This window comes from Haliotis cracherodii, unplaced genomic scaffold (assembly GCF_022045235.1).
Source record: "Haliotis cracherodii isolate W230 unplaced genomic scaffold, xgHalCrac1.p SCAF_2, whole genome shotgun sequence".
Classification (NCBI taxonomy): Eukaryota; Metazoa; Mollusca; class Gastropoda; order Lepetellida; family Haliotidae; genus Haliotis; species Haliotis cracherodii.
Genome location: NW_027266275.1, coordinates 12,135,226 through 12,279,404, shown reverse-complemented (window position 1 = coordinate 12,279,404; position 144,179 = coordinate 12,135,226). Strand labels below are relative to the sequence as shown.

General features: G+C 40.2%; 13 protein-coding genes across 13 annotated transcripts in view; 2 read left to right on the top strand and 11 right to left on the bottom strand.

The window, feature by feature from the left end:
- Positions 1-5,416: 5,416 nt before the first annotated feature.
- On the bottom strand, positions 5,417-6,385 carry LOC139469797 (uncharacterized). Its single transcript, XM_071252093.1, has one exon. The coding sequence runs from the start codon at positions 6,383-6,385 to the stop codon at positions 5,417-5,419; it is 969 nt and encodes a 322-aa protein (XP_071108194.1).
- Positions 6,386-13,264: 6,879 nt separating this feature from the next.
- On the bottom strand, positions 13,265-14,233 carry LOC139469796 (uncharacterized). The gene has a single exon (XM_071252092.1). It carries the CDS (start codon positions 14,231-14,233, stop codon positions 13,265-13,267), a length of 969 nt encoding a protein of 322 aa, XP_071108193.1.
- Positions 14,234-21,359: 7,126 nt separating this feature from the next.
- Positions 21,360-23,644, bottom strand: LOC139469792 (tripartite motif-containing protein 3-like). Its single transcript, XM_071252087.1, has 2 exons — positions 23,344-23,644; positions 21,360-22,987 (listed from the first exon to the last, which is right to left on the bottom strand). The coding sequence occupies exons 1-2, from the start codon at positions 23,642-23,644 to the stop codon at positions 21,360-21,362; spliced, it is 1,929 nt and encodes a 642-aa protein (XP_071108188.1).
- A 10,628-nt stretch (positions 23,645-34,272) lies between these two features.
- On the bottom strand, positions 34,273-39,030 carry LOC139469794 (tripartite motif-containing protein 2-like). Its single transcript, XM_071252090.1, has 3 exons — positions 38,890-39,030; positions 35,794-36,076; positions 34,273-35,345 (listed from the first exon to the last, which is right to left on the bottom strand). The coding sequence occupies exons 2-3, from the start codon at positions 36,074-36,076 to the stop codon at positions 34,372-34,374; spliced, it is 1,257 nt and encodes a 418-aa protein (XP_071108191.1). The 5' UTR covers positions 38,890-39,030; the 3' UTR covers positions 34,273-34,371.
- Positions 39,031-40,674: 1,644 nt separating this feature from the next.
- LOC139467446 (protein PML-like) lies at positions 40,675-41,811 on the bottom strand. The gene has a single exon (XM_071249002.1). It carries the CDS (start codon positions 41,809-41,811, stop codon positions 40,675-40,677), a length of 1,137 nt encoding a protein of 378 aa, XP_071105103.1.
- Positions 41,812-49,166: 7,355 nt separating this feature from the next.
- LOC139469790 (E3 ubiquitin-protein ligase TRIM56-like) lies at positions 49,167-53,034 on the bottom strand. The gene is made up of 3 exons (XM_071252085.1): positions 52,904-53,034; positions 51,172-51,472; positions 49,167-50,821 (listed from the first exon to the last, which is right to left on the bottom strand). The coding sequence occupies exons 2-3, from the start codon at positions 51,470-51,472 to the stop codon at positions 49,167-49,169; spliced, it is 1,956 nt and encodes a 651-aa protein (XP_071108186.1). The 5' UTR covers positions 52,904-53,034.
- A 3,968-nt stretch (positions 53,035-57,002) lies between these two features.
- LOC139469793 (uncharacterized) lies at positions 57,003-62,178 on the bottom strand. Its single transcript, XM_071252089.1, has 3 exons — positions 62,037-62,178; positions 58,947-59,229; positions 57,003-58,498 (listed from the first exon to the last, which is right to left on the bottom strand). Exons 2-3 carry the CDS (start codon positions 59,227-59,229, stop codon positions 57,441-57,443), a joined length of 1,341 nt encoding a protein of 446 aa, XP_071108190.1. The 5' UTR covers positions 62,037-62,178; the 3' UTR covers positions 57,003-57,440.
- Positions 62,179-64,054: 1,876 nt separating this feature from the next.
- On the bottom strand, positions 64,055-65,493 carry LOC139469795 (uncharacterized). The gene has a single exon (XM_071252091.1). It carries the CDS (start codon positions 65,476-65,478, stop codon positions 64,165-64,167), a length of 1,314 nt encoding a protein of 437 aa, XP_071108192.1. The 5' UTR covers positions 65,479-65,493; the 3' UTR covers positions 64,055-64,164.
- An 8,501-nt stretch (positions 65,494-73,994) lies between these two features.
- On the bottom strand, positions 73,995-77,715 carry LOC139469791 (E3 ubiquitin-protein ligase TRIM56-like). Its single transcript, XM_071252086.1, has 3 exons — positions 77,584-77,715; positions 76,411-76,711; positions 73,995-75,649 (listed from the first exon to the last, which is right to left on the bottom strand). The coding sequence occupies exons 2-3, from the start codon at positions 76,709-76,711 to the stop codon at positions 73,995-73,997; spliced, it is 1,956 nt and encodes a 651-aa protein (XP_071108187.1). The 5' UTR covers positions 77,584-77,715.
- A 6,168-nt stretch (positions 77,716-83,883) lies between these two features.
- Positions 83,884-90,759, top strand: LOC139468694 (ubiquitin-like protein ATG12). The gene is made up of 4 exons (XM_071250814.1): positions 83,884-84,097; positions 87,063-87,199; positions 89,206-89,268; positions 90,532-90,759. Exons 1-4 carry the CDS (start codon positions 83,920-83,922, stop codon positions 90,589-90,591), a joined length of 438 nt encoding a protein of 145 aa, XP_071106915.1. The 5' UTR covers positions 83,884-83,919; the 3' UTR covers positions 90,592-90,759.
- Positions 90,760-92,233: 1,474 nt separating this feature from the next.
- Positions 92,234-102,617, bottom strand: LOC139469788 (cilia- and flagella-associated protein 52-like). The gene is made up of 12 exons (XM_071252084.1): positions 102,463-102,617; positions 101,006-101,214; positions 100,421-100,557; positions 99,422-99,550; positions 98,834-98,933; positions 96,577-96,851; positions 96,228-96,303; positions 95,315-95,427; positions 95,043-95,191; positions 94,381-94,711; positions 93,718-93,955; positions 92,234-93,261 (listed from the first exon to the last, which is right to left on the bottom strand). The coding sequence occupies exons 1-12, from the start codon at positions 102,518-102,520 to the stop codon at positions 93,070-93,072; spliced, it is 2,007 nt and encodes a 668-aa protein (XP_071108185.1). The 5' UTR covers positions 102,521-102,617; the 3' UTR covers positions 92,234-93,069.
- Positions 102,618-102,710: 93 nt separating this feature from the next.
- Positions 102,711-125,421, top strand: LOC139468693 (tRNA-dihydrouridine(16/17) synthase [NAD(P)(+)]-like). The gene is made up of 12 exons (XM_071250813.1): positions 102,711-102,823; positions 105,978-106,234; positions 108,189-108,348; positions 109,182-109,294; positions 109,939-110,021; positions 110,911-111,014; positions 111,679-111,823; positions 112,869-112,965; positions 113,526-113,623; positions 119,398-119,596; positions 121,452-121,527; positions 123,319-125,421. Exons 2-12 carry the CDS (start codon positions 106,004-106,006, stop codon positions 123,552-123,554), a joined length of 1,542 nt encoding a protein of 513 aa, XP_071106914.1. The 5' UTR covers positions 102,711-102,823; positions 105,978-106,003; the 3' UTR covers positions 123,555-125,421.
- Positions 125,422-128,884: 3,463 nt separating this feature from the next.
- The window catches only part of LOC139469786 (uncharacterized), a 23,478-nt gene continuing 8,183 nt past the window's right edge, over positions 128,885-144,179 (bottom strand). Inside the window, exons 4-11 of the mRNA XM_071252083.1 lie at positions 143,631-143,753; positions 142,472-142,706; positions 141,848-142,007; positions 140,977-141,164; positions 139,672-139,857; positions 136,364-136,445; positions 135,601-135,650; positions 128,885-133,946 (exon numbers count right to left, since the gene is read on the bottom strand). Coding sequence (XP_071108184.1) covers positions 133,842-133,946; positions 135,601-135,650; positions 136,364-136,445; positions 139,672-139,857; positions 140,977-141,164; positions 141,848-142,007; positions 142,472-142,706; positions 143,631-143,753 — 1,129 coding nt within the window. The 3' untranslated portion in view covers positions 128,885-133,841. The remainder of the gene's footprint in view (positions 133,947-135,600; positions 135,651-136,363; positions 136,446-139,671; positions 139,858-140,976; positions 141,165-141,847; positions 142,008-142,471; positions 142,707-143,630; positions 143,754-144,179) is intronic.

Sequence of the window (144,179 nt, the reverse complement as noted above, 5' to 3'; positions counted from 1 at the left end):
CGGAATAACTTAAGGCAGCATTTTATTGGTGTGTATAGGTTATCCCGAGAAATTACAGAAATGAAAGTTAAATGATTTGTTGCCAAGGTTTCAAAGAAAGCACGACTAGATTGTAAATATCTGATGTGTGTTTTTATCAGAAAATAACAACTTACATATCATGAATTTTCGAAACACAATTACCGGTTATTGCGTTATTATGCAGGAATCATTTTTGAATATATTTTCCCTATTTGTAAAGATTTGTCTAGATATGTGAATTACATTTTACAATGATGAAAACACCATTTCTTGGTTCCACAATCCACATGCACCATTGAACATTATTGCAGCGAAATATTTTATGGAAAAGTTGGCTTCCTTAAATATATACTTTATATTTTTTCAAAAGTAGATTCTGTGTAAACAACACATTTCAAGTAAACCAAAACATGGTAACAGACTTTGAACAATAGATAATTACCTGCAAGTCCCATACTTCATAATTACTGTAAAGGAGAATAATTCTCACCACTTGAAAGATGGTTCTTAGTCTGGACTGACAATATCTCAGATTGGTATCCAAGATTTGCGATCCTGTCCAAGCGATAACTCTCGGATGATAAATACATTGGTGTTCAGGAATTGGCAGAATCTATTGATACCATGACAGTAACAGAGTTCGTCACATTGACAATAACTGACTCATCTTTATGATTTCATAGGTAAGGCCTTAGATGATGGACAGGAAGTTATGGCAATATTCTGTGACATTAGCAACGCATTCGATCGTGTTTGGCACAAAGGTTTCTGATTAATTTAAGAAATTAAGCAAGTGTGGAATAAAAGGGGTTCTTTGTAAATGGTTCCAAAGTTACTTATCTGGTAGAAAGCAATATAAGTTATTAATGGACATCAATCGAATGTTAAACCTGTACTTGCCTCTGTCCCTCAAGGTTCACTGTTAGGACCCTTATTATTTTAAGTATTCACCAATGATATTGTCTGTGATAAACAATGTAATATATACTTGTTTGATTCTTCACAATGAGTTAAAAATCTCTATGAACATGCACGCAAATATTTCTCACCAATAACTGTTTACATCTGATATACCTCGTGTGACATAATTTCAAGTTCATACTGCTGTATAACATATATACTACTGACCCTTGTTCGAACTTTAATGGGGAGATACTGTAATATATTTATATAGGCTTTGCCTGTTTATCAATCACCTTTCACTGTAGGAGTGGAATTAGATATTGTTAAAAACGCATTGACACACGCGTGTGTTTTTCATCTTAAGACCACGCCATGGCATAACTGAAAATTGTTCAACGCAGCATTAAATCATATTTTAATTATACCCGCGACAAAATGTCGGGGATATATAGTTATACCAAGATTCCGTCCGTCCGTCCGTCTGTCCGTCCGTCCGTCCGTCCGTCCGTCCGTCCAAAAACTTTGTCCGCGCGATTTCTCTTCAACTATTCAGGGGATTCATCTCAAACTTAGTACATATAATCTGTGTCATATGGAGGGGTGCTGTCAAAAGAATTTTTTTGTTTTTATTAATTTTCCATTTTTTTATGAATATTTCAAACCCTAACGTCCGTCTGAAAACTTTGTCCGCACAATTTCTCTTAAACTATTCAGTGGATTCATCTCAAACTTAGTACATATAATCTGTGTCATATGAAGGGGTGCAGTCAAAAGAAAAAAATATGTGTTTATTAATTTTCCAATTTTTTATGAATTTTTCAAACCCCTTAAAATTTTCTCACTAAAAGTTAACCATGACATATGTTTATCTAGATGTGTAGACTCGTCAAAAATGAAACAAAAGACAATATTATCATTTTTGCGATGAATAATGTGATTTTGCGCGGTCACAGTATGTGGTTAAGCAGAACCTATGGAACGGGATAAACGGAAGTTGTAAGTATCGGAGGGACACATGTTTTTGCCGAAATTTAGGTAAACATTATTGAATGAAATTTTAAATAAAATTAATAAAATAGATGACAAACATAAGGTCAGATATACAGAGAACACGTTTTTATTACCAGATAGTGTAACAACAGGATTAACTTGGGTAATTCAATTCGGATTTGTTATGCTATTTCCGATGACGGATCATGACAGCCTGAAATGAGACCGAAGAAAAGTCTGTGCGTATTATACACAAGAGATATTTTTTTCAGGATTTAATTGCCCCAAATTAGGGGTGCATATTATACACGAGTGTTTATTATACACGAATAAATATGGTATATACGAAATGTTAAGCGTTGGGCGTGTTTGGTGTTGCTAATAAACTGTATTCAACCAGAAAATATTACGAGTGTTCACAATTCTTCAGTTCAACTTCACTGTTGATAGATAATACAAGATAACTAGATAAAAGATGTAAATGAGTTAGTGGTATTAAATTATAATCTGACATGAAATGTATTTTAATATCCATCCATGATTAAAAATTATGTCTCACAGTTGAGATTGATGTTATTTATTCCTCCTGTATTAGTGTCACTGTAAATTGTTTCATGAGCTGTGAAGTAATTAAAGATTGTGAAAAATAAAACCAACAAACTTTGTTTTTCATTCATTTTTCCTTTATTTCTCTGTAGTACAATCAGCTGAGAACATTAATTAGCACTTGTTAACTTAAACTAAAGACATATGATATTTAAAAGATACTTAACTTTAAGTGTAACATTAACAGTGAACACTTTAAATTTCATTAATCATACAATAAAACATTTGACTCTCAAAAAATATTTTTGACTCCCCAAAATGCATAGGCTGAGTCAAGGTGACTCTCAGATATTGGAGTCTAGGGGGAACCCTGCCGAACCCCATCCTAGCTATTTAATTTGTGACTACTGACACACTAGTACTAGGTGGGTCGGGGGTATTAGTGAGCCACGCTCACTTTTGCACTTGTTAATTACTAACTCACTCATTCATCTACATGTTAGATTTACAAAACACTAATGTTGGTTGACACGAGAACAGAGTTATATGTTGCATAGGATATGTTAAAATAGGTTCACAGATCGAAACGTTAATTAACGTGTGGTTTCAGTCGCGTGGAGAAGCCTGTTATGTACACAAGCGGGTAAAAATGTCAGTAACATAAACAAGGGGCTGAAACCAGTTACATATACAAGGGGATTACGACTGATTGAATATTTTAATGAGTTACGTAGGCAAAAGGTATGTAACAGCCTCGATCACAGTTCATTACAAGTTGGAGTCTGTTGATGAGGATTGCTTCTTGGAATTTTCAAATCTTGAAGTCTTTGAGGTTGATTGTAAGGGTTTTGATTTGGTCTCACTGGATGCTGTGACAGGGGTCGTCACGGACATGGTCTAATAAAGGTGATTTAGAATCAACTTTGGACACTGAGCTCTGAAATTCTTTAATTCTGATTTTCAGGGGCCTTGACGTTTTGCCAATGTAGGCATGTCCACAATTACACGGAATGTGGTACACACCTCCTGATGGTTCTCGCTGTTGGCTGTTTGGCGGTTTTCCTTTGGCTTTGATGGCGTCAATGTTGGCCCGCTTCTTTTAGAGTCTCTGAATTGTATGGCTGGCAATTCCAAAAGGCTGATGACAAAGGGTGGAGATTGTTGAAGGGGATTTGGGGGTTTCTTTGGTGATGCACTGTATTGTCTGCTGCTCTAGCTTGTTAGGGGTTGTACAGTGAGGAGGCAATACAAAGCTATATGCAGAGTTTCTTTCCTCCTGCGTATATCCGTCAAAAAAAGGACATAAAAGATTTAAAATACGCATAAAGAAAATGCATGAAGGGCTTGATACCCAATGCTTACCATACTATTCTAGATGACAATAAGTACAGACAGAGTTTCAATGACGTTTGGCATTACCGAATACCCATGAAATGCACAAAAAAGTTGAAGACAAGAATCACAGCCTCAATAGATTTCTAGTTTGTTTGTCCAACCATGATGTGTGTTTAAGGTGCAAACGGCGGACCTTTTTACAGAACAAATGAATAAAATGGATATTATCTAGTCTAGAATGTTGAATCAATGCAGATACACGGTTATCGTGTGTATTTTATATTTCAAAATATTAAAAGTAATCGATTTAGAACCCTTTAAACTCCTTATCACCAATACTTTTGTCCATGTGTGCGTGCGTGCGTGTGTGCGTGCGTGCGTGCGTGCGTGCGTGCGTGTGTGTGTAAGTGTTGCCAGCGTCCCATGCATGCCTTGAGCAGTGTAGTATGTTTTTTCTTGGGGCCTCTTTTTCGCTGAATTTGTGCCCAGGACGTTTATACTTCAGGTAGTATCAATTATAGCATTACGGTGATTTAACCGGTTTTGTGATGGCAAATACAAGGTCCAACACAGGCTACGGGTGTGAGTCTTTATTGCCTTAGTAGATAACAATGACACCCTGTAATGTACAAACAATAAGATTATAAAAACAGTAGTACACAGGTTTCATACACACATATATTAATACAATACAAAGCGACCTTTCATTTGATATAAACATAGTCTATATTCATTACATCAACATGAACTTAATAATCAATGATATATAAAATCATTATCTTAGCCTGAAGTAAACAAACGATTTATCAAGGGCGATAACTCGATCCCGACATTACTGATAAGATTACAATATATAGATGGTCCACGGTTCTAACATACAATGAACATTACAAATACAATTACCACTTTGTTGAAACTACTATATTAGTTCATTACCTGATCATACATTTGGTATGATACACTATTTACAAAATATACTTCATGACACATCAAACATGTAAATTATGCGTACCCTGTGGGTGACACTGGGGTGTTTGTTCCCTTGCGTGGTAGCTATGTAGCTGTCAGCACGCTCCTAATTACAGAATCAACTATGAATAAATGTAACACACAGAATACAATTGAGGAAATATAAGTAACTACAAACTATCATACAATGATTGACATTGCATACAAATTCAGTATTTACACAATGATAAAAATCAACGCATTCATTCAAACATTCAGACAAAGAAAGAAGAAGGATGAAAAGCATTTATAGTGTTTACTTAGCCTTATTTAATTATTAACTTAGTAATATGGTGACACAATCACCATACCAAAGATAAGCATGTTGATAATACTGAAATAACATTCCACATAACTTAGATAACATAAGTTATATTATTATTCAAATACATACATAGAGATAAGCTAGCAATTTTATAGATTACCAACCTTAATAAGTAAACTAATCCAGAAGCCCATAATAGATATTGAACTAAGAACCTACTTTCCTAACAACTTAAAATAATATTACAAACCTAAAGGACCTCAAATAGATAAAACATATGTACAACAAAACTGTATGTTAATACTTGTGTCTGCCACATACTTCCCCCCACAGGAAAATGATGTCTCATCATTTGACCTTGCCGCTAACAAGGTCGAGAAGAGTATCAGCCCCTCGGTGTTGCCTATCATCTGCTAGCAGAGAATTGAGATAGTTGGCTCTGGCAAGCCATTCTGGATTTCCAGGATCACTTATGGCAGAAAGAACATACTCTCCACTTCTCATCCAGCTGGGCTGTGACCTGGTCCTGGTTGACCGCCGTGGCTGAGAAGCATCTTCTGGCTGCAAATTGGTTTGTTCTTCTCTGTCATCCTCACTACCTGTAGCCCCAATCTCAGATCTGTCTTCATCTTGCTCGTTCTGGTGAACAGTATCATCAGTTGGCTCTTCTTCTTCCCTCCCTTCTTCAGTAGGAATCTCATCTCCTTCTAAAGCTTCTTCTGACTCTCCTTCAGTTGGCCTTTCCACTGTGATCTCAGTAGGAACTGAAGGTTCTGAAGAACGGGTATAGCCAATTGCTGATTCCTCATCAGACAGATCATCACTTGTTTCGACAGCCGTGCTCTTCCTCGGCTTAGGCACAGGTATTGGTACTTGTCGTCGTCTGGGTTTAATGGCTGGTGGCATTTTGACTGGCAAAGAACTAACTGGCAGCAAGAGGTTACGATGTAGCACTCTATTTCTTCCCTCTCCATTCTCCTTTCCAACCTCAAAGACAGGTATCAATGGATTGGGATGGCGCAGCACAACATATACATCTTCCTCCCATCTGTTAGCTAATTTATGTCTTCCATCAAAGGCCACAATCTTTACAAGGACTCGATCTCCTGGTTCCAACATTGCAGCTCTGGCCCTCTGGTCATAGTAAGTCTTCTGCTTGGCCTGAGATTTCTGAGATGCTGTTGAAGCTATGTCATAGGCTTGCCTCAAACGGTCCTTCAAGGATTTGGTGTACCCTGTTATGGACTTGCTTTCCTGAATTTCCATGTCCAATCCAAAAACAAGGTCAACTGGAAGTCTTGGATGTCTTCCAAACATCAAGAAGAAGGGAGCTACAGATGTTGACTCATGGCGGGTACAGTTGTAGGCGTGGACGAGTGGACCTACATGTGCCTTCCAGTTCTTCTTTTCATTTGGTTCCAAAGTACCCAGCATGTTACAAAGAGTACGGTTGAACCGTTCTGTCATCCCATTGCCCATTGGATGGTATGGCGTTGTCCGTGACTTTTCTATCTTCAGAAGCTGGCACAGTTCCTGCATCACCTTCCCTGTAAAATTGGCTCCTTGATCAGAATGGATTCTTTTTGGAAGACCATAATGGATGACAAAATTGCTGAAAAAGGCTTCTGCTGTTGTTTTTGCGGACATGTTCTTGGTTGGGTAGGCTTGGGCGTAGCGAGTGAAGTGATCTGTCACAACCAAGACATGTTCTATTCCTCCTTTAGAAGGTTCTAGGGAAAGGAAGTCCATGCATACAAGCTCTAGTGGCTCGGAAGTCTTGATGCTGATTAAGGGAGCTTTGATGTTGGTTGCTGTTTTCCTCCTTAGACAACGCTCACAATGTTTTAGGTGGGTCTCCACGTCACGTGTTATCCCTGGCCAGTAGAATCTGTCCTGTAGAAGTGATACAGTCCTGTCTCTTTCAGGGTGTCCTACCATGTCATGGAGGCTCCTCATTGCCGTAGTTCTTAATCGAGAGGGTAGAACTAGCTGTTCCCTGTCTACGCCATTAACACTGGCGAATCTGTATAGAACTCCTCGCTTGAGTTTGAACTGACTGTAGTTCTTCATCAATGATGTCATTTCAGGATCCTTCAGGTAGTTCATCCGGTCTGATCTTGCTCCATTCCTCAAGTGTTTGATAATTTCTACAAGGGCTTGATCTTTAGCCTGTGATCTTCTCCAGTCTCTGGCATTCTGTTCACATCTGTCCTCAGTTAAGTCAAGGTCTTCCTCTTCAACCACATCTGCAGAGAGGCACAAACTTTCCACAAGATTCGTCACATGGGTAGAATGACAAATAGCTCTGACATAATCTTTTGCAATCTCATCCATGTCATCAGGGTCTTCCTTGACTGGTAACCTGGACAGAGCATCGGCATCACTGTTGGATTTCCCTGGGCGGTACTTAATGCTGAAATTATAGCTGGAGAGAGCAGCAAGCCATCTATGACCCGTGGCGTCTAATCGAGCACTTGTCAGCACATACGTCAATGGATTGTTGTCGCTGATAACCACAAAGTCATGACCCCACAAGTAGTCATGAAACTTCTCTGTGATAGACCATTTCAGACACAAAAACTCCAGCTTGTGTGCTGAATAATTTCTCTCAGAACGACTGAGTCCTCTACTTGCATAAGCTATTACTCGTGGCTGTCCGTCCTGCACCTGGTAGAGTACTGCACCTAGTCCATGACCACTGGCATCTGTATGTAGTTCAAAGGGCTTGGTACAGTCAGCATATCCCAGAATTGGTGGCATGGAGAGTCGCTGCTTTAGTTCGTTGAAAGCACTCTGTTGGGCTTCCCCCCACATCCAGTTAACGTCCTTGGGCTTTGACTTCTTTGAAGCTGACTTTGGCATTAACTCTGAAAGTGGTTTGGCAATTTTGGCAAAATCTTTGATGAATTTTCTGTAATAGCCAGCAAATCCTAGAAATTTCCTGACTTGCTCCGGGCTGGAAGGAGTTGGCCAATGTTGCACTTTGTCAATTTCTCAGGGTCAGCTTCAATTCCATGTTCTGAAACAATGTACCCCACATACCGAACTTTTCTTTTGAAGAACTTGCACTTCTTGGTGGCTAGTTTGAGCCCACATTCTTGTATCCGCTGGAAAACTTGTTTGAGTCGTTCAATATGTTCTTCATACGTGTTAGAGAATATGATCAAATCATCGAGATAGATCAAACAGATGTTAAGGTGTAGACCTTCAAGGCATCGTTCCATGAGACGCTGGTAAGTGGCTGGGGCGTTGGTAAGTCCAAATGGCATACGATTGTACTCGTAGAATCCTAGAGGTCCTACAGTGAAGGCAGTTCTTTCTTTATGAGCTTCCTCGATCTCCACCTGGTGATAACCACTTTTCATGTCAAGGACTGAGAAGAACTTGTTTCCACCCAAACAATCCAGTAAGTCTTCAATCCTCGGCAGAGCGTAGGAATCTTTAATGGTTCGGTCATTAAGCTGGCGAAAATCTGCACACATCCTGAGACGCCCATCTTTCCTTCTGGCAAGTACAATATTGGATGCCCAAGGACTGTGTGACTTCCTGATTACTTCAGCTGAGAGTAGTGTTTGAAGATGGTTCCGAACTTCATCATACATTACAGGTGGTATTCGGCGATGTCTCTGTTTGAAGGGAACTTCATCAACAATGTCTATCCGATGATGCACCATGTTGCTACATCCAATGTCATCATCATGTTTGGAGAAGATGTCTGTGAACTTCATGATGATGTCAAGTCCCATCTGTATCTCTTCCCTTGTCAGGTCAGTGTCATCAACATCGACTTGGTTGATGATGTCATCTGGGTCTCCTTGTTCTCCAGTTTGTAGCTCCGGAATAGATACAGGCTGAATCTCACACAACAGAGCTCTAGGAGGGACAACTACTGTTCTAGTTGTAATGTTGGAGATGTGCACGTCCACTGGGTTCCGACTGTCATAGTTGTAAGATATAAGCGTAGGCGCTATGTCCAAATCCTGTGGTAATGAAGCAAAGCTGGTAGGTTGGAGTAAAGCACATATGACTGGTGAATTGAACCCCTTGGTTACTTGTCCTTTGATAACCATGTTGGTGTTGGGTGGAATGATGAGGTTCTTGTTCTCGGTGCTGCGAACAAATCCAAGGCAGTGTCCTCGTCGCTCTAGTTCTTTATCCCGTAATGCTAAAGTCATGTTAGCTAAGTACCAAGGAGTGTGGAGACTGGCCTTCTGAAGAAAACGTGCTCCGTGTTGTAGCTTACACTCATTCAAGAAATGCTGCAACACATTAGTTCCAAGCAAAGCAGGTACCTTGGCATTGTATCTTGTTTCAGGAACAATTAACATGAGGCACGAATCCGAAGTTTTGCTTATTCCTCCACCAATGATATTGAGTCTTACACTCACATATCCAAGATATGGAAGCTGTTCCCCTCCGGCACACTCAATATCCAAGATATCACTGATTGGTTCCAAGGGCAAAGTCTGTAAATGATTCTTGTAAAATGTCTCAGATATAATAGAGACTGTAGCACCAGTCTCCAACAGAGCACGAACAGGAAATCCTTCAATGCTGATCTCAACTTCTGTGGCATCTCCTACTAGTCCGTCTGGAATCTCTTTATACTTGGGGCGCCCAATAAAGCCTAATGGTTGCCCCCTCCCATAGGCCTGGCCAAGTTTAAAGGGCGTCGAAGATGGTCCAGTCTCACTCTACACCCAACTGCAATATGACCAGGGTATCCACAGCGGTAACAATAGATGGGTTCCTGTGGTTCTGGCTGCAATCCATACCCATGAACTTGAGGTGGTTGGTGTGGTGGAATATGCTGGGGCATATATGGCGCTTGTGGCCTTGGAGGCTCGGGCTGACTGTAAGAAGGCTGTTGCTGAGGCATAACAGATGGCATCTGGGACTGGAACGAGCTTGTCTGATGTGATGGTCCATTCCGTTTCCCATAATGTTTGCTGTTCCTCCTCCAGGAAGTCTGAGGAGTACCTTGAGAGGCTGGTGATGGTTGATGAGGCTGTTGAAGAAATACTTGAGCTGAATGTTGACGTTGCTCCTTTAGGTCAGCTAGCTCTGTCTTGATATCCCTCATCATGGCTTTAAGATCCATCACTTCTTCCTTAGTAGCAACAGCAGTAGAAGAGTCAGAGGTAGAGGCCATCTTTATGGTAGCTGTCTTCTTTCCTGTGCTGTGACTTTGATCCCGCTTCATGTCAAACTCAACTTCCCTCATCAAAGTTGAAGATGTTATCATACTTGTGGGCAGCAAGGCTCTTCAGTTCAGGCTTAAGGCCATCCCACATCTTGCTTCGGAGCATTTCATCCTCTTCCTCAAAGCTCATCTGACGTTGGGAGGCTATCCGGTACATGAGGTTCTCCAGCCGACAACCCCATACTGTAACATCTTCCTTGTCTCCTTGGAAAGTACCATAAAACTGTGACATCAGGGTCTCCTTCCTTCTCAAAGTTCCAAAAGCAGAATGGATCAAGAGGTCCTCAACTGTGGCAGTGTGTCCAAGCTTCATGGCAACCAGGGCGGCTTCCCCCTTCAATGATTTTCTGATAACCTGGAGTATAACATCTAGAGAATGAGTCTTTGACTGTAGAAGACAGTCAACTTCATATTTCCACAAGTCATATGGAGTGTCCTTTTCCAGGCCATTCCTTGAATCCAAGCTTTAAAGTCATCCGGATTCTCAACCTTTGGAGACAGTCCCATCTTTGTAAATATAGTTAACAAACTTTTCATCTCCTCTTCTTCAAGATTCATGATGTAAGAGTACGATGCAGTCGAGTGGAAGGATTACAAAATCCAAATAAAGGTCACAAAAGCATTTGAAGAAGATGTGCAAAGACACAGAAGTCACAGAAGTTTTGAAAGATGCTGATAACTGAAATCTGAAAATGAATAGAGATGATCACCGAGTCACAACTGCAATCTGAAAGAAAAACAGCTGCAATGGAATATAAAAAAATTGATTGCAAAATATTTCCTAAAAAAAATAATCTCAGTGAAAAATAAAAGTAGATACTAAAATGCTACATAATGAAATAAAGTACCTAAGATAACTAATACCCGGTGTGAATATGAGACCCACAAAACAACACGAAGGAACAGATCAAGGCATGCTGTTATGTAAATGTGAAAAAAAAGAAGTGCAGATGGGGAAAATGATTTCAAACTAAGTCAGTCTGTGGTAGAGCAGTCAGAAAAAACAACAACCCAAACTAATTCTAATCTGATTATTATTATTATTAAATACATATCCAAGTTTATTTGCATATGTGTAGAAAGGTCAAACTTTATTGAAACTAACAAAACAGTTTATCCAATAGTCAAACTAAACTAAACTAAACTAAGGATACATGCCGTAAACAAATGTACACAATACCAAAGTATAAAAACTTGGTTTTCACCGAAAAAATGTTTTCACAAGTTGCTAAATGCTTCATAACAAGGTTTACTGGCCAGATACATATCTATAATTACAAATGTAGAGAAAGGTTGAATGTAATTACAATTACGAAAACCTTACATAGATGCAGATAATTGAAATATATGTACAATAATGAAAAACTTAAGCCGGCAAAGACAAATAAATACTATGAAGTAAAATATATTACATGATTGATTGCAAAGGGAATTAATTTATAAATTACCAGATATCAGAAATATGCTTTGTGTACGGGAATAAGGTACAAGTTACAAAATACACAACGTTATATCCACGTTGTATCCACCGATGTCAATACACACAAGTCAGTAACATATACCGTGAAAGTGAAGGGAATCCCATGGCTTGGCAGATCTCAGTACATGTGCCTGTACACAGAAGGAAAGGGGAGCTGTCTATCCCACGAAGAGGCTGGCTGACATTTCTTAGGCAAAAATCCTCACTGGGGGCTCCATTTTGTAACCGGTTTTGTGATGGCAAATACAAGGTCCAACACAGGCTACGGGTGTGAGTCTTTATTGCCTTAGTAGATAACAATGACACCCTGTAATGTACGAACAATAAGATTATAAAAACAGTAGTACACAGGTTTCATACACACATATATTAATACAATACAAAGCGACCTTTCATTTGATATAAACATAGTCTATATTCATTACATCAACATGAACTTAATAATCAATGATATATAAAATCATTATCTTAGCCTGAAGTAAACAAACGATTTATCAAGGGCGATAACTCGATCCCGACATTACTGATAAGATTACAATATATAGATGGTCCACGGTTCTAACATACAATGAACATTACAAATACAATTACCACTTTGTTGAAACTACTATATTAGTTCATTACCTGATCATACATTTGGTATGATACACTATTTACAAAATATACTTCATGACACATCAAACATGTAAATTATGCGTACCCTGTGGGTGACACTGGGGTGTTTGTTCTCTCCAGGCAGCCGCCTTGCGTGGTAGCTATGTAGCTGTCAGCACGCTCCTAATTACAGAATCAACTATGAATAAATGTAACACACAGAATACAATTGAGGAAATATAACTAACTACAAACTATCATACAATGATTGACATTGCATACAAATTCAGTATTTACACAATGATAAAAATCAACGCATTCATTCAAACATTCAGACACAGAAAGAAGAAGGATGAAAAGCATTTATAGTGTTTACTTAGCCTTATTTAATTATTAACTTAGTAATATGGTGACACAATCACCATACCAAAGATAAGCATGATCATAATACTGAAATAACATTCCACATAACTTAGATAACATAAGTTATATTATTATTTAAATACATACATAGAGATTAGCTAGCAATTTTATAGATTACCAACCTTAATAATCGAATTAGTTATGCCAGATCTGTCCAAGTCCAAATTGTTGACTGACTTCTGAATTGGTGTATTATCAAGTGCAAGATGGATGAAAAGTGCACAGTTTGAACAAGCCAATGAAAACAAGGCTTGGGTTAGAACAAAGAGGAGAAACAATGACACAAACATAGACCAACCCAACCACCCTCTACATTATAAGTAAACTAATCCAGAAGCCCATAATAGATATTGAACTAAGAACCTACTTTCCTAACAACTTAAAATAATATTACAAACCTAAAGGACCTCAAATAGATAAAACATATGTACAACAAAACTGTATGTTAATACTTGTGTCTGCCACATACTTCCCTGCACAGGAAAATGATGTCTCATCATTTGACCTTGCCGCTAACAAGGTCGAGAAGAGTATCAGCCCCTCGGTGTTGCCTATCATCTGCTAGCAGAGAATTGAGATAGTTGGCTCTGGCAAGCCATTCTGGATTTCCAGGATCACTTATGGCAGAAAGAACATATTCTCCACTTCTCATCCAGCTGGGCTGTGACCTGGTCCTGGTTGACCGCCGTGGCTGAGAAGCATCTTCTGGCTGCAAATTGGTTTGTTCTTCTCTGTCATCCTCACTACCTGTAGCCCCAATCTCAGATCTGTCTTCATCTTGCTCGTTCTGGTGAACAGTATCATCAGTTGGCTCTTCTTCTTCCCTCCCTTCTTCAGTAGGAATCTCATCTCCTTCTAAAGCTTCTTCTGACTCTCCTTCAGTTGGCCTTTCCACTGTGATCTCAGTAGGAACTGAAGGTTCTGAAGAACGGGTATAGCCAATTGCTGATTCCTCATCAGACAGATCATCACTTGTTTCGACAGCCGTGTTCTTCCTCGGCTTAGGCACAGGTATTGGTACTTGTCGTCGTCTGGGTTTAATGGCTGGTGGCATTTTGACTGGCAAAGAACTAACTGGCAGCAAGAGGTTACGATGTAGCACTCTATTTCTTCCCTCTCCATTCTCCTTTCCAACCTCAAAGACAGGTATCGATGGATTGGGATGGCGCAGCACAACATATACATCTTCCTCCCATCTGTTAGCTAATTTATGTCTTCCATCAAAGGCCACAATCTTTACAAGGACTCGATCTCCTGGTTCCAACATTGCAGCTCTGGCCCTCTGGTCATAGTAAGTCTTCTGCTTGGCCTGAGATTTCTGAGATGCTGTTGAAGCTATGTCATAGGCTTGCCTCAAACGGTCCTTCAAGGATTTGGTGTACCCTGTTACGGACTTGCTTTCCTGAATTTCCATGTCCAATCCAAAAACAAGGTCAACTGGAAGTCTTGGATGTCTTCCAAACATCAAGAAGAAGGGAGATACAGATGTTGACTCATGGCGGGTACAGTTGTAGGCGTGGACGAGTGGACCTACATGTGCCTTCCAGTTCTTCTTTTCATTTGGTTCCAAAGTACCAAGCATGTTACAAAGAGTACGGTTGAACCGTTCTGTCATCCCATTGCCCATTGGATGGTATGGCGTTGTCCGTGACTTTTCTATCTTCAGAAGCTGGCACAGTTCCTGCATCACCTTCCCTGTAAAATTGGCTCCTTGATCAGAATGGATTCTTTTTGGAAGACCATAATGGATGACAAAATTGCTGAAAAAGGCTTCTGCTGTTGTTTTTGCGGACATGTTCTTGGTTGGGTAGGCTTGGGCGTAGCGAGTGAAGTGATCTGTCACAACCAAGACATGTTCTATTCCTCCTTTAGAAGGTTCTAGGGAAAGGAAGTCCATGCATACAAGCTCTAGTGGCTCGGAAGTCTTGATGCTGATTAAGGGAGCTTTGATGTTGGTTGCTGTTTTCCTCCTTAGACAACGCTCACAATGTTTTAGGTGGGTCTCCACGTCACGTGTTATCCCTGGCCAGTAGAATCTGTCCTGTAGAAGTGATACAGTCCTGTCTCTTCCAGGGTGTCCTACATTGTCATGGAGGCTCCTCATTGCCGTAGTTCTTAACCGAGAGGGTAGAACTAGCTGTTCCCTGTCTACGCCATTAACACTGGCGAATCTGTATAGAACTCCTCGCTTGAGTTTGAACTGACTGTAGTTCTTCATCAATGATGTCATTTCAGGATCCTTCAGGTAGTTCATCCGGTCTGATCTTGCTCCATTCCTCAAGTGTTTGATAATTTCTACAAGGGCTTGATCTTTAGCCTGTGATCGTCTCCAGTCTCTGGCATTCTGTTCACATCAGTCCTCAGTTAAGTCAAGGTCTTCCTCTTCAACCACATCTGCAGAGAGGCACAAACTTTCCACAAGATTCGTCACATGGGTAGAATGACAAATAGCTCTGACATAATCTTTTGCAATCTCATCCATGTCATCAGGGTCTTCCTTGACTGGTAACCTGGACAGAGCATCGGCATCACTGTTGGATTTCCCTGGGTGGTACTTAATGCTGAAATTATAGCTGGAGAGAGCAGCAAGCCATCTATGACCCGTGGCGTCTAATCGAGCACTTGTCAGCACATACGTCAATGGATTGTTGTCGCTGATAACCACAAAGTCATGACCCCACAAGTAGTCATGAAACTTCTCTGTGATAGACCATTTCAGACACAAAAACTCCAGCTTGTGTGCTGAATAATTTCTCTCAGAACGACTGAGTCCTCTACTTGCATAAGCTATTACTCGTGGCTGTCCGTCCTGCACCTGGTAGAGTACTGCACCTAGTCCATGACCACTGGCATCTGTATGTAGTTCAAAGGGCTTGGTACAGTCAGCATATCCCAGAATTGGTGGCATGGAGAGTCGCTGCTTTAGTTCGTTGAAAGCACTCTGTTGGGCTTCCCCCCACATCCAGTTAACGTCCTTGGGCTTTGACTTCTTTGAAGCTGACTTTGGCATTAACTCTGAAAGTGGTTTGGCAATTTTGGCAAAATCTTTGATGAATTTTCTGTAATAGCCAGCAAATCCTAGAAATTTCCTGACTTGCTCCGGGCTAGAAGGAGTTGGCCAATGTTGCACTTTGTCAATTTTCTCAGGGTCAGCTTCAATTCCATGTTCTGAAACAATGTACCCCACATACCGAACTTTTCTTTTGAAGAACTTGCACTTCTTGGTGGCTAGTTTGAGCCCACATTCTTGTATCCGCTGGAAAACTTGTTTGAGTCGTTCAATATGTTCTTCATACGTGTTAGAGAATATGATCAAATCATCGAGATAGATCAAACAGATGTTAAGGTGTAGACCTTCAAGGCATCGTTCCATGAGACGCTGGTAAGTGGCTGGGGCGTTGGTAAATCCAAATGGCATACGATTGTACTCGTAGAATCCTAGAGGTCCTACAGTGAAGGCAGTTCTTTCTTTGTGAGCTTCCTCGATCTCCACCTGGTGATAACCACTTTTCATGTCAAGGACTGAGAAGAACTTGTTTCCACCCAAACAATCCAGTAAGTCTTCAATCCTCGGCAGAGCGTAGGAATCTTTAATGGTTCGGTCATTAAGCTGGCGAAAATCTGCACACATCCTGAGACGCCCATCTTTCCTTCTGGCAAGTACAATATTGGATGCCCAAGGACTGTGTGACTTCCTGATTACTTCAGCTGAGAGTAGTGTTTGAAGATGGTTCCGAACTTCATCATACATTACAGGTGGTATTCGGCGATGTCTCTGTTTGAAGGGAACTTCATCAACAATGTCTATCCGATGATGCACCATGTTGCTACATCCAATGTCATCATCATGTTTGGAGAAGATGTCTGTGAACTTCATGATGATGTCAAGTCCCATCTGTATCTCTTCCCTTGTCAGGTCAGTGTCATCAACATCGACTTGGTTGATGATGTCATCTGGGTCTCCTTGTTCTCCAGTTTGTAGCTCCGGAATAGATACAGGCTGAATCTCACACAACAGAGCTCTAGGAGGGACAACTACTGTTCTAGTTGTAATGTTGGAGATGTGCACGTCCACTGGGTTCCGACTGTCATAGTTGTAAGATATAAGCGTAGGCGCTATGTCCAAATCCTGTGGTAATGAAGCAAAGCTGGTAGGTTGGAGTAAAGCACATATGACTGGTGAATTGAACCCCTTGGTTACTTGTCCTTTGATAACCATGTTGGTGTTGGGTGGAATGATGAGGTTCTTGTTCTCGGTGCTGCGAACAAATCCAAGGCAGTGTCCTCGTCGCTCTAGTTCTTTATCCCGTAATGCTAAAGTCCTGTAGGCTAAGTACCAAGGAGTGTGGAGACTGGCCTTCTGAAGAAAACGTGCTCCGTGTTGTAGCTTACACTCATTCAAGAAATGCTGCAACACATTAGTTCCAAGCAAAGCAGGTACCTTGGCATTGTATCTTGTTTCAGGAACAATTAACATGAGGCACGAATCCGAAGTTTTGCTTATTCCTCCACCAATGATATTGAGTCTTACACTCACATATCCAAGATGTGGAAGCTGTTCCCCTCCGGCACACTCAATATCCAAGATATCACTGATTGGTTCCAAGGGCAAAGTCTGTAAATGATTCTTGTAAAATGTCTCAGATATAATAGAGACTGTAGCACCAGTGTCCAACAGAGCACGAACAGGAAATCCTTCAATGCTGATCTCAACTTCTGTGGCATCTCCTACTAGTCCGTCTGGAATCTCTTTATACTTGGGGCGCCCAATAAAGCCTAATGGTTGCCCCCTCCCATAGGCCTGGCCAAGTTTAAAGGGCGTCGAAGATGGTCCAGTCTCACTCTACACCCAACTGCAATATGTCCAGGGTATCCACAGCGGTAACAATAGATGGGTTCCTGTGGTTCTGGCTGCAATCCATACCCATGAACTTGAGGTGGTTGTGGTGGTGGAATATGCTGGGGCATATATGGCGCTTGTGGCCTTGGAGGCGCGGGCTGACTGTAAGAAGGCTGTTGCTGAGGCATAACAGATGGCATCTGGGACTGGAACGAGCTTGTCTGATGTGATGGTCCATTCCGTTTCCCATAATGTTTGCTGTTCCTCCTCCAGGAAGTCTGAGGAGTACCTTGAGAGGCTGGTGATGGTTGATGAGGCTGTTGAAGAAATACTTGAGCTGAATGTTGACGTTGCTCCTTTAGGTCAGCTAGCTCTGTCTTGATATCCCTCATCATGGCTTTAAGATCCATCACTTCTTCCTTAGTAGCAACAGCAGTAGAAGAGTCAGAGGTAGAGGCCATCTTTATGGTAGCTGTCTTCTTTCCTGTGCTGTGACTTTGATCCCGCTTCATGTCAAACTCAACTTCCCTCATCAAAGTTGAAGATGTTATCATACTTGTGGGCAGCAAGGCTCTTCAGTTCAGGCTTAAGGCCATCCCACATCTTGCTTCGGAGCATTTCATCCTCTTCCTCAAAGCTCATCTGACGTTGGGAGGCTATCCGGTACATGAGGTTCTCCAGCCGACAACCCCATACTGTAACATCTTCCTTGTCTCCTTGGAAAGTACCATAAAACTGTGACATCAGGGTCTCCTTCCTTCTCAAAGTTCCAAAAGCAGAATGGATCAAGAGGTCCTCAACTGTGGCAGTGTGTCCAAGCTTCATGGCAACCAGGGCGGCTTCCCCCTTCAATGATTTTCTGATAACCTGGAGTATAACATCTAGAGAATGAGTCTTTGACTGTAGAAGACAGTCAACTTCATATTTCCACAAGTCATATGGAGTGTCCTTTTCCAGGCCATTCCTTGAATCCAAGCTTTAAAGTCATCCGGATTCTCAACCTTTGGAGACAGTCCCATCTTTGTAAATATAGTTAACAAACTTTTCATCTCCTCTTCTTCAAGATTCATGATGTAAGAGTACGATGCAGTCGAGTGGAAGGATTACAAAATCCAAATAAAGGTCACAAAAGCATGTGAAGAAGATGTGCAAAGACACAGAAGTCACAGAAGTTTTGAAAGATGCTGATAACTGAAATCTGAAAATGAATAGAGATGATCACCGAGTCACAACTGCAATCTGAAAGAAAAACAGCTGCAATGGAATATAAAAAAATTGATTGCAAAATATTTCCTAAAAAAAATAATCTCAGTGAAAAATAAAAGTAGATACTAAAATGCTACATAATGAAATAAAGTACCTAAGATAACTAATACCCGGTGTGAATATGAGACCCACAAAACAACACGAAGGAATAGATCAAGGCATGCTGTTATGTAAATGTGAAAAAAAAGAAGTGCAGATGGGGAAAATGATTTCAAACTAAGTCAGTCTGTGGTAGAGCAGTCAGAAAAAACAACAACCCAAACTAATTCTAATCTGATTATTATTATTATTAAATACCTATCCAAGTTTATTTGCATATGTGTAGAAAGGTCAAACTTTATTGAAACTAACAAAACAGTTTATCCAATAGTCAAACTAAACTAAACTAAACTAAGGATACATGCCGTAAACAAATGTACACAATACCAAAGTATAAAAACTTGGTTTTCACCGAAAAAATGTTTTCACAAGTTGCTAAATGCTGCATAACAAGGTTTACTGGCCAGATACATATCTATAATTACAAATGTAGAGAAAGGTTGAATGTAATTACAATTACGAAAACCTTACATAGATGCAGATAATTGAAATATATGTACAATAATGAAAAACTTAAGCCGGCAAAGACAAATAAATACTATGAAGTAAAATATATTACATGATTGATTGCAAAGGGAATTAATTTATAAATTACCAGATATCAGAAATATGCTTTGTGTACGGGAATAAGGTACAAGTTACAAAATACACAACGTTATATCCACGTTGTATCCACCGATGTCAATACACACAAGTCAGTCACAGATACCGTGAAAGTGAAGGGAATCACATGGCTTGGCAGATCTCAGTACATGTGCCTGTACACAGAAGGAAAGGGGAGCTGTCTATCCCACGAAGAGGCTGGCTGACATTTCTTAGGCAAAAATCCTCACTGGGGGCTCCATTTGTAACCGGTTTTGTGATGGCAAATACAAGGTCCAACACAGGCTACGGGTGTGAGTCTTTATTGCCTTAGTAGATAACAATGACACCCTGTAATGTACAAACAATAAGATTATAAAAACAGTAGTACACAGGTTTCATACACACATATATTAATACAATACAAAGCGACCTTTCATTTGATATAAACATAGTCTATATTCATTACATCAACATGAACTTAATAATCAATGATATATAAAATCATTATCTTAGCCTGAAGTAAACAAACGATTTATCAAGGGCGATAACTCGATCCCGACATTACTGATAAGATTACAATATATAGATGGTCCACGGTTCTAACATACAATGAACATTACAAATACAATTACCACTTTGTTGAAACTACTATATTAGTTCATTACCTGATCATACATTTGGTATGATACACTATTTACAAAATATACTTCATGACACATCAAACATGTAAATTATGCGTACCCTGTGGGTGACACTGGGGTGTTTGTTCTCTCCAGGCAGCCGCCTTACGTGGTAGCTATGTAGCTGTCAGCACGCTCCTAATTACAGAATCAATTATGAATAAATGTAACACACAGAATACAATTGAGGAAATATAACTAACTACAAACTATCATACAATGATTGACATTGCATACAAATTCAGTATTTACACAATGATAAAAATCAACGCATTCATTCAAACATTCAGACACAGAAAGAAGAAGGATGAAAAGCATTTATAGTGTTTACTTAGCCTTATTTAATTATTAACTTAGTAATATGGTGGCACAATCACCCTACCAAAGATAAGCATGTTGATAATACTGAAATAACATTCCACATAACTTATATAACATAAGTTATATTATTATTTAAATACATACATAGAGATTAGCTAGCAATTTTATAGATTACCAACCTTAATATTCGAATTAGTTATGCCAGATCTGTCCAAGTCCAAATTGTTGACTGACTTCTGAATTGGTGTATCGTCAAGTGCAAGATGGATGAAAAGTGCACAGTTTGAACAAGCCAATGAAAACAAGGCTTGGGTTAGAACAACGAGGAGAAACAATGACACAAACATAGACCAACCCAACCACCCTCTACATTATAAGTAAACTAATCCAGAAGCCCATAATAGATATTGAACTAAGAACCTACTTTCCTAACAACTTAAAATAATATTACAAACCTAAAGGACCTCAAATAGATAAAACATATGTACAACAAAACTGTATGTTAATACTTGTGTCTGCCACAGTGAGACCAAGTAGACCTTCTGTGGCCGATGTCACCACAAGTATCTCTATAACAACTGTCACTACTGGTGTCTTTCACCTTGTGATCACGTGGATTATTTATTGCAGGAAGTAACCTATTTGAATATCGTTTGTCTGCTTGACTGAAAAAGCAATACCCAAGACTGTTATTATTACGTATTCTACTCTTTCACTCGATCTTTTCTCTTTACATAAATTTACTTATAACCTTTTCAGAATAACCTCATGCACAATCCATGATTGTTTTGTTTTTTCTATCAGACTAACATATACTCTCTCACATCCGTTTTTGTACACAGAAAGAAGAATCCGTATTTATCACAGAATACATCACACACGTCTTTTGACTTGAGAAAATCTCCAACTAACTCCCCCGACTCTGTCAGCTGAATCATTTCATTGGTGCTCCTGTCTACAAGCAGAGTGTCTCCTTTGCTGGTAGTTGCGATGCCACGAGGCAAGCTGAGCGCTCTGTCTCCGGTAGGTGCGTATTTGAACACAACATCGCCTTCTGTAGTTAGACATGTCACAGACTTCTTCCTCTCGTCAGACACGAGTATGTTGCCCTTGCTGTTGACACACATGTAGTAGGGGAAGGTAAACAGGGTCTTGTTGCGTTTAGTGAGTGTCCTCAGCACGTGCCCCGCCATGTCCAGGATATCAACAACGCCGTATCCACCTGCTGCTAGACAGGAGGGATTCAGAACAGCGAGACTGTAATACACCTTATTTGTTGTGAAGGACGAGAGCAGGGCCAGGTCAGGGGTTACTTCTACTGTTACAATCTGACGGGATCCAGGGACAGCAACCATCACCTGTTTCTCCTTCAACTGTGTTACACCACATGGAAGGTCACCCAGGGGAAGTTTACTTTGACATCGCTGGTTGTTTGTTGTGTAGAAAGATTTTACACACTCATTCTTCATGTCGGTAACCACAGCAGTCTGTATACCGTCTACAACCAGGACTGTGACGTCGCGTAGATCAGGCTCATTCTCATCACCCGCCATCCTCCCGTCTGTAATTCCAACTAGCACAGGCGACAGCAGACATTTCTTCTGATCCTGATATGTGACGTGAATCTTTCCCAGATGTAGGTTATATATGATGTGCTGGACATGCTCAGCGTTTGATGTAAACCTGATGTTATCTATTCTCCAGGTGTCTGCTGTATCTGTGTCCCTGACATCCCCCATCTCTACAGCCCCCGACTCCCAGGCCTGATACGCGTCATACAGGTCCATCTCACAGTCCGATACCAAGGCCTGGTCAATGAACTCACAATGTTGTCTGTACATCTGCATCTCAATCTCTTCAAGTTTCACACCAGAGCGGAGTTGGCCGGTGTACGTCTGTGTAATGTGATTCAATTCATCCAAGAGTTGTGTTTCTTTCTGTTTAATCTTGTTTATAGCTGTCTGACATATTGACCTAATATGTTGTACAGCTGACTCTTTAGCTCTAAAAATAGTGTTGAGTTTCTTATTTTTCAGCTCTACTTTCTTCGACCTCACCTTCAGTCTCTTCCCCATGTCAAATCTCTTCTCCAGCAGTGCTGCCTCCATCTCTGGCTTCATTGAGTCAATGGTGACGACAGTTTTACAAGCTCTGTGGTAGGTGATATAACATGTCTGACAAGCAGCCTTCTGACAGTCTTTACAGTGGAACTCTACATTGTTACTCTTGTGCTCTGTACACTTGACCCTCCGTCTGCCCTTTGACCTAGATGACAGGTCACACAGGTCATGGTTCTGTGACGTAGGACTCACCCGGTGTGTCTTCACACATCTGTCACAGAGGACCACTTCACACTCAGGACACCACAAGGCACCTGGAGTTGTCTCCCCTAGTTGCTGACAGATCATGCAGTAGGTGCTTGACGTCTCTGTGAACAGAAAAACGATTGTATTGTTTCTAAAAGAAACCAATATGGGAATGCTAAGCATGTAAACAGTCTTTATTTAAAGTTCAATAACCGATCCAACTTGATGAACTATTTCAAGTTTCAATTTCTCATGAATAAATACCATATCATAAACACAGGTGATTAAATCAACTTAAATATTACAACTGGTTGTACCTTTACGTTGTTCACTTGGCTAACCTTCCACCAAATAATTCATCAAACTGGATTGACATTATTTCTGATTAATACGTTTTAAGATCTTTTTGTCATAGATTTATCTTTCAATGAACATGATTAACTGATCCATATGAATGTTACTTCTGGTTGAACTTAACCTGGTACACCACCCTCAGTCCCTAGGGTGTCAATCAGCCCCTGTATAATGATGCTGGGTTTGATCTGCCCCGCCCACTCCTCCACTGGCCTGCTGGGGTGGGGGACCTTGGTATCTTGTCGACAGAAGGCACATGGTATCGTCTTTGACTGTACAGCATCTGGTCTGGTTTGTATGTACTTGGTGACACATTTTCTGCAGAATGTGTGATCACACGTCAGTGTACACGGGTCTGTGTACAGTTCCTGGCAGATCACACAGGTGAGGAATTCCATCACTTTCTCATTCTGGGATGTCGCCATCTGAAAAACCAGAATTGAAGGTCACATAAATCATTTTTCAAATTTTCAAAATATATTTTTTCTGGTGGAGTTCTTAGGTCTCTGTAATGGGGCAATGTGTATTTTGGCTGGCACATCTTGAAAATGTCTTGTTGAAAGCCACGTGGGACTTACCTTCCGCACCAAGCTGACATAACTGAAATACTGTTCAAAGTGGCACATATCCAAATTCATTCACGTGTTGAGTGCGTCATTAAATATATTGAGACATCTGTTATTGACTGTCGAATGTGTAGTTTGTCTCAATGAAGTTTCTTCACCATCAACATCACATGTCAACTGCATCATAGTGATCTGTAGTATGTCCAGGTTCGACCACTCAAACCATCAGCAGCTACCATCGTAATAGGGTTTATTCTTCATATAAAATCAACTGCATTATTTCATAAAAGTGGAAGAAATCCGTTTACTGTTTGGCACATCACATATAATTCCTTGTTCCAAAAGTGACAGTGAGTATGTCGAGTGTCCACCAGGCAACCCAACAGCTGCTGGTATGACAAACATTGAGTCAAGAGGTCAGGGTACAATCACACATTGTAAGAAACTGTTCAAATTGAGTCACATTTGTGACAAGCGTTGGTTACTTGAGATATATATTCAGCCACAAGTGGGATAGTCTCTCAGTAAATCAGACTTTAATATTCTTTTCAAATCAACTTGAAGATATAAATGTATGTCTATATTGACCCTTCCATAGTACTATAGGAATACATATATTGATATAACGCCAAATAAAGCTTTTCCGAAACATGGGTCTAGATCTATATATTTGTTTATCCTTGTATTTGAACTAAACCTTTCTCTCATTATAGTTGAAATCATTATCGTAATGAATTACTGACTCTGCTATAAGAACAAGCTTGTTCTTTCCGTACAATACAAGATTTACCTGCAGTGATGAATTAAAACTGAATATATGAATTATTGTGATAATATGAGGTCAGGCTTAATTGAAGCCAAATTAAACTCTCGCAGCTGTGACATTATCCGCCTTATTTGAAATGCGCACGTGTTTCCTATAAAGTTTTAAAAACTACCAACAGTTAGTATAAATAAATAAATAAATTATGTTAACACCAAGCTTTCCTTTACATAAATTGGAAAACATATTACAAGGGAGGTAATTGAACGTTAGTATTCGAGACTAAGTCTGATGCTTATCTTTATTGTGTCCGTTTTACACATCAACAAGTAACGTTGTTCACCAGAACATCAGATATACATTAAACATAAAACAATAAAAGAGAATTACATCAATGTATTTTAATTTGAGTCCAACAATTCCTACTTTCGGTTTCTCTTCGTTTTTAAGCCTCGTGTGTTGACAAAACTAAAATTAAACTAATTTAAGAAACACATACCACATGTAAGTTGACACTCTCGGTGTTCTGAATATATACTAGTTCTTCATGTGCACTGTGTGAGATTTTATTGTATGTCCTGGATGCCTTGAAATAACCAAATCCCGCCGAGGTACACATCTGTGCCAACCCCAACCTATCCCTTCCGCATAACGCATAACGTATAAGTGAGGGAACTGAGAAATCTTGACAAGTGGTCATTCAAAAACGATCAAAGCTGATGACAACGTTGGTTCCTGGAACGATTCACATAACAACGTGAGAGATCAGCATATTTTTATATACACACACTGAATACGCTAAAAACAGTGTTTTTGTTATATGGTAAGATGTTATATACCTTCGTGTTTGTACAAATATGTGTGAACCTGTATACATGCAGTGTCCTTTTTGTCAGTACAAGAAGTGATCTTGTACCGATTTCACAATTTAGTTCTATGCTTACCTATTACTGCCTTATCCTCTGCGGTTTATTTGGAAATCAACTTCGTGACAATATACCAGAGTGCAGCCTTTCTTAGAATTCCCCATTATACTGACTTTGTACAGCAACATTGTTTGGAACGTCTACGGTACTGCTATTGAGTGATGTTAACGTTAATGACATTGTCAAACTGCTAAAAAAGACCAACACTGAAAATTCAGATCAAAATACAGTTCAGTGCAAAGTACATGTTTTGTTCTTGCTTGTACACAGCCAGATATATTCACAAAAAGATGTTCAGTATAATAAAGTGGTAGCGTAGTGGCGGGGCGTCAGAGGCGGCAAACAATGGCGTACCAGATCGAATGTTTAAAAGACACGGACGTTGGAGAAGTGAAAATGCCAAGGACGGTTACATAAAAGATCATCTTCAGAGACGATTGTCGTTTCCCTGTCTCTAGGGCTATAGACTTTTTTTGAGTCTCTGCCCGTGTCGACACGACCGGGCCATTGTAAATATTGGTGTTATGTTGTATGTATATATGTCTGGGTATGTGGCATTGCATAGTATGGAGAGGATGATGTTTCTCTCGGTTGAGTGCAATAAGAGAGAAACTGCTTTCTCCTTAGCGGTATGCAATGGGTCAGGGAGGTAATTAGCCTGGGTATGTTACGGATATAAATAAGGGGCGTGGGAAGAAGCCCGTGTGCGAAATACGCATCAGTCGGAAAGCGCACGTTAAATCTCCAAAGTAAGTAAGTAAGTAAGTAGCTCGTCTCTCTCGCTTGTCAGCACGGCAGTAACACTTAACATATGTGTCAAGTTCTATTATATCGCAAGACGATCCATCAACAGCGGGAATACTTGATGCCATTTTGAAAAAAATGGACACTAATCAAAGAGATATTGAGAGTGCTGTGGAGGGAAAAAAATTCCCACCTAAGAGAAGAATTTATTCAGCAAGGCAAAGGTTTGAAGAAGTTTAAGACTGAAACAGAATATTCTTGGTCAAGGGAAGGAAATCGAATTCAGTTTAATGTTAATTCGGAAGTTTTAGAAGACTTACTTAATACCAGACAAGCCATTCAAAATGGGAATTATGATGATATGTCAAGGTGTGTGGAAGAAGCTATCGGAAAATTAGAGAAAAGAAATAAGCTGATAAAAATTGCAGATTTGTCGGAAGGCGGTTGGGAGGCCGTTAAACATTATGTTTCCAATGAGTTAGCAGATGATTCGGATGATGACAAGAAATTCATAATTGATATTATAGACAATGGATATAAAAGTCCTTTTATTTCCAGGCCTTCAAAGATGGAGTTAAGAAATAACAGGTCGGCGTTGAGACATGCAGAGTTTGTTAACCAAGCTATTTTAGAATTGCATAAGAAACAATTAATTATTAAATGTGAGTCTCCACCGTACATCGTTAACCCTCTATCAGTGTCTATACAGTCGTCAGGGAAAAAGCGTTTGATTTTAGATCTGTCCAGAGTTAACAATTACGTTAGCAAAAAGTCAATCAAATATGACATTTGGAAAACTGCACTTGAACATATTGATGTCAACGATTGGTTGATAAAATTTGATACATTCAGCATATCATCATATAGACATGTTTGAAGGCCATACTGAATTCCTAGGTTTTTCATGGAAAAATGCTTCGGGTGTGAAGCAATATTTCAAGTTCGTAGTCTTACCTTTCGGGTTAACTTCAGCACCTTATGTGTTTACTAAGGTTACATGCCAGTTAGTCAAGAAATGGCGTTCTAAAGGGAAGAAAGTGGTCACCTTTTTAGATGACAGTATTTTATCAGCTCAATCGCAACTTATTACACGTTCGTCTGGCGAGGGTTTAAAAGAAGACTTGATCAAGTCTGGATTTGTACCCAAATGCGAAAAATCACTATGGTTACCTTCGCAGTCTATTGAGTGGCTAGGTCATCACATGGATACAAACACCCTGTGTTGAAATGTTCCTCAGAGGAAGTTAGATAAGGCGACTGAAACGATTACATTTATTTTAGTGAATAGGCGCTCTTATCAACCAGTGTGGCGTGTTGCTGCGATTATCGGACAAATCATTGCAATGAAACTAGTTATGGGAAATGTTGTACAATTAATGACTAGGTTTTTCAGCATTGATGTTTTGACAGCGTCATCGTGGAACAGCAACGTTTTGTTGTCGTCACAGAGCATTGAACAGTTACAGTATTGGAGAGAAAACATTGCTCGTTTATCGAGAAGAGTACTGATAAGGACTACAGTTGTGAGTCGAGTTGTGTACAGTAACGCCAGTGATACCGGATATGGAGGGTATTGTGTTGAAATGGATGCTGCTTATTCCCATGGTCAGTGGTCGGAGGAGGAGGAGGCTAAAAATAGTTCAACATGGGAAGAACTCAAGGCCGTTTTTCTCGTAGAATATCGTAGAATATTGTGGTGTACTGACAATCAAAATGTGGTTACCATAGTGGATAAGGGTAGTATGAAACCGCAATTACAAAGAATAGTTAAGGACTTTTTTGAGTTGTGTTCAAGTCAAAAAGTTAATCTGAATATGCAGTAGATCCCGCGTTCAGAGAATGAGACCGCAGATAGGTTGAGTAAAATTGTTGATTTCGATTATTGGTCCATTTCGAATCACATATTTAAGCATATAGATGCCAGATGGGGTCCTCACGATGTAGATAGATTTGCATCTTGGTACAATGCTAATTTGCCATGTTTTAATTCTAGGTACTCTAACTCTAACTATGGTACCAAGAACCTTAAGACACATGTCTGAATGTTGTACTAAAGGCACCATGGTTGTGCCCGAATGACATTCCGCATGCTTTTCCGCTTATCACTCGCAATTCTTCGTTTATTCCACAGGTGATAGAACACATGTATTTGCAAAAATCTAAACAAGCTTATGTACCGTCTAGGATTGGAGGTGGATTGTTTGGAGAACAAGATTTGCTGTTTAATATGCGAACTCTGTGTGTTGATTTCAGCATACGTTGAATGTGCAATTTCTGTTTACGGACGTGATAAGTTGCGCTTATGGAGAGGAGTTAAAGGCGTTACCTCCTGGTGTGAGGAGGCTGGCAGCGGGTTTGCCTGATCTGCTGACGAATTGTATAGCAGATTCCACTGCTAGGAAATACAGATTTACAGGTTTTGATGCGTGGAAACGGTCTGCACATTCTTGTTTAATGGCTACGAGTTTACCGAATTCACCTTTGCACTGCGCATTATATTCGCTGTCTGTTGTTCAGCGGAGTGAATCGTTTGCCCCTGTGCTAACTGCGTTTTATAGTATTCGCCATGCTCATGTGATAGTAGGATTGCAAAGCCCGACTGAGAATGGTTTATGCAAAAATGTTGTAGAAGCGGCAAAAAGAAGATTGGCCAAATGTGTTAATAAAAAGGAGCCGATTATTAGAAATTAGTTGATGTAGCAATACTTAATCCTACACTTTGTAATGTAAGGATTATGTGTATGTGCCTTGTAGCATATTCAGGATTCATGAGATCTGCAGAACTATTACACATTAGACGATCTGACATTGTCTTTTATGAGAGTCATATAATGTTATTTATTGAACAATCAAAAACGGACATATACAGAGATGGTTCATGGCTTGTCATTGGGAGGACAAATTCAAAATTATGTCCCGTTACAAGTTACGGAAAAATACTTTGCCTTATCCGGAATATTGACTCATTCTGATGAATATATCTTTAGAGAATTGTTTATAGATGCTTTTATGCCATTTGTGTGCAACATCAAACGTTATGAACTTAATAGCTTGCGTAGTGGTGGGGCGTCAGAGGCGGCAAACAACGGCGTACCAGATCGAATGTTTAAAAGACACGGACGTTGGAGAGGTGAAAATGCCAAGGACGGTTACATAAAAGATCATCTTCAGAGACGATTGTCGTTTCCCTGTCTCTAGGGCTATAGACTTTCTTTGAGTCTCTGCCCGTGTCGACACTGCGACCTGGCCATTGTAAATATTGGTGTTATGTTGTATGTATATATGTCTGGGTATGTGGCATTGCATAGTATGGACAGGAGAAATGATGTTTCTCTCGGTTGAGTCCATTATGAATAAGAAAGAAACTGCTTTCTCCTTAGCGGTATGCAATGGCTAAGGGAGATAATTAGCCTGGGTATGTTACGGGTATAAATAAGGGGAGTGGAAAGTAGCTCGTCTCTCTCGCTTGTCAGCACGGCAGTAACACTGAACATAAGTTATTGTAATTCATTATTAATATGTATGATTGAACAAAATATTTATGTATGTTTCTGTTTGCAGAATTTCAATTCTGACAAGAAGGATTGTGCGATCGGGGAAGAGGTGAAGTGTGGGAAATTTCATTGAGCAGTTCCGCCCCTATCGGGTTGGTTTATATATGTACCTTGACACCCCATTATGAGTCGTCATAATACGTGAAAAAGTTATTTGTAATCCAGTCAGTCTTGGAAGTTAGGCTGGCGAGCCGTCATAATACCCTCATGGAATATATGATGTAAATGTATATTCCGTTATGGATAGGGCAGATGAGTCATTATAATACGTGCAAGAATTATGGCCTTAATGTATAATCGGTGATGGAGTAGGCTGGCGAGCCTTTTATAGTACGAGTGTAATGAATGTATATTCCATTATGTAATTGGCGGAAGTCAGTATACCTTGCTAACATGCTCATTTTAAGTCATAACACTGTATACCTCATAAGGTTTATGTACATCAAATAGATATTCTGTAAACTCCCCAGAAAGGGAATGTTGACTTCGTTGGGAGAACATGGTCGAGAGCAATTTTCTCTTAAATGTTGTTTTTGATCTCTGGATTACGTGTCGGGCAACAGTTCCCTATATCATGATGTATTATGGGAGTGTAGATATGTTCATGAGAGGAGTTGGAGTTGGCTGTTAATAAACTGCCGTGTGTCGACACTGCGACCGGGCCATTGTAAATATTGGTGTTATGTTGTATGTATATATGTCTGGGTATGTGGCATTGCATAGTATGGAGAGGAGTAGGGACTGGGATTGTGTGAGGCCAAAGTCATCAAAGCGGCAGTAAAAGTTACCGTTCACAAGTACAACGGGGTGTGTGTGGAAACAGTATCGTGGAGACGGAAAGGATTTGATCTCTTTTGTATACTGACATTTTTAGTTCGTACGAATGAATCCTGATTCGTTGACACGAACATGCGCAGAGGGCACAGCGAATACCATGCTCTAAAATGATTCTGTAAATGGCTTTCATCAGTAAGATTCACCTGTGCTGTTCGGTTATTGCGTTGCGTGGCATCATTCTTACAGTAATTGTGCATTATCCGTGCGTTCACCGTGCATTATCCGTACGTAATCCCTATATTATCCGTACATTAACCACGACTTCACTCCCAAATACTCTTAAAACGAAGTCCCTTTAATCGGAGCTTGTACCAAACCTGCAGGTCCAGGTTGCCTTTTCGTGAGCACCTTGTGTCATCACTGATTTGCAGTGATTCATTCATGTAATTGTCACTCTTATTTTGTCTTTTACCCCAAATGAGGGTATATTCGCCATAAAGTCGAGACTCATTGATTCCTGGCGTTGGAGTAATATATCAAAAATAATTGTACAACCGTGTTTAAAGTAATTACTACATGATAACAAATAGCTAGACAGATAACATAGTATAAAAGTGAATATTCGTCACACAGCGATCATTAAGTTTAAACATGGAATGGAAGTATGTGCACAATGCGGTTTCGCTTTGAATATGCACAGAATACAGAAGTGTGTGGGATATTGAATAACTTTTACAGGTTTAGGATTGTGTTGAAACCCTTAACGATATCAAAGTTTCAGAGCCAGCTTGTCAACATGATGCACGATGTTACCAATACTATGGGTCACTATTTTGCCTCTTACGCCCTGTGGAATCTGTTTCGGCAGATAATCAAGACTATTCAAGTATTTTTTCTTGCGTTGACATTTTGAATTTATTGGCTATAATATCACAACAGACCAACAAATGGCTTGACATCTGAACATTTTAAAATCGAAACATAGATTTATACGGATTTAGAGCTTAAACCGGTCATGCATGTTCAACGATGTAAATAATTTATAGAACCTTCACTGGTTATCGAAAGCGTTGGAAATACGCCCAGCACACTATAAGCGGAGCGTGGAAGGTCCGGGGTTCGAACACCGGCCGCGCCATACCAAAAGACATTAAAAGATGGTACTTGTTGTTACCCTGTTTGGCGCTCGGCATTAAGGGGCTAAAACAAGGACTGGTCGGCTCGGAGTCAGTATACTGTGTCTGAGTGGGGTATTCATGTTAAACTGTGGCATGGTATCTCAGTGAGCTAGCACTGTAGATCGGCATCGGTCCGGACTAGTACAAGTAGCAAGCCACACACACACACACACACACGCACATGCGCACGCGCACTCGCACACGCGCACGCATGCACGTCGCTATATAAGTGCAATAATCTTGGACGTGACGTTAAGCCCAATTCCACCTCACCTCACCTCACCTCATTTGTCATGGTTCTGTGCAGTCGATCTTCAATTCTGAAATCAATCAGTAAAGGAAACAACATTTCGTCCTTTCGGTATAGACCTATTAAGTGTTTGTGTGAAGGAAAGACAAACTGTTTAAGTATGTATTATCATATGTGAATTGTACACTGATAAGAATAAGAAACTTTCAGTTAACAAATGCAAACCAAACTTGATAAGAATTTCAAATAGACCAAGCCAAGCCTTTTTATACAGAACGCCTACACATGTCTCCTCACTGCCTTAGATGCACGCCCTTATGTCCTTCATTGTATACACGCCTTGAACTGCCTCCGTGGTCTGGTGAGTAGAGCATCTGCTTGGAGAGCGAAAGGTCGGTAGTTCGATCCCCTTCCGCGTCATACAAAAAGGAGTGGCTGCCTCGGGGTTAATTTAATATGTCTCAGTGGGGTGGTTAAACTGCGTGACATTAAGAGGTTAAATCAAGGACTGGCTGGCTCGGAGTGAATATAATATGGTGGTGTACATGTTAAACTGAGGCATGGTAGCCTCAGTGGGCTAGCACTATAAAACCAACATAAATCTGGACTAGTTAATGGACACAGGACAATGCTCGTGGCTGTATAGGTGAACAAACCTTGAACTAGACGTTAACCCGATTTCACCCCACCGCCCCATACACACAATGGAACAAGATCGCTTATGAGTTATCTCAATAATAATTTCAATGATAATGTTGATCCTTGGATTGCTAGATTATGTTGATAAAATCTTGCCGAATACCCTCTTCACTCACACCTGACACTATATAACTTTCAGTGGAGAAGGAAAATATTTTTGAAGCAGTACTGAATGCTGTCACTAAACCAATGTCATGCGTGTGTGTGTCACCATTCACGTCACTGTTGTGCGATTACCGTCAGGTGTGGCAAAGGTGTATGGAAGGAAGCAGCAGTACCAGAGACAGTTATACAATAACATGCAGTGACAGCCATTTCATTGAAGAAAGATATATGATTAAATTAAGAAAACGGAAACGCCTAACGGCAATTACACAATCAACATATTGGAGTGACAAAGGCTAAAAGGTTTTACAAAATCTACCATTCTGTTACATGGTGAGCATGACGGCGCCTGTAACCATTCATTCGGTTGTTCCGGAAATACACTAACTATTAGTACCACAATTAGACATGAACGTTGTGCCACTGTCTCCATCAGAAGACAACACGCCTCATTTGATAAATGAGACACACATACACAATTAAGCCAGGTAAATGTTGCATAATTATACGAGGACAACAGGTAAACCTTGACGATTACTAAATATTTAATGAAAAGAGCTAAAATGGTTTTTTTTGAAAATGAAACGTCTGAATGAACACTCAAAGAATATCAAATGGTTGGTACGAATATTTGTGTCCACTTTATTTATAAAATATATCATATGTCACATTTTCACATATATATATATGACGAAGTTAGACACATACTACATATATGACAAAGCCAGGTAAGATAGAGAATATAGGTAGTACACAGAAGATGGATACAGGTAAATACTACAAAGATGATGAATACAGGTAACTACTACATAGATGATAAACACAGGTAAATAACATACAGATAATGAAGCCAGGCAAACAATTTGCGACTTGCGTGCATGGACATAGTATAAAACCAATAATTATCAATGATGTGGTTATTACGCATAACGACCTCGCAGCCTATTATGACAAATAAAACGACATGGTTATTCAGAAACAAAGAAAAAGAAGATGCATTTTGAAGACAAATTCTTGAACCATTTGAATAAATGTTAAAGAAGTAATTATTTATCAGATTTTATCACAAAAAATTGTTCTCGGTCTGTCCTGAAAAAAAAAGCATTGTGAAAAAATAAATTGTTCGGATTCTCCTTTCCCAACAAAATTGCATGCCCTGAAGAAATAACATCATGTCTCTCACAACAGTCCTCCAACACTGCAATACCATTATGGGTTGTGTCGGAATTGTAGTGTCATCTTTATTTATGCTTCATATACTACTATTTTACAGAGAGTAATTGTATATATATATTTAGTAAGCTAAACGTTGTGACATGGAAGATGTACTTTGTGAGTTTCAATAGTTTTCGTTTTATACTCTGACACTAATCACTATTGTTATCGTCCACAATCCTGTTGAGGACTTGGTTTGTTGAGCGGATACTTATCATACTACTTGGTACTGGATCTCGACAAAACCTGGTTTTGTGTCCGTTGTCTTGATCTCTCTTGTAGCACGATCGAATTAGTATTGACTACATTTGTACTCCTTCACTTCAGCATTACAACAGATAAAGAAGGATTCGCGTGTATGACAGAAAATACTCTTCATTCCAGACAGTTACCGTCTGACGTGAGCAGGTCTCTGACAAACACTCCCGTCTCTGTCAGTTGTATGACCTTGTTGGAATTACTGTCCACCAGCAGTATGTCTCCCGTCCTGGCAGTGGAAATTCCATGAGGAACACCGAGTACTCTGTCTCCGGTAGGGACGTATCTCCACACAACATCCCCCTCTGATGTTAGACATGTCACAGACTTCTCCCCCCAGTCAGACACGAGTATGTTGCCCTTGTTGTTGACACATATGTAGTCGGGGTAGGTAAATAGTCGCATATTGTTGTATGCGTTAACTGACCTCAACACGAGCCCCGACATATCCAGGATATCAACACAATAGTCTGTACTTGCTGCTAGAGATGAAGGACTCAGAACAGCGAGACTGTAGTACCCAGTACGTGTTGTGATGGTTGATAGCCGCGCCAGGCCAGGGCTGACACCCACTGTTACAATCTCACATGATTCGGGGACAGCAACCAGTACTTGCTTCTCTTTCAGCTGTGTTACACCCCATGGAGATTGTTTCACACGACCCGTACTGAAACGTGACGTCTTTTTTCTGGTGTAGAACGATGTTATGCAGTGATTGTCCCCATCAGTGACTACAACTGTCTGTACACCGTCAACATCCAGGACTGCGACGTCACGGATATTGAAGGACATTTTGCCACTGATCCGATAGGTATCAATTGTGTTGACCAGCAGTGGTGCCTTCTGATTGCCTTTACCTTGGTTATTGTGGTCAGCTGTCTCCCTCTGTGGAATCGGCTTGTCGCTTTTACACTCTCCCTCCTTATCTCTGGTTTGCAGGTCAAAGAGGTCATGGTTACTTGACATAGGGCTCACCCAATGTATCTTCACGCATCTTTCACAGAGGTCTACTTCGCATTCAGGACACCTCAAGACTCCTGCAGTTATCTCCCCTAGTTGCTGACAGATTGTGCAGCAATTGTTTGTTAACACTGAAAACATAGAATGATGTGAGTATCGTCCCATGATAATTGAAATCTATTTCAGTTAATATAAAATGTCTTTAGTGTTTAATACTCAGACAGAATGTAACAGCATAGACGTAAACAAACCAGTAAATCAAACAGTAGTTACAACTTACATGCCAGGCCTCAACGTTAATCAACCTGTAACTTACGGGGTAGACATTTCTGTTCTCGTTGATACATGTTATTGTCTAAACATAACAGCCTTCTGAAATTCTAATATGTTTTATATACCTGTTTTCACTCACTATTCATGGCATATTTTGTAAACATCTTTGGTAAGTAATATAGATTTCTCAAATCAACAAATATTCTTTTAAGTACATTTAATTTTTATATTCTACGTTTTAATCAAACAAGACGTATTAATATAAATAATAAAATAGGTTCAACATTTAGAACGTTTCCACTTTACCTGGTTTGTTTGTCAACTTCTGTAGAATGATGCTGGGTTTGATCTGCCCCGCCCACTCCTCCACTGGCCTGCTGGGGTGGGGGACCATGGTATCTTGTCCACAGCAGGCACAGGGGATCGTCTTGGACTGTACAGAATCTGGTCTGGTTTGGATGTACTTGGTGATACATCTCTGACAGAAGGTGTGGTGGCAGGTCAGTGTACAGGGGTCTGTGTACGTCTCGAAGCAGATGGAGCACGTCAGGAAATTATCCTTGATTTTGTTTTCGTTCCGGGTAGCCATCTATTAAATGCATTCATAGTTTAATGATTTATGCATTTCATTTTCTTCAAAACAATAATGATATGACTGAGCTTGATTCGTATCGTTTTACAACCATAATATATATATATCGTTTTAATATGTACACACAGCTGCAAATATACTTTTACCCTTCCTCTTTATAATGACTCTGGTTACATCATTCAGGGCTTCAATAGAGCTTCCAAGAAGTCTTATGGTGTACATGCGGAGGACATTTCCAAATTGGACGCATCCGTGACAAACATGTCCGATGCAATTCCCTTTTTTGACTTTACCATATGTTCTCCTGTGTTTTAGGGTAAACAACTGACTTGACTTTGCATGTATTTGTAATGGATACCACCGGTGGGGCAGGATACTCTCAGCTTTTCGCGAACACTGGTATCATCAGTATTTTATAGTGCTTCATAGACTCATGCTCATGATACAGTCGGAATTGTATTTGCTTTTGGAAGAGATCTCTTGTGGCTGTGGAGAGGTCTTTGTCGCTTTTATGTACCGATGGATCGGTTGATAATGAATTTATCTTGTCGGCATTCATGCGTACAGGCTAGCCGTATTGACAGCTGACAGACGTCACAACTAAAACCGAGTTACTTCCCTATACCCAGTGCATTCGAACAAACATAGGCTCCTATTAGAAACAACTTATTCCGATGAATATCTGATATGGCTACATGGTGATTCGCATGAAACCCACGCAAATCTACGTGCATTTGCACACATCTGTATATTTTCACATACGTGTAAATGTATAAATGCAAATTCCAGTTTGCAAAAGTGTGTACCAACATTTATAAAACTTACTTGACGGTTCTAACTTTACAAAAGTACGGTATATTCACCTACATGTGAAGACACAATCGAGTGGCATGTATACCTTGTTATTCCAAATATGTGAATGCATGCATACAAGAGGGGTATAAGTTCAACACTGCCGACAAACTGAGTCGAAATCAGGCTGAAACATGCTGCCGTATATATCCTGATAATGGACGTCGGAGCTCAAACAGACTGCCTGTTGTCGGACTTTCATTGTTGTGGAAGCCTCGGTGTCTGAGTGGGTTAGATCGCTGACTTTGTGTGCTGGCGATTAGGTGCCTCACTCTGGCAAGTGTGGGCTCGAATCCCGGATGGGACTCAACCCACAAAGGTACGAGAATCTGTACCTACTGAGAAAGTGTTATCCCAAATATAATATTTGTTACATTTGACCACTTTCTAAATGGCATTGTGTATTCATAGCTTTCGGCCATGGGAGCTGTGCCAATTTACACATGTCAGATGGGTACTCAAAGTACGTGATCTAGACAACCAGTCGTCGGACTTTCATTTTTGAGGGAGCCCCAGTGGCTGAGTGGGTTAGATCGCTGACTTTGTGTGCTGGTGATTAGGTGCTTCACACTGGCAAGGGTAGGTGGGAATCTCGGACGGGACTCAAACCCAAAAAGGTACGAGAATCTGTACTTTACTAACAAAGTGTTATCCCAAATATAACATTTGTTACATATGAAATACTGTTTAAAGAAACATATAATACCAAAACAATTCACATGTTAAGTGCACCATTTAATATGTTGAAACGTCTATTATTCGATATCAAACGTTTGTCTCGGAGAAGTCAATGTTGTTTTGATGCCGCAACAACATCACATGTCAACTTCATCATAGTGATGAGTATTGTGTGGAGTGTCGTCCAGGCAAACCAACTGCTCACATCATGAGCATCGAATCACGTCGCGAGGGTACAATGAGACACAGTCAGTCAGGTCTCACATTGTAACACACCGTTCAAACTTTAAATAGTCGCCCTGTGATAAGCGTTGGGTACTTGGGATTTGGGAGTAAATTCTCTGTAAATCGCAATAGGATTTATTCTTCGTGTTAACTCAACTGAATTATTTCATAACAGCTGACAAAACCCTATTTACTGTTTGACATATAATTTGTTGTTCAAAAAGGACAGTGTATATGTCGAGTGTCGACCAGGCAAACCCACAGCTTGGAGTCAAGTCGTCAGGGAACGAGCAGCCAGTCAGCCACATTGTAACCATCCGCTCAAATTTAGTCGCTCTTGTGATAAGACTTTAATATCCTTTTAAAATCACCTTGAAGATTTTACAAAAGCTGTATAGTGCTTTGGGAACACATTATTCCTCATATATTGCTATCATGCCAAACAAGGCGTCTAAGAAACGTACCTTTTCCTCAATATAGTTAAACTCAGTTTCGTAATGACGTACTGGCTCAGCTAAAAGAACAAGCTGGTTCTTTCCACACAATACAGGATTTACCTTGAAGAGATAAACTAATACTGTATATATGAATTATTGTGACAATGCGTATGAGCAGGCTTAATTTATGCCAATATACTCGTGCAAGTGTGGCATTGTCGACAATAATTTAAAATGAGCACCAACAGTCAGTATAAATGAATAAATTATATTAACACCATCCTTCCTTCATAGTCAATAGATACACACACACACCCTCCCCGAAATCCCAATACATGGGAGATAACTGTACGTTCGTATTCGATACCAAGTCGCCAACATGCAAGATATCCTTATTTTGTCAGTTTTACAAGTCGAAAAAAATGGCTTTGTTTACCAGAATGTCACAGATACATAAAACTCATAACAATAAAAGAAAGTTACATCTATATATTTTACATTTCATTATAACTTTGGGTCCAACAATTCCTACTTTCGGTTTCTCTTCGTTTGAAGTCTCATGAGTTGACAAAACTAAATTAAACCAGAATCTATAATTTAAGAAACACATACATGTACCTCATGTAAGTTGACACTATCGATGAATATACAGGTATACTAGTTCTTCATGTGACCTGTGTGAGATTAATTGTACGTCCTTGAGGCCTTGAAATAACCAAATCTCGCCGAGGTACACTCCTGTGCTAACCTGTGCCAACCTGTCCCTTCCGCATGACATACAAGGGAGGCAACTGCGATATCCCGACTAGTGGTGATTCTAAAGCGATTAAAGCCGATGAAAACGTACATGTAGGTTCCTGGATCGAATCTGGGATGATACCGATAACAACGTAAGAGATCGGCACATTTCAATATACGCACACTAGACACGCTATACACAGTGTTTTTGTTATATCGTTAAATATTCTGCAACTTCGTTTTTGTACAAATATGTGTTGACATGTATGCAGGTAATGTCGTTTATGTCAGTACAAGAAGTGATCATGTACCGATTTCCCAGTTTAGTTCAGTGCGTTACTGGGTTATCCTCTTCGTTTCAGTTTGGAAATCAAATCGTGACAATAGTCCAGGCAGCCTTTCTTAGAAATCCCCATTATATAGACTTTGTATAGGAACATTGTATGGAATGTCTACTGTAAATAAATATTATTGAGTGATGACAACGTTAAATATTACATTGTCAATCTTCTAATATAGACCAACACCGAATATTCATATCAAAATACAGTTCAACGCATAGTCCATGTTGTGGCCTGCTTGTACACAGTCAGATGTTTTCACAAGAAAGTGTTCACTATAATACAGAGAAGGGACTGGGATTGTGTGAGGCCAAAGTCATCAAAGCGACAGTAAAGGAGTTCCCTGACGACCAATCAAAAGTACAACGGGTTGTAGTGACAGTGTGATGGGGACGGAAATGATTTTTAGTACGCACAAATGAATTCTGATTCGTTGACACGAACATGCGCAGAGGGCACAGCGAATACCATGCTCTAAAATGAAACTCTAAAATAATTCTGAAAGGTCTTTTATCAGTAAGATTCACATGTGCAGTTCGGTTATTGCGTTCGGTTATTGTGGAATTATCCGTACAGTATCAGTGCATTATCCGTGCATTTCCCATGCATTAAACTACATTACCCGTGCAAAATCAGTACATTATACGTTCAGTATCCGTAAATTTTCCCCTTCAGTATCCTACAATACCTATGTCTTATCCGCACATTACCCCTGCCTTATCCGTACATTACCCGTGCTTTATCCGTACATTACCCGTGCTTTATCCGTACATTACCCGTGCTTTATCCGTACATTACCCGTGCTTTATCCGTACATTAATATTACAGTATCTGTACATTACATTATCCGTACATTATACGTATATTATCTGTTTTTTATTCATTCAGTATTCGCGCATTATCCGTACAGTATCCATACATTATCTGTGCATTATCCGTACATTAGACTGTTTCTACCTCTACTTTGAGCAGTATTTCTGGTATGTCACGGCGTGCTTAAAGGAGGCAAGGCCAAAGTGATGAATGTCTTCGATGGTTCAGTGTCATCACATTTCTTCAACTTCTTTCGCCTCCTATTCAGATCGGTGCCACTTCCTATTGTCTCAGTTTGTATTGTGGTGTTAACTTTAATCACCGGTTACTTACCAAATCAACAAAAAGGTTTTCGTAGATTTCTTGTCACAATCATGGTGTGTGTTTCAGTTCAAACGGCGGATTTCATCATGGAACAAAATAGATGGGATCTTATCTTGAGGAGAATGTTGAATCCACGCACATCGTGCGTATTTTAGATTTCAACAAATTGATGTTGATTATGATCGAATTAAAAACTGTCCCACTTAATTACCACTACTGCTGTTTTTCTACACTCGGACAAGGGAGCATGTAGTTTACTGTGGCATGTCAAGTTGTTTCTGGTGTAGAAGGATTTCACACACTTGTTATTAAAGTCAGTGACTACAACTGTCTGTATACCATCTACAACAAGGACTGTGACGCCACTGAAATCAGGCTCCACCTCATTACCCGCCATCTTCCCATCTATCACGTCAACACGCACTGGAGATGTGCCCTGATCCTGGTATGTGACGTCAATCTCCCCCAGCTGTAGGTCATCTAGGATGTGCTGGACGTTGTCAGTGTCAGGTGTAAACCTGACGTCATCTATTCTCCGTGTGTCTGCTGTGTCTGTGTCCCTGACATCCCCAAACTCTACAGCCCCCAACTCCCAGGCCTGATACGCATCATACAGGTCCATCTCACAGTCCGATACCAAGGCCTGGTCAATGAACTCACAATGTTGTCTGTACATCTGCATCTCAATCTCGTCAAGCTTCACGCCTGAGCGGAGTTGGCCGGCGTGCGTCTGTGTTATGTGATTCAGTTCATCCAAGAGTTGTGTTTCTTTCTCTTTAATCTTGTTTATAGCTGTTTGACAGATTGATTTAATATTTTGCACAGTTAACTCCGTGCTTCTTGAACTATTTTGTAGTTTCTCGTTTTTCATCTCTACCTTCTTCGACCTCACCTTCAGTCTCTTCCCCATGACAAATCTCTTCTGCAGCAGAGCTGTCTTCATCTCTGGCTTCATAGACTCAATGGTGACGACAGTTTTACAAGCTCTGTGGTAGATGATACAACATGTCTGACAAGCAGGCTTCTGACAGTCTTTACAGTGGAACTCTACATTGTTACTCTTGTGCTCTGTACACTTGACCCTCCGTCTGCCCTTTGACCTAGATGACAGGTCACACAGGACATGGTTTTGTGACGTAGGGCTTACCCGGTGTGTCTTCACACATCTGTCACAGAGGGCCACTTCACACTCAGGACACCACAAGGCACCTGGAGTTGTCTCCCCTAGTTGCTGACAGATCGTGCAGCAGGTGCTTGACGTCTCTGTGAACAGAAGTACGAACGTATTGTTTCTAAAACAAACCAATATGGGAATGCTAAGCATGTAAACAGTCTTTATTTTAAGTTCAATAACCGATCCAACTTGATGAACTATTTCAAGTTTCAATTTCTCATGAATAAATACCATATCATAAACACAGGTGATAAAATCAACTTAAATATTACAACTGGTTGTACCTTTATCTTGTCCACTTGGCTAACCTTCCACCAATTAATTCATCGAACTGATTTCTGATTAATACGTTTTAAGATCTTTTTGTCATAAATTTATCTTTTCTTGAACATGATTAACTGATCGATATGAATGTTACTTAAGAATTAAGTCAATTCTTATAATTTTTATCACAATTTCTTTCCTCAAAGGACGTAGGCCAAGATCTAAACACAATTTTATTTAGTACGTGTGACTTCATGTTTACACTGACAGCCAAACAACAACCAGCTATATCGCGGGTGTGACATTATCGATCTTATTTGAAATACGCACGTGTTTCCTATTAAAGTTTGAAAAACTACCAAAGGTCAGTATAAATAAATAAATTATGTTACCACCAAGCCTTCCTTTACAGTCAATAGACACACCGACCCACCCTTTTCACAATACAAGGGAGGTAACTAAACGTCAGTATTCAAGACTATCTATCTTTATTTACCAGAGACCATATACTCTATTATATAGTCTCTGAAATAACCAAATCCCGCCAAGATACACAACTGTGCACGGAGGGAACTACAAAAGAAATGTTTGGGCCGAGACATTAAAACTGCCCTCCCTCTTACTGTGTTGCAAAACGACTATATGTCGTAAACGTTTCTTTACTTATAAGCAGCAGAATCTCTGTACTTGTACGGAACAGGCGTAATTCAAAGTTAACATTGATATTATTACTTTCACCCAAATCACTATCGTGTCACTGGATTTTCTGGTTCACCAATCACTTGATTATCTGAATTGTTTACAGGCCATCGCCGCATGGCAGTAGAACCTCTGTGCGGAGTCATGCAAAATATACTTACTTTTTAATGCAAGTTGGCGGATAATCTAGACAGGTTATTCGTCTTGGTCTGTACAGCCTCTGGTCTGGTTGGATGTACAGAAAGTTTTGTGGCAGGTCAATTTGCACGGGTATGTGTACGTCTCGATGCAGATGGAGCACGGCAGGAAGCTATCTTTCACTCTCTTCCCGAGCCGGGCGGTAGCCATTTGCAAGAATGACGTCATGTATGTTTTGACCACAGGGGCCACTATACAAAGATATTTGTTACACCCTAGTTGGGCGACAAGCTTCTGTCAATGAGGCATACTGTGTCACGTTTCAATACACACAAGATCACTTGTAAATGGAAACTGCGTCGCCTTGTAAACACAATATAGCCGTAAGCAAAGTTGTCCACTCACTTTTGTGAATTTCCATTATAAAGGTGGTATTGGTTCAATCAATGTAATGCATGGACCTATAGTCGTACCAAATTGAATTATAATAGATCCAAGAACGTCTTAGCCATAGAATCAGTTGTTCCCACAACACAATTACAACTGTTCTATGACCAATCAAACCACGTGTCCCTCCTCACCGACGTCCTGTAACAGAGAATGAGTACAAACACAGCAGGACTACACCGACTTGTGATAAAAGGTGTCATAAATACGTCATTTAATAGCACAACTTCGATTGCATAGAATAATGGCCTCGACAGTTTAACAAAATATGAATGAGCTTTATATATTTCATTTGAGTCATAGTTCGACTCAGTCGATCTTCAAGCCTGAAGTCACTCAGTATGTCTAAAGGAAATGACATGTGTTCATGTATAGACCTATTGGTATTTATGTGGAGTTTAGACAATATGTTGAAGTATATAGGATACTTTCAGTTAACAAATGCAAACCAAACTTGAAAAGAATTTTAAAATAGACCGAGCCAAGTCTTTTTATATAGAACGCCTATACATGTCTCCTCACTGTCTTAGATCCACACACCTCAACAGAACGCCTTCACGTCTCCTCATTGCTTTAGATGCACACACCTCAACAGAACGCCTACACACGTCTCCCCACTGCCTTAGATGCACACACCTCAACAGAACGCCTACATATGTCTCCTCACTGTCTTAGATGCACACACGTCAACAGAACGCCTACACATGTCTCCTCACTATCTTAGATGCACACACCTCGACAGAACGCCTTCACATGTCTCCTCATTGCCTAAGATGCACACACCTCAACAGAACGCCTACACATGTCTCCTCATTGCCTTAGATGCACACACGTCAACAGAACGCCAACACACGTCTCCTCACTGCCTAAGATGCACACACCTCAACAGAACGCCTACACATGTCTACTCATTGCGTTAGATGCACACACCTCAACAGAACGCCTACACACGTCTCCTCACTGCCTATGTCTCCATGTGACGGGCTTTTGCACACGTCATCGTCTTATACGGTAGGCTTTGACTTGAGTGACTCACATGCAAAGGCAAGTCGATTGTTCACCTGAAAAAAGCACGGGTGCACATGAGATCTAAATAAGGTTTTGGCAACGGACATCATTTTTGGTCATTGGTTCGTCAAATACAGAAATTTGGAAATATCCTCTACAAGTCATTCATAAAACGCTAAGAGTGAATGAGTGAGTTTGGTTTTATGCCGCTTTTAGCAATATTCCAGCAATATCACGACGGGGGACACCAGAAATTGGCTTCACACATTGTACGCATGTCGGGCTTCGAACCCGGGTCTTCGGCGTGACGAGCGAACGCATTAACCACAAGGCTACCCGACCGCCCCTTAAACGTTATGAAAGCTTAACTGAGGCATTGAATGTTGTATCAAACAACTTCTGAGCAAGATTCGTATTACGCTTTTTGAAATCTTCATAGAAAGAGGCATCAGAGGCGTCAGATCATCGATGTAATTATCTGAAGCTCAAATTCAACTTCTTGGCCAAATTCTCTTTTGAAATGGAGAATTATTGGTACCCATGGAAAGGCCACGTTCTTGCCTCATGTCTTATCCCCTCACTTCCCACAGCTGTTAGCAATGTGGAAGCAGAGCATTTTACATGTTGTTATCTCAGTAACCTTCACATGTTATTTGCTTTCACGTATGACAAATTCTCCTGAGTCCTTGAAGATATAGTTGTAACTATATCTTTTGTCACCACGTTTAAATGCCCCATGGATTATGGAATGGTTTGTCGTGTGGAATAGAAGTGGACAAAATTGAAAAATCAAATCTGTTGACATGATTAAACTTGGTTCTTTACTGAGATTGCAAAAACTCAGGAAATCCTTGTTTTGAGCATCACATGGTATTAAGTCAACATATTTTATGTGAATAAAAATATAATCTTCAATTCATTGTATTAAGGAATACTGTTAATCTATGAGATTTTGGTGGTACATTTGTTTGACCGTGCGCTATATCTCTCTTAATTAACGGATTTTAATGGAGATTTGGAACCCTGAATAAAAGAGTCAAACATTGTTGGTACTAATGCGTGGTTTGCAATTTTATTTCTCATTTAAGATCCTGTCCTTATATGTGGCATTATTTGATTTGTCACTCATACTCGACAGAATTGGTATAATTCAATTCTGTTTCCTCTTTTCCTGTTTGTGCATTCAACCAAGGACAACGTCACGCAGTGACAGGAATGCAAAGACATTCAACTGGTTCATCTTCTTTATTGGCCAGTTTTTGAGGTACGCTTCGACAGCATCCATAATAACTAAAAAGGTGTGATCCCATTGTGTAGGAAGGTGCTCACGACATTTTGGCCCATATTTGAAAAACTGCCTAAAGGTTGTTATTGTCCACAATAGAGAAGTCACCTGTGATTATATGACTAGCAGTATACAGAGTCTTGGCAGCCACACGAATGAATTAACATCATTAGCTGCCAAATCAAAGTTCTGAAAGACGTTCCTATTTGTTCCAACATGGGTGAAATGGTGTTCGTATAGGACAATGAAACTGATGTCGGTTCCTGAAATTTGAAATATTGTGGGACATTGAGGGAATCAGCAAAAGTTGCTAGAGAATTTTGTTTCTTTCAACTACATAAGGTATAGTCTTGTTCCAAATCAATGGTATCATTTGGCCTTCATCATTTCTTGTGTCACTGCTGTGTCAACGGCTTTGGGATGCCGGAAACATACTCAACAAATTGAAGTTGGCAGATTGTTGGTAAGAACGACTGCCAACGTCTTTTAATTTCTCATATACATCCATATGGCATTGATATAGACAGCAGTCCAGTCTACTCATGTTCTCTGACATCCTACAAGGTTGACTGCGTTTAGACTATTAGATGGGTGGTATATATTCTCTAATATCCCTACATTCATACAAAGGATGAAATGGTTTTCAGAACTGTAATGTTGGTAGACACAATTGGAAACACTTCTGTTGATACCCGATCTATGTTGGATACCTCGTGTCGATAATTTTTCTATATCGGTTTACTTTAAAACTGGTCTTCGTACATTAAGTTCAATGCCTTAATTCACGAACGTTACAGTAAGGTTGCAGTACGGTCATTACTGTCCTACCATATAGGTCTTTAGTAAAGCAGATTTCCATTGGTCAGTTTGTTGTGACACTGTCTCATGACCATGCTGTCATTTTGAGAAGCTATATACATGCATTGAATTTATGTCAATATTGGTTTGTAGTGTCGTTCAATATATACATTAATGTTCACAGGCACTAACAACTGTCACCTTATAGACACTGATGAGAAAAAGAAACCCTAATCAAAATAGAATTTATTAGCAGCTGGATTCAAACAAGAAATAATGTTCCAAATCATGTCAAACCAATCGTAGAAATGCAACATACACAGGTGCAACTGAAAATCTTTCTTGCGTTCACTGAATTCGGTGTACAATTACTTTTACCATGTTTTGCTCGTGCAAAATGATCACAATGAGCATATGGTTATAAAAACAAGCCACATTATTCGTCAAAGCACGAGGTGTTCAGAAATCACCAGTAACATACAATGATTAACGACAGGATAGAGAGAAATGGTCATTAACGTAAAGTCTGCGCTGACATATCGGCAATTGAACACACGTCTAGGACCACATTGCTGGTCAGGTTAGAACACGACCTAACCCAAGTAAAAAAAAACATCGAGAAAGAACAATTCTCACTACCAATGGGAATAGAGTGTCAGTACAATTTATCTGGAATATGTCAATATGTCATGGCCAACAAACACACTCACGTACATTTGAACAAAGTCCAATTTTGTGTCTTGAAAAAGGCAAGCTCTTAACAATTAGGCTTTCATGAATATTTTAATGCAACAAAATGTGTTTACAATTAATACTGAACAAATAATAAGTAATAATCCAGAAGTGAACTCTACCAACGTGTCCACAGGAAACGCGAATGCCATACATTTTGGTTAATATATGAAGACTTATTCATATTCAAGAGATATTAGATTGGCTCGACGCAAAAACGAACATACAGTTATGTAGCGCGAACCGACGCTTCTGAACGCATGAAATGTCACGTCATAGATCCATGACTCGAGATGCACTATTTGTCTCGTTTAGGATTAGCGGTAATCACGTGCAGCATATAGTGATTAGAATAAAGACACGCGGTAGAAACACTCGACTGATTGTTAGTTTTGTCATTGAGTGGTACAAATTGGAAATATCTCTTCTATACATGTACGTACATACTTCTCTATATGTTCGCGTTTCTTTTGGCGGTGAGTATATACAAGACAACAAAATAGAGGCACAACATTAACACTTGCCTTATGTGTTTCACAATAAATATTGAATATAAATTGTCAGTGCAAGAGAATAACCAGTCTAGATTATCCGCCGAAACAGATTCCATTTGGCGTACAGGGCAAAACAGTTGTAGCAAGTCCTGCCCTACTGGAGTTGTGCTACGGAAATTAACCTTAACTTCATTTCCTCTTGAGTCAGACCTGCTATCAGGAAGCGACCCCTCCCTTGTTTGACTTACGTTGGTTGAACCGACGCAAAGAAGATACATCAGGAAAGGCATGTCAAATAATATTGAAAAATACCCAATAAAATTGCCTTGGCTAGACGCCAGGTCAAACGGAACTTACGAATACTGAAGTGAAATTATAATGATGTTTCACAAAGGCACTGCTGGACTGAAATTATCCGACTGTTCCATGTGTCTTCATTTGAAAATGATACCCTTCATGACATGAATCTACACGAACCGTACCCAGTAATTCCCTGTGATCCAGGTCCGTTGAAATATATATTTCCCAATTTGTAGAATTTAGATATCAACTTTTTACAATGATGAAAAAGCACTTAATGGTTCCACATAACATTTGCTTCTGTTAGTTTCGGAGCAAGTAATACATATCAGGAAGCGGTTGTACATTTCAGGAAAGTTAACGACAATAGTAACTGAAGCTCACATATAATACCTTCAGGAATTTTCTTCCGTATCCCTCTCATTCGTGTAAAAGAATATCTTACGGAAATGGCAGAAATCAATGCGTCCTTAAATAAGTACTTGACATTTTTCATAAACAGAGCAATAGATAGAAACACAATTTGAACAAATTCACACTCTATGTATTCCCCATTCAACCAACCGTATGTTTGAAAGTCCAAAAGTATAATCGTCACTACTTTAAATATGCTTCCAATCTGGATTGTTAGTATCTCAGGTCGCTATACAAGATTTGCGATCTTCTCCAAGAGATTGCTCTTGGTGATATATACATCTATATTGATATTAATATCCTTCATTTTAATGTTCATCTATATCGGGAGCGGTTGGTCAGTGGGAAACAATAAAAGCTAAAAAAATAGATATTCTACCTTTGGTTCACACTACAACATGATTGTCTGTTCTATAGCATAAGTGAAAAATAGGTTCACAAAATGAAACCTAGATCTTCAGAGTTTGAACTGTAAATATTGTTTCAGGAAATATCATAGTATAATACCAGAAATATTTTTCAAAAGGGCCAGTGCGAAAGACAACGGTTTCTGTGTCAGCGATGAGAACTATAAGCCGAGCTAGTCTGGTGCTTGGTAGGTTTCTAGTTAATGTGTCCCAGGTGACCCCAAGTATCTCTACAACTTTTACTATTGATGGGTTTCACTGTGTGATCACGTGGATTACTATGTCGCTGCTGGAGGTGACCCACTTGAATGTCGTATGTCTGCACTTGCATGCATAAGCAATACCCATAGGTTTTAGTGACATTATTTGATACACAGTATTCTAAAACACTGATTCGATCTACTTTCTCCAAAACCACTTCCAGAGTTACCCCATGTATATCATGTTACGTGCAATCATTTAAAACACAGATCTGGACAGAACCCTGATTTTCAACAAAGCTTGGTTTTTCTTTTTCTTTCACACTAACATATACACTTCCACTTCTGTGTTTGTACACAGAAAGAGGAATCCGTATTTATCACAGAATATATCCCACATGTAGTTATCATCATATTCTGACGTGAGAACATCTCTTACAAATTCCCCCGACTCTGTCAGCTGTATCACCTTGTTGCAGTCTACAAGCAGGATGTCGCCAGTTCTGGTGGTTTTGATACCAGAAGACCTGCGGAGTGCTCTGTCTCCGGTAGGGGCGTATCTCCACACAACATCCCCCTCTAACGTCACACATGTCACAGACTCAGCTTCCCAGTCAGACACGAGTATGTTGCCCTTGTTGTTGACACACATGTTCCAGGGGTAGGCAAACAGTTTCTCATTGTTGTGTGTAGTGACTGACCTCAGCACGTGTCCCGCCATGTCCAGGATATCAACAATGCCGTAACTATCACAATCTTGACCACCAGCTGCAAGAGATGATGGACTCAGTACAGCAAGACTGTAGTAGTCCTTGCTTGTTGTGATGGTTGAGAGCAGCACCAGATCAGGGGTTACTTCTACTGTTACAATCTGACGGGAGTCAGGGACAGCAACCATCACCTGCTTCTCCTTCAACTGTGTTACACCATGGGGAGAGTTATCCAGGGGAAGTCTACTGTGACCTGACTGGCTGTTTCTTGTATAAAAAGATTTCATACACATGTTCCTACAGTCACTGACCAGAACTGTCTGCATACCGTCTACAAACAGGACTGTGATGTTCTGTAGATCAGGCCCCAACTTATCATCATCCGCCATCCTCCCATCTATCGTGTCAATCAGGACTGGAGACGGCGGACATAGTCCCTCATCCTGGTATGTGACGTCAATCTCCCCCAGCTGTAGGTCATCTAGGATGTGCTGGACGTTGTCAGTGTCAGGTGCAAACCTGATGTCATCTATTCTCCGTGTGTCTGCTGTGTCTGTGTCCCTGACATCCCCAAACTCTACAGCCCCCCACTCCCAGGCCTGATACGCGTCATACAGGTCCATCTCACAGTCTGATACCAAGGCCTGGTCAATGAACTCACAATGTTGTCTGTACATCTGCATCTCAATCTCGTCAAGCTTCACGCCTGAGCGGAGTTGGCCGGCGTGCGTCTGTGTTATGTGATTCAGTTCATCCAAGAGTTGTGTTTCTTTCTCTTTAATCTTGTTTATAGCTGTTTGACAGATTGATTTAATATTTTGCACTTTTAACTCCGTGCTTCTTGAACTATTTTGTAGTTTCTCGTTTTTCATCTCTACCTTCTTCGACCTCACCTTCAGTCTCTTCCCCATGCCAAATCTCTTCTCCAGCAGTACTGTCTTCATCTCTGGCTTCATAGACTCAATGGTGACGACAGTTTTACAAGCTCTGTGGTAGATGATACAACATGTCTGACAAGCAGCCTTCTGACAGTCTTTACAGTGGAACTCTACATTGCTACTCTTGTGCTCTGTACACTTGACCCTCCGTCTGCCCTTTGACCTAGATGACAGATCACACAGGTCATGGTTCTGTGACGCAGGGCTCACCCGGTGTGTCTTCACACATCTGTCACAGAGGACCACTTCACACTCAGGACACCACAAGGCACCTGGAGTTGTCTCCCCTATTTGCTGACAGATCGTGCAGCAGGTGCTTGACGTCTCTGTGAACAGAAGTACGAACGTATTGTCTCTAAAACAAAACAATATTGGAACGCTAAGCATGTGAACAGTCTTTATTATAAGTTCAATAACCGATCCAATTTGATGAACTACTTCAAGTTTCAATTTCTCATGAATAAATACCATATCATAAACACAGGTGATTAAATCAACTTAAATATTACAACTGGTTGTACCTTTCTCTTGTTCACCTGGCTCACCTTCCACTAAATAATTAATCAAACTGGATTGACATTTTTTCTGATTAATACGTTTCTTTTTGTCATAAATTTATCTTTTCTTGAACTTGATAAACTTATCGATGTGAATGTTACGTCTGGTTGAACTTAACCTGGTACATCACCCTCAGCCCCGAGGGTGTCAATTAGCCCCTGTATAATGATGCTGGGTTTGATCTGCCCCGCCCACTCCTCCACTGGCCTGCTGGGGTCGGGGACCTTGGTATCTCCTTGACAGAAGGCACAGGGTATCGTCTTGGACTGTACAGCATCTGGTCTGGTTTGGATGTATGCAGTGACACATTTCCTGCAGAATGTGTGATCACACCTCAGTGTACAGGGGTCTGTGTACAGTTCCTGGCAGATCACACAGGTGAGGAATTCTCTCACTTTCTCATTCTGGGATGTCGCCATCTGAAAAACCAGAATTGAAGGTCACAGAAATCATTTTTCAATTTTTCAAAATATATTTTTTCTGGTGAAGTTCGTCTGTCTCTGTAATGGGGCAATGTGTATTTTGGTTGGCACATCTTCAAAAATGTCTTGTTGAAAGCCACTTGGGACTTACCTTCCGCACCAAGCTGACATAACTGAAGTACTACTCAAAGTGACACATGTCCAAATTCATTCACGTGTTGAGTGCGTCATTAAATATGTTGAGACATCTGTTATTAACAGTCGAATGGGTAGTTTGTCTCAATGTAGTTTCTTCACCATCAACATCACATGTCAACTGCATCATTTTGATCTGTAGTATGTCCAGGTTCGACCACTCAAACCATCAGCAGCTACCATCGTAATAGGGTGTATGCTTCACATAAAATCTACTGAATTATTTCATAAAAGCTGAAAAAAATCCGTTTACTGTTTGGCACATCACATATAATTCCTTGTTCCAAAAGTGACAGTGAATATGTCGAGTGTCCACCAGGCAACCCAACAGCTGCTGGTATGACAAACATTGAGTCCAGAGGTCAGGGTACGATCACACATTGTAAGAAACTGTTCCAATTGAGTCACACTTGTGACAAGCGTTGGATACTTGAGATATATATTCAGCCACAAGTGGGATAGTCTCTCAGTAAATCAGACTTTAATATTCTTTTCAAATCAACTTGAAGATATAAATATGTGTTCCCAATGTGTCTATGTTGACCCTTCCATAGTACTATGGGAATACATATATTGATATAACGCCAAACAAGGCTTTTCCGAAACGTGGGTCTAGATCTCTATATTTGTTTATCCTTGTATTTGAACTAAACCTTTCCCTCATTATAGTTGAACTCATTATCGTAATGACTTACTGACTCTGCTATAAGAACAAGCTTGTTGTTTCCGCACAATACAGGATTTACCTGCAGAGATGAACTAAAACTGAATATATGAATTATTGTGATATTGTGAGGTCAGGCTTAATTGATACCAAATTAAACTCTCGCAGCTGTGACATTATCGACCTTATTTGAAATGCGCACGTGTTTCCTGTAAAGGTTTAAAAACTACCAACAGTTAGTATAAATAAATAAATAAATTATGTTAACACCAAGCTTTCCTTTACAGTAAATAGACACACCACCCAACCCTTTTCACATTACAAGGGAGGTAACTGAACGTTAGTATTCGGGACTAAGTCTGATACCTATCTTTATTGTGTCCGTTTTACACATCAACAAATAACGTTGTTCACCAGAACGTCAGATATACATTAAACATAAAACAATAAAAGAAACTTACATGAATGTATTTTACTTTGAGGCCAACAATTCCTACTTTCGGTTTCTCTTCGTTTGAAGCCTCGTGTGTTGACAAAACTAAAATTAAACTAATTTAAGAAACACATACCTCATGTAAGTTGACACTCTCGGTGTTCTGAATATATACTAGTTCTTCATGTGCACTGTGTGAGATTTTATTGTACGTCCTGGATGCCTTGAAATAACCAAATCCCGCCAAGGTACACACCTGTGCAAACCCCAAACTGTCCCTTCCGCATAACGTACAAGGGAGGCAACTGCGAAATCTTGACAAGTGGTCGTTCAAAAGCGATGAAAGCTGATGACAACGCAGGTTCCTGGAACGAATCAGGGATGATTCCCATAACAACGTGAGAGATCAGCATTTTTCTATATACACACACTGAATACGCTATAAACAGTGATATTGTTATATGGTAAGATGTTATACACCTTCGTGTTTGTACAAATATGTGTGAACCTGTATACATGCAATGTCCTTTTTGTCAGTACAAGAAGTGATCTTGTACCGATTTCACAATTTAGTTCTGTGTTTACCTATTACTGCCTTATCCTCTGCGGTTTATTTGGAAATCAACTCGTGACAGTATACCAGAGTGCAGCCTATCTTAGAATTCCCCATTATACTGACATTGTACAACAACATTGTTTGGAACGTCTATGGCACTGCTATTGAGTGATGATAACGTTAATTACATTGTCAAGCTGCTAATAAAGACCAGCACTGAAAATTCAGATACAAATACAGGTCAATGTAAAGTACATGTTTTGTCCTTACTTGTACACAGTCAGATGTATTCACAAAAAAGACGTTCAGTATAATAAAGAGAAGGGACTGGGATTGTGTGAGGCCAAAGTCATCAAAGCGGCAGTACAAGTTACCGTTCACAAGTACAACGGGGTGTGTGTGGAAACAGTATCGTGGAGACGGAAAGGATTTTATCTCTTTTGCATACTGACATTTTTAGTTCGTACGAATGAATCCTGATTCGTTGACACGAACATGCGAAAAGGGCACAGCGAATATCATGCTCTAAAATGAGACTCTAAAATGATTCTGTAAAGGCTTTTATGAGTAAGATTCACCTGTGCTGTTCGGTTATTGCGTTGCGCGGCATCATTCTTACAGTATAAGTGCATTATCCGTGCATTCCCCATGCATTATCCGTGGGTTATCCCTATATTATCCGTACATTAACCACGACTTCACTCCCAAATACTCTTAAAACGAAGTCACTTTAATCGGAGCTTGTACCAAACCTGCAGGTCCAGGTTGCCTTTTCGTGAACACCTGGTGTCACCACTGATTTGCAGTGATTCATTCATGTAATTGTCTCCCTTATTTTGTCTTTTACCCCCAATGAAGGTATATATGCCATATAGTCGAGACTGATTGTTTCCTGTCGTTGGAGTCATAAATCAAAAATAATTGTACAACTGTGTTTAAAGTAATTACTATATGATAACAAATACCTAGACAGATAACATAGTATAAAAGTGAATATTAGTCTTAACATGATCATTACGTTTGAACATGCAATGGAAGTATGTGCACAATGCAGTGTCACTTTGAATATGCACAGAATACAGAAGCAGTGTGTGGGATATTGAATAACTTGAAACCCTTAACGAAATCAAAGTTTCATAGCCAGCTTGTCAACCTGATGCACGATGTTACCAATACTATGGGTCACTATTTTGCCTCTTACGCCCTGTGGAATCTGTTTCGGCAGATATTCAAGACTATTTCAAGAATTTTCTCTTGCGTTGACATTTTGAATTTATTGGCTATAATATCACAACAGACCATCAAATGGCTTGACATCTGAACATTTTAAAATCGAAACATTGATTTAAACGGATTTAGAGCTTAAACCGGTCATGCATGTTCAACGATGTAAATAATTTATAGAACCTTCACTGGTTATCGAAAGCGTTGGAAATACGCCCAGCACACTATAAGCGGAGAGCGGAAGGTCCGGGGTTCGAACACCGGCCGCGTCATAGCAAAAGACATTAAAAGATGTTACTTGTTGTTTCCCTGTCTGGCGCTCGGCATTAAGGGGCTAAAACAAGGGCTGGTCGGCTCGATGTCAGTATACTGCGTCTGAGTGGGGTATTCATGTTAAACTGCGGCATGGTATCTCAGTGTGCTAGCACTGTAGATCGGCATCGGTCCGGGCTAGTACAAGTAGCCAGCCACACACACACACACACACACACACGCACACGCGCACGCGCACACGCACACGCGCACGCATGCACGTCGCTATATAAGTGCAATAATCTTGGACGTGACGTTAAGCCCAATTTCACCTCACCTCACCTCATTTGTCATGGTTCTGCGCAGTCGATCTTCAATTCTGAAATCAATCAGTAAAGGAAACAACATTTCGTTCTTTCGGTATAGACCTATTAAGTGTTTGTGTGAAGGAAAGACAAACTGTTTAACTATGTATTATCGTATGTGAATTGTACACTGATAAGAATAAGAAACTTTCAGTTAACAAATGCAAACCAAACTTGATAAGAATTTCAAATAGACCAAGCCAAGCCTTTTTATACAGAACGCCTACACATGTCTCCTCACTGCCTTAGATGCACGCCCTTATGTCCTTCATTGTATACACGCCTTGAACTGCCTCCGTGGTCTGGTGAATAGAGCATCTGCTTGGAGAGCAAAAGGTCGGTAGTTCGATTCCCTTCCGCGTCATACAAAAAGGAGTGGCTGCCTCGGGGTTAATTTAATATGTCTTAGTGGGGTGGTTAAACTGCGTGACATTAAGAGGTTAAATCAAGGACTGGCTGGCTCGGAGTGAATATAATATGGTGGTGTACATGTTAAACTGAGGCATGGTATCTCAGTGGGCTAGCACTTTAAAACCGACATAAATCTGGACAAGTTAATGCACACAGGACAATGCTCGTGGCTGTATAGGTGAACAAACCTTGAACTAGACGTTAACCCATTTCACCCCACCGCCCCATACACACAATGGAACAAGATCGCTTATGAGTTATCTCAATAATAATTTCAATGATAATGTTGATCCTTGGATTGCTAGATTATGTTGATAAAATCTTTCCGAATACCCTCTTCACACATACTTGACACCATATGACTTTCAGTGGAGAAGGACAATATTTTTGAAGCAGTACTCAGTGCTGTCACTAAACCAATGTCATGCTTGTGTGTATCACCATTCCTGTCACTGTTGTGCGATTACCGTCAGGTGTGGCAAAGGTGTATGGAAGGAAGCAGCAGTACCAGAGACAGTTATACAATAACAACCAATGACAGCTATTTCAAGATGTTTTCGGACGGCATTGAAGAATGATATATGATTAAAATAAGAGAACAGAAATGCCTAACGGCAATTACACAATCAACATATTGGAATGACAAAGGCTAAAAGGTTTACAAAATCTACCATTCTGTTACATGGTGAGCATGACGGCGCCTGTAACCATTCATTCGGTTGTTCCGGAAATACACGAACTATTAGTACCACAGTTAGGCATGAACGTTGTGCCACTGTCTCCACCAGAAGACAACACGCCTCATTTGATAAATAAGACACACATACACAATTAAGCCAGGTAAATGTTGCATAATTATACGAGGACAACACGTAAACCTTGACGATTACTAACTATTTAATGAAAAGAGCTAAAATGTTTTTTTTTGAAAATGAAACCTCTGAATGAACACTCAAAGAATATCAATTGGTTGGTACGAATATTTGTGTCCACTTTATTTATAAAATATATCATATGTTACATTTTCACATATATATGACGAAGTTAGGCACATACTACATATATGACAAAGCCAGGTAAATACTACACAGATAGTGAATATAGGTAGTACATAGAAGATGGATACAGGTAAATACTACAAAGATGACGGATACAGGTAACTACTACATTGATGATAAACCCAGGTAAATAACATACAGATAATGAAGCCAGGCAAACAATTTGCGACTTGCGTGCATGGACATAGTATAAAACCAATAATTATCAATGACGTGGTTATTACGCATAACGACCTCGCAGCCCATTATGACAAATAAAACGACATGGTTATTCAGAAACAAAGAAAAAGAAGATGCATTTTGAAGGCAAATTCTTGAACCATTTGAATAAATGTTAAATAAGTAATTATTTATCAGATTTTATCACAAAAAATTGTTCTCTGTCTGTCCTGAAAAAAAAGCATTGTGAAAAAATAAATTGTTCGGATTCTCCTTTCCCAACAAAATTGCGTGCCCTGAAGAAATAACATCATGTCTCTCACAACAGTCCTCCAACACTGCAATACCATTATGGGTTGGGTCGGAATTGTAGTGTCATCTTTATTTATGCTTCATATACTACTATTTTACAGAGAGTAATTGTATATATATTTTTAGTAAGCTAAACGTTGTGACATGGAACATGTACCTTGTGAGTTTCAATAGTTTTCGTTTTATACTCTGACACTAATCACTATTGTTATCGTCCACAATCCTGTTGAGGACTTGGTTTGTTGAGCGGATACTTATCATACTACTTGGTACTGGATCTCGACTAAACCTTGTTTTTTGTCAGTTGTCTTGGTCTCACGTTGTAGCACGACCGAATTAGTATCGACTACATTTGTACTCCTTCACTTCAGCATTACAACAGATAAAGAAGGATTCGCGTGTATGACAGAAAATACTCTTCAGGCCAGACACGTTACCGTCTGACGTGAGGAGGTCTCTGACAAACTCTCCCGTCTCTGTCAGTTGTATGACCTTGTTGGAATTACTGTCCACCAGAAGTATGTCTCCAGTCCTGGCAGTGGAAATTCCATGAGGAACACCGAGAGCTCTGTCTCCGGTAGGGGCGTATCTCCACACAACATCCCCCTCTGATGTTAGACATGTCACAGACTTCTCCCCCCAGTCAGACACGAGTATGTTGCCCTTGTTGTTGACACATATGTAGTCGGGGTAGGTAAATAGTCGCATATTGTTGTATGCATTAACTGACCTCAACACGAGCCCCGACATATCCAGGATATCAACACAATAGTCTGTACTTGCTGCTAGAGATGAAGGACTCAGAACAGCGAGACTGTAGTACCCAGTACGTGTTGTGATGGTTGATAGCAGCACCAGGCCAGGGCTGACACCCACTGTTACAATTTCACATGATTCGGGGACAGCAACCAGTACCTGCTTCTCTTTCAGCTGTGTTACACCCCATGGAGATTTTTTCACACGACCCGTACTGAAACGTGGCGTCTTTTTTCTGGTGTAGAACGATGTTATGCAGTGATTGTCCCCGTCGGTGACTACAACTGTCTGTACACCGTCTACAACCAGGACTGCGACGTCACGGATATTGAAGGACATTTTGCCACTGATTCGATAGGTATCAATTGTGTTGACCAGCAGTGGTGCCTTCTGATTGCCTTTACCTTGGTTATTGTGGTCAGCTGTCTCCCTCTGTGGAATCGGCTTGTCGCTTTTACACTCTCCCTCCTTATCTCTGGTTTGCAGGTCAAAGAGGTCATGGTTACTTGACATAGGGCTCACCCAATGTATCTTCACGCATCTTTCACAGAGGTCTACTTCGCATTCAGGACATCTCAAGACTCCTGCAGTTATCTCCCCTAGTTGCTGACAGATTGTGCAGCAATTGTTTGTTAACACTGAAAACATAGAATGATGTGAGTATCGTCCCATGATAATTGAAATCTATTTCAGTTAATATAAAATGTCTTTAGTGTTTAATACTCAGACAGAATGTAACAGCATAGACGTAAACAAACCAGTAAATCAAACAGTAGTTACAACTTACATGCCAGGCCTCAACGTTAATCAACCTGTAACTTACGGGGTAGACATTTCTGTTCTCGTTGATACATGTTATTGTCTAAACATAACAGCCTTCTGAAATTCTAATATGTTTTATATACCTGTTTTCACTCACTATTCATGGCATATTTTGTAAACATCTTTGGTAAGTAATATAGATTTCTCAAATCAACAAATATTCTTTTAAGTACATTTAATTTTTATATTCTACGTTTTAATCAAACAAGACGTATTAATATAAATAATAAAATAGGTTCAACATTTAGAACGTTTCCACTTTACCTGGTTTGTTTGTCAACTTCTGTAGAATGATGCTGGGTTTGATCTGCCCCGCCCACTCCTCCACTGGCCTGCTGGGGTGGGGGACCATGGTATCTTGTCCACAGCAGGCACAGGGGATCGTCTTGGACTGTACAGAATCTGGTCTGGTTTGGATGTACTTGGTGATACATCTCTGACAGAAGGTGTGGTGGCAGGTCAGTGTACAGGGGTCTGTGTACGTCTCGAAGCAGATGGAGCACGTCAGGAAATTATCCTTGATTTTGTTTTCGTTCCGGGTAGCCATCTATTAAATGCATTCATAGTTTAATGATTTATGCATTTCATTTTCTTCAAAACAATAATGATATGACTGAGCTTGATTCGTATCGTTTTACAACCATAATATATATATATCGTTTTAATATGTACACACAGCTGCAAATATACTTTTACCCTTCCTCTTTATAATGACTCTGGTTACATCATTCAGGGCTTCAATAGAGCTTCCAAGAAGTCTTATGGTGTACATGCGGAGGACATTTCCAAATTGGACGCATCCGTGACAAACATGTCCGATGCAATTCCCTTTTTTGACTTTACCATATGTTCTCCTGTGTTTTAGGGTAAACAACTGACTTGACTTTGCATGTATTTGTAATGGATACCACCGGTGGGGCAGGATACTCTCAGCTTTTCGCGAACACTGGTATCATCAGTATTTTATAGTGCTTCATAGACTCATGCTCATGATACAGTCGGAATTGTATTTGCTTTTGGAAGAGATCTCTTGTGGCTGTGGAGAGGTCTTTGTCGCTTTTATGTACCGATGGATCGGTTGATAATGAATTTATCTTGTCGGCATTCATGCGTACAGGCTAGCCGTATTGACAGCTGACAGACGTCACAACTAAAACCGAGTTACTTCCCTATACCCAGTGCATTCGAACAAACATAGGCTCCTATTAGAAACAACTTATTCCGATGAATATCTGATATGGCTACATGGTGATTCGCATGAAACCCACGCAAATCTACGTGCATTTGCACACATCTGTATATTTTCACATACGTGTAAATGTATAAATGCAAATTCCAGTTTGCAAAAGTGTGTACCAACATTTATAAAACTTACTTGACGGTTCTAACTTTACAAAAGTACGGTATATTCACCTACATGTGAAGACACAATCGAGTGGCATGTATACCTTGTTATTCCAAATATGTGAATGCATGCATACAAGAGGGGTATAAGTTCAACACTGCCGACAAACTGAGTCGAAATCAGGCTGAAACATGCTGCCGTATATATCCTGATAATGGACGTCGGAGCTCAAACAGACTGCCTGTTGTCGGACTTTCATTGTTGTGGAAGCCTCGGTGTCTGAGTGGGTTAGATCGCTGACTTTGTGTGCTGGCGATTAGGTGCCTCACTCTGGCAAGTGTGGGTTCGAATCCCGGATGGGACTCAACCCACAAAGGTACGAGAATCTGTACCTACTGAGAAAGTGTTATCCCAAATATAATATTTGTTACATTTGACCACTTTCTAAATGGCATTGTGTATTCATAGCTTTCGGCCATGGGAGCTGTGCCAATTTACACATGTCAGATGGGTACTCAAAGTACGTGATCTAGACAACCAGTCGTCGGACTTTCATTTTTGAGGGAGCCCCAGTGGCTGAGTGGGTTAGATCGCTGACTTTGTGTGCTGGTGATTAGGTGCTTCACACTGGCAAGGGTAGGTGGGAATCTCGGACGGGACTCAAACCCAAAAAGGTACGAGAATCTGTACTTTACTAACAAAGTGTTATCCCAAATATAACATTTGTTACATATGAAATACTGTTTAAAGAAACATATAATACCAAAACAATTCACATGTTAAGTGCACCATTTAATATGTTGAAACGTCTATTATTCGATATCAAACGTTTGTCTCGGAGAAGTCAATGTTGTTTTGATGCCGCAACAACATCACATGTCAACTTCATCATAGTGATGAGTATTGTGTGGAGTGTCGTCCAGGCAAACCAACTGCTCACATCATGAGCATCGAATCACGTCGCGAGGGTACAATGAGACACAGTCAGTCAGGTCTCACATTGTAACACACCGTTCAAACTTTAAATAGTCGCCCTGTGATAAGCGTTGGGTACTTGGGATTTGGGAGTAAATTCTCTGTAAATCGCAATAGGATTTATTCTTCGTGTTAACTCAACTGAATTATTTCATAACAGCTGACAAAACCCTATTTACTGTTTGACATATAATTTGTTGTTCAAAAAGGACAGTGTATATGTCGAGTGTCGACCAGGCAAACCCACAGCTTGGAGTCAAGTCGTCAGGGAACGAGCAGCCAGTCAGCCACATTGTAACCATCCGCTCAAATTTAGTCGCTCTTGTGATAAGACTTTAATATCCTTTTAAAATCACCTTGAAGATTTTACAAAAGCTGTATAGTGCTTTGGGAACACATTATTCCTCATATATTGCTATCATGCCAAACAAGGCGTCTAAGAAACGTACCTTTTCCTCAATATAGTTAAACTCAGTTTCGTAATGACGTACTGGCTCAGCTAAAAGAACAAGCTGGTTCTTTCCACACAATACAGGATTTACCTTGAAGAGATAAACTAATACTGTATATATGAATTATTGTGACAATGCGTATGAGCAGGCTTAATTTATGCCAATATACTCGTGCAAGTGTGGCATTGTCGACAATAATTTAAAATGAGCACCAACAGTCAGTATAAATGAATAAATTATATTAACACCATCCTTCCTTCATAGTCAATAGATACACACACACACCCTCCCCGAAATCCCAATACATGGAAGATAACTGTACGTTCGTATTCGATACCAAGTCGCCAACATGCAAGATATCCTTATTTTGTCAGTTTTACAAGTCGAAAAAAATGGCTTTGTTTACCAGAATGTCACAGATACATAAAACTCATAACAATAAAAGAAAGTTACATCTATATATTTTACATTTCATTATAACTTTGGGTCCAACAATTCCTACTTTCGGTTTCTCTTCGTTTGAAGTCTCATGAGTTGACAAAACTAAATTAAACCAGAATCTATAATTTAAGAAACACATACCTCATGTAAGTTGACACTATCGATGAATATACAGGTATACTAGTTCTTCATGTGACCTGTGTGAGATTTAATTGTACGTCCTTGAGGCCTTGAAATAACCAAATCTCGCCGAGGTACACTCCTGTGCTAACCTGTGCCAACCTGTCCCTTCCGCATGACATACAAGGGAGGCAACTGCGATATCCCGACTAGTGGTGATTCTAAAGCGATTAAAGCTGATGAAAACGTACATGTAGGTTCCTGGATCGAATCTGGGATGATACCGATAACAACGTAAGAGATCGGCACATTTCAATATACGCACACTAGACACGCTATAAACAGGGTTTTTGTTATATCGTTAAATATTCTGCAACTTCGTTTTTGTACAAATATGTGTTGACATGTATGCAGGTAATGTCGTTTATGTCAGTACAAGAAGTGATCATGTACCGATTTCCCAGTTTAGTTTAGTGCGTTACTGGGTTATCCTCTTCGTTTCAGTTTGGAAATAAAATCGTGACAATAGTCCAGGTAGCCTTTCTTAGAAATCCCCATTATATAGACTTTGTATAGGAACATTGTATGGAATGTCTACTGTAAATAAATATTATTGAGTGATGACAACGTTAAATATTACATTGTCAATCTTCTAATATAGACCAACACCGAATATTCATATCAAAATACAGTTCAACGCACAGTCCATGTTGTGGCCTGCTTGTACACAGTCAGATGTTTTCACAAGAAAGTGTTCACTATAATACAGAGAAGGGACTGGGATTGTGTGAGGCCAAAGTCATCAAAGCGACAGTAAAGGAGTTCCCTGACGACCAATCAAAAGTACAACGGGTTGTAGTGACAGTGTGATGGAGACGGAAATGATTTTTAATACGCACAAATGAATTCTGATTCGTTGACACGAACATGCGCAGAGGGCACAGCGAATACCATGCTCTAAAATGAAACTCTAAAATAATTCTGAAAGGTCTTTTATCAGTAAGATTCACATGTGCAGTTCGGTTATTGCGTTCGGTTATTGTGGAATTATCCGTACAGTATCAGTGCATTATCCGTGCATTTCCCATGCATTAAACTACATTACCCGTGCAAAATCAGTACATTATACGTTCAGTATCCGTAAATTTTCCCCTTCAGTATCCTACAATACCTATGTCTTATCCGCACATTACCCCTGCCTTATCCGTACATTACCCGTGCTTTATCCGTACATTACCCGTGCTTTATCCGTACATTACCCGTGCTTTATCCGTACATTACCCGTGCTTTATCCGTACATTAATATTACAGTATCTGTACATTACATTATCCGTACATTATACGTATATTATCTGTTTTTTATTCATTCAGTATTCGCGCATTATCCGTACAGTATCCATACATTATCTGTGCATTATCCGTACATTAGACTGTTTCTACCTCTACTTTGAGCAGTATTTCTGGTATGTCACGGCGTGCTTAAAGGAGGCAAGGCCAAAGTGATGAATGTCTTCGATGGTTCAGTGTCATCACATTTCTTCAACTTCTTTCGCCTCCTATTCAGATCGGTGCCACTTCCTATTGTCTCAGTTTGTATTGTGGTGTTAACTTTAATCACCGGTTACTTACCAAATCAACAAAAAGGTTTTCGTAGATTTCTTGTCACAATCATGGTGTGTGTTTCAGTTCAAACGGCGGATTTCATCATGGAACAAAATAGATGGGATCTTATCTTGAGGAGAATGTTGAATCCACGCACATCGTGCGTATTTTAGATTTCAACAAATTGATGTTGATTATGATCGAATTAAAAACTGTCCCACTTAATTACCACTACTGCTGTTTTTCTACACTCGGACAAGGGAGCATGTAAAGTCCATTTTATGGCTATGTTATTGCCGAAATCGTCGTAAAAATATAACCGCTCACTCTTTCTTTATAGCATATCATTGTTTTGATTGTTAAGTAATCTTAATCCTTTTGTGACCAAATGAGTGAATAAAAGGCAACCCAGGTTTTGGTGAAGGCTTTATTTGATACTGAATGTTCTATACATTGACTGGAGCTATTTTCTCTACACCATTTTCACATAACTATTTCCAGAGTAACCCCATGCACATCACTGGAATAAACCTTCAGTTTCTGTTTTCTATAAGACTGACACATACTTTTCCACTTTTGTGATTGTACACACAAAGAGGAATCCGTATTTATCACAGGATATATCACATACGTCTTTTGAAATTAGGACATCCCTGACATACTCCCCCGACTCTGTCAGCTGTATCACCTTGTAGGTGTTCCTGTCTACAAGCAGGATGCTTCCTGTGCCTGTAGTTGAGATACCATAAGGTCTGAGTGCTCTGTCTCCGGTAGGGGCGTATCTCCACAATACATCCCCCTCTGATGTTAGACATGTCACAGCCTGCTTCCCCCAGTCAGACACGAGTATGTTACCCTTGTTGTTGACACACATGTAGTAAGGATGGGTAAACAGTGTCTCATTGTAGAGTGTAGTGACTGACCTCAGCACGTGTCCTGCCATGTCCAGGATGTCAACACAGTGATATGTACCTGCTGCTAGAGATGAAGGACTAAGAACAGCAAGACTGCCATACCACTTGCTTGTTGTGATTGTTGAGAGCAGCACCAGGTCAGGGGTCACTTCTACTGTTACAATCTGACTGGAGTCAGGGACAGCAACCATCACCTGGTTCTCCTTCAACTGCGTTACACCACATGGAGAGGCATCCAGGGGAAGTTTACTGTGGCATGTCAAGTTGTTTCTGGTGTAGAAGGATTTCACACACTTGTTATTAAAGTCAGTGACTACAACTGTCTGTATACCATCTACAACAAGGACTGTGACGCCACTGAAATCAGGCTCCACCTCATTACCCACCATCCTCCCATCTATCACGTCAACACGCACTGGAGATGTGCCCTGATCCTGGTATGTGACGTCAATCTCCCCCAGCTGTAGGTCATCTAGGATGTGCTGGACGTTGTCAGTGTCAGGTGTAAACCTGACGTCATCTATTCTCCGTGTGTCTGCTGTGTCTGTGTCCCTGACATCCCCAAACTCTACAGCCCCAAACTCCCAGGCCTGATACGCATCATACAGGTCCATCTCACAGTCCGATACCAAGGCCTGGTCAATGAACTCACAATGTTGTCTGTACATCTGCATCTCAATCTCGTCAAGCTTCACGCCTGAGCGGAGTTGGCCGGCGTGCGTCTGTGTTATGTGATTCAGTTCATCCAAGAGTTGTGTTTCTTTCTCTTTAATCTTGTTTATAGCTGTTTGAGAGATTGATTTAATATTTTGCACTTTTAACTCCGTGATTCTTGAACTATTTTGTAGTTTCTCGTTTTCCATCTCTACCTTCTTCGACCTCACCTTCAGTCTCTTCCCCATGCCAAATCTCTTCTCCAGCAGAGCTGTCTTCATCTCTGGCTTCATAGACTCAATGGTGACGACAGTTTTACAAGCTCTGTGGTAGATGATACAACATGTCTGACAAGCAGGCTTCTGACAGTCTTTACAGTGGAACTCTACATTGTTACTCTTGTGTTCTGTACACTTGACCCTCCGTCTGCCCTTTGACCTAGATGACAGGTCACACAGGACATGCTTTTGTGACGTAGGGCTTACCCGGTGTGTCTTCACACATCTGTCACAGAGGGCCACTTCACACTCAGGACACCACAAGGCAGCTGGAATTGTCTCCCCTAGTTGCTGACAGATCGTGCAGCAGGTGCTTGACGTCTCTGTGAACAGAAGTACGAACGTATTGTTTCTAAAACAAACCAATATGGGAATGCTAAGCATGTAAACAGTCTTTATTTTAAGTTCAATAACCGATCCAACTTGATGAACTATTTCAAGTTTCAATTTCTCATGAATAAATACCATATCATAAACACAGGTGATAAAATCAACTTAAATATTACAACTGGTTGTACCTTTATCTTGTCCACTTGGCTAACCTTCCACCAATTAATTCATCGAACTGATTTCTGATTAATACGTTTTAAGATCTTTTTGTCATAAATTTATCTTTTCTTGAACATGATTAACTGATCGATATGAATGTTACTTAAGAATTAAGTCATTTCTTATAATTTTTATCACAATTTCTTTCCTCAAAGGACGTAGGCCAAGATCTAAACACAATTTTATTTAGTACGTGTGACTTCATGTTTACACTGACAGCCAAACAACAACCAGCTATATCGCGGGTGTGACATTATCGATCTTATTTGAAATACGCACGTGTTTCCTATTAAAGTTTGAAAAACTACCAAAGGTCAGTATAAATAAATAAATTATGTTACCACCAAGCCTTCCTTTACAGTCAATAGACACACCGACCCACCCTTTTCACAATACAAGGGAGGTAACTAAACGTCAGTATTCAAGACTATCTATCTTTATTTACCAGAGACCATATACTCTATTATATAGTCTCTGAAATAACCAAATCCCGCCAAGATACACAACTGTGCACGGAGGGAACTACAAAAGAAATGTTTGGGCCGAGACATTAAAACTGCCCTCCCTCTTACTGTGTTGCAAAACGACTATATGTCGTAAACGTTTCTTTACTTATAAGCAGCAGAATCTCTGTACTTGTACGGAACAGGCGTAATTCAAAGTTAACATTGATATTATTACTTTCACCCAAATCACTATCGTGTCACTGGATTTTCTGGTTCACCGATCACTTGATTATCTGAATTGTTTACAGGCCATCGCCGCATGGCAGTAGAACCTGTGCGGAGTCATGCAAAATATACTTACTTTTTAATGCAAGTTGGCGGATAATCTAGACAGGTTATTCGTCTTGGTCTGTACAGCCTCTGGTCTGGTTGGATGTACAGAAAGTTTTGTGGCAGGTCAATTTGCACGGGTATGTGTACGTCTCGATGCAGATGGAGCACGGCAGGAAGCTATCTTTCACTCTCTTCCCGAGCCGGGCGGTAGCCATTTGCAAGAATGACGTCATGTATGTTTTGACCACAGGGGCCACTATACAAAGATATTTGTTACACCCTAGTTGGGCGACAAGCTTCTGTCAATGAGGCATACTGTGTCACGTTTCAATACACACAAGATCACTTGTAAATGGAAACTGCGTCGCCTTGTAAACACAATATAGCCGTAAGCAAAGTTGTCCACTCACTTTTGTGAATTTCCATTATAAAGGTGGTATTGGTTCAATCAATGTAATGCATGGACCTATAGTCGTACTAAATTGAATTTTAATAGATCCAAGAACGTCTTAGCCATAGAATCAGTTGTTCACGTGTCCCTCCTCACCGACGTCCTGTAACAGCGAATGAGTACAAACACAGCAGGACTACATCGACTTGTGATAAAAGGTGTCATAAATACGTCATTTAAAAGCACAACTTCGATTGCATAGAATACTGGCCTCGATAGTTTAACAAAATATGAATGAGCTTTATAATCGATCTTCAAGCCTGAAGTCACTCAGTATGTCTGAAGAAAATGACATGTGTTCATGTATAGACCTATTGGTATTTATGTGGAGTTTAGACAATATGTTGAAGTATATAGGATACTTTCAGTTAACAAATGCAAACCAAACTTGAAAAGAATTTTAAAATAGACCGAGCCAAGTCTTTTTATATAGAACGCCTATACATGTCTCCTCACTGTCTTAGATGCACACACCTCAACAGAACGCCTTCACGTCTCCTCATTGCTTTAGATGCACACACCTCAACAGAACGCCTACACACGTCTCCTCACTGTCTTAGATGCACACACCTCAACAGAACGCCTACATATGTCTCCTCATTCCCTTAGATGCACACACATCAACAGAACGCCTACACATGTCTCCTCACTGCCTCAGATGCACACACGTCAACAGAACACCTACATATGTCTCCTCACTGCCTCAGATGCACACACGTCAACAGAACGCCTACACATGTCTCCTCACTGCCTCAGATGCACACACCTCAACAGAACGCCTACACATGTCTCCTCACTGCCGTAGATGCACACACATCAACAGAACGCCTACACATGTCTCCTCACTGTCTTAGATGCACACACGTCAACAAAACGCCTACACATGTCTCCTCACTGCCTCAGATGCACACACGTCAACAGAACGCCTACATATGTCTCCTCACTGCCTAAGATGCACACACCTCAACAGAACTCCTACACATGTCTCCTCACTGTCTTAGATGCACACACCTCAACAGAACGCCTACACATGTCTCCTCACTGCCTTAGATGCACACACGTCAACAGAACGCCTACACAAGTCTCCTCACTGCCTTAGATACACACACCTCAACAGAACGCCTACACATGTCTCCTCACTGCCTTAGATGCACACACCTCAACAGAACGCCTACACATGTCTCCTCACTGCCGTAGATGCACACACATCAACAAAACGCCTACACATGTCTCCTCACTGCCTCAGATGCACACACCTCAACAGAACGCCTACACATGTCTCCTCATTGCCTTAGATGCACACACGTCAACAGAACGCCAACACACGTCTACTCACTGCGTAAGATGCACACACCTCAACAGAACGCCTACACATGTCTCCTCACTGCCGTAGATGCACACACATCAACAGAACGCCTACACATGTCTCCTCATTGCCTTAGATGCACACACCTCAACAGAACGCCTACACATGTCTCCTCACTGCCGTAGATGCACACACCTCAACAGAACGCCTACAAATGTCTCCTCACTATCTAAGATGCACACACCTCGACAGAACGCCTTCACATGTCTCCTCATTGCCTAAGATGCACACACCTCAACATAACGCCTACACATGTCTCCTCATTGCCTTAGATGCACACACGTCAACAGAACGCCAACACACGTCTCCTCACTGCCTATGTCTCCATGTGACGGGCTTTTGCACACGTCATCGTCTTATACGGTAGGCTTTGACTTGAGTGACTCACATGCAAAGGCAAGTCGATTGTTCACCTGAAAAAAAGCACGGGTGCACATGAGATCTAAATAAGGTTTTGGCAACGGACATCATTTTTGGTCATTGGTTCGTCAAATACAGAAATTTGGAAATATCCTCTACAAGTCATTCATAAAACGCTAAGAGTGAATGAGTGAGTTTGGTTTTATGCCGCTTTTAGCAATATTCCAGCAATATCACGACGGGGGACACCAGAAATGGGCTTCACACATTGTACGCATGTCGGGCTTCGAACCCGGGTCTTCGGTGTGACGAGCGAACGCATTAACCACAAGGCTACCCGACCGCCCCTTAAACGTTATGAAAGCTTAACTGAGGCATTGAATGTTGTATCAAACAACTTCTGAGCAAGATTTGTATTACGCTTTTTGAAATCTTCATAGAAAGAACATACTTGATTGTATTTCAAAGCTGTTAAATCAAAGGCATCAGATCATCGATGTAATTATCTGAAGCTCAAATTCAACTTCTTGGCCAAATTCTCTTTTGAAATGGAGAATTATTGGTACCCATGGAAAGGCCACCTTCTTGCCTCATGTCTTATCCCCTCACTTCCCACAGCTGTTAGCAATGTGGAATCAGAGCATTTTACATGTTGATATCTCAGTAACCTTCACATGTTATTTGCTTTCACGTATGACAAATTCTCCTGAGTCCTTGAAGATATAGTTGTAACTATATCTTTTGTCACCACGTTTAAATGCCCCATGGATTATGGAATGGTTTGTCGTGTGGAATAGAAGTGGACAAAATTGAAAAATCAAATCTGTTGACATGATTAAACTTGGTTCTTTACTGAGATTGCAAAAACTCAGGAAATCCTTGTTTTGAGCATCACATGGTATTAAGTCAACATATTTTATGTGAATAAAAAAATAATCCTCAATTTATTGTATTAAGGAATACTTTTAATCTATGAAATTTTGGTGGTACATTTGTTTGACCGTGCGCTATATCTCTCTTAATTAACGGATTTTAATGGAGATTTGGAACCCTGAATAAAAGAGTCAAACATTGTTGGTACTAATGCGTGGTTTGCAATTCTATTCCTCATTTAACATCCTGTCCTTATATGTGGCATTATTTGATTTGTCACTCATACTCGACAGAATTGGTATAATTCAATTCTGTTTCCTCTTTTCCTGTTTGTGCATTCAACCAAGGACAACATCACGCAGTGACAGGGACGCATAGACATTCAACTGGTTCATCTTCTTTATTGGCCAGTGTTTGGGGGTACGCTTCGACAGCATCCATAATAATTAAAAAAGTTGTGATCCCATTTTGTAGGAAGCTGCTCACGACATATTGGCCCATATTTGAAAAACTGCCTAAGGTTGTTATTGTCCACAATAGAGAAGTTACCTGTGATTATATGACCAGCAGTATACCGAGTCTTGGCAGCCACACGAATGAATTAACATCATTAGCTGCCAAATCAAAGTTCTGAAAGACGTTCCTATTTGTTCCAACATGGGTGAAATGGTACTCGTATAGGACAATGAAACTGATGTCGGTTCCTGAAATTTGAAAATTGTGGGACATTGAGGGAAACTGATATCAGCAAAGGTTGCTGGAGAATTTTGTTTCTTTCAACTACATAAGGTATAGTCTTGTTCCAAATCAATGGTATCATTTGGCCTTCATCATTTCTTGTGCCATGGCTGCGTCAACGGCTTTGGGATGCCGGAAACATACTCAATAAATTGAAGTTGGCAGTTTGTTGGTAAGAACGACTGCCAACGTCTTTTAATTTCTCATATACATCCATATGGCATTGATATAGACAGCAGTCCAGTCTACTCATGTTCTCTGACATCCTACAATGTTGACTGCGTTTAGACTATTAGATGGGTGGTATATATTCTCTAATATCCCTACATTCATACAAAGGATGAAATGGTTTTCAGAATTGAAATGTTGGTAGACACAATTGGAAACACTTCTGTTGATACCCGATCTATGTTGGATACCTCGTGTCGATCATTTTTCTATATCGGTTTACTTTAAAACTGGTCTTCGTACATTAAGGTCAATGCCTTAATTCACGAACGTTTCAGTAAGGTTGCAGTACGGTCATTACTGTCCTACCATATAGGTCTTTAGTAAAGCAGATTTCCATTTGTCAGTTTGTTTTGTCACTGTCTCATAACCATGCTGTCATTTTGAGAAGCTATATACATGCATTGAATTTATATCAATATTGGTTTGTAGTGTCGTTCAATATATACATTAATGTTCACAGACACTAACAACTGTCACCTTATAGACACTGATGAGAAAAAGAAACCCTAATCAAAATAGAATTTATTAGCAGCTGGATTCAAACAAGAAATAATGTTCCAAATCATGTCAAACCAATCGTAGAAATGCAACATACACAGGTGCAACTGAAAATCTTGCTTGCGTTCATTGAATTCGGTGTAAAATTACTTTTACCATGTATTGTTCGTGCAACATGATCACAATAAGCATATGGGTATAAAAACAAGCCACATTATTCGTTAATGCACAAGGTGTTTAGAAATCACCAGTAACATACAATGATTATCGACAGGATAGAGAGAAATGGTCAGTAACGTAAAGTCTGCGCTGACATATCGGCAATTGAACGCACGTCTAGGACCACATTGCTGGTCAGGTTAGAACACGACCTAACCCAAGTCAAAAATAACATCGAGAAAGAACAATTCTCACTACCAATGAGAATGGACTGTCAGTACAATTTAACTGGAATATGTCAATATGTCATGGCCAACAAACACACATACGCACATTTGAACACATTCCAATTGTGTGTCTTGAAAAAGGCAAGCTCTTAACAATAAGGCTTTCGTGAATATTGAAATGCAACACAATGTGTTTACAGTTAATACTGAACAAATAATAAGTTATAATCCAGAAGTGAACTCTACCAACATGTCCACATAAATCCGACGTATGGCCTTGGAAATACACACTATACACACCGCAACAGGAAACGCGAATGCTATACGTTTTGGTTAATATATGATGACTTATTCATATTCAAGAGATATTAGATTGGCTCGACGCAAAAACGAACATACTGTTATGTTGCGTGAACCGACGCTCATGAACGCATGAAATGTGACATCATAGATTCATGACTCGAGATGCACCATTTGTCTCGTTTAGGATTAGCGGTAATCACGTGCAGTATAAAGTGATTAGAATAAAGCCACGCGGTAGAAACACTCGACTGATTGTTAGTTTTGTCATTGAGTGGTACACATAATTGGAAATATCTCTTCTATACGTACATACTTCTCTATATGATCGCGTTTCTTTTGGCGGTGAGTATATACAAGACAACAAAATAGAGGCACAACATTAACACTTGCCTCATGTGTTTCACAATAAATATTAAAAATAAATTGTCAATGCAAGAGAATAACCAGTCTAGATTATCTGCCGAAGCAGATTCATTTGGCATACAGGGCAAAATAGCTGTAGCATGTCCTGCCCTACTGGAGTTGTGCTACGGAAATTAACCTTAACTTCATTTCCTCTTGAGTCCGACTTGCTTATTAGGAAGCGACTCCTCCCTTGTTTGACCTACGTTGGTTGAACCGACGCAATGAAGATACATCAGGAAAGGCATGTCAAATAATATTGAAAAATACCCAATAAAATTGCCTTGGCTAGACGCCAGGTCAAAAGGAACTTACGAATACTGAAGTGTAATTATAATGATGTTTCACCAAGTCACTGCTGGACTGAAATTATCCGACTGTTCCATGTGTCTTCATTTGAAAATAATACCCTTCATGACATGAATCTACACGAACCGTACCCAGTAATTCCCTGTGATCCAGGTCCGTTGAAATATATATTTCCCAATTTGTAGAGTTTAGATATTAACTTTTTACAATGATGAAAAAGCACTTCCTGGTTCCACATAACATATGCTTCTGTTAGTCTCGGAGCAAGTAATACATATCAGGAAGCGGTTGTACATTTCAGGAAAGTTAACAACAATAGTAACTGAAGCTCAGGAATATACCTTCAGGAATTTTCTTCCGTATCCCTCTCATTCACGTAAAAGAATATCTTACGGAAATGGCTGAAATCAATGCGTCCTTAAATAAGTACTTGACATTTTTCATAAACAGAGCAATAGATAGAAACACAATCTGAACAAATTCACACTCTATGTATTTCCCATTCAACCAACCGTAAGTTTGAAAGTCCAAAAGTATAATCGTCACTACTTTAAATATGCTTCCAATCTGGATTGTTAGTATCTCAGGTCGCTATACAAGATTTGCGGTCTTGTCCAAGAGATTGCTCTTGGTGATATATACATCTATATTGATATTAATATCATTCCTTTTAATGTTCATCTATATCGGGAGCGGTTGGTCAGTAGGAAACAATAAAAGCTAAAAAATAGATATTCTACCTTTGGTTCACACTACAACATGATTGTCTGTTCTATAGCATAAGTGAAAAATAGGTTCACAAAATGAAACCTTGATCTTAAGAGTTTGAACTGTAAATATTGTTTCAGGAAATATTATAGTATAATACCAGAAATATTTTTCAAAAGGGCCAGTGCGAAGGACAACGGTTTCTGTGTCAGCGATGAGAACTATACGCCGAGCTAGTCTGGTGCTTGGTAGATTTCTAGTTAATGTGTCCCAGGTGACCCCAAGTATCTCTACAACCTTTACTATTGATGGGTTTCATGTGGTGATCACGTGGATTACTATGTCGCTGCTGGAAGTGACACACTTGAATGCCGTATGTCTGCACTTGCATGAATAAGCAATACCCATAGGTTTTAGTGACCTTATTTGATACACAGTATTCTAAAACACTGATTGGATCTACTTTCTCCACAACCACTTCCAGAGTTACCCATGTATATCATGTCACGTACAATCATTTAAAACACAGATCTGGACAGAACCCTGATTTTCAACAAAGCTTGGTTTTTCTTTTTCTTTCACACTAACATATACACTTCCACTTCTGTGTTTGTACACAGAAAGAGGAATCCGTATTTATCACAGAATATATCCCGCTTGTTGTTATCATCATATTCTGACGTGAGAACATCTCTTACAAATTCCCCCGACTCTGTCAGCTGTATCACCTTGTTGCAGTCTACAAGCAGGATGTCGCCAGTTCTGGTAGTTGTGATACCAGAAGAGCAGCAGAGTGTTCTGTCTCCGGTAGGGGCGTATCTCCACAAAACATCCCCCTCTGACGTCACACATGTCACAGACTCAGCTTCCCAGTCAGACACGAGTATGTTGCCCTTGTTGTTGACACACATGTTCCAGGGGTAGGCAAACAGTGTCTTATTGTTGTGTGTAGTGACTGACCTCAGCACGTGTCCCGCCATGTCCAGGATATCAACAATGCCGTAACCATCATAATCTAGACCACCAGCTGCAAGAGATGATGGACTCAGTACAGCAAGACTGTAGTAGTCCTTGCTTGTTGTGATGGTTGAGAGCAGCACCAGGTCAGGGGTCACTTCTACTGTTACAATCTGACGGGATGCAGGGACAGCAACCATCACCTGCTTCTCCTTCAACTGTGTTACACCATGGGGAGAGTTATCCAGGGGAAGTCTACTGTGACCTGACTGGCTGTTTCTTGTATAAAAAGATTTCATACACATGTTCATACAGTCACTGACCAGAACTGTCTGCATACCGACTACAAACAGGACTGTGATGTTCTGTAGATCAGGCCCCAACTTATCATCATCCGCCATCCTCCCATCTATCGTGTCAATCAGGACTGGAGACGTCGGACATAGTCCCTCATCCTGGTATGTGACGTCAATCTTCCCCAGCTGTAGGTCATCTAGGATGTGCTGGACGTGGTCAGTGTCAGGTGTGAACCTGATGTCATCTATTCTCCGTGTGTCTGCTGTGTCTGTGTCCCTGACATCCCCCATCTCTACAGCCCCCGACTCCGAGGCCTGATACGCGTCATACAGGTCCATCTCACAGTCCGATACCAAGGCCTGGTCAATGAACTCACAATGTTGTCTGCACATCTGCATCTCAATCTCGTCAAGCTTCACACCAGCGCGGAGTTGGCCGGCGTACGTCTGTGTTATGTGATTCAGTTCATCCAAGAGTTGTGTTTCTTTCTCTTTAATCTTGTTTATAGCTGTCTGACAAATTGATTTAATATTTTGCACAGTTAACTCCGTGATTCTTGAACTATTTTGTAGTTTCTCGTTTTTCACCTCTACCTTCTTCGACCTCACCTTCAGTCTCTTCCCCATGACAAATCTCTTCTCCAGCAGAGCTGTCTTCATCTCTGGCTTCATAGACTCAATGGTGACGACAGTTGTACAAGTTCTGTGGTAGATGATACAACATGTCTGACAAGCAGCCTTCTGACAGTCTTTACAGTGGAACTCTACATTGCTACTCTTGTGTTCTGTACACTTGACCCTCCGTCTGCTCTTTGACCTAGATGACAGGTCACACAGGTCATGGTCCTGTAAGATAGGGCTCACCCGGTGTGTCTTCACACATCTGTCACAGAGGACCACTTCACACTCAGGACACCACAAGGCACCTGGAATTGTCTCCCCTAGTTGCTGACAGATCGTGCAGCAGGTGCTTGACGTCTCTGTGAACAGAAAAACGAACGTATTGTTTCTAAAACAAACCAATATGGGAATGCTACGCATGTAAACAGTCTTTATTTTAAGTTCAATAACCGATTCAACTTGATGAACTATTTCAAGTTTCATTTTCTCATGAATAATTATTACACCTTCAACACAGGTGATTAATCAACTTAAATATTACAACTGGTTGTACTTTTCTCTTGTTCACCTGGCTAACCTTCCCACAATTAATTCATCAAACTGGATTGACATTATTTCTCAATACCTTGTTTAAAGGTCTCTTTTCATAAATGTATTATTTCTTGAACATGATAAACTGATCAATATGAATTTTCTTTTAGAGGCATTTAGAAATGATACACATAAGGAAGATAATATATGGATGTAAACTTCTTTGTTATGAGGAACACAACGTTTCGGAGTATATGCTTACTCCTTCATCAGGTGAATGAATGATAACTTAGCTATTATAAGTGTTGGCTTCCATTGTCTATTGCTAATCACCTATCAGCGCCATTCATCTGTTGGCTTCCTTTGTTAGCTGCCACACCCCCCCCCCCCCCCCCCTCCCCTTTGTTATTTTCCACCTTTTGTTGTCCTATTAATTTTGTTGTCGTTACATGTACATATATATGCTCTCTGCCTCATGGCAGTCATTCACCTGGTGAAGGAGTAAGCACTCCGAAGCTCCTCATAATAAAGACGTTGACATCCATATATTCTCTTCCTGATATGAATGTTACTTCTGGTTGAACTTAACCTGGTACATCACCCTCGGCCCCGAGGGTGTCAATCAGCCCCTGTATAATGATGCTGGGTTTGATCTGCCCCGCCCACTCCTCCACTGGCCTGCTGGGTTGGGGGACCTTAGTGTCTTGTCGACAGAAGGCACAAGGAATTGTCTTGGACTGTAAAGCATGTGGTCTGGTCTGGATGTAATCTGTGACACATTTCCTGCAGAATGTGTGATCACACCTCAGTGTACAGGGGTCTCTGTACAGTTCGTGGCAGATCACACAGGTGAGGAATTCTTTCACTTTTTCATTCTGGGATGTCGCCATCTGTAAAACAAGAAATTAAAGGTCACATAGATCCTTTCTAAATTTTTCAAAACATATTTTCCGGTGCAGAGCCACTTCAGACTTACCTTCCGCTTGGAGTCAAGTCGTCAGGGAACGATCAGCCAGTCAGCCACATTGTAACCATCCGCTAAAACTGAGTCGCTCTTGTGATAAGACTTTAATATCATCCCTTTAAAATCACCTTGAAGATTTTACAAAAGCTGTATAGTGCTTTGGGAACACATTATTCCTCATATATTGCTATCATGCCAAACAAGGCGTCTAAGAAACTTACCTTTTCCTCAATATAGTTAAACTCAGTTTCGTAATGACGTACTGGCTCTGCTAAACGAACAAGCTGGTTCTTTCCACATAATACAGGATTTACCTTGAAGAGATAAACTAATACTGTATATATGAATTATTGTGACAATGCGTATGAGCAGGCTTAATTTATGCCAATATACTCGTGCAAGTGTGGCATTGTCGACAATAATTTAAAATGAGCACCAACAGTCAGTATAAATGAATAAATTATATTAACACCATCCTTCCTTCATAGTCAATAGATACCCCCTCCCCGAAATCCCAATACAAGGGAGGTAACTGTACGTTAGTATTCGATATCAAGTCGTCAACATGCAAGATATCCTTATTGTGTCAGTTTTACAAGTCGAAAAAAGGCTTTGTTTACCAGAATGTCACATAGTCATCAAACCCATAATAATAAAAGAAAGTAACATCAATATATTTTACATTTCATTTTTAACTTTTGGTCCAACAATTCCTACTTTCGGTTTCTCTTCGTTTGAAGTCTCATGATTTGACAAAACTAAATTAAAACCAGAATCTATAATTTAAGAAACACATACCTCATGTAAGTTGACACTATCGATGAATATACAGGTATACTAGTTTTTCATGTGCACTGTGTGAGATTTAATTGTATGTCTTTGATGCCTTGAAATAACCAAATCCCGCCTCGGTACACATCTGTGCCCACCTGTCCCTTCCGCATGACGTACAAGGGAGGCAACTGCGATATCTGGACTCGTGGTGATTCAAAAGCGATTTAAGCTGATGACAACTTAGGTTCTTGGATCGAATCTGGGATGGCGCATATTTCAATATACGCACACTAGACACGCTATAAACAGTGTTTTTGTTATATCGTTAGATATTATGCACCTTCGTTTTTGTACAAATATTTGTGGACATGTATACATGTAATGCCGTTTATGTCAGTACAAGAAGTGATCATGTACCGATTTCACAGTTTAGTTCAGTGCGTTACTGGGTTATTCTCTTCGTTTCAGTTTGGAAATCAGCTCGTGACAATAGTCCAGGTAGCCTTTCTTAGAAATCCCCATTATATAGACTTTGTATAGCAACATAATCTAATAAAGACCAACACCGAATATTCATATCAAAATACAGTTCAACGCACAGTCCATGTTTTGGCCTTGTTTGTACACAGTCAGATGTATTCACAAGGAAGTGTTCAGTATAATACAGAGAAGGGACTGGGATTGTGTGAGGCCAAAGTCATCAAAGCGGTAGTTAAATAGTTCCCTGAAAACCGTTCATAAGCACAACGGGATGTGGAAACAGTGTCGTGGAGATGGAAAGGATTTTATCTTCTTTGTATACTGACATTTGTAGTACGTGCTAATAAATCCTGATTCGTTGACGCGAATATGCGCAGAGGGCACAGCGAACACCATGCTCTAAAATGAGACTCTAAAATGTATCTGTAAAGGCTTTTATCAGTAAGATTCACCTGTGCTGTTCGGTTATTGCGTTGTGTGGAATTATCCGTACAGTATCAGTGCATTATCCTCGCATTTCCCATGCATTAAACTATATTACCCGTGAATTATCAGTACATTATACGTACAGTATCCGTAAATTATCCCCTTCAGTATCCTACAATACCTATGTCTTATCCGTACATTACCCGTGCCTTATCAGTACACTATCCGTACACTATCCGTACATTATCCGTACACTATCCGTACATTATCCGTACACTATCCATACATTATCCGTGCTTTATCCGTACATTATTATTACAATATGTGTACATTACATTCTACCATGACATTGATGAATGCTTCATTCTGATTGGTTAAAAAGGGGTTTCCTTTTTGCTACGGAAACCTCTTTCAAATATATTACAGTATCCGTACATTATCTGTGCATTATCCGTACAGTGTCAGTACATTATACTGTGGCTACCTCTACTTTGAGCAGTATTTCTGGTATGTGCTTAAGGGAGGAAAAGCCAAAGTGATAAATGTTTTCGACGGTCCAGTGTCATCACTTCTCTGGGTCTCTTCAGCTTCAGCCTCACTCGCCTCGTATTTAGAATGGTGCCACTTCCTATTGTCACAGTTTGTATTCCGGTATTTACTTTACTTTTTTATACATCCGGGAAAAGTTTTGCATTAGGGCTCAGACAAAATATGTTTTTTGCTGTATTTATAATGTGCCTGTTGGTTTAGTTACTCCATAAGTACGTTTTACTTAATGCATAGTGTCTGCAATGGGGACTACTGAAGTTACGTGAGTGAGACTTTGCAAGCTTATGAAAGAAAGGGATACTTATCAAGCCTGAGTTTGAAAAAAGTTGCCATCAATATTGTTTTTGAGAGTTTTATTTTTCTACAGAGTTAATGCCCTTACTGCATGCTTTTCAACATTAACTAAATATTATCATCACTATATTAACAAAAATAATTCTAATATACCCCTTGTCGGAGGAAAGTGATAACGCTGTTTTCTTGTTGATATATATCCTATGAGATATAGTGAGTGAGTTTGATTTTACACCGGCTTTAACAACATTCCAGCAATATCACGGCGGGGGGGCACCAGAAATGGGCTTCGCACATTGTACCCATGTCGGGAATCGAACCCGGGTCTTCGGCGTGACGAGCAATCACTTTAACCACAAGGCATCCGACTGCCCCTATGAGATATAGGATGATATGATATAAATATTTATATTATTGCACGAGGTAAATAATAATCATACTGTAGCTGGAAGGACGAAAAGCGAAGTAATGGACTTGTATCATATGATGGCAAGTGTTATCGATGCGATACACCTATCCGTTAAACTTGGTATCACGATCCTTCCTATAAATAAACTACCGGGCAAAAGAAAGTTTCCACAGACTTCACTTGACCAAACACCAAAAACAAAGGCATATGTGAGATTTATGATGATTAATTTATAAACAGTAATAATTTTCCATGAATTAGAATGAAGATATTGCATTCTCCGCAATACACAAATATTCATGGGGTCCTAATTAAAAATTACACAAATCAGAGTTCATTGAAAAAGTGCATGAAGAGTTGTCTCAGTTGACGATCAAGATGATCCCAGAGATGTTCAATGGGGTTCATGTCTGGAGAACAAGGTGGCCAGGGCAATACGTTGACGTTAACGTTGTTCAGGTAGTCTTGAACAATTCGAGAGGTGTGAGGCCTTGCGTTGTCTTGTTGCAAAATTTATCCTCTTGGCTGATGTTGAATAAAGGGCACCACAACATGTCTCAACACTTCATCCCTGTATCGCTGAGCAGTTTGGCGCCAGTCGCTCTCCCCTCTATCGAAAAACTCTAACTCTGCCATCGTTCCTTAACAGACAGAACCAACTTTCATCTGTAAAGAGCACTCTCGCCCAGTCACGTCGCTGCCACCGACGTATAGTTCGTGCACATTGCAGTCTGCGTTGACGGTGTAGACGGGTCAAGACCATTCCACGGAAGGGTCGGTAGCCTCGTATACCAGCGGTACGAAGTTGTCGAAGGACTGTTCGTCTGCTGATCGCATGCCCTAGTGCTGTTGCCGCCGTTGACGTCGCCGTCACACATCTGTTTCGGAGGTGAATCTGCCGGATGTAGCGGTCGTCGGACGGTGTTGTCACCCTCGGTCTTCCCGACCTTGGCCGGTCTGTTCTGTCTGTTGGTAGCGGATTACCAACTTGCTGATGGTCGTTTTGGAGCAGTTGAAGGTTCTGGCTACCTGACGTTGAGTTGCCCCCCAATTGGCCATACCGATCGCTCTGTCTCGTTGCGCTTGTGTAAGTCATTCTTGGTGGCATGTTCTTTGTGTTTTTTTGCTTACTGAATGCCTGTTCTGTCCATCGTCGGTATTTATGCCACAATCACGCATGTGCATTTGGACCAATGTCTCAAATTCACGTTTTGCACGTTTTCAACAAAGCATGATTTGGAAAGCTGCGTTCGAAAATCTGCGTTGTGGTTGTGGTCATGTTGCATTTGGGCGAATGTTTTCTACTCGGTTCAAACCTGTACCAGCTTTTTTTAAAGTGAAAACTTCCTTTGACCGTGAGTTTATATAAATGAGGGTTCCCTCGCATGTTTCCGCATCGTAAATATCTTATATAAGGGATACACAAAGGCTCCCATAATGCAATTAGTATTCCTAATATTTGATATTTACAACACGGAAACACACTCGCCCAATACTCTCTATGTATTCTATCAACTGGGATTACATCTATGCTATAATTGCAGATGCCTTAGAAACATGAATGATAATTAACAAAATCGATTGCTTATGTAATGAGTAAATTTTAGGGCTCCTTCGTTTTTAGAGAAAACGTGGCTATATATGTTAGATGTTAGTTCATGACATGTGCCCTTGATGTATGGGGGGTGTCTGAACAGTTCTGACCTTACCTGCAATACAGAACCCGTTACGTTCCTTCCTTTCAGGCTGCGTTTGAACCAAATACTCAACCAGGAAGCATATTTCGGCAGGCATCAAAGTGACCAGATATTCGCTGTTGATGAAATGGAGATAATAGGAACAGCAACTCATCCATGCTTGGGGACAAAGTGGCAACTAAGCGGAAGATTTTTCTTCCTGTAGCCATCCATACCAGTGGGAATCAGGTACTCCATCATCGTTGGCTGAAGCGTGTGTACCTCAGAGGGGAGTATGTTGAAAAATAAGTAGCGACCGATTTAATGAAATTTAGGCTCAGAAATGTTTAGCCACCCCTCGTAAAATTCTTGATACCCATCAGCCTGCTGTAGATTTGACAGAACAACAGATTGACGTTGACCCCAACACGGAATAAGATCATTTGGTAATTTACACTCATAAGCTGTTGCCTAAAATATTTCCCAAAAGCTCTCACGGAGTAGTTTGTAGTTTTCGGTATTTCTTTTCCACATTGTTTACAAAAGACATGTGTGATATTTTCTGTGATAAATACGGATGCTTCTTTCTGTGTACAAACACAGAAGTGAAAGAGTATATGTCTGATAGAAAACGAAAGATGAAGGTTTGGTCTAGAGTTGTGGCTTCATTGTTGTCGTCATTGACTGCATGTGACATATGTGCATGGGGTTACTCTGGAAATATTTATATGAAAATGATGTGGAGAAAGTAGATCCAGACAATGTACAGAACACTCAGTATCAATAAAAGTCTTCACCAAAACATGGGTACGTGCCGCTTATCCAGTCATTTGGTCACAAAAGGAATAACATTATTTTACATTGCCCATACAATTTAAACACAACGATATGCCATTAACATGAGTGAAAGAGTGAGCGGTTATATTTTTAGGACGATTTTTGCAATAACATAGCCATGAAATGGACTTTACATGCCCCCTTGTCCGAGTGTAGAAAATCAATAGTAGTGGTAATTTAGTGGGACAGTTTTAAATTTGATCATTATCAACACCAATTTGTTGAAATCTAAAATACGCACGATAGCTTTGTATCTTCTTGGAATTTAACATTCTCCTCAACAAAAGATCCCATCTCATGATGAAATCCGCCGTTTGAACTGAAACGCACACCATGATTATGAAAAGAAATCTACGAAGACATTTTTGTATATTTGAAAAGTAATCGGTGGTGACAAACATCATTGTAACTTTGTCCACACTATGCAGAAATATTCGGATCTGGAATGTTAATATTTGGGAAGCATTAAGCTCTTCAATTCTTATGCGAATTATCAATCATGAAATGGACCAAATTTTCCATTTTAAGAAACAAATCCTTGCTGTATTATTAAGAAGACTGAATGTGCTGCCTACTGTTTCTTCATCTTGCCGGCTCTCAACACATATACAGAAACCGCAGTATACTCGGTTTGTTTGTTGTTTAACGCCGCACTCAGCTATGTTCCATCTATATGACGTCGGTCTGTAAATATTATGGACCGGGCAATCCAGTGATTGACATCATGAGCATCGATCCACGCAGTTGGGATCGATGACAAATATCAACCAAGTCAGCGAGCCTGACCACCCGATCCCGTTAGTCGCCATTTTCGACAATCATAGTCGCCTTTTAAGGCAAGTATGGGTTGCTGAAGACCTACTCTACCCCGGAATCTTCACGGGTCGCCAGCTTCATGTAATCGGGACACATATCAAGATGATAGATAAGGCAGTTTTCCCAGTTTTTAGAGAAATTACTAACTTACTCCATTTAGAACTGATTTCAGTACTGCTTCAAGATGGACATTCAATCTGCCAGATGGCGAATGAGACCACTCACCCAGTAATATATGTGTGTACATATATGTTACAGTAAATGTGTAAAATAAATAGAATTTTCACGAAATATTTCAGTTATTTTACAAATTGGGTGACAATTTTGCGCTTTTAATGTATTATGATCATGAATTCCAAATAGTTTGATGTTTAATTTCATCACCCAGTGATTGATCATGAAAGTAATAGAATTAAAAGAAAAGAAAAGTCAAGTATATTTTTATATTGTTTGGCTTCTAAATAGCATAATAACAGTATGCATCTGTTGTGACCGTTTGAAGTCCTTTTGAACTCTTCAATCATTTTATTTAATCTGTTAAATAAATTGAACAGATTTTACAAATTTTACATTTTAAAAAATTGCATAAGTGATCACATTGTACAAATTGACTGAGTTTACATTTTGGCTTAATTTTAAAGGCTTAATTATCACGAGGGGAACACGGTTTGATAAGCACCCTCTCAGTCTGTTTGGCCGTATTCCCTGAGCAGGAGAGGGGCGCACCAGGATTCTGTTTCACAAAGCGATCTTAGCGCTAAAACGATCGTAACTTCAATACGGAAATAAATATCTTGTTTTAGCGGTTGGCGGCTTTGAAATAGTGCTGCAGGGTTATCTTCCCATGAACGTCGCTGCGAGGAGGAGGGAGGTATGTCGGATGAAAACACAAACACGGAAGAGAAGGGCTTGAAAGAAAACAATGATCAGGAAAGAAAGGTGGCAGACAAAGCTGAGGAACAGGTCGAACATGCTCCCCACGACGTTGGGCTGACGCATCAAGATAGTCTGTCAGGAGGAACTGCCAATGCCACCCAACAAAAGATGAAAAGTACGTTATTTCACAGCTGATTACGAGAGACTGTTAGTCTGACATATGACTATGAGAGACCGTAAACCGATATATCTTTACATGGTCTCTGGACATATCGATCACTAGTGTCGATAGCGACAATGCCATTGTCATTTTATATAGTTATTCTTCAACACTTGTATATCAACACGTTCAACAAATCTGGTGTTAATCGACACCGATGTGATAGGGCTAGGAATAGGAACATTTGACCACGAGAATGCGACCCCGAGAATAGTACAGTTGTGTGTAAGGTAGGCTAGTGCACGGATCTTGTCTGTGTCACTGTGTGTACTGTAGAAATAGAAGAAAAGCGAGACAGTTCATTTGTCGGCCCCTGCCTTTAATAACATCATTACTTATGAGCATTGGGTAAATAATAATTCATCATTGCAAAAGAATACAAGAGTGAATTTTTTCTGTTGGTTAATTAAGAGCAGAAAGTCGATGCAAATTACAAGGTGCAGCTTACAGCACTAATTGGTTTAGGCTGACAGCAGTTGTTCTCGCTTTGGATTAAGGGGAACTCGGCACTTGGTTTCAGGGGTGCTTGTCACTTGGTTAAAGAGGGACTCATCACTTGATTAAAGGGGGGCTCGTCACTTGGTTTAAAGGGGGCTCGTTAGATGGATTAAGGGGGGCTCATGACTTGGTTTAAGGGGGCTCATAACTTGGTTTAAGGGGGGTTCATCAGATGGTTTAGGCGGACTCATCACTTGGTTTAAGGGGGGCTTGTGAGATGGTTTAAGGGTGCTCACAACTTGGTTTAAGCGGTACTCATCACTTGGTTTAAGGCAGGCTCATCGCTTGGTAAACGAGCACTAATTGTTTGTGATAACTCCTGCGGTAAAGCTTAAATGAGATTAACTTTAGTCTTATCAGCATAGTTTCTAGCTGGCAACTTGACTTCGTTCCTCTGCGTGGCGCTTGTTGAAATCAGAAATTGTGCACCCAGTAGAATGCAGTAATGCTGTCTGGCCATGATGCCACAAAGCACTGCAGTGTGTTATGTTTTACAAACTGATTTATTACCCTTTGGTGCTGCCAGGTATCATGTCAAGACTGTTAGAAACTGGTGATGGGAAAACTATTCATAAAGCTTAAACAACATTGCAACTCTGTGGTTTCATGGCTAGTGAAGTCAACTAAAATCAGTCAGTTACAATTATCATCATGGTAGATTTGCAACACATTGATTTATGTAACAGACAGCATTGTGACAATAATTTTAGGTTTGTGTGAATGATCAAGGTTATTGAGTTTTAAGTCCTTTTCATATTTCATCATTAATTGTTGTATTTCTTAGCGTTATATCTTTACAAGTACCAGTCATGATAAATGTTCATAGCATAAGAGTGAGTGAGTTTGGTTTAAAAAGGCTTTTAACAGTATTCCAGTTATATCACAGTGTGTCGGCTTAATGTGGGAGAAAAGCCCGAAGTGTTGCAGGTCTCAAATGTTTACCACTTCGGTGAAACCTACGAGCACAGGTATGGTGCTGACGAACCTAGAAACATAATCGGGGCCAATCCTGATTCGAACCCACAATCATAGGTTTCTGGCGTGCCCAAGGGACACAACTCTGCACAGTGAATGGCGGCGCCTTAGACGACTGGGCCACCCGTGCCCTGACAGTTTTTATAAATATTGTATAGCGTGTTCAAGTCACTATATGGCTGAAATATTGCCAACATGACTTTGATTAAACTCACTCACTCATTGTTCTATTCAGTTTTAATACACTTAAATTATAGCTGGCATACTAACTTAGCATTCGAGTTTTGCAAATTTTTATACTTGAATCCATACTGTTTTTCTGTATTGATACATTGTATTGACACTGTAAATCTTGAAATTAATGCGACTCAATATTAATGCGACTGCCACTTGCATTTTTCGCATTTAAAGCATGCTCGTGTTAATTTCAAGGTTTACAGTATACAGTCAAACCCTGTTGTTATTCTGAACCTAAGTGGACCAGGCTCTAACTGCAAGATATCAGGACATTCGAGATAACGAGGCAGGAACATTCAGACCGATCAAGTAACAGTATTATACATCCGTAGGGGGGCACTGGTGGCCCAGTTGTCTAAGGCGCCGCGATTTGCTGTGCAGAGTTGCGTCCCTTGGCCACGCCAGAAACCTTTGATTGTGGGTTTGAATCCCAGTTCGCCCCGATTATGTTTCTAGGTTTGTCCCCCCTAACCCGTGTTCGTGGGTTTCACCGAAGTGGTAAACGTCTGAGACCTGCATCACTTCGGGCTTTCCTCCCACATTAAGCTAACACACTGCGATATAACTGGTATACTGTTGAAAGCGGCGTTAAACCCAACTCACTCACTTATACATCCATAGCAATATGATTGCATGGATAAGAAATTAAGAACGCTCGCATGTATGTGGTGACAACTTGAAATGTGATTGGCAAGCAATGATCAATAACAATGCTTACAATTATGTTCAGCTTAATTACAGTTAGTCTGTCCACTTGACAAAGACAACAAAGGGCCACTCGAGCCTTAAGTTTGGAAATTCTTGGATCCAGGAACTGCTGCCATATTTTACAATGCTCACAATGTTTTACCATTACAATTATATTAAAAGTTAAGTCCATTTCTGGTTGAACAATTGGTTCAAATTGCACTGTCCTTTTGCAGCTATGTCAGATGTTTTGGGAAAGGTATTTGACATAGGTAATTATTTCAAGTGCAAGGTTCGAAATAGCACTATGTATTGATATCCTTTATTCGAGATAAGTGGTCAAATGTATACATGTTTATATTGTAGCCGGAGAATATGTTCGAAACATCAGTACATTTGAGATAACAGAGTTCAACTTCATCCCCAGTTACACCAAGTCTACAAACATTTTAAAGAAAATATTTTCGAACAATTATCACAGTCCATTATTTTGTGTTGATGTGAGATGTCTTCCTATGTCTAGTTGATGTACTGCTGAAGCCTGCTGGAGATGCTCCCATCATGAAGAAGAAGAAGTGGGCAGTGGACAGGACCAAGAGGGTCAGCTGGGTGTCTGAGTTCATCAGGAAGTACATCAAGTTAGATATCTCCGAGTCACTGGTAGGTGTCACTGGTAGTTGTCACTGAAAGTAGTCAGTTGACCTTTACACTCAGAGTCACTGGTAGGTGTCTCTGAAAGTAGTCAGTAGACCTTTACACTCAGGTGTCACTGGTAGGTGTCTCTGAAAGTAGTCAGTTGACCTTTACACTCAGAGTCACTGGTAGGTGTCTCTAAAAGTGGTCAGTTGACCTTTACACTCAGAGTCACTGGTAGGTGTCTCTGAAAGTAGTCAGTTGACCTTTACTCTCAGAGTCACTGGTAGGTGTCACTGGTAGTTGTCACTGAAAGTAGTCAGTTGACCTTTACACTCAGAGTCACTGGTAGGTGTCTCTGAAAGTAGTCAGTTGACCTTTATAGTCAGAGTCACTGGTAGGTGTCACTGGTAGGTGTCTCTGAAAGTAGTCAGTTGACCTTTATAAAACCTACAACACACAAGCTTTGTGTACGTAACAGTTTGCTGCTGATAGAAGTTCACAGAAATATCCAAAAATGTGTCAAGAAAGAGGATATATGAACATGTAATGAGAATTCATTTTGTCATGTTTAAGATATCATGCATTGGTATGTTTACAAGCAGTTTTATTAGAGATTAGTAGACAGCCACAGATTGTGTGTCAGTATATCTGTCGTAATCATAATCATATATCCACATGAGGGCCAAAGTTAATGTATATCCTGGGGCGGTCGGGTAGCCTGGTGGTTAAAGCCTTCCTCGTCACGTTGAAGACCCGGGTTCGATTCCCGACATGGGTACAAAGTGTGAAGCCCATTTGTGGTGTCCCCCGCCTGATATTGCTGGAATATTGCTAAAAGCGGCGTAAAACCATATTCACTCACTTACTCACTAATGTATATCCCTAACAGACATGAAATCAAGTTTAACTTTGAACTGACATAAGTTATTTCTTGTTTATGGAGGAATAAACATAAAAAGACAAAGTGTATAAATCTGCACCCTGCTGTGCAAAGTTAATAACTTCACAGACTGCATATTTAATCATGAACACAAAAAGCTGTAGTCAAACGTGCTAATTCAGTGACACATCATGATCATTCAACACAATAATATAAGAGAAGCCCCGCCCACTCAGAGTCTGTATTGATTAAATAACCAAGAAACAGTACTGACCCCGCTAGTGGGTGTGGCCTAACGGTTTTAGCTTGATGGAAACAAACGTGGGATAGATGCAAAGAAGTTGTTTTGTTATCCATTCAGATAGAATAACTTTCAGTGGATTTATACCCTAAAGAGATAGCATCAACGTTTGACTATTTCTCCATCTGACATTACAACTGAGGAGGGGAGATAATCCAAATTGCCTCCCCTGACCACAGGTCCTTGTCTCAATGCATTTGTGACCAACTTGTGTTATTCCGGGACAAACCAACTAGCGACTTGTGCCCTTCTCATGGCCATTTTTTGCGACTGGGTTCTGTCAGAGCGCAAACGGGCATACCTAAAACAATTGTCAACTTATTGCGTAATGATTCACGCAAATTTCCCATATATCTATATATTCCAGATGCAATTTAAGACACTTCGGGACGTAAGGTATTATACAGTATGATTGAACACATTGAACTGTGTCTTGGGTATATTTTTATATGCAAGACATATGTAAAATCAAAAATTATATCTGAGGGATTCTTTGACGAAGAACTTGAAATCATACCCGCATTCTGATTGGTTTGTCGTATTTTTGCACATAACATTCATCGATAGGGGGATGAGTCTTCTTGCAGGTTACGGAAAGGGGCGAGTGGAGACAAATGGTCTCGTTGCTTAAATATTTCAAAATTAATAAATATGAGTGTGAGAAATGCACTATTCTATTATATCTTTATGTAACAGGATAGTGCATTTCAGACACTTGTGATATTAATGATCTAGAAATACTCAAGCAGTGTCACAAGGGCCACTGCCCCTGACATGAAATTCATTTTGATCCATGTCATGACTTAGTGTATAACATTGTATCTACATTGCCTCTTATTTCTGTTTCAGTTTCTGTATGTCAATCAGTCTTTTGCTCCATCACCAGACACAGATGTTGGTGTTCTCTTTGATGTAAGTACATCTGAGCCTGTTTTAGAAATGTCCAAACCGACTATGGCTGGTAAATGTGACTGCTAGATACTGTAAATCTTGAAATTAAGGCGAGCGTGAATTGAATGCAAAAAATGTGAGTGGTCTTCGTTCGCATTTAATGAAACTTGGCATTTATGTCTCCAAAATGACTATCAACAATAAGATGGCATCAATGCACGCTTTGGTTAGCAGAAATACCTACTGAAATATGTAATCAACCACAGTTTATTGAGCAGCAGCTGTAACAAGTACATAACATGTCAACTAAAGAATTACACAATGGACATCCAGTGAGTTATCACTGCTGGGGTCAAGAGTTCTACCCACTCGTGCCAAACTAGGCAACACTGACCACTCCAGTCAATAAACTGTTGTTGGTTCGATAATTTTATTACCTTTGAACTTCCTTAATGGCAATCAACAAAATAAAATTAAACATATAAACTGCGTTTTGTTTTTAGGAAAACACTGTTTATTGTTATTACGGAAGTTCTTTACTCAGTGCTGGACTGTTTGCCCGTAGCCAGTTAAAAAAATAAAGGGCTTGCTGAGATGTAAAGTAAATAGCTTGTCTGGATAGTCAAATGTCACCCTTCTCCGTGTATGTCAAATTTTAATAATGTTATCATCTCGGTAGAATGACAACTGGCTTCCATTTTGTAATGTTGTGTAAAACAACATCTTTAGTTGCTTTAGTCCTGCTAGGCCTTCACCATTTAGTTGTAGGCCAGTTTGGAGAAGGGTCAGTAACTCTTAGAATGAGCGACCACCTCCGTGGTCTAGTGGCAGAGCATCCGCCCGGAGAGCGGAAGGTCTGGGGTTCGATCCCCGGCCGCGTCATACTATAAGACGTTAAGATGGTACTTGTTGTTACCCTGTCTGGCGCTTGGCATTAAATGGCTAAAAGAAGGACTGGTCGGCTCGGAGTCAGTATACTGTGTCTGAGTGGGGTATTCATGTTAAACTGCGGCATGGTATCTCAGTGGGCTAGCACTATAAATCGGCATCAGTCCGGACTAGTACAAGCAGCCACACACACACACACACACACACACACACACACACACACACACAAACACACACATGCATGTCGCTATATCAGTGCAATCATTTCGGACGCGACGTTAAACCCCATTTCACCTCACCATCTTTGAATGAACAAGCCCTGATAGCTAAATACAAATTTGTTTTAAAATCTATCCTTGTTTGTGTGATCTTTTATAAACATTTGCTTCTGTGTAGTGTTTTGGGAGTGATGGGAAGCTGGTCCTACACTACTGCCGGACCCAGGCCTGGGGTTGAGTCAACATGACCCTGTGACCCGATCGATACAGCTGGACAACGCCTGTCAGCCCTGTGAAGTCGATCTCCAGGCATCAGTGGAATGGAAGTCGAATGTATTGTGTGTCAGTGTATTGTTTTATGCATATTATGATTTACCTTATGTTTGAATGGCTTGTATGTGAATAAATTGTCTCAAATCTAATAATTTTGATGTTTCTTTGCTTATTGAGAAATGATCAAGATCCAGAGCTGGGACATGTATGTACACCTCTAAGCCTTGCATTACGGTTTATGCTGCCCTTCTTGAGGCATGGCTTCAGGTTTATCTCCTGTATTCAACGCTTATGTCATTCAGAAATGGTTGAAATATTGCTTATTGTCAGCATTATAATAATAAATGTAATCCTTATCATTATGAAGTCTACATAATAGTCCCGTTTCACTGGTCCTTTGATTTTGAGATATTTTGGTGAATTCTTATCATCTACATTATCTGCAGGATTGGGAAACTCCATGCTTGACCTTTCCTGTCTCCACATGTTGGACTGACAATCTCAGGAAAAAAGCTACTGCATGGATTCTTTTTAATTTTAGTGAATAGTTTCCATGCTGATAGAAGAGGTGCAGTGCAGTAAAAGTTTGATTGTGATATGTGGATTTTCTGAAAAAAAATATGATTTTTTACGTTTTGAACGTCAACGTTTGTGTTTTGTATAACTCAAGAACTATGAGATGGATTCTTTTCAAATTTAAGGAACACTTTCTATACTTATAGGAGAGGTGCAGTGCAAAGTTAAGTTTTTTGATGTTCGGTGTATTTTCTCAAAAATATGATTTTATTCATGTTTTGAACTTTATATTTCATATAATATTTGTGCGACCTATAACTTGAAAACTACTTATTGGATTATTTTCAAATTGGGGGTACACTTTCCATTCCAGAAGAGATGCAGGGAAAAGTTTCATTTCGATAAGTGGATTTTCAGAGAAAATATTGCTTTTTTCCATAGGGGGTATTTCAAGTTGGGGGATATTAGTGAGCAGTGCTCATTATTAGTTTCCGGGTCCTCCTTGGATGAGTAAATGGTTCCATATTTTATATGCTATAGAATGTGCAGATGAAGCTGAAGAAGACAGTTGCAACAATAGCGGTGTGGATTTTGATGTAGTTTGGTTTTAAAATGGAAGAAGCTATTGCAAAACATTTGTCTTCACGCCTATCAAAATCTCCCATGGCAAAATTCACTGAACAAGAAATGTCCTGACAGATTAACTCACACATCCATAAAACAGTTCCACAATTTGTAACTTACAATGATTATTATTGAAGGTCATCATACCGTGACCAGATAAAACATCCAATGTGTGAGCAACAGTTCACATCCTTTGGGTACAACATGGCAGCACAGAGAAGTAGACGAGAGCAGAGAGATCATTTATTTAACATGTTATATATGAATATGAAACTGGTTCCGGTGGTGCAGTGTATTGGTGGCGGAAGTGGCTAGCTCCGTATGACAAGCTTAGTATATTTGTGTGGGTCCGCCAACCATGTCAAAATCAAATGCAGCTGCCATTGTGCCCACTGGATCCTTTTTCTACACAAGGACATAGCATATCTAAGCTACATGTCAGCCCAAACAAGCACCAAACAGGTCAATGTAGGTGAAATGTGTATTTATTTCAATCAGGGAGTATTGGACTGTACAATGTTTGCTGATAGCAAAACCAACATGGCAGACATGATATGTACTGAAGTTCTAGCATGTTTACACAGAGAGTTGTCACTTTATATATACAATATATGTTGTTATTTAATCTACATCTAGGAGGAGTCAATAGTGTTACATATATACACAGAACCGGAAAATACTGGTGGTAGTTCAATCAGACACATCACAAATAGTTGCACTAAAATCAACATTTAACAAATTGTAGAAATAAATATGTTTTCATGTTTTAAATAATACAATAAGAAACATTTGGTGATGACACTTCCTAAACATAATAAAGACATATTCCTATTTTTGTCTAATTTTTCAGGAATTAAAATAAATGAAATGTTCAAAGATTTCTTCATGGACTATATTATTCAAAACTATAAAGTAAGATTGAGCACATTCAATCAAATCCAAAGACATTTGTTTCTTAACATTCTGTTTGTTACTCCTTGAATCGCACATGAAGCAGACAGGCAAGTAAACTGTTATACTTGTATATATCTTGACAGAACTGGTACTTGGGATGTTCATCTTTTGCAGCCAAACATAGCTTTGGCTTACTGGAAATGTCCTGGATCATAAAATGGTTTGTAAATGAACCATGAAAACTACTGGTTACTTGTTCTGTTTTGCATTTTTCTGACTTCGCTAAACCTAAAAATCTTTAAAAACTTGATTCTGTTTGGTACAGTGTTATCACAATTGGTGGACGGAGATGATTTGATACCTGCGCTGAAAACAATGGCAAAAGTATTTCTGAGAAAAATTGTCCATTTTATGAGGAGCACTCAAGTTGTTGCATTTGTCCACGGTACCCATCCTCAGCAGGGAATTTCCAAATTAGAATAGCACCATCTGTGCCAACACTGACGATGTTGCGCTGGTTTGGACAAATGCGAACCTTGGTGATAGGTGCGCTGTGACCAATTCCGATGTGAGTTACCTCCCCTTCATCATACCTCCACAACTGAAACAAAAGGAGGATATGTTGGCTACGAAAACAGCGACAGTAAACTGCTAATGATCAAGATTGTCTGCATTAAGAACTTTATCAAATATATATATGCAATCACATACAAACCAGATAAATGGCATTATAAGAAGTGTTAACTGTGGATATGGTAAGTGACAGAGAACGAGTGTCAGATAAACATGGCAGCTGGTAAAGTAAATGAAAATTTAATAATGGCAAGAAAAAAAATTACTTCACCTAGTTCTATTCATGCCCAGGGTATCTGTCATATTGAGTGGAGACACAATACACTGGATACTAATTGAAACTATTCTTTGGGGATCCAACCCTTATAATGAGTTAGGGGGCCCTTGGGATTTTTTGGATTTCATGCCAAAATACAAACACTGATATTGTTACACACATGCTAACAACAATGCTTCAAGTGAACAGCTTCTGTTGACCACACACCTTGATGATTTTCTCTTCTCCTCCAGACACAAAGTATTTGCCATCAGGGGACATGTCAATTGTGTAGATGGCTCCTGTCTTGGCTCCATCCAGCTCCCTTGTGCCGGAGCCATCAAGGGTCTCCCAGTAGGCAATCTTGCGGTCAGTTCCACTTGTCACGATGTGATGACCACCCAGGCCATAGGACACACACTGGAACAACGTGTTGGCAAACACAATCTGTTTCCTGGCTTGATTTCTGAAAAAAAACAAAAAAACCCATCTCATTTACTTTTCATGTAACTTCTAATTACAAAAATCAAAGAAATCAGTGTCATGACAAACATGCCTCGAAATGGGCTTCACACTTGGTACCCATGTTGGGATTTGAACCCAGGCTTTCAGCATGACAAGCAAATCCTATAACCACTAGGCTACCCCAGCCCTCGCTATTGGTGATAACACATCTAAGATCAAACATGTAACATAAGTGTTTTAACACTACATGAACAAGTTTTATCATGGCAATGTCAGCTTCATGGCGGAGGAAGGAAGGAATTCTGAACCCATGACCAGCCGATTCCAGCAACTAAAGGATGCAACTTTGCACAGCAAGATGCGTTGTCATAGATATATGAACATGATGTTGTGTTTAAAGAAGATAAACTTTGTGCAAGAACTCACACGAGGCACCAGATGATGCAGGTTCCATCTGTACTGGCTGAGGCACATTCCCTGTCATTGTTCCGGATCTTGATGGCGGACACCAGACCTTTGTGTTCCTTCATTGTCGCCTCGAGGACACCTCGGTAGGATGTCTTTCCTCGCGACTCATAGCTCTCCTCCACTCTCCAGATCCTCACTTGGCCTTCACCCCCGCCGCTCACAATATGTCTTCCATCAGATGTACAGGCAATAGCAGTCACACCTTTGTTGTGAGCATCAGTGATACTGAACCTCTCTGTGATGTCTTTAGGGCCAAAGCCATACACTCGTATCTTCCCATCTGCCCAGGCTGTGCAAAAAAATGAATCCATAAATGATTTATGTGAGTGAGTGAGTATGGTTTTACGCAGCTTTTAGCATTATTCCAGCAATATCATGGCAGGGGACACCAGAAATGGGCTTCACACATTGTATTTATGTCGGAAATCGAACCTGGGTCTTTGGTGTGACGAGCGAACGCTTTAATCACTAGGCTACCCGACCGCCCCTAAATGATTTATGTATTCCATTTAGGAATTGAGACAGCTCTGCAAAGTGAATACTTTCACTTGATTTGAAAAAAAAACAAAAAACAATATGAGATATGAAATGTGCTTTTGTATATTTCAGTAATCACTTACCACTGACGATAGACTTGCCATCCCTTGTGATGTCAATAGCATTGCACATCATGTTGGAGACAACATGGCGCCTTATTTCCTTCCCAGTCTCACGGTGCCAGATTCGGATCTCCTCATCCTGGCAAGTCACAATCAACTCAGAAGTTCCGCTGAAAACACATTGGCAGTTGTCAACTGTTAAATGCATAGATTCACAGATCATAGACATTTAAACTCATAAACCCAATAGCTCAACCCCTGAAAATAAACATTGCATGAACTGGAGCACTTACTGGGGGAAGATGACATCATTGACAGGCTTGGAGTGACAGGTTTTCTTGAGGACACAACTGAACTCAGGATAGTTAAACTTGTAGATGTTTGAACTGCCACTTCCAACAAAGAACTGAAACATATCAAGAAACTACAGTAAACACAAGAACAGACAGTAAAACTTGCCATGTGAACAGCTATCTACTTTCTTTAATATTAATTAAGCTACTCATATTGCAAAACATAAAAAGTAAGGAGAAAGTTGAGGCAACAACACTTTGTACATGACATCATATCATGGTAATTCAATCCTGGAGGAAAGCCAAAACTCTCAACTATTATAGGACTAGAATACCTAATCAGTGATAAATTACACAGTGAGTTGTAAATGAGTTGGATTTAAAGCTGCTTTGAACAGTATTCCAGTATATATCATGGCATGGCAGCTTAATGTGGGAGGAAAGCCTGAAGTGATGCAGGTCTCAGAAATTTACCACTTTGGTGAAACCTATGAGCACATTTAGGGGCTGACAAACCTAGAAACATAATGGAGGCGGATACAGGATTCGAACCAACAATTTCAGGTTTCAGGCATGCCCAACTCTGCACAGTAAATAGCGGCTCCCTCGACGACTGGGTCACCAGTGAGTTGTGAGTGAATTGGTTAGGATATAAGTTCACTGTATGCAAGCGCAGAGTGTCACAGGCCATAGACGTTTACGCCATTCGTGAAACCAACAAGCACAGACAGGATCACGATTGTAGTCGGATTAGATCCCCAATCTGCAGATTCTGATATGGCTAAGGGTAGGAACTCTGCACAGCAAAATGTAACACTTTGGACCACCTTGTGAACCCCCAACAGTGAGTCAGGCCATTGGAATCCCTGTGCCCACTATTACTAACTGCGGAAGTTTAGCCACAACTAACTACCTGGTGTCCAGATCCTCTTAGGGCTATGGAAGTCAAGGAACTGCATTTGTTCTTCACCAGATTATCTTTCCAGGGCCTGCAGAATACAAAATTAATGTCAAAATTTAGAGGATGCGCTGACAAAGTAAAATGTTTTTTAAAAAAGTTTAAATCAAATATGTTCTGTCAAGTTTGCAAATCTGCAAATTCGAATGACCTAAAACGTCAAAATCCATTTGTCATGTCCTCACTATGAAAAATGATAACTTAACATGTCACTGCTTTAATCATTTTGATATATTTGACGCAAAGTTCATTTCATGATCTTATATATTTGATTCAATAATGAGACAATCATGTTGACACATACTCAACATTGTGTTTGAGAGTTGCCTTGATCTTGTTCCCATTCATGGTGACCTTGATCTTACACTGAGCCAGTGTACCATCTCCGGCTCCAACCAGGAAATCAAAGTTTTCTGCACCCTCATCAACTTTGACAAAAGAAAGGGCTGTAACTCCCTGACTGAACTTGTTTTTTTCTGGCACAAGGAACTGCAGACGGACTGTGTTCATGTTGATGGCGAGGATGTCCCCAGTTGTCGTGCCACAGAAGAAGAAGTTCAGGTTATCCTTGTTTATCATCTGAAGAGAAAGTTATGTAACATGACATAATTGATATCTACATTGTAACTATGTGAAAAAATCAGAAATATCTAGAATACAACAAACTTTCAACCTAGATCCTATCACTATCACATAAATCAGGACCCGTGAAGATTCCGGGGTAGAATAGGTCTTCAGCAACCCATGCTTGCTGTAAAAGGCGACCATGTTTGCCGTAAAAGGCGACTAACAGGATCGGGTGCTCGCTGACTTGGTTGATGCATGTCATTGATTCCAATTGCGTGGATCGATGCTCATGATGTCAATCCCTGGATTGTCTGGTCCAGACTTGATTATTTACAGACCGCCATCATTTAGCTGGAATATTGCTGAGTGCGGCAAAAAACAACAAACAAAACAAACTTAAATCAGGATCTATCACAATTACTTTTGAGGTGTAAATGATAGACAAACCAGTAGCCAATAAGAGTATAATCTAACATAAAGTCAGCAATGCAACAGTCGGTCCTTCCTTGGACACTCCACCGTGAAAGTGAGTGAGTGATTGAGTTGGGTTTAACGCCGCTTTTAACAGTATTCCAGTTATATCGCGGCGTGTCAGCTAAATGTGGGAGGAAATCCTGAAGTGATGCAGGTCTCAGACCTTTACCACTTCGGTGAAACCCACGAACACAGGTATGGAATTGCGGCGCCTTTGACGACTGGCAGTGAAAGAGCAGTGATAAACCGTCCTGTTGTGATTCCAGGGTAAAAGAGGTCCCAAATTTGTGTATGAAGGTTGAACATAATTAGGAAAGGATGGTGATATGTGTGACCTAGTATTGTGTGTACCATACTACTAGGACTGGGACAGGTAACTCGGGTACCTGGGTCGGGTGGGTACTCAGTAGGACCTGGGTACCCACAGGACTACCCGGACCTGTGGTTAGTCATGGGATATATTGTTTAACGACAAAAATTATCAAGAACTCTAAGGTTACACTACAAGTCACTAATGTTCGCATTTCTTTCGCACTATGAACCCATTCCTTCTGATTTTTCATATGGTTGAATAAAAATATAACTTAATTCAACTTCAGTATATGAATGACCAGATTGTTTAATACATGTATCTAAATACGTTTTGCCAGGGCTATGCTAAGAATGTTCCCAATCGGACATTTTGAGACATCTCCTGAAACCTACAGTGGGTACCTGGGTAGGGTCGGGTAATAGGGGAGTGGGTACCAGGGTAGTAAATTTGGACTCGTCCAAGCCCTACATACCACCTAGATTGCACAGATGGTTGCTCGAACTATCAAACCTTCTTTGGTTCTGATCCAGACAAGATTACTTACAGGCGACTAAAAATGTTGGTTGTGGCATTAAACAGCATTTGCTCATGATGTTCACCCCTGCTATGATAAAGACTTACTACAGTTGCAGGGATAAATGTAACTTGTCACCCATCCAAGTACTTTACATGGTCAGTGGCCATTGTGGCCGTCTTATCCCCATTTTAACCTCCTCTTTCCAGCAACAATATGACGCAACCATCAATCAAGTCAAATTATACACATGTTGCAACAACATTCTAACCCATAATTGACTGTCTCCATGGCCTAGTGGTAGAGTGTTTGCCCAGAGAGCGGAAGGTTTGGGGTTTGATCCCCAGACATGTCATGCCAAAAGACATTAAAAGATGGTATTTGTCCTTACCCTCCTGGTGCTGAGCATTAAGGGGCTAAAACAAGGACTGGTCAGCTTGGAGTCAGTATACTGCGTCTGAGTGGGGTATTCATTTTAAATTGCGGCATGGTATCTCAGTGGGCTAGCACAATAAAATCGGCAATTAGTCCGGTCTAGTACAAGCAGCCACACACACACACACACACACACACGTCGCTATGAAAGTGCAATAATCTTGATCGTGATGTTAAACCCAATTCCACCTCATCTTTAACACATAATCCCACCCTAGAGATCCTATCATATGCACTGTGAACATGAAAGAAACCCACCTGTATACATTTGACAGTCCTTTTGAGAACTCCTAGGTTGACGTCAGTTGGTCGTATTTTTCTGTTTTGCACATCAAGCTGCCATACTCTCAGTGTGTTCCTGTGAAGTGGGAACATCACTTATAAAAATATGCAAATTCAAATACCAGTACATACATCTAAATAACTTTATAATATTGCCATATTGTTGAAAACATCAATATGAAAATAAAATATTTGTGATTTGGGTCATCCAATACTGATTATTTAATTTTCTAGATTTTGTTATTGATGCAAGATCATATCCTTTAGAGGGTGACAATATTTTTATTATTTGAGGAAGCCAGTTTGAGTGTGGACTAACAAACAAATCATTCACAATCATGCCTTTGTTAAACATCTGAAATTAAGGCTTACTATATCAGTAAATAATTATAAAGACATCAAATACAATTCAGCTTAAAAGTGATGATTCTCTGGTACATATATTGTCAACAACAGATGCACATGCCCTACATGGATTTCATTTTATGAAGCAAGTACATCACAATTTCTCATCATTGACAATCAGGTTGAATATCCTTGAAACAGATGTGTTGAGATACTTACTCTCCTCCAGTGGCGAAGATGTCATCTGACACTTCAGAGGCACAGACACAGTAAGTGTTGCCAGCACTCTCCACCTGAGCTGGGGATCCACAGATGGCCTCCCCTCTCTCAACATCCCACACCACAACCCTGAAATACAAAAACACACATCTCTTATAGGAAAACTGAAAGTTTAGAGTTGAAGTGAAGTGAAGTGAGTATGTTTTTATGTCGCTTTTAGCAATATTCCAGCAATATCACGACGGGGGACACCAGAAATGGGCTTCACACATTGTACCCATGTTGGGAATCAAACCCGGGTCTTCGGCGTGACGTTTAGAGTTGAACTGACACAGGATTTTTTGTCATGTTAGATCTCTGCAAATTTATTGATGTCTCATGAATGATCATAATTTTAAACTATATTTGCAAATGTAAGACCAAATCTTTGTCTGTGTGAAATGGTGTTCACTTCAAACCCGTAATATGAATATCCTGAATTCTAACTTACCTTCTATTTTTCCAACACAATTTTACCCCTCCCAACTAAAATAAAATAATAAACCATCCTGGCTTGTGGCCTTGTCAAAACCTATTCCTTCCACTTCCTAGTATTTATGGATTGTTAATGATTGCAAAGTAATGGTTTATTCTCACTGATAGTCCTCTGTACAGGGTGGCTTTGTGTTGAATGCTAAAAATCTTTACACGCTGCAAGATCATAAATACATTGAATTTTTTTTTTCCAGGATCAAATATGAAACTTTTCTGATCTCTAAACTACCAAATCAAATTTAATCATAAAAATGATGAGGTTAAGTTATTATTCACTTTTAAGTGAATGAGTATGGTTTTAGCAATATTCCAGCAATATCACGGAGGACACAAGAAATGGGCATCACCCAATTTATCAAATCGAACCTGGGTCTTCGGCGTGACGAGCAAACTCTTTAACCACTAGGCTACCTGACCGCCCCTTTCCACTATTAAAAAATTATTGCTTATTTAATGGGGACTTACGATCCATCATCTTGCCCGCCAAGTGAGATTAGGTATGTTTCATTCTTGGAAAAGGAAAGTGCCTCAACCTTGACCTTGTGTAGAGTCATCTCGTGAACTGGCTGCTTCGTGACATAGTCCCAGATGATGATGACAGCCTTGAATATAAACATCAACAGTTAATTACAAAGCAAAGAAGCTGTCTTATTAAACTGACAACACTAATAAAACAAATCTTTTTAATCAAAATTTATCACAACAATAGTCTTGCCTTGGAAAACATACAAAATAATAATTGGGTTAATTGTGTGATCTTTCATATTTTTTTCAGTCCACGATTTCAGTTATAAATATAAAAGCTTAAGTTCATTTCACTAAGATTCAGACAATCTGATATTATTTCAAAACATTAATTCTTTTCCTTCAACAATTCTGTGAGGATTTATCACTATCAGCATGAAAATAAACATATTAATGATATCAACCTGGTTTATATAACTTGGTGCCAATCCCACTGAAAACACACCAAGTGGGGAGAACTTTGGGTTAAACCTGAAAACATCTATCTGCAATTGTGTCCTACAATAACGACAATGAAAAACTTACCTTGAAGCCCATGTGTGTGACTTGTCCGGAAGCCAGGTACCGTCCCGAGGGGGAAATAGCAAGACAAGACACATAGTCTGTGTGCTTGGACAGAATAGTCTGGGTGCCATAACCTTCCTTGGCTATCTCCTCAATGATGATGTTGCAACCAAGAGGGTAAATGAGATTTTGACGATCTGGGTGAACTTTGAGTCCATTTGTTACAGCCCCTGTTAAATAATCATAAATAACATATTATTTTAAAATGTAATTCAACAGTTTGAATTAAATGCTTTCATGCTTTCATGGAGAAAATGTAATGGTAAACTACCAAAGTTCATACAGACTACAATGTTTGTTGAAATGTGGGTCCCATGGATATCACAGATGAGGTTGTTACATGCCATTATGGGACCTCTATTTCCGAGTACTTCTTCAAAGTTGACGTCGAATTATCTGTGTGTATTGATTGCTTTGATATTCATTTTTGAGATTTAATTATGAACACAAATGCCATCTTCCTGGGGCAAGGGAGTTAACAGACATTAAAGTTCAGTTTCCACCCTTGACAAACTTGACTGAACTCGAGATCCAGTTAATAAAAACATGGCGCTTGCCATGCAGATTTCAGTCAATAGCAGAGCTAGTCATTCTGACGCGAACACTAATGGGATGTCTTTAGATCTTTGTTTAGCGGTAGCGAGAACTAAGGTCTGATTTGAATGAGATTGCAGGAATATTACAAATGCAAGCAAAATCTTGTTTTGAGGTAAATCGCCCTATTTTTTAAATAGTGATGCTGTCATGTTCAGCTATATTACTAGCATCAAACAAACATGGTGGATAGGTGTCTGGTAAAAAATGCACATCAATATGATTTGTTTATCAGTATTGACTTTCATAACCATCAGCTTTTGAAACACATGGCTCTGCTGTGATTGTTAGAAAGTGTTATAAAGGAAGTAACTCGAGCGCATTCCTCATAAACATAAAGACAAAAATGCCAAATATCAACTGCACACACAAATGCCGAACATTGGGTAGGTATGGAGCTCAAAATATTGAACATTGATTGATTTGTTTTACAACATGTACATCAGGACTTTACTTATGGAAAATGTGATCAGCACATAAGGCCAACTTGATATAATCAGTCTTTTAAGTATCTAGGTCTGGATCATGATAGTCAAATACATGTCACCTTACGTGGCGAAAAATTATACCTAATGTACAGTTTATTTTAAATAAATCTGAAACAGAAAAATGAACCGTCGTCACGTCTCTCCCACATTTGTAAATCAATAATGTATATTATGTTACATATCAGAGCATATAGTCGATGATGTCAAGGACCCGCTGTCTGAGGAACTATAAGATTTGATTGGAAAGACACTGACAACGGAAAGAAAGGATTGAAACATTCCAAACAAACCACCCAGTTCTAAAATCAGTACAATCGTTCTACTATACACACTCACCGTTGAAACCGATTATTCTGTCCAGCTGCATAAGGTCGATACCTTCTAGGTTTGCCATCTTTGGAAGTTACACACTCCTGTTCGTCGTGCGGATGCAGAAATAACTCCCTTTACCTCGTGTCTCACAACAAACAGCTTTCAACAGTGGCTGTTGTTGTCATTGGCAACCAACATGGCGATATCAAAGCGCCCTCTGTAGCCAAGCCTCTCAAGGGTAGGTAACTCTAACCACCGAACATTTGTTTTTCCACACCATTGCATCACGAAAGGTACCATGTGATGGTGGTTTCAACCGTTTTTTGTTTATAGATTACACCCTGGTGTATCCTGACTGACCACTGTTATCAAACAATACACAGAGGTACTGACTCGTCTTTCCTTTACGTTAAGGTATCCAAAATGTCAAGAAATCGCAAAAATCACAAGCTGGTCTCAGCTGTTTAGTAATTGTTTCATATCCTTATTCAGACCTGAATCTACACTATTTAAAATGCCATCGATCAACACAATTGAAAATTAAATAAACATTTATACATATCTGAGTTTTTTTAAAGAAAAGGTACCTCAATTTTAAGAATTAATTAATGAAACAAACAATAATGTAGATCTATTATTTGATATTAAGAAATCAAATGATTTTTTTATTTGACTATTAGTATTACAATGCATCATGATATTCAGTTGTAATTGTTTCCTTCATTATATGGGGGATTTTGTTCTCAGTTTAGTTTACTTCAATAACACATATGACCTGATGTAATATCCTTTTGCTGAGCTCCAGATAAGCTTTTGGTGTTATGGGTATTTTACCCATGCATTTTAAAATCATTGGGTATTAGTAATTCTAAGGGTATTCAAATTTCTGTTACCCACTAGTTTTTACACATGTGGGTATTTAAGTTAAATATTTAAAAACACTATTCGTCTAGGCCCTGCAAACTGGTTTCGTGTGGGTTCGAGAGCTTTATAGGACTCAAAAATACCACGATACTTCCACAAGAAAGTGTGATGGTAAATGATCATGATGTAACTGTCATCGTGGAATTTGGCAAGGCTGACGGAATGCCCGTTTATAATTTCAAAATAAGTCGCTGATTTGCTAATCGAATACGCAGGGTTACTTCACAATATTTTGATGATACGCACAAGTTTTATTTTGTAGCGTATCTGTAATGTTCGTTGCGTATTTGATACGCTTGGATTTTATTTTACTTCATATTTCTGCATTTCCGATGCGTATTTTACGCAGATTATCTGGAGCTCTGCTTTTGTGGACATATTTTCTTACAAATGCAATGGTCAGTCTAAACGGATGTCAATAAGTTCCGTACAAGGATATAGGTTTTAGGTTTGTGTGTAAAAATGTAAGGTAAATTGTATGTTCATTGAGAGTCTCTTTTGTTTCATTTATTATTTTAAGTGGATATATTTAAGAGGACTCAGGAAATAGTGTTCTGTGGTTCCTTTTTCATGTCTGACATGAGACAGTTTCTCAGCTTATTATTTCCAAATTACATGCATCCCAAGTTGTTGAGCATGTTGTTTGTTTTGTGACAGTACAGTTACTTGGCAGTGCTTTAACTGATGTTAGTGGTTCCAATCCTAATCTTAATCTGATTACTGGCTAAGTGGATTATAATTAATGTCAGAAGCTAGTTAACTACATCATTAGAGCCATTTAACTGTCATTAATACAGTGGCTTAACAAGTATCACACCAACAGCTAATTAGAATAGATATTATCAAATAAATTAATTGAGTTACAAGCTTAACATTTTAAGAAGGGTCATAATAAAAAAAAACCATGACATTTCATGAAAAAAATGTTCAGTCAAAGTACAGTTTTCTTGAATAGATTTTAAGATTTTAAATGCAAGGTGTGAGATAAGATAAATTCAAATATATAAATGTATAAAAAGTAGCCTTCAATACATTATCTGCCTGCATAAAGATCAATGCCCTGGTCTATATTGTAGTGATGTGTGTGTTACCATGGTTACAACGTTAGAAATTGGCACTAGAATACATTCCTTGCCAAACCGTCAAATAGTTAGGTATCATAAGCCCTAGTGGAAATTTGGCATTATTAAGGGTTTTGTTGTTATCATTATAAGGACTAGTGAACTAAAACAGCTAGTTTCTGTCACCGATGTCAGCATTAAGGTGTGATACAGTACATAAACTAATGTGCTCTTGTGTCAGTGTGAAACAAAAATGGTGTGAGAACTCCAAAATAGTATACTGCGGTTCATTTTTATGATTTCAAACATTAGGGTTAGCATATTGGCATAAATCGTAATGCAATATATCGCAGTATGTAGAGCTGTTTATAGATACATACTGCAATATGTATTAGGGCCCATATTATATATGTTTTGTATTGTTCAAATAGTACTCCTTCATTCAATAATCGGACCCGTGGAGATTCTAGGGTAGAATAGTCTTCAGCAACCCATCCTTGCAATAAAAGGTGACTATGCTTGTCATAAAAAGGATCGGGTGGTCAGGCTCACTGACTTGGTTGATGCATGTCATCGATCCCAATTGCGTGGATCGATGCTCATGATATTAATCACTGGATTATCTGGTCCAGACTCGATTATTTACAGACCACCATCATATAGCTGGAATATAGCTGAGAGTTGGCGTTAAACAACAAACCAACCAAATCATTCAATAATTCAGACTTCAGATTGCGAGATAGGTAGTATGGGCAAACAAGACTATTTATTATGTCATCAATATGGAATGCTGATGTAAATAGCGTGAAGTGTGTGCTGTTTACATGGTTCAGATAAGAACCCAGGCCATCAAAATGCCTCCAGATAGTAGGTATCTCATATAATTATATAATAATTCTCCTTTGACTGTATTGGAAAATATCAATACACAAGGGTTGTAATGTGATACATGTATTTCTGGACCTGTGAAGATTCCAGGGTAGAATAGGTCTTCAGCAACCCATGCTTGCCGTAAAAGGTGACTATGGTTGTCGTAAAAGGCGACTAACGGGATCGGGTGGTCAGGCTCGCTGACTTGGTTGATGCATGTCATCGATCCCAATTGCGTGGATTGATGCTCATGATGTCAATCACTGGATTGTCTGGTCCAGACTTGATTATTTACAGACTGTCGTCATATAGCTGGAATATTGCTGGGTGCGGCGAATTAAAACAACAAACCAACCAACATGTATTTCTGATGGCTGACACCTCATGGTTTTTTCTCCCTGCAGTGTTTTATTGTATGATAAACAACTCCAACTTATTGTTTATTTCTTAAATCCCAGTATACCAGTTATTATGCATACCTCAATAGAAGATATCAGCCTGATAGGTAAATGTATTATGTTTGTATCAATACAAGATCTTATGCTAAAAAACTCATATCATTGCAAGTAGTATTTTTATCCCTTACAAATCATTCTTTTGTAAAGTATGATTGATTGTACTCAACATGCTAATTGAAACTGTTTTCTCTCTCTCTGAATAAACTTATAAATTTTTTTTTCTCAGGACCCGTAACAAATTTACAAGTTATCATGACAAAGCCAGAAGGATTTGAATTTTGGAGGACTAAGTTGAAATCAGCTCGTCTAGTTGTGGCACCAATGGTTGACCAAAGTGAACTAGCTTGGCGAATGCTGAGTCGGAGATACGGAGCGGAGCTGTGTTATACCCCCATGTTTCACGCCACGTTGTTTGCACGAGACCCGACCTACAGGAGGGACTGTTTGCAGACCTGTGAGAGTGACAGGCCACTTATTGTGCAGGTATTTACTGTTATTCAACCCCCTGGATTAGGGCTGGGACGGGTATCCGGTTTTGGTTTGGTACTGAGGAGGACCCGGGCACCCACAGGACTACCCGGACCCATGGTTAGTCATGGGATATATTGTTTAATGACAAAAATTATCGAGAACTCTATGGTTACATTACAAGTCACTAATGTTCGCATTTCTTTCGGACTATGCACCCATTCCTTCTGATTTTTCATATGGTTGAATAAAAATATAACTTAATTCAACTTCAGTGTATGAATGACCAGATTGTTTAATACATGCATCTAAATACGTTTTGCCAGGGCTATGCTAAAAGTGTTCCAAATTGGACATTTTGAGATTTTTCCTGAGATTTACAGTGGGTACCCGGGTAGGGTCGGGTAATAGGGGGATGGGTACCCGGGTAGTAAATTTGGACTCGTCCCAGCCCTACCCTGGATGCCATGTTTCAATTGCATTGATGATAAGTCATAAAAGTCGTATGTGTCAATTTTATATATTTTCACTATTGTGTTGTAAATCAGTTATAATTGTTTATAACTAAATTTCCATTGTGTTCGTTGTAATTACACCATTCTAATTAGCTGAATTGATCACATGTTATTCATTTCCAAATGAAATGTAAAAACTTAAGCCATGTCCTCTGAAGGGACAACTTTCATGGAATCCCAAATACAGTCTTGTGAATTCTCTTTCTGCTCATTTGTTTCGTCATGGAGTTATAAGGCCTTGTAACATGTGCTATTTTTCGGTTTAACAAAATGTCATATTTGGGATAACACTTTCTTAGTAAAGTACGGATTCTCGTACTGTTTTGAGTTGAGACCCCTCCGGGATTCAAACCCACACTGCCAGAGTGAGGCACCTAATTGCCAACACACAAAGTCAGAGATCTAACCCACACAGCCACCGAGGCCCCCCCCCCCCCACACACACACAAACAAATGGGTCATGCACTGTAATCCCATGTGTGTGACCTTGCACGACTTGAAAACCTGACCACCCCTCCCACTTCATTCTTTCTTGTCGCCACCCTGTGGGGATGGGTATTAAACACAAGAGAATACTTTATTTTGTGAGAGCTTCTTTGCAATCATTGCATCATCTACGATATTATTTGATTGGTTGGTTGGTTTGTTGTTTAACGCCGCACTCAGCAATATTCCAGCTATATGACGGCGGTCTGTATATAATCGAGTCTGGACCAGACAATCCAGTGATTAATATCATGAGCATCGATCCACGCAATTGGGATCGATGACATGCATCAACCAAGTCAGCGAGCCTGACCAAACAATCCTGTTAGTCGCCTTTTACGACAAGCATAGTCACCTTTTACGGCAAGCATGGGTTGCTGAAGACCCTATTCTACCCCGGAATCTTCACGGGTCCAATATTATTTGAAGACTATGTAAACGGATCATGATAAACGCCCGCCCGAACTTGCAGACATTCTTATTCCTCAGCCAATTCACATGATCTTCGTTGTGACTGTCGCAAACCAGACCACAGATGCTCCCAACTCTCTGAGGAAACTTTCCGCTCATATTTACGTAAATGTCAGAAACGTAATGTCCTCCGTCAATCTATATCCAAGGATGTTTACATGGGCCTTCCTCTGTCAAGAAACCCAAGCGTTTAGTCATGTCAAAATGAAACAGTCATTTGTCCCCCGTGCACCTCCTGTTACCATGGTTACCACACCTACATTGGTTGAGCCTGCAGCCACGGACGTCGGCATGGGCAAGCCAACTATGAATATGTGGGAAATACCCACCTGTCAAAAAAAATGGACTTGTTCGACATTGCCGAGTTTGGATTCTGCGCCCCTCATCGTTTATTCTCCCTGCAGTGTTTTATTGTACGATACACAACTCCCACTGGTCATTTATTTCTTAAATACAATAACATCCCTATGTATTACTTTCTTCCATTTCATTTCCAGTTTTGCGCCAATGATCCAGACACATTTGTAAAGGCAGCTAAGCTGGCTGAATCTCAGTGTGATGCAATCGACCTCAACCTCGGCTGCCCCCAGAGTATAGCTCGCCGTGGCCACTATGGTGCCTTCATCCAAGACGAATGGGAACTACTGGAGAAAATGGGTGAGTCTTCTGTAGGCATGATGGTAGTGTTTGGATGTAAATCATGATCCATTAAGACCGCCTCCTCAGTGTCCGCCCAGAGAGCGGAAGGTCCGGGGTTCGATCCCCAGTCACATCATACCAAAAGACGTTAAAAGATGGTACTTGATGTTACCCTGTCTGGCACTCAGCATTAAGGTGCTCGGCACAAGGACTGGTCGGCTCAGAGTCAGTATACTGTGTCTGAGTGGGGCATTCATGTTAAACTGCGGCATGGTATCTCAGTGTGCTAGCACTATAAATCAGCATCAGTCAGGACTAGTACAAGCAGCCACACACACATACACGTGCATGCACGTTGCTATATAAGTGCAATAATCTTGGACGCGACGTTAAACCCCTTTTCACCTCACCTCATGATCCATTAATGTTGTCTGCAATTACAGAATTGTCAAAACTTGGAGCCTGTATTCCATAATCAGTCCTCCTTGACGATCTGTTTTAGAATTGGTCTGCAGCAGCCCATGTTTGTCATAAGAGGCAACTCACAGGATTGGATGGTCTGGCTCGGTGACATGGTTGATGCATGTCATCATATCCCACTTGCGTAGATTGATGCCGATGATGACAATCACTAGATTGTCTGGTTCAGACTTGATAATTTGCAGACCGTCATCATATAGCTGGGAAAATTCTGAGTGCAGTGTTAAAACAACAAAGCTAGATTGGTTTGTTCCAAGATTCAAACTTATCACAACAATCCAATCATCTTATTGTAACAGTATTATTTCAGTTTGTATTTTGTGGCTTTGTATTATTTCCAGGTTTTCTGAATGAATGCCTGTATGTTTCAGTGAAACTGTGTCATGCTGAGTTGAAGGTTCCCATCACCTGCAAGATCCGAGTGTTTGAGAGTCTGGAGAAGACTGTACGATATGCCCAGATGTTGGAGAAGGCTGGATGCCAGGTACATAGGCTGACAATATCATAGGATTATGGGGACATTTGATGCACTTTCATATTGTTGGCATGGCGTCGGGGTAGCCTGGTGGTTAAAGCGTTCGCTCATCACGCCGAAGACCCGGGTTCGATTCCCGACATGGGTACAATGTGTGAAGCCCATTTCTGGTGTCCCCCGCCGGGATATTGCTGGAACATGGCTAAAAGTGGCGTAAAACCATACTCAATCAATCAATCATAATGGCGGTGGGGTAGCCTAGTGGTTAAAGCGTTCACTTGTCATGCCAAAGGCCCGGGTTCGATTCCCCACATGGGTAGAATGTGTGAAGCCCATTTCTGGTGTCCCCTGCTGCGATATTGCTAGAATATTGCTAAAAGCGGGGTATAACCATACTCAACTAACCAACCAACCAACCAACCAAGTAATGCTAAAAGCGGTGTAAAACCATACTCAACCAACCAACCAAACAACCAACCAACCAAACAACCAAACAACCAACTTGGGTTTAAATCCCAGGTTTTGCCTGATTATGATCCTTAATTTGTTCAGCCCTGTATCCATGATTGTACTTTTTTTTTTTTGTAGGTGTCATCCGAGGAGGTGTGTCTTCCTGTAGTTGTCTCTGTGAATGCTTATTCCTGTTGTTTCAGCTGCTGACAGTACATGGTCGCACCAAGGAACAGAAGGGTCCCCAGACTGGTGTAGCTAATTGGGACTACATTAAAGCTGTCCGGTCAGTAGCCCCATATATTTACTTCATGTGGTGTCTTGTTATTATACTGTCCATATTTAGCTTTTGAATGATATTTTATTACCCATAGGGTTAGAAATAACCAAGGTCATGAAAATCGGATGTGCACTTGTGCAAATATCACTTCTCGCACCCCAGTGTATTCTTTCCTTCATCCGGACGGCATTGTTGAAGTCATTCAAAACTTACTCTGACGTAAGGTCGGAATGATGTCACACTAGATGCATCATTCAACAAATTGTGGTTTTCTAGGTCAGCGGTGGTGATCATTGTAATTTTCTACTGTTTGAGGAACTATAGACATGATGTCAGCATTTGTATGTTAGTTATAACTGCAAGCCCTGTGGAGATCTGGGTTAGAATAGGTCTTCAGCAACCCATGCTTGCCATAAAAGGCGCTTGAGCTTGTTCTAAGAGGCGACTCACAGGATCAGGTGGTCAGGCATGGTGACTTGGTTGACACATGTCATCATATCCCAATTGCGTTGATTGATGCTCATGATGTCAATCACTAGATTGTCTGGTCCAGACTTGATTATTTTCAGACCGCCGTCCTATAGCTTGAAAATTGCTGAGTGCGACGTTAAACAACAGGCAAAGTCATAGCTGCAAGAACCTGGCTTCAATTAAGACAAGCACATCTGATCTAATTGAAATCTGAATGTGAAAAAATAATGTTACTAATATTGTAGTAAATGTTATATACATCCTATCGACCTTCTATGGAGGTGTTCTCAGATCTTGACGCAGACAGGTAACACATCGGATATTAATAAGATTGTCACTCACTAGACTTGGGTAAATTTCTCAATCAGTGACAAGCTCTTCCTCCGGCTTCTTCATATTTATTGTGAGCTATGTCTGTGTACAGGGAAAGAGTACAGATCCCGGTGTATGCTAACGGGAACATCCAGTTCTTCCCTGATGTGGAGCAGTGCATCAAGGAGACAGGGGTTCAGGGCGTCATGTCTGCAGGTGGGTGTGTCAGTACTTCCCTGATGTGGAGCAGTGCATCAAGGAGACGGGGGTTCAGGGGGTCATGTCTGCAGGTGGGTGTGTCAGTACTTCCCTGATGTGGAACAGTGCATCAAGGAGACGGGGGTTCAGGGGGTCATGTCTGCAGGTGGGTGTGTCAGTACTTCCCTGATGTGGAGCAGTGCATTAAGGAGACGGGGGTTCAGGGGGTCATGTCTGCAGGTGGGTGTGTCAGTACTTCCCTGATGTGGAGCAGTGCATCAAGGAGACGGGGGTTCAGGGGGTCATGTCTGCAGGTGGGTGTGTCAGTACTTCCCTGATGTGGAGCAGTGCATCAAGGAGACAGGGGTTCAGGGCGTCATGTCTGCAGGTGGGTGTGTCAGTACTTCCCTGATGTGGAGCAGTGCATCAAGGAGACGGGGGTTCAGGGGGTCATGTCTGCAGGTGGGTGTGTCAGTACTTCCCTGATGTGGAGCAGTGCATTAAGGAAGCTGTGGTTTAGTCACAATAGTACATGTAGTATCTTCCCCGAGTATCTAGAATATGTTCATAGTAGCACAAAAAGTAACTCTATGTTAACATCCTATGATGATATGGGGTGCAGCCAGGTGATGGCTGTTCTGTACCTGTGTTATCTGTAATACACTCCAGTCCTTTGTTGCAGAGGGGAACTTGCACAATCCCGCCCTGTTCAGCGGTCAGCAGCCCCCGGTGTGGGAGATGGTCGGGGAGTACCTGGACCTGGTTGACAAGTACCCCTGCCCGATATCCTACGTCCGTGGCCACGTCTTCAAGATCCTGCACCATTCGTAAGTGGAGTCATGTCCATGACAAACATGATGCGTGGTTGTCCTCATTGGACAGGTTTGAGTTATTTACAGGGATTTATCTGGACGTACCAGTAGGCTGATATTCATCCCCCAATTCTGCAGCCAAGTTTAAATATTCCCAAAATAGAATGATAAATTTAGCAATTCATGTGGTTATAAATAATGACAACCAACATGTGTTTGTGTGTGTGAGAGACAATGTATGCTATAAATGTTCCATTTGCTGTCTGTCTGTGTGTGTCTGGAGATGTGTGTGTGTGTGTTCCTCTGTGTCTGTCTGTGTTTGTGACTGTATGTGTTTGTTTGTGTGCCTCTGTGTGTGCCTCTGTGTGTGTGTCTGACTGTGAGAGACAAAATGTAATACTATGCATGTTCCATTTGCTGTCTGTGTATGTCTGTGTCTATGTGTGTGAGAGACACAATGTATGCTATAAATGTTCCATTTGCTGTCTGTCTGTGTGTGTCTGGAGATGTGTGTGTGTGTGTTTGTGTGTTCCTCTGTGTCTGTCTGTGTTTGTGACCGTATGTGTTTGTTTGTGTGCCTCTGCGTGTGTGTCTGACTGTGAGAGACAAAATGTAATACTATGCATGTTCCATTTGCTGTCTGTGTGTGTCTGGAGATGTGTGTGTGTGTGTGTGTGTGTGCATCTGTGTGTGTGTGTGTGTGTTTGTGTGTTCCTCTGTGTCTGTGTCTGTCTGTCTGTGTTTGTGACTGTATGTGTTTGTCTGTGTGTGTGTCTGACTGTGTGAGAGACAAATGTATGCTATACATGTTCCATTTGCTGGCTGTGTGTGTGTGTGTGTGTGTGTGTGTGTGTGTGTGTGTGTGTGTGTGTGTGTGTGTGTCTGTGTTTGTGACTGTGTGTTTGTGTGTGTCTGTGTGTGCCTCTGTGTGTGTCTGACTGTGAGAGACAAATGTATACTATACATGTTCCATTTGCTGGTTGTGTGTCTGGGGATGTGTGTGTGTGTGTCTCATTGTGGTGTAAAGTATATCGTATCAATGTTCCACATGCTATTGTAGGCTTCAGGTACACCAGGATGTCAGGGAGGAGGTGGCTACTGCAAAGACTGTGGAGGACTTCAGACTGGCCAACAAGCACATCGAGGAGAGATGCCAGGTAACAGGCACACCACTTGTCACCAGTCCCTCATAGTTTATTGATGTAAAGTTTATAATGTTCCCCTTGTTTCTGTCAGAGTCCAAGTATTAGGGTCCTAGCCTGTTCCACAAAGTGATCTTAGCGCGAGGGGTAATTGTAACTCCCATACTTTAACATTGGCTTACAATATTCATAGAATAGCATATAGAATAGAATATTGGTGGAATGGCACCCTACCTTGTAACCCACTTGATCACCATGAACAATACCCTGGATAGTTGAAGCTTATACCAAAAATCTTGTTGATTAAATAATCGGGTTTCGATTTTGGGGTTAATATACTGACCTTGAAAATCATAAAACCCTATTGAGCTTGTACGTTGAACTCAGTATGTGGTCTCTTGACAAATTCCTGAAGGATAGATATTCAAGTTCCGAGTAGCTTATTCTTGACATTGTCCATACAAGAACATGTAAGAAAATGTGGATTTGCCAAAATTGTGATCCTCCGTGTGAACTGCTTTGATGTTCGTGTTCTTATGGTGAATATTATCAGATGCTTCTACTTCACGTCACAGGAGGACATGGCAAAGTTTGCCGTCTCCCCCGAGGAAATTCTGACCAGAACGATACTGCCTCTCCCATACTGGATCTGCCAGCCTTACATCAGACCAGGGTGAGTGGTGACTGCTATGTCTAGGGAGGAATATATATTTCTAGGTGTGTCGTGGTTTCGCCCAAGTGGTAAACGTCCGAGAACTGTGTCACTTCAGGCTTTCCTCCCACATTCAGCTGACATGCCGCGATATAACTGGAATACTGTTAAAAGCGGCGTTAAACCCAACTCACTCACTTGGGAGGGATATATAATAGGTAAGGTACAGCTGGAGTTAGTAAAGTTGGTAAGACTGTAGGGCTGGGATGAGTCCAAATTTGCTACCCGGGTACCCACCCCACTATCACCCGACCCTACCCGGGTACCCACTGTAGGTTTCAGGTGATGTCTCAAAATGTCCAATTGATAACATTTTTGGCATAGCCCTGGTAAAACGTATTTAGATATATGTATTAAACAATCTGGTCATTCATACACTGAGGCGGAATTAAGTTACTTCTTTATTTAAAGGGCAAGTTCACACGGAAATGAACCATTTTTTCTTGTACTTTATCCACATTAAAAGTGTTAACATAGAAGTATCATAGACAAAAATATAAAAACATCATATTTAATTAACATATTTATTGCACTAAAACGATTTATATTTTTCACATTTACCAAGTGTTCTATTTCCATAACAAAAACACCATGGCTTATGCCCCTTGCAATATGACGTCATTGGTGCCAATTGATAAACATTATGACGTCATCATGCTTTGTTAGAGCCGCTTCACGTGGTGTAGGTACAGTTTTGTGATTCTAGCATCTCAGATGCCAGCCAGAATTGTGTTATGCTGAGTCACCACTGCGCCGGAGTGTGTCGTAGACCATGTTGTTTTACCGCAAACTGGTCCTTGATATCTTTTGCGTTGAGAATAGACAGGGACCCAGTTGAATTGGCACCAATTACGTCATAATCTAAGGGGGATAACTCAGGCCTATTTCACTCGTAAAACGAAGGCCTCATAACGGCATATCACTTTCACACTATTGTGAGCTTCCTACTTTCACTGTGAAAAAAAATGAGTGTATATTTTCAAACACAGATACTAACTAATTCTAAAATTGCGTTTTGTTTAGAAAAAGAAAGAAAGTGATTTTTGCGTGTACACTTCCCCTTTAATCATATGAAAAATCAGAAAGAATGGGTGCCTAGTCAGAAAGAAATGCGAACATTAGTGACTTGTAGTGTAACCATAGAGTTCTTGATTATTTTTGTCATTAAACAATATATCACATAACTAACCACAGGTCTGGGTAGTCCTGTGGGTACCCGGGTACCCGAGTTACCCGTCCCAGCCCTAGAAGACTGGAGGTGTACACTTCAATTTAGTGGTTCGATCGTTCACTCATCACACGGAGGGCCACCACAGAAGGGTATGATGTGGGAAGCCTATTTATGGTGGTCCCCATTGTGGACATAGCTGAAATATAGCTTAAAGCCGCGTAAATTCAAATTCACTCACTTGTTCAATATACATGATTAAAAGAACACAAAAATCATGTATATCTTTCTGCTTGTAGTGAAAGACCCCATAGTTTAAGTGCTATAGGGTATTGGTCCAGCTGTAGCGTTTCTAAACACCAGGCAATTGTATTGTAACACATGTGAGTGGTGCGCAGATAGCATGGTATCTCCTATTCTCTCTGTTTGGTTCCTGGTCAAGTAGGACCTCAGGCTTGTCGTAAAAGCTGTCCAAATGCAAATCAGGTGGTCAGGCTTCTGACTTGCAATTGGCTGATTGCGTGTCACTGTACCTTGATGGTGTTGATTGTTGCTCTTGCTGTCAATCACTGATTCTGATAATGTGTATGAGAATAGCTGGATTATTGCTTACAGCAGCATTATGTTAAATCAGATAAATGTAGAATACTAATCGACCTCCCGTGTAATACCAATTTTATGAAACGAGTGAATAGTTGTGGTATCTGACGAGTTTCATAAAATTGGTTTTACACGGGAGCAAGTTTAGTATTTTATTTAATACTAGCTATTTATAACGTTTTTTGAATTATACTGTTGAGTATGAACAGGCTGACACCTACATGATCCACAGCAGAGTCAAATTGAGTTTAACAGAATAATACTTCAAACACGTCAAAAGTTGAAACGTATGAATTTAATACCATATAACGGTCCACCTTTAGAATTCACAAAATTATCGCAGGGCTAAGACTATCGCAACTCACATACTTTAACTTAGACTTACGACTGTGGTTGCGCTACAATACGATCGCCTTGTGGAATGGGCCTTGCACCTCAAAGTTTACAATAACGTCACAATACCCGATGACGTAATTTGTGGAATTTTGTTGCAAGATCCAACGTCGAAACAATGCCATGTGACGTCAGCCTAGCAACAAGACTGCTGGGGTCATCGAGTGTGCATAAGCTCCTCTCAGTGATATATCAACTCCACGCGCAATGTCGATGAATAAGCCAAGGAATGTTGAGAGCTTTCAATATTTGTTTGTGAAACGTGTTCCGAGAGTACATAAGCACGCGTTTTGGTATCACACAATGTGTAATACAGCTGTATGTTTATTAAACGGGTAATCTCTCTAGGGGCAAGTAATAAATCAAATCATATCAGATTTTTCTAGGATTTAAAACTAAGTGCCCTTGGCAGGCAAAATGGGATAAATTGGGAATGTTTTGTTAAAGTTCCTGTTTGCTCTAATAAGGAGGAACTTTGACATGGCATTCAATACAATAATGTAAACCTAAGCACTAAAACCTTTTTGTCCTCTTTTTTTGGTCCTGTTGTCAGTGAAACATGTAAAAAGTGACAACATTGGTTGCCATTATTTATAACCACATGATTACATTAAGTAATACGTTACCACTGAGGCTGTTGTCTCCCACAACTGCTGCTATAGCGAAATCTACCACAGAGATCTCAATTACCTCATGCAGCATGTGCGTAGCCACCTAGCTGCCATGTGCCCTTCACTCTTGTCTCACTTACGAGAGACCCGGAAACTCTCCTGGGGTTCCATTGCCAACTATGTCTCTTCCGTTGCTACGGTACGGGACGTTGCTATGGGTACCAGTCTCTCAAAAGAGCCGGTAATTCGGGTATTATCAAGGGTTTCAAACAGCACGATCTTAAAAAGGGCCGCCTTCGGGCACCGGCCTGGGATCTCTCCTTAGTGTTAAAATCACTTACGGAGGCTCCATATGAACCCTTGGGTAGTGCTTCGTTTTGGCTTGTGACTTGGAAAACAGCATTTCTCCTCTCTTTTGCCACGGCAGCACGTGTGTCCGAGATTCATGCACTCGATGTCGCTAAAGTACGATTCGATAGGGGCGACGAAGGAGCGGTCCGCCTGGGCCTGCTCATGGGCTTCATCGCCAAGAATCAGAAATTTGGTCAAACGGAGAGAGAATTCACTGTAAGATCACTCAAGGAAATCTTACATCCTGCTGATACTGAGGACAGATCGCTGTGTCCGGTTAGGGCCCTTATGTATTATCTTAAGGCTTCGAATGAACGTAGACAAGGGCGTGACCGTCTGTTCATATCGTGTAACCCTAATCGCACTGCTGACATAACTCGCAACTCGATTGCGTTGTGGCTTCGTTCTGTCATCAATCTGGCGTACCGGTCTTGGGGGTTACCGGTAGCGGGGTCAAACCCTCACGAGATCAGGGCGCTGGCGGCAACATTTGCCCTACACTCGAATATCTCTGTTCACAGAATATTACGAGGTTGTTACTGGCGTTCTGACTCAGTTTTTGCCAATCATTACCTCAGAAGGGTTTCTGATGAAGACGTGGAGGGGGTGCTGATCGCGGCACAAGCGGTCATCTAGGGGGTGTGTCCAGTGCAGTTCCAAACTCCACAGGCGTCAGACCTTGCACGGTGGTCAATCTGGGTTGTCTCCAATGTTCCCACCGCTGTGGGTACAGGAGTGGGGGTCCCGCATGCCAGTGCGCTCACACCACAGGTGACGCGGCTTTTTGTGTGTTTTGTCCTTATTTGTATTTTGACAATTATGTATTTAATTGTCTGTCGTGTATTCCAACCTTGTGATACATGCTTACGAATGCTGGAATTAGGTCACGCGCCTAATGCATACTTTAAGTAGGCTTGCTCGGGGATATACGGTCTGAATGAAATTAATTTCCCTCTTTTCGACTGTTTAACCTGATCTAAGATTTAGCTCACACGGAGACTGTGTTCTCATCCGCTGCGGCGATGAAATACCTATCCAGTGGGGCCTTTTGGAGTCACCAATCGTTTGGCAATGACGATTGAGCCTTACGGTATGCGCTTGACAGTGCTTTGGTATTCCTATAGGGTAACGCCTAGCTAGGAGCATGCACATCGAGTGCTTCCGCCTTGTTGTTTACTTCCGGGGCCGGAAGGAACACGAGCAGTCAGGTTTCGGGTTGTAGGTGCTCCCCACCGCCTACTGTGGTAGTCAGCCTCGGTATAACAGTGGTAACGTATTACTTAATGTAATTTGTAGAATTTTCCTGTTCGGAATATTCTATAAAGAATACGTTACCACTGGGCTGCTGCCCTCCCGTCTGTTCCCCGAGCACTTGCTCTCACCAGAGACAAGAGTGAAGGGCACATGGCAGCTAGGTGGCTACGCATGTGCTGCATGAGGTAATTGAGATCTCTGTGGTAGATTTCGCTATAGCAGCATTTGTGGGAGACAACAGCCTCGGTATAACAGTGGTAACGTATTTCTTATAGAATATTCTGAACAGGAAAATTATACAAAATTGGGAAATTTTTAATTAAATTTTGGGCTTGTTTAAAATTGGCTGCAAAATCGGAGGATCATTATCAGCCTATGGGTAGGTCTAGATAAATCTCTGTAAACAACACTCACTCACTTACTCACTTTTCCTTAGCACTATGTCTATAAGTCTTTGACTTCAGCCACTAGTCAGAAGCCCAAGTCCAGCAAAATTCTGTTTGGTCTAGTCAGATCAGCTAAGGCTGAAAAAAATAAAATAGAATTGGTTCTCAGGCAAAAGCTTTTCCAAATAATGTGCGGGCGGGTGGCTTTTTTTGTGCTTTTTTTTGTTGTTGTTGTGTACAAACTAGTAAGAATCCAAATCTGTATATTGGTGTGTATAAGGCGGGTTTGCATAACTAGAATTAGGAGGCTTTCAAAGGGGGTGGGGGTCATCTTATGCACAGGGTTGAAGAGTTTTTTTAAAATATTTTTTTCGCTAACACGTGTGAGCACGTAACACCAGAAATACCATGTCAGCAAATCTGTGCTGAAGTACGCAAATTAATCATGTAATTACACTGTCTGGTTGTAAAAAGAGTTCATAATATTTCTGGATTTATATTTGTAAGCTATTTTATTAATTTTATTCAACATTTCATTCCATATTGTTTCAATTCATTTCGGCGAAATCCTTCGTATGTGAAGTGATCGGAAGATCGCACAACTCACTGTCATTTTCAGCAACCACGGTGATATTACTGCTATTGACGCCGTGAAACAAACTTTAGTGGATAGAGAATGGATATATATCATAAATGCCATATATTGCTGAAAGTCATATTTGTTGTAGTTTATTATATGTAAACATAAAGTTTTCGCAATCGCGAATGAGGGAGCATCGACATAGATTGGTCAAAGTCTCCCATACGAAAGAATATGCGGCAATAGCGTTCAGCTGAACCAAAGTGCTACGCTTATGCTTATTAAATCATGTCACATGTGGGAACTTGCTAGTAAATTTTAGTCTTAATTTGAACCCAGACTTTGGGGTTAGATGGGAAATAATTTCACAACTGTTAATGTTTCTATTTCAGTCCCAACCCAAATGCCAATGGAGACAAGCGTGCCGAGAGAGACCGCCTCAACTTGAAGCGGAACAATGAGTTGAATGCCCTGGCCATGGAAGGATTATCCAGAAACAAACTAAAGAAAATGCTGCGACATCCCAAGAAGAACTTTGATCCTTCACACAAGCTGACGTACGATACTTGTGCCACATGCTGCAATCCCAAGGTAGCTGCGTCTCCATCACAGCTTGTTGTATCAATAGCTGCGTCTGCATCACAGCTTGTTGTATCAATAGCTGCGTCTCCATCACAGCTTGTTGTATCAATAGCTGCGTCTCCATCACAGCTTGTTGTATCAATAGCTGCATCTCCATCACAGCTTGTTGTATCAGTTGTAAGGAGCAAGGAACGGGGCTCAGACTCGCTGAATTGGCTGATGCATGTCATCTTATCCCAAATGTGTAGATTGATCAATCACTGCATTGTCTGGTCCAAACTTGTGTATTTACAGACGGCTGTCATATAGCTGGAATATTGCTGAGTGTGGCGTTCAACAACAAACAAACATGGTAAACATGTTGTACCTGTACGGCAGATTTTGTTTGTGCACCAGGTAGAGATTATATACATGATTATGAGAGAAATAATACAGCTTTTTTCGACCTCCCTCCCCTAATGATTTCATTTGAACGAAATGTTTCATTTCAAGATTTGTTCAATAATGCTGCATTGGTGTTGCAGATTAGAGGCAACCAGATAGATAAGCTGGTTCAACTCAGTGGTTGATCTTGTGTCATCATCCCCTTACAGTGTAGATCATTGCTCAGAATAACAATCACATGTCTGATCCAGACTTCATTATTTACAGGCCTCCTTAATATACCTGGAATATAGCTGAGTGCGGCATTAAAAAAAACCAAAACATTGTTCAAAATAATATCAACAGGAAAATAGCCGGCTTAGTACATGCTTTATTTTTAATCTGATCTTTGAAATTAATAACCCTGACAAAAATTACAGAAAAATAGGTTTTCTTTCTGTTGTTCTTCTCAAGAGAGATATTTGTGATAACATGTAGTGTTTCAGACTCTGTCAGGTTTTCAGATCAATTCATTTTCTAGGACATTGACTGATAGTCATTCCAAAGATCGTGAATATGTGTTTCAAATTTGGTCATGATATAGAAAAATGTCCTATAATCTGAAGTTCATAACATATCATGAAAATGTCCTTTTCCATTTATCACCCCAAACTGGCTTACACAGGAGCTATCGCTGCAAAAAAATTGAATCACAGTTCTTTGCATACCATTTTGATTAGGGCTGGGACGGGTAACTTGGGTACTCGGGTTGCGTGAGTACTGATTAGGACCCAGGTACCCACAGGACTAACCGGACCCGTGGTTAGTCATGTTATATATTGTTTAATGACAAAAATGATCTAGAACTCTATGGTCACAATACAAGTCACTAATGTTCGCATTTCTTTCTGACTAAGCACCATTGCTTCTGACCTTTATAGGTTTGAATAAAAATAACACTTCAATCAACTTCAGTGTACATGCATGACCAGATTGTTTTATACATATATCTAAATACAGTTTACCAGGGCTATGCTCAAACTATTTCCAATCGGACATTTTGTACCAAGCTCTTGAGGCCTGTAGCGGGTACCCGGGTAGGGTCGGGTAATAGCGGGGTGGGTACCTGGGTAGTACATTTGGACTCGTCCCAGCCCTAATTGTGATGTCATCGGTTACAATGACATCACAATCAAATGACATCACTAATCCCTCTGCTTCTGAAGCTTGTTAGCTGTACATGTACTTTTACACACAAAGACAATGTCTATTACTGATTACAACTCAAGAGTTAGAAGAATGCTTTTAGATGATGAACAAATCTTAACCTTGTGTCTTTGGATATCAATTATATCAACAATGGTCAGTATAAGTTTAAAACCTTTATCGTCTCGTGTTGATATATTTGATATTTAAAGACATGGGTGAGATTCTCAGCAAATCACTGGTAGTCAATGATGAATCTAATTTGCACCATTTTCAAAAATAATTCTATTTCCAGGGACAGAAATGTGAATTCAGTTTGTGCAAGGGATGCTGCAAGAAGAAGTCGCTGCAGGAGATTTTGGACTGTGCTGGTAGGAGGCCTTGAAATGATGTCTAACAATGAAATCTCCAATCTCATTAGAATCAGATCTTAGTTCTCGCTACCCCTAAACAAAGATCTGAGGACAACCCTTTACGGGTCATGTCAGACCGACCTTTCCCGAACTTTGACCAATCAATGGAATGACTGACAAGAAGTCGACATTAGCCAATCAGAAGGCAGCTTTCTCGTGCTTTACGGCACTAATTTCAAATTGGCGACTACGCTTCTAAACATGTTTGACAAATTCTCGCTTAATAATTTGAAACCTGAACAAAAAAACACTCATGATCTGGTAAGGTAATCGGCGCTCTGATTGGTCTGATAAAAGGTCGTTCTGACGTGACCCCTAAGAAGAACTAAGATCTGATTTTAATGAGATTGTGAAATCTCAACATTAATAGATGTATTGTAAAGTTGAATGGTGTTGTTGGAGGTTGTCTATTGAGGGTTATATGAGGCCACTACAACACTACCTTCTCTGACTGATGAGGTTGTGATATCTGACGCAGTAGGAATTATACCCTTTGTGTTTTGAATTTGAAGCATGTCATAATAGAATAACACGTTCAGTTCAAATTAAGCTATCAAGGTATGGAATAACATACATCAGGTCTATTTGATTAACTTGAACTTGTTCAATATATTTCCTCCTCAAGACAATGTCACTTTATTGGCCCTGATTGGCTGATTCTTCATTCGAGTCGACCTGTGAAGATTAGGGGTAGAATAGGTCTTCACAACCCATGCTTGACGTAAATGATATCAGAGTAATGTTTGTTTGTTTGTTGTTTAGCGCCCCACTCAGCAATATTCCAGCTATATGACGGCAGTCTGTAAATAATCGAGTTTGGACCAGACAATCCAGTAATTGACATCATGACCATCGATCCACGCATTTGGGATGAGATGACATGCATCAACCAAGTCAGCCAGCCTGACCACCCTATCTCGTTAGTCGCCTCTTACGACAAACAAAGTCGCCTTTTATGGCAAGCATGGGTTCTGAAGACCTATTCTATAGCGGATCTTCACGGGGTAGTTAAACATGTGAAATAGCCAAGCAGAATATTTGTTTTGGATAAGATGCAGCCTGTGCCACAACTCTACAGTTTACTAGCCGGAACCTTTCACTTGACATCTTCAGTAGATCTTAGTGCATGGATGGATTTTTATTAGCAAAGCTTACTAGACCGACAGGAACATGACTAGACTTGGGCTGAGTGGCTAACAATCTCATTAAAATCAGACCTTAGTACCCGCTACCCGCTAAACAAAGATCTGAAGACATCCCACTAGGGGTCACAAAAGAACGACCTTTCATCCGACCAATCAGAGCGTCGCTTACCAGATTATGAAAGTGACATTCTGAACGTGATTTCTAATCATGCAACCTCGAAAACTTTAACACGGGGTATTCTGAACGATAGTTGCAGGTTTAACGACTGAATCCATACAATCAAAACCTTATATTAGCCATGCCAGAATGTTCTTTTGTTCAGGTTTCAAACTGGTAATCGGGAATTTGTCAAAATAGGTTTTGAAGCATAGTCGACAATTTTAAATTTGTGCCGTAAAGCACGAGAAAGCTGCCTTCTGATTGGTCATTCCATTGGTCCGTCAAAGTTTGCGCAAGGTCGGTCTGACGTGACCCGTAATGGGATGTCTTCAGATCTTTGTTTGGATCTGATTTCAGTGAGATTGAGTGGCTAATGTCTCAGACTGAGGATGTGACTTGTTATCTCAGCATGGGTAAACTAGTGAGACTGTCTGACTCTTTCAGGTCACAACCTCTCTTTCAAGACGAAGGCCGAGAGGAAACGACTCGAGAGCGAACAGCAATCTGCTGCCTGTGAAGCATCGGCTGCCGCTGGCGCCAGTAACGGCGCCGAGTGTCAACAGTCAACATCAGTCAACAGAACGAGTGCTGACCCATCAACTGAAGACTTGTGCAGCACAGACACTGTACCTTGTGAAACTGATAAACATTCAGCTGAAGGATCTGATGTAGTTTTGTAGCACACATACATGGAATATATACGCATCCCATCTCATCACTTGACATGATGCTCTGACAGATACGATGCATCACAATATCTATGCTGCCATGGAGATCATATATTTACTTACAAGATACATCTTGTGATTTAAATACGAATGAGGTCATGAAGTCTTTAAATACTCTGGCTGTTGAAGGTGGTTATAGTCTCTATCAGTGAGTGAGTATGGTTTTACGCCGCTTTTAGCAATATTCCAGCAATATCACGGCGGGGGACACCAGAAATAGGCTTCACACATATAGTGAGTATGGTTTTACGCCGCTTTTAGCAATATTTCAGCAACATCAGAGCGGGGGACACCAGAAAGGGGATTCACACATGTGAGGAATTGAACCCAGGCTTTCGACATGACGAGCGAACGCTTTAACCACTAGGCTACCCCACCGCCCTATAGTCGCTATCGAACAGGCTAGAAGTTGATTTGGTACTGGGGGAAATTCTATGGCTGAATTTTTTAAATTCCTGCAAATACTGCTGTAATAAGCAATTCTTTTTTTAAGTGTATAAAAATGATAAAGAAATTTTTTTGGATCAATTTGTACGATGATATTCCTGTTCAAATTAACATAGTTTTGTTTTAAGATGGAGGGCCATGTTTCACAAAGTGTCAAAGATCTGAATTTAAGACATTGGTCGGATGATGATTCTTCCTCATTCAGCAACGTATTCATGATGCAGGTGTCCCCAAAGTGGTGAACGATCAGCATCACCAGGGGCTTTCCATACCCAATAAGTGACATGCTCTGATAAAACAGAAATACTGTTCTAATTAACTCACAGATCTAACATGTGTCAGTTGGACAGTGTAGGAGGTTTTACCAGCCTTGTAGAATGTTGAATATATTCAGGGATGAGAATGGATATTTTCTTTTTCAGCTGAAACTTCTTTGCAGTGGAGCGTGGTCCATAAATTGGGGGTGTTATTGGGGGAAGCCATCAGATTTTACAAATTTGTGGTCACTAAAATGTGTGGATCCGCGGAAGATTCTCACCCCTGTATGTTACAGTGCATGACCTTTCCAATGACCCCTATGGGGATTCTAGGTTAGCATTGGTCAACCGTGATGTGACCCGTAATGGGATGTCCTCAGATCTTTGTTTAGCGGTAGCGAAAACTAAGATCTGATTTTAGTGAGATTGGAGAGAGGTGACCTCGAGATTGGGTGTTCAGGCTCGGTAACTTGGTTGATGGCGTCTCATCATACCCTGATTGCGTGAATAGTTGTTCGCATTATCAATCACTGGATTGCTTGGTCCAGACATGGATTATTTACAGGCTGCCGCCATATAGCTGGAATACTGTTGAGTGTGGCATTAAACAATAAACACACACAGACTAGGGAGTGAGTATGGTTTTACGCCGCTTTTAGCAATATTCCAGCAATATCACGGCGGGGGACACCAGAAATGGGCTTCACACATTGTACCCATGTGGGGAATTGAACCCAGGTCTTCAGCGTGACATGCAAACGCTTTAACCACTAGATTACCCCACCACCCCCACACAGACTAAGACACACACTTACACACACAGAGAGACATACACACACCAGACACCCACACAGCGACAGACAAAACACACTGCATGTGTTTCTCTTCATAATCTTTTGTCAGGTTTCTACATGTATATTTCTTCTGTTCCTGATGATTTGGTGTGAATGTTGTTTGGACACAGGGATGTAATGGACTACAGATATTCTATCATGTCAGCATGTCCCTTCCAGTTGCTTACTGTATACATATTATCATGTGTTCGATACAGCACAGGTATGTTAACATGGATCTGAAGGTCATGCTTAGAAAGCTATATTCTGATACATGTGACTTTGTGAATAAAGATTTCAAATATTTTGATGGTAGAATGTATTATTTAGCTGGCAGGTTTTGCTCCAGAGAGTCAGAAGGATAACCACAGAGGTGAGGTGAAATGGGGTTTAACGTCGCACTTAAATAGCGATGCCGATTTATAGTGCTAGCACACTGAGATACCATGTCGCAGTTTAACATGAATACCCCACTCAGACACTGCATACTGACCCCAAGCCAACCAATCCTTGTTTAAGCCCCTTAATGCCGAGCCCCAGACAGGTAACAAGTGCCATCTTTTCACGTCTTTTTGTATGACACTGCCGGGGATCAAACCCCAGACCTTCCGCTCTGCGGGCAGACATTCTACAACTAGACCACGGAGGCAGTCTTTTGAGGAATGAACTGGACATGACAAAGGTTGCATCACACTGGGTTCTGAGGCTTCTGACTTTCAAGGGTCATCATCCCCCATGGGAACTTACAAGGTTTGGAAGCAGACCCAGCTGACTTTGTTGTGCGATTTGTAACCTTGGACGAGTCTTGAGTTCACCACTATCAGCCAGAGACTAAACAACACTCAAAGCAGTGGAAAAATGTCATGTCTCACCTCAGAAGAAGGCAAAATCTGTGCCATCATCTAAGGCAACTGTGTCTTCCACCAGGACAGTGTTACTGTGCACAAATCTGTTGTTGCCATGGCTGCAATGTATGTGGTTTTCAACTCATTGAACATTCTCCATATTCATCAGATTTGGCACCGTCATATATCCACCTCATTTTTATCTGGAGGAAAGTTTGCACCATCAGGAGGAAGCCATCCACACCAGTTCGATCCGGGCACTCTAGCATTGTTGGATCATTGTTGAAAAATAATTAGCAGCCAAATGTATCAACACAGGCTGTAGGTCACCAGTAACCTGTGAGGGGGCCTCGTACCACAGTGTTATGTAACACTCGTAACACATCAAATATCACAAGAAGAATATGCACATATATACATTACCACTGAAAACGATGTCCAATCAAACACTTTTAACAAACATTTCAGTTTCACTATGTTTATTATCATGTCCAATATCCTCAACAAGATCGACATATATAATGCTAAATGAAATATTTACACCCAGGTTTCTGCCAGACAAAAATTAATAAAGAAATGATCACTAACATACTAGGCATGAATACTATATCAGGGACAGTTCTAGGGTGGGTCCTTCTGCTTTTAGACCCTAAAGTTGAAAAAATGCTCACATTTTCAAATACAATGGGGCATTTTAACATTGTGCTGTATGGGCAAGTGTGGGTGTCCCTCTGGACTATTTGAAATTTTAACATAAAGGGCCCATGTCGGACAATTCCTTGAGTGAACCCTTCTATATGAACCCAGTATTTTCCTTAAATGAGACAAAATAGTTGTTTCGATGTTTAACCAAAATTCTAAACGGCAAATATAAATATTTTGATGAATACATTGTTAAGCCTTGGAAACTTTGAACCCTTTAAAAGGACATGTAAGGAATTACAGGTCCATTCTGATATTCTAGATCTGATGTGACCAACAAATTGAGTCCTCTTTGACAAACAGGTTCACATAATTCCACAAACAAAATAAAGTCTAAGAAGTAATAAATGAATAAAAACACTAAAAAAACATGAAAAGTATCTTTCAAAAATTGGGAAAAAATAAACAAAAACTGCAGTAGTTGGGTGCAATAATGTACTGATAAAAATGTGCTTAAGTGGTTATGTTCGTTTTGATTTTGTCTAACATCATATGATGATGGTGGGTTATTCTGATACACAAACAAATTACCATCCAGATGGTATCATAGACAGCCTCATAATCATGATAATAATAAACATGATAAACACATGCTGAAGTTTACCTCAACTGGATTAGTTTTCCTGAAACTAGTACAGAGGCTATTTTAGGTCGACAGAAATATCTTACTAAAAAGACGTCAGACCACCACGATTCCTTCATATTACTATGATCTGTAATAGGATTCGGACCGGTAACTCTGGTACTCCGGTAGGGTGGGTACCGGGTAGGATACGGGTACCAACAGGACTACCTGGACCCGTGATGTATTGTTTAATGACAACATTATCCAGACTTCCATGCTTACACTACAAGTCGCTAATGTTGGCATCTCTTTCTGACTGTACACCGTTCTTTCTGACTTTTATATGTTTGAATAAAGATAAAGCTTTAGTCAAATTCAGTGTATACACGACCATACTGTTCTATACATGTATCTAAATACTTTTTACCAGGGCTCCGTTCAAACAATTCTCAATCAGACATTTTGTACCCATCTCTTGAGACCTACAGTTGGTACCTGGTAGGGTCCTATAAGAGGGTGTTTGGTAACCGGGTTGTAAAGTTGGACTTGTCCCTGCCCTAATTTGTAATGGCCTGAATATAACTATAGTAATATGAAATAATTGGGTGTTCCTTAACTTCTTTAGAGTAGTATCTGCATCTATCAATTTTTAAGTAATGCATCACACAGAACAATATCACTGTATGGTTTCAAAAAATAATGGTAGCTTTTCATCTAAGTAAAACTATGCCGTTAATCTTTTCATTTTTAACATCTATATAACAAGAAAAACAAAAGATTACTGTTCTGAAAATGTAAGGTAATTATTGATATATGTTTCATTAAAATAGATTAATGGTAGAATATAAGAAGAATGTTTTTAATCTCTTCATTTTTAGAATACATTAAAAAAAAGTAACAAAAGATTACTGCACTTCTCAAACTATACAGTAATTATTGATATATGTTTGATTTAAAAAAGGTTAAAGGTAGCTTTTTTATCTTGGAGAAACTTTGTCTTTTATCTCTTCATTTTTAAAATGTATGTATACAATAAAAATAACAAAAGATTTTCTGTACTTCTGAAACTGTAAAGTAATTATTGATACATGAGACACAAGGTAGGAAAAGTCTATTTGCATTGCTAGTATTGTTGTAATGACAATAAGAAAGTGGAGAACCCGAAGGTCCAGATGCTCACCTTGTTTCTGCTTTAGGACTAATTGGGTTGGGGTAGGTTAGATGTGGTAAAGGCTAGGGCTGCTCAAGGCATACCAAAATATGCTAATGGCAAGTTGGCTACGGATCGGATAATCCTAATTCAGCTGCATTGTCTGATGGATCTGAGAAGGATGCTGCCATCAGATTTCCTCAGCATACTGTGCACCAAGCTACCATCACAAATCTGTGAGAGTGTCTCTGTAATAAGGGGACTGTTTTGGCTCTCGAGCTATTAGAAATGTGCACAAAGACTAGAAATTTGGACAGCTATAACTTTGCATATACCGTATTCGACGTAATAATGCTTACATAGTGAAGTAGAACTGAGAATTAAATGCCATCTGAAAAATTAACTACTCAAAGTTTGATAGAGATATTCTGAGTGTTCAGGTAAGGTCTGAATGTGACTCATAGACGGGTCAAGGGGGGGGGGGGGGGGCGATCCAGGGGATCCGGACCCCCCTTTTGAAAACCAAATGTAGTATGCTGTAGGCAGTAAAATTGACTGAGAGAGGATTTTGATATTTTGGACCCGTCCCTTTCAAAAATTCTGGATCTGCCCTTGAGATTGAATGCTTGGATATGGTATCATGCAAGCAGTATTCGATATTGTCAAGGAACTGAAGCACATAAGCTTCATTTTCAGTTATATTAACATAAGTACAAATCAATAGGTTATCGTTCAGTTTTATAACAACATAAAATATGTCACTATCCCTATCAAATGCTGAGCAGTATAGAATACCTTGAGATACATGAATGAAACCTGGCATGCTTCGTCTACAGTTGATGCGAAACATGATCAAGTGATACAGTGAGCAAATTGAAACACTCTCGACTCCATTGGTGGACTCCATAGTAAGACTCCATAGGTGTGATGCATGGATCAGTGAATTTACCTGGTGCTTCTTATAAACAAATCAATGACCCTGGGCGCCATTGTACAAAACAACCTTAGCACTACGACTATCGTAAGTCTAGGTTAAGGTATGGGAGTTACGATCCCCTTAGCGCTAAGATCGCTTGGTACAACGGCACCCTGTACAAAACAACCTTAGCACTACGACTATCGTAAGTCTATGTTAAGGTATGGGAGTTACGATTCCCTTAGCGCTAAGATTGCTTTGTACAACGGCACCCTGGGCCCACTTGCACAAAGCTATCTTAGCACTAAGATGATCGTAACTCCCCCATACTTTAACATAGGCTTATGATATTCTTAGTGCTAAGATCGCTTTGTACACCGGCACCCTGGGCCCACTTGCACAAAGCTATCTTAGCACTAAGATGATCGTAACTCCCCCATACTTAAACATAGGCTTGCGATATTCTTAGTGCTAAGATCGCTTTGTGCAAGTGGGCCCGGGTCCTACATGCCAACATTTGAGAAGGATCTGTCCCTGACATGACCACGGTGAGTAACCAGGTGATTGACATACATATACATATGGTGGACACAGAGATGAAATTACACATGTACAGCATAAACCAGTGAGTTTCCACAGCAGTTACCTATGTACTTTCTTCTAACACATTTCTTTAACATATTTCCCCAAATGGTAGTTCATTATTTGAACATTTGTCACATTAACATCATCAAAAGATGTGAGATGGTTACATTATAATATATCCTCATATCAGTATATAGCCATTTTCAAAACAAAAATTATCTGTATAAATAGGACATTACAGAATCTCGTAACCTTTCATCTAACCATTCACAGTTAGGGACAGGTCATTTATTAGAGGGCGAGGGGTCAGACGGAATCAGGGTAGGGTCACCCAAAATTATCAAAGTCATTAAGGGTCATGAAAAAATAAACATATTTGGGAAGGGTAATGTGAAAATGGACATTTTTTAATAAAACATACCGTATTCGACGTAATAAGCGCCCAGGGCGCTCTCAAAATTGGAATATTATTTTGGTGAAAAAAAAGTTGAGTTGAAAGATAAATTTCGTGGTTTATGCTGACAGCCTGAAATGTTTATGTACGACAGATATATATCCCGAATTTAATTGCCCATAATTAAGTATGCATATAACACATGAGTGCATATTATACACGAATAAATAAGTCTTGTGTACATTAATCAATCGGAAGGGGTGCTAATTGGGATTGTTCACTAGCCAATATATTAGCAAATATCGCCGTGGGCGTTTATTAGAGCGGGGCGCTTATTACGTCGAATACGGTTAATTGTTTTAGCAGTCTGTCCTTTCAGGGGGTTAAGAAAAGATATGAAAGGCATTAGGGATGGGTAATTATTGTCGGTAAATAAGCACATCAAAATCCTCAGACTCAATCCTGTAGAAACTGAGTGGTCCCTTAAATTGACATTTGGACCATGTTTGTTCTCTGCTGGCTGCTCAAGGTCAGCCTTTGCTTGGATGAAAAAAAGAATAAGTACCGTATTCGACGTAATAAGCACCTCGCTGTAATAATCGCCCACGGCGATATTTGTTAATATATTGGCTAGTGAACAATCCCACTTAGCACCCCTTCAGATTGATCAATGTACACAAGACATATTAAATCGTGTATGATATGCACTCGTGTGTTATATGCACCCTTAATTATGGGCAATTAAATTCTGGAAAATATATCTGTCCTGTATAATACGCAGAGACTTTTCTTTAGTATCATTTCAGGCTGTCCGCATAAACCATGAAATTTACGATCTTTCAACTCTTTATTTTTCTCACTAAAATCATTTTCGAATAAGAGCCCCCTATTTCTAATTTTGAGAGAGCCCTGGGCGCTTATTCCGTCGAATACGGCATGTTATACACAAGAGAATATGGTATTAGGGACATTGCAGTAATAAATTTGTCATTGATTTTAATTTTTATTTTATTACGAGAGGATAGGGGCATGCGTATATAATGTCTCCAAAACATAAAAGTAGTTGAATATGAAATGTATTTGTCAAAATGAACACAACCAGACTGATGTGGAAACTCACTTAGGCCAACTACTACACCTCATGAACAAGGAAACGTCCTACATCTTTGCCTTGACGACACATGTAGAAGGCGACTACATGAGCACACAAAACAGGTATCATACCGACATATCACAGACCTCATCTAAGATAGTACTGCTCATAAAATATAGGCCATATATATTTATATATATATTGCAATAAAAACATGTTCGATGTCTTTATGCTTCCCACATTTGAGCTAGAATTTCTTTGTCATGAATCCACCATGCTGGCAAATATAAGTGTATGTAAATAGATGATTAATAGTTGGAACTATTTTCACTAGGCGAGAGCTTATTGCAACACTGAAATGCACTCACTTGAACAATTGCAGTGTAATGAAGTGATGGTAGTTTTAGTGTAAATACACATACAGACATTCTATTTCAAGACAACAAAAGATGGGAAAATGAAACTAAATATTAACTTAAGGTAATTGTAATAATAGGTACGTATTTAGTTTATGCCATGGACAAATTCCCATTACGATCTCTGAAATATGCACTCATCATCTGAAGTACACAACTGAACATTTTCTAAGGACAACACCTTAAAGACTATTTCGGTCCTTAGCAAATGTTGAGTAGCTTAGTTCTTACAATTGACAATGTTTAAGAACGGAAGCATACATCTAAAGATCTTTGCCACCCAGACAATTTTGATTATGTTAGTAGCATATAACATGCATAAGGAGCCATTTGTTTAGGTATAACTGAAAATATTTGTGTCTTGGGTAACATGCCCTTGACAGACCTGTGAATCATACCACACAAAAACAATTAAAGAACACCTGATCTTTTTCATGACTACAGTTAATCTGTCATGGCTGGTGGGTATTGCGTAACACACCCTTCCAACTGTGGGTGTTCTTGATCTTGTTTGGAGTAGTATCATACTATGTTTGCAATGATAAACATATACTTGTGACAGTGCCAGATACAAATGTCATGTGGTTTTTGGCTTCGAGTCTCAACAGTTAAAACATCAACAAGAACAACACACTGTATGAGATTATATTCTCATCAATATCTACACAGGGTAATAGCTAAACGACTGCAGCTTGGGCATAACATCAAAGTGAAAATGAACATTCTTACATGCGTTGTTCGGCATAAATTATGTGTCAACACACACTTTTGTCATACTATGATGTCATTCTTCAGTGTTGTATGTAACACAAATAGACAGCTTTGTTTGAATAGAAAGTGTTGTTCGTCCATGCATATGAAGATAATATGAATATGTAAATAGAAAGCGTTGTTTGAATTGAAAATGTTGTTTGTCCAGCATACACGTTTTTACATGCGTTGTTCGTCATAAATTATGTGTCCATGAACACTATTTTCAAACATTTCTGTCATTCTTCAGTGTTGTCCGTAACACAAACAGAAAGTGTTGTTCATCCTGCATGCATATTAAGAGAACTGATCACCATGTCCTACATAGCTAAAATGTCCAGTGATGTTTGCAAAATGTTTGACTGAACATTATTGTTTGACAAACATGTTTGACTCGACAGAGTTCTTTGTTATACATTTTACACAACGGTTTTGTTAGTGAAACATGTTTGATGTGGTATTGTTATTTATCAAACATGTTTGACTGAACACATTGTTTGACAAACATGTTTGACTCGACAGAGTTCTTTGTTACACATTTTCCACAACGGTGTCATTTGTAAAACATGTTTGACTTGGCATTGTGATTTATCAAACATGTTTGACTGAACACCATTGTTTGACATACATGTTTGACTCAACATTTTCAGTGTTTAACCACTAGGCTACCCAACTGCCCCTGAAATGTTCAGCTCACACTGACTATAGAATGTATATCAGGAACATATTCCTTTTGACAAAATGTTTGAGTGAGTGAGTGAGTTGAACACGGCCTTGAATAGTATTTAAGCCGAACGTGTCACAGTTCAACGACATCGACTGTTGCAGAACCTTTGCGCACGGTTGTGATGTAGACAGACCAAAGGCCTGGGATTGAAACTATGACCAGCTATAAGATTTCGTGACCAGCTCACTAAGATGCTAGCTAAATCCAACATATTGGAGGGAAGGTTCTGGTTTAGAATAGTTCTGTATTACTGGAGGGAGAAGTCATGGTACAAGAGAGTCCCTACTTCAGAACAGAATTATCATATAACATCAAACATTTATCTTCAACCAGAACAATGTGCAGCTGAGGCAACTAGTCACTCAATGCTAAACTCAAACCTCACATTGTCATACAAGCAAACATATGTTTGTAGATTATACAGAGAAGGCTGAAGAGGAGTCTACGAGTCATATAACAGTCTTCAAGTGAGCTAAGTCTGTGAAGTGCTTCATGCTGGTACAAGGGGAGACCACTCTTCAGCCCTCGTCTATTCAGTAGGGACTAAAGTCCATTGGTTTCATGAGATGGCTTTTTTGATCTTGTCACACAGCTGCTTGGCTCTTTCGGAGAGCTTGGACAAGGCTGACCAGTCTGGACTCATCACGACCACTAGATCCTTTACCTGCAGACAATTATAATAATAATGATGATGATGATATTAATAATATTACTGTATTCGACGTAATAAGCACCCAGGGCACACTCAAAATTAGAAATTGGGGGCTCTTTTTAGAATAATATTTTGATGTAAAAACCCTAGTTGAAAGATCATACATTTTGTGACTTATGCTGACAGCCTGAAATGTTTATACACGACGGATATATTTTTCCATCCTGCCCATAATTAAGGGTGCATATAACACACGAGTGCGTATTATACACGAATATATAAATCTTGTGTACATTGTTCAATTGGAAGGGGGGCTAAGTGGGATTGTTCACTAGTCAATATATTAGCAAATATTGCCGTGGGCGCTTATTAGAGTGGAGGGTGCTTATTACCTCAAATACGGTAATGATAAAAACAAAACCTTATAACAAATAATAAAATAAGTGACGAATCCATCCACTGATGCATGCTCACAGTGCTACATATATCACCTCAGGATAATAACGAATAAATAAACAAACAAATGAAAAAAATAATAATGGACATTTGTAATGTGTCAAATGCCCTCAGTGACCACACGGATTATTGATCACAGCAATACATTATTATTACCCCCAGGAAATGAATCAGTGTGCACTCAAACTTCAGCTCAGCTCCCTGTAGAGTACACAACTCAAGCTGCCAATGAGATGCTTAGTGAGTTTGGTTTTACACCGCATTTAGCAATATTCCAGCAATATCACGGCGGGGGACACCAGAAATGGGCTTCACACATTGTACCCATGTCGGGAACCCGAGTCTTCGGCGTGACTACCTGACCGCCCCGCAATGCTTAGTCGAAGGTTTACAATCATATTACCATCATATCCTACTGGGTACTCATTCACCTGTGTGTGGACAGAGGCATATTTGGAAAAAAGTCACTTGCCGAAAGAGACACCATATGTAACATGTGTTTCAGTGTCCTAGAATTCAGTAGAAGCTCTCAGGAGTCAAGCTTGCCTAACACTGTCCCCCATCCACAAATGACAAAACATTGTAGAGCTAGTGTACAATACACACACATTCTAATTAGTTAGAATATTAAAATCAATAAATGGACATTAGTTTGTTGTTCTGCATTTTTGACATGCAAGGTAAACTTTAATCTTAGAAACACCAAACAGTCAGTTGCAGTTTGTAACCACCTAATCCAAGTCATCATTTGGGTACAGGCGACATATTCTGACCCACAATCACTTGGGAGAAATGGAGTTTGTTACTATTGGGCTTAAAACAGAATGAGTGAGGGAGTCTGGCTGACTGCTGCCTGATCAATATTTTAATCATATCACAGTGTGTCAGCTGGATGTAGGAGAACAGCCCGAATTGAGGCAGGTCTCAGATATTGTAACTTGCCAGTAACTTATGCAAACCAACAAGAGTGCACGGGTTTGGTGCTGACAACCCAACAAACATAAAATATGGCAAATCTGGCATTCAAACCCAACATCATATCTTTCTGGTGGACCTTGGTGATGCAATTCTCTAGAAATTTGATAACTTAAAGACAACAATATACCTGAACTTGCAGGCAACATTAGTGATAGATTTCAGTGTTATTATTTGTATATACAATAATCACATCAAATCAACCTTACCTGCTTCAAACTAAACTGAAACTCACCTCTGGATTAATTTGCATAAATCTCACAAGGCTTGACAGGGCATAGAGAGCTGGAAATGAAAGATAAAAACAATGACCTGGAAATAGGCAATAGCCTGGTGGTTTATTCATGAAGCTGTCTTTGCCGAGACAAATCTGAGCTACTTACAACTAAATTAATGACTGCCATAACAGTTATTCTTGAACCTGACTTAAACCTATCGCAACTATATCTTACTTACTTAAGGACATGTAAAAAGTTATTCGACACTATGCCATTTGATTAAATATTTGTAAAGATACTGATATTACTCAACATAGAAAATGTTTATTTGTGCATATCATATGAACATCTAAAAATTAATATGGCAAAACAAATCTTGAAGATTGAGTTGGGTTTAATGCTGCTTTTAACAGTATTCCAGTCATGGTGTGCCAGCTTAATGTGGGAGGAAAGCTCAAAGTGATGCAGGTCTCAGACGTTTACCACTTCAGTGAAACCCATGGGCACGGGTATGGTGCTGACAAACCTAGAAACATAATCAGGGCACACCGAGATTTGAACCCACTATCATAGGTTTCTGGCGTGCCCAAGGGATGCAAATCTGCACAGGGCAATATCACGGAGGGGGACACCAGAACTAGCTTTCACACATTGTATGCAGGTCAGGAATCGATCCCAGGTCTTCGGTGTGATGAGCGAATGCTTTCACCACAAGGCTTCCCGACCGCCCCTAAACTTGCAGATAGGATATATCATTGCCTAGTGACACAGCGACTGTACCTCCATTCTCTGACATGTCCTGATTGAGAGACTGTAGTACAGCGCTGGCAACTTCCACTGTAACCTCTGTATCATCCTCCACCTGCAAACACCAACACATGGAGCTCTGGGTTACTACAAGCTGTAACATTACTATTAGGACTCAGGGATACTACAGACTGTAACATTACTATTAGGGCTCAGGGTTACTAGAGATTGTAACATTACTATTAGGGATCAGGGTTACTACAAGCTGTAACATTACTATTAGGGCTTAGGGATACTACAGACTGTAACATTACTATTAGGGCTCAGGGTTACTACAGATTGTAACATTACTATTAGGGCTCAGGGTTACTACAAGCTGTAACATTACTATTAGGGCTTAGGGATACTACAGACTGTAACATTACTATTAGGGCTCAGGGATACTACAGACTGTAACAATACTATTAGGGCTTAGGGATACTACAGATTGTAACATTACTATTGGGCTTAGGGATACTACAGATTGTAACATTACTATTAGGGCTCAGGGATACTACAGATTGTAACATTACTATTGGGCTTAGGGATACTACAGATTGTAACATTACTATTAGGGCTCAGGGATACTACAGACTGTAACATTACTATTAGGGCTCAGGGATACTACAGACTGTAACATTACTATTAGGGCTCAGGGATACTACAGATTGTAACATTACTATTGGGCTTAGGGATACTACAGACTGTAACATTACTATTAGGGCTCAGGGATACTACAGACTGTAACAATACTATTAGGGCTTAGGGATACTACAGACTGTAACATTACTATTAGGGCTTAGGGATACTACAGATTGTAATATTACTATTGGGCTTAGGGATACTACAGATTGTAACATTACTATTAGGGCTCAGGGATACTACAGATTGTAACATTACTATTGGGCTTAGGGATACTACAGATTGTAACATTACTATTAGGGCTCAGGGATACTACAGACTGTAACATTACTATTAGGGCTCAGGGATACTACAGATTGTAACATTACTATTAGGGCTCAGGGTTACTACAAGCTGTAACATTACTATTAGGGCTTAGGGATACTACAGACTGTAACATTACTATTAGGGCTCAGGGATACTACAGACTGTAACATTACTATTAGGGCTCAGGGATACTACAGACTGTAACAATACTATTAGGGCTTAGGGATACTACAGACTGTAACATTACTATTAGGGCTTAGGGATACTACAGATTGTAACATTACTATTGGGCTTAGGGATACTACTGATTGTAACATTACTATTAGGGCTCAGGGATACTACAGATTGTAACATTACTATTGGGCTTAGGGATACTACAGATTGTAACATTACTATTAGGGCTCAGGGATACTACAGACTGTAACATTACTATTAGGGCTCAGGGATACTACAGACTGTAACATTACTATTAGGGCTCAGGGATACTACAGACTGTAACATTACTATTGGGCTTAGGGATACTACAGACTGTAACATTACTATTAGGGCTCAAGAATACTACAGACTGTAACATTACTGTCAGGGCTCAGGGTTACTATAGATTGTTACATTACTGTCAGGGCTCAGGGATACTACAGACTGTAACATTACTGTCAGGGCTCAGGGTTACTACAGATTGTTACATTACTGTCAGGGCTCAGGGATACTACAGACTGTAACATTACTGTCAGGGCTCAGGGTTACTATAGATTGTTAAATTACTGTCAGGGCTCAGAAATACTACAGATTGTAACATTACTGTCAGGGCTCAGGGATACAACAAATTATAACATTAGCCAGGGCTCAGGGTTACTACAGATTGTAAAATTATTGTCAGGGCTCAGGGATACTACAGATTGTAACATTACTGTCAGGGCTCAGGGATACTACAGATTGTAACATTACTGTCAGGGCTCAGGGATACTACAGATTGTAACATTACTGTCAGGGCTTGGGGTTACTACAGATTGTTACATTACTCTCAGGGCTCAGGAATATTACAGATTATAACATTACTGTCAGGGCTCAGGGATACTACAGATTGTTACATTACTGTCAGGGCTCAGGGATACTACAGACTGTAACATAACTGTTATGGCTCAGGGTTACTACAGATTGTAACATTGCTGTCAGGTCCCAGGGTTACTACAGACTGTAACATAACAGTTAGGGCTCAGGGATACTACAGATTATAACATTACTGTCAGGGCTTAGGGTTACTACAGACTGTAACATTACTGTCAGGGCTCAGGGATACTACAGACTGTAACATTACTGTCAGGGCTCAGGGGATACTACAGCTTGTAACATTATAGTCGGGGCTCAGATACTACAGATTGTAACATTACTGTCTGGGCTCAGGGATACTACAGATTGTGACATTATAGTCGGGGCTAAGAGATACTACAGATTGTAACATTATAGTCGGGGCTAAGGGATACTACAGATTGTAACATAGTCGGGGCTAAGGGATACTACAGATTGTAACATAGTCGGGGCTAAGGGATACTACAGATTGTAACATAGTCGGGGCTAAGGGATACTACAGATTGTAACATTATAGTCGGGGCTAAGGGATACTACAGATTGTAACATTATAGTGGGGGCTAAGGGATACTACAGATTGTAACATAGTCGGGGCTAAGGGATACTACAGATTGTAACATAGTCGGGGCTAAGGGATACTACAGATTGTAACATTATAGTCGGGGCTAAGGGATACTACAGATTGTAACATAGTCGGGGCTAAGGGATACTACAGATTGTAACATAGTCAGGGCTAAGGGATACTACAGATTGTAACATAGTCGGGGCTAAGGGATACTACAGATTGTAACATTATAGTCGGGGCTAAGGGATACTACAGATTGTAACATAGTCGGGGCTAAGGGATACTACAGATTGTAAGGTTATAGTCAGGGTTAAGGGATACTACAGATTGTAACATTATAGTCGGGGCTAAGGGATACTACAGACTGTAACATTATAGTTTGGGCTAAGGGCTCCCACAGGGAAGCTGTATTGTAACATTACACCCATCACACTCATAAATTCAAGCCCTTTTCAAATCTGAACGTATAAAAGCCATGACAAATTTGTGTCACAGTTTTACATTAAAGTACAATGAGAGGCCCAGTGACTTGGATGAATGCATGTCATCATACTTTGAAGTCCTGGGTCGATGCTCACAGTATCAATCACTGGTTTGTCATGACTCTGTTATTTACAGGCTGCCGTCACATAACACAAATATTGCTGAGCGTGGCATTTAACAACAGACATCACAACAAATCCTTGTACGATGGCGAACCCACCTCGTTCAGACTGATGTTGAGAGCCAGGGCGGAGGCAGCCTCCAGCAGGTCCTTGTCGTGGTGGTCGGTGAGGCAGGTGATGCAGATGTGCTGGGACTTCTTGAGTACACAGACACCATCAGTGTTGGGGACTCGCACCTTCTCCATCGTGGCAATACCATTCTCCACCGTCTGCATGTTGGCCAGCTGACCACAGACACAAGGAATCAGTCATCATACTTCAATACTACCGTATTCGACGTAATAAGCGCCCCACTCTAATAAGCGCCCACGGCAATATTTGCTTATATAATGGCAAGTGAACAATCCCAGTTAGCACCCCTTCAGATTGATCAATGTACACAAGACTTATTCATTCGTGTATAATACGCACTTGTGTGTTATATGCACCCTTAATTATGGGCAATTAAATTCTGGAAAAATATATCTGTCGCATATAAACAGTCAGGCCGTCAGCATAAACCACGAAATTTATCTTTCAACTGTTTTTTCCACCCAAAAAATATTCTAATAAGAGCCCTCTATTTCTAATTTTGAGAGCGCCCTGGGCGCTTATTACGTCGAATACTGTAACTTTGAGGTGAATTTGTAACCACTTCCTAGAAATATCTTAAAAAATGGGTTCAATCTTTTGGAGACTTAAATGTTTAGTTGATGTTTGAATGCAGAAGTTAGGCTCTGAATGAAATATTGCAAAAACCTTACCGGTACTTAAGAAATTTGATAAACATGTACTTTGACGATGATTTTCAACATTTGGCCAGGTTGTTGAAATGAGCATGAATAAACAGAACTACCCACTTCCCTGTATGGTCTGGTCGTTGAACTGACTGAGGATGTAAAGATCTGCCCACTTACCTGTCTGGTCAGGGCACCGTTCCACAAAGCGATTTTAGCGCTATGATTGTCGTAGGCCAGTGTTAAAGTATGGGAGTTACGACCACCTTAGCGCTAAGATGGCTTTGTGGAACAGGGCCCTGGTCGTTGAACTGACTGAGGATGTAAAGATCTGCCCACTTACCTGTCTGGTCTGGTCGTTGAACTAACTGAGAATGTAAAGATCTGCCCACTTACCATGTGTATAATGTGTGTCTGCACCTGTCTGGTCTGGTCGTTGAACTGACTGAGAATGTAAAGATCTGCCCACTTACCATGTGTACAATGTGTGTCTGCACCTGTCTGGTCTGGTCGTTGAACTGACTGAGAATGTAAAGATCTGCCCACTTACTATGTGTACAATGTGTGTCTGCACCTGTCTGGTCTGGTCGTTGAACTGACTGAGAATGTAAAGATCTGCCCACTTACCATGTGTACAATGTGTGTCTGCACCTGTCTGGTCTGGTCGTTGAACTGACTGAGGATGTAGCCCATCATATGGGCAGAGTCATGGCTGATCACTTGCAGGAAGTCAGGCTGGACCACCAGTAACTGTAGCATTTCACATATCTTCACTCTCAGCGTCTCCGATACTTCTCTGTTGCATAAAACTTTGGCTGAAATTAGGAGAAAAAATGATTAAACTGCAACTAAATATTCCTCACGAGTAAGAGAGTGTAATTTTGTTCTACGCTGCTTTGAAATGTATTTCAGTTACTTCAAGGCCTGTCAGCTTGATTTGGGAGAAACCCCTGATATGATGCAGGTCTTAGATGTTCATCTTCACTGAAAGTTATATTCCAATGGGTTACATCCAACAGTAGACTCATCATGTCAATACGCTTTAATACTAACAACACAACAAGGTGGCTCCTTCCCTTCGAGCATCCAGGACACACATGGGAACAGAACTGTCCAGGTTTGCTACCTACTGAGCAGCTGCATGTGGTTCCTGTGAACATTTTAAGAACTGTCTGGTATTGCTACCTACCTAGCATCTACACGATGTTCCTGTGAATTGTCTGGTCTTGCTACTTACCTAGCACCTTCAGGATGTTCCTGTGAACTGTCCAGTCTTGCTACATACCTAGCACCTGCAGGATGTTCCTGTGAACTGTCTGTCTTGCTGCATACCTAGCACCTGCAGGATGTTCCTGTGAACTGTCTGGTCTTGCTACTTACCTAGCACCTGCACTGTGTTCCTGTAAACATTTATAGAACCGTCCAGCCTTGCTACCTACCAAGCACCTGCAGGTGGTTCCTGGGAACATTTATAGAACCATCCAGCCTTGATACCTACCAAGCACCTGCAGGTGGTTCCTGCCGAGGGACCAGGAGCACTGACTCTGTTTGACGGCCAGGTATTCCAGCATCTCCTCCCACACCTGGAACTCCTGTTCCGACAGCCGGGACTGAAGCAGCCTCCGGATCTCCTCCCCCCGACACCTCTCCACCACGTTCTGAAACAACCAAGCAGTGATATCTGGAAGCTTTTGAGAGTCTTTTTCAAAGATTTGATTGTTTGATGCTTTATACTGCCGTCGGGAACAATTCAGCAACAACATGGAGGACTGTAAATAATCATGCCTGTGCCAGAATCAGTAGTGGCTGGCATTGTTCAGGTTCTAGTTATCTAAAGCAGATATGACAGCAGTTTTGGTATGTTAACAAAATGGCTTGAAGCAAAGTACACAAGGACTGTACAGGAGGTGCTAGAAATTTGTAGATGCGAGCAGGAGTTAATACACCCTGTGATCAAACCTGGCAAATAAGTATAAAGATTGAAATTAATCATCAATCATCCAATTAATCAATTAGTTTTAACTCTTTAAATAGTAGACCTTTTCTCAAATATTAATTGTACAAACTGAACGCGAGTCTGTTTACTCAAAATGGGTTTGTACATAACGGTCTGTTTACTCACAGTGGGTTTGTACATGACAGGATCTGTCATTTCCAGCTGGTCGGACTTGGATGCAGAGGGAGAGTCTTTGTTGCCGCTTCTCTGTCGTGTTCTGGTGGCTGTTCCTGTACCGAGTGTGTTCATGGCTCCGGCAGCAGCATTCTGGGTCAATGGCTCTGTGGGGAAGAGGGGGTGACCTCCGTCTGGTTGAACACTCATGGAATCTATCAGGGGTTTGATCATAGCACCAAATGGTCTGCAAATAAACAATCATGATCAGACTATTAGTCCATGTTCAGTCAGGGTGAACCTGGTAAATGCGGCTTTGGGGTTGGGGTGGGGATGGTGTGAATTTCAAATTGGAATATGATTAGAGCCCCTTATATTATAAAAGAAGTGCAATCTCACCTCCAGATAGACATAGACATATGTAGTTATGTATATTCCTGGTAATTGTGTAAAAAAAACACAACAGTACACCAGTACACATAATGTGAAAAACCGCGTTTGTATTTGAGGTGAGGTGAAATGGATTTGTTTGGTTTGTTTGTTGTTTAACGTCTCACTCAGCAATATTCCAGCTATATGACGGCGGTCTGTAAATAATCAAGTCTGGACCAGACAATCAAGTGATTAATATCATGAGCATTGATCCACGCAATTGGGATTGATGACATGCATCAACCAAGTCAGCGAGCCTGACCACCCGATCCCGTTAGTCGCCTTTTACGACAAGCATAGTCAACTTTTACGGCAAGTATGGGTTGCTGAAATGGGGTTTAACGCTGCATCCAAGATTGCTGCACTTCTATAGTGAAAACCAGATTCAAACCCCCTTGATCAAGTTTAGGTGTCATCATTAGTAAGAACATTCATGTGAAGCTTCAGCTCAATTGGTGACTTCATAGATTTACAGAAGTTGCTGCAGCCATATGCTGTACAAGCAGGCAATGACATCAGCTTATTTGACTTTCAGAGCTGCTATATCTTGTAAATAATATATATTCTCATTTTCTATAATAGTGAGGAAATACGTTTATATTTTTAGGTTTTCAAGAGTCAAACTTACAGCCTTGAAAGATGTAATTTTGATTCATGAACTAAGATAAGTAAAAAGATATCGAATTCAGTTCTATCCTTGTGAAGTTGGTGCATATTACTAAAGACTGCCGGTACTGACGTGCTGAGCACCTCGGCGGGGAGGTTGGTGATGTAGGCGGGGACATTCCTCCCTGTCAGGAACTGGGCAACCTCAGCACTGAAGTTGTTGCAGTTGTGTTCCAGCAGGTGGTACTTGCTGGCACTGGAAAACAACAACAATGGCACTGTGAGTGGGTGGGTGGGTGAGTGAGTGAGTGAGTGAGTGAGTGAGTGAGTGAGTGAGTGAGTGAGTGAGTGAGTGAGTGAGTGAGTGAGTGAGTGAGTGAGTGAGTGAGTGAGTGAGTGAGTGAGTGAGTGAGTGAGTGAGTGGGTGGGTGGGTGGGTGGGTGGGTGGGTGAGTGAGTGAGTGAGTGAGTGAGTGAGCGAGTTATTGGGGAAGGTGTACTGCCACTTTGACAGTGTTTCCGATTAACCAGTAACTGCCAGTAATTTACTGGTAAAATAGGCCATGTACCGGTAAAATTTAGCACTATCCTTCAAAAATATTGAATGTACTCTTTAAGCGTAAATTTATGACTGATCAGAAACACTTCTTTGAACAGTATCTCAGTAAGGATGTGGTCTGACA

What these genes read in the sequence shown, in the direction of transcription:
- LOC139469790 (XM_071252085.1), bottom strand. Translation starts at nt 51,472, where the DNA reads ATGGCGACATCCCAGAATGAGAAAGTGAGAGAATTCCTCACCTGTGTG. An exon ending in GGCTGAGGGTGATGTACCAG is followed by an intron (nt 50,822 to 51,171) that starts GTTAAGTTCAAC and finishes TTCTGTTCACAG; the next exon opens with AGACGTCAAGCACCTGCTGC.
- LOC139469795 (XM_071252091.1), bottom strand. Translation starts at nt 65,478, where the DNA reads ATGAAGCCAGAGATGAAGACAGCTCTGCTGGAGAAGAGATTTGGCATG.
- LOC139468693 (XM_071250813.1), top strand. Translation starts at nt 106,004, where the DNA reads ATGACAAAGCCAGAAGGATTTGAATTTTGGAGGACTAAGTTGAAATCA. An exon ending in TCAGGGCGTCATGTCTGCAG is followed by an intron (nt 111,015 to 111,678) that starts GTGGGTGTGTCA and finishes CCTTTGTTGCAG; the next exon opens with AGGGGAACTTGCACAATCCC. An exon ending in CCACATGCTGCAATCCCAAG is followed by an intron (nt 119,597 to 121,451) that starts GTAGCTGCGTCT and finishes TTCTATTTCCAG; the next exon opens with GGACAGAAATGTGAATTCAG.
- LOC139469791 (XM_071252086.1), bottom strand. Translation starts at nt 76,711, where the DNA reads ATGGCGACATCCCAGAATGAAAAAGTGAAAGAATTCCTCACCTGTGTG. An exon ending in GGCCGAGGGTGATGTACCAG is followed by an intron (nt 75,650 to 76,410) that starts GTTAAGTTCAAC and finishes TTCTGTTCACAG; the next exon opens with AGACGTCAAGCACCTGCTGC.
- LOC139467446 (XM_071249002.1), bottom strand. Translation starts at nt 41,811, where the DNA reads ATGCTTAGCATTCCCATATTGGTTTGTTTTAGAAACAATACGTTCGTA.
- LOC139469796 (XM_071252092.1), bottom strand. Translation starts at nt 14,233, where the DNA reads ATGTTTGGAAGACATCCAAGACTTCCAGTTGACCTTGTTTTTGGATTG.
- LOC139469793 (XM_071252089.1), bottom strand. Translation starts at nt 59,229, where the DNA reads ATGGCTACCCGGAACGAAAACAAAATCAAGGATAATTTCCTGACGTGC. An exon ending in GAAGTTGACAAACAAACCAG is followed by an intron (nt 58,499 to 58,946) that starts GTAAAGTGGAAA and finishes CTATGTTTTCAG; the next exon opens with TGTTAACAAACAATTGCTGC.
- LOC139469792 (XM_071252087.1), bottom strand. Translation starts at nt 23,644, where the DNA reads ATGGCGACATCCCAGAATGAGAAAGTGATGGAATTCCTCACCTGTGTG. An exon ending in GACTGAGGGTGGTGTACCAG is followed by an intron (nt 22,988 to 23,343) that starts GTTAAGTTCAAC and finishes TTCTGTTCACAG; the next exon opens with AGACGTCAAGCACCTACTGC.
- LOC139469794 (XM_071252090.1), bottom strand. Translation starts at nt 36,076, where the DNA reads ATGGCTACCCGGAACGAAAACAAAATCAAGGATAATTTCCTGACGTGC. An exon ending in GAAGTTGACAAACAAACCAG is followed by an intron (nt 35,346 to 35,793) that starts GTAAAGTGGAAA and finishes CTATGTTTTCAG; the next exon opens with TGTTAACAAACAATTGCTGC.
- LOC139468694 (XM_071250814.1), top strand. Translation starts at nt 83,920, where the DNA reads ATGTCGGATGAAAACACAAACACGGAAGAGAAGGGCTTGAAAGAAAAC. An exon ending in TAGATATCTCCGAGTCACTG is followed by an intron (nt 87,200 to 89,205) that starts GTAGGTGTCACT and finishes TTTCTGTTTCAG; the next exon opens with TTTCTGTATGTCAATCAGTC. An exon ending in ATGTTGGTGTTCTCTTTGAT is followed by an intron (nt 89,269 to 90,531) that starts GTAAGTACATCT and finishes GCTTCTGTGTAG; the next exon opens with TGTTTTGGGAGTGATGGGAA.
- LOC139469797 (XM_071252093.1), bottom strand. Translation starts at nt 6,385, where the DNA reads ATGTTTGGAAGACATCCAAGACTTCCAGTTGACCTTGTTTTTGGATTG.
- LOC139469788 (XM_071252084.1), bottom strand. Translation starts at nt 102,520, where the DNA reads ATGGCAAACCTAGAAGGTATCGACCTTATGCAGCTGGACAGAATAATC. An exon ending in TCACACACATGGGCTTCAAG is followed by an intron (nt 100,558 to 101,005) that starts GTAAGTTTTTCA and finishes TTTATATTCAAG; the next exon opens with GCTGTCATCATCATCTGGGA. An exon ending in GGCGGGCAAGATGATGGATC is followed by an intron (nt 99,551 to 100,420) that starts GTAAGTCCCCAT and finishes TTTGTATTTCAG; the next exon opens with GGTTGTGGTGTGGGATGTTG.